At 42.5% G+C, this 109,905-nt stretch overlaps 4 protein-coding genes across 6 annotated transcripts; 3 read left to right on the top strand and 1 right to left on the bottom strand.

The window, feature by feature from the left end:
- Window positions 1–43,763: 43,763 nt before the first annotated feature.
- Window positions 43,764–57,271, top strand: HSPA14 (heat shock protein family A (Hsp70) member 14). Of its 2 annotated transcripts, XM_030451374.1 has the most exons (14): window positions 43,764–43,839; window positions 44,010–44,090; window positions 44,296–44,378; window positions 45,323–45,371; window positions 46,167–46,260; window positions 46,380–46,470; window positions 47,631–47,735; window positions 48,563–48,724; window positions 49,598–49,753; window positions 50,967–51,069; window positions 53,291–53,506; window positions 53,801–53,974; window positions 54,960–55,030; window positions 56,597–57,271. In XM_030451374.1, exons 1-14 carry the CDS (start codon window positions 43,783–43,785, stop codon window positions 56,673–56,675), a joined length of 1,521 nt encoding a protein of 506 aa, XP_030307234.1. In that variant the 5' UTR covers window positions 43,764–43,782; the 3' UTR covers window positions 56,676–57,271. The 2 variants fall into 2 exon arrangements, with proteins under 2 accessions (XP_030307234.1, XP_030307243.1); XM_030451383.1 differs by lacking the exon at window positions 56,597–57,271 and having other exon boundaries at window positions 53,850–53,974.
- Window positions 57,272–58,428: 1,157 nt separating this feature from the next.
- SUV39H2 (suppressor of variegation 3-9 homolog 2) lies at window positions 58,429–69,467 on the top strand. Of its 2 annotated transcripts, none has more exons than XM_030461069.1 (6): window positions 58,429–58,479; window positions 59,746–59,870; window positions 60,851–61,522; window positions 63,252–63,398; window positions 64,862–64,991; window positions 66,346–69,467. In XM_030461069.1, the coding sequence occupies exons 1-6, from the start codon at window positions 58,461–58,463 to the stop codon at window positions 66,453–66,455; spliced, it is 1,203 nt and encodes a 400-aa protein (XP_030316929.1). In that variant the 5' UTR covers window positions 58,429–58,460; the 3' UTR covers window positions 66,456–69,467. The 2 variants fall into 2 exon arrangements, with proteins under 2 accessions (XP_030316929.1, XP_030316921.1); XM_030461061.1 differs by having other exon boundaries at window positions 58,446–58,479; window positions 59,725–59,870.
- Window positions 69,468–73,374: 3,907 nt separating this feature from the next.
- On the bottom strand, window positions 73,375–85,537 carry DCLRE1C (DNA cross-link repair 1C). The gene is made up of 14 exons (XM_030458776.1): window positions 85,429–85,537; window positions 85,269–85,320; window positions 82,781–82,865; window positions 80,389–80,448; window positions 79,699–79,754; window positions 78,953–79,054; window positions 78,627–78,699; window positions 78,356–78,496; window positions 77,721–77,822; window positions 77,087–77,223; window positions 76,886–76,940; window positions 75,401–75,489; window positions 75,206–75,306; window positions 73,375–74,402 (listed from the first exon to the last, which is right to left on the bottom strand). The coding sequence occupies exons 1-14, from the start codon at window positions 85,535–85,537 to the stop codon at window positions 73,450–73,452; spliced, it is 2,115 nt and encodes a 704-aa protein (XP_030314636.1). The 3' UTR covers window positions 73,375–73,449.
- Window positions 85,538–87,128: 1,591 nt separating this feature from the next.
- MEIG1 (meiosis/spermiogenesis associated 1) lies at window positions 87,129–93,294 on the top strand. Its single transcript, XM_008493117.2, has 4 exons — window positions 87,129–87,234; window positions 88,116–88,240; window positions 90,025–90,187; window positions 93,084–93,294. Exons 2-4 carry the CDS (start codon window positions 88,137–88,139, stop codon window positions 93,210–93,212), a joined length of 396 nt encoding a protein of 131 aa, XP_008491339.2. The 5' UTR covers window positions 87,129–87,234; window positions 88,116–88,136; the 3' UTR covers window positions 93,213–93,294.
- The last annotated feature ends 16,611 nt before the right edge of the window (window positions 93,295–109,905 follow it).

Here is a 109,905-nt window from a genome sequence, read left to right on the forward strand (position 1 = left end):
GTGTATCCCTTCACCACTGCAGAGCCCTTTAGATGCCATCCAACTGTCCCAGCCCCAGGCATCAGTGATTCTTTTCTTAGAGTAATTAAAAAGAAAACAGAAGAAGACATAACTTCCAGAATCAACCTTTAAAAGTCTCCTATTACTTTTGTTTCTGAGTCCAGTGATTTGGATTCTTCTTCTTGCACAACTATCTGTGAGACAAAAATATGTGACCTTTACAAGGGGAAATACATAAATCTGTCTAAACTCTACAAGTCACCCAACTTCCAGGGTAAAGAGCATTCTTCAGTCTCTGGTTTATTTTTCTACTTCACTTCTGCAACCATAAATGTCTGTTAGTGCTGAAAAACTGAAATTGAACTGCTCTCTGGAAAAAGTGCTGAGTGCTATAAACTGGACTCAGATTAATGTGCAACCTGGTCTGCTCAAAAGTGAAAATTATTCATCTAACATTAAAACACTCAGATAAAGGTCTCAGAAAGGCAAGTATCTTTCTTTCATGACTGACACGTGGCTATTAAAATTTAATCAGTTTAATAATTATTGTTCTTGTCAATTAACTAGCACTGAGATAGCCTATTAACTTGCCTATTAACTTGGCACTACTCTTGTTCCAAAAGTGACTTTCATTAAATCTATTATAATCTTATGGGTAAAGACTTATCCATTCTGCTCTCTTCTTGTTATGAAAGTTTGGCTGCTACCAAATCAAAGCCACTTCAGTAAGTGCCCCCATTCCCTGCAGATATCTCTCTCCACTGTGTGCTCTGCTTGCTGACCAAAAGCAAAAGATGCACTGAGTTCCATGGGTGCCCAAGCCTGCAGATCCTGACAAAGCCCAGCTCAGCCTTGGTCATGGAATGTGGAGTGAGATGTCAGCCCTGCAGCAAAGCCCAGCATTTTCCAGAAATTGAAAGGAAGGGGCTGGTGATCTTCTGTAGCCAGAGATGGGCTGGAGAGAGACCTGCCAGGCCAAGTCCCTGCATGTGGCAGTGGCACAAGCATATGACATGCAGGAAAGAACCTCCTGAGCTGTGAAACCATCACCCCAACCCCCCTTGTATCCCTACACTAAGGGATGGGCCAGATAGAACTGAAATGGCAGCATTCTCTGTGCTCTTATTTCTGCTGAAGGTTGGAAGCACTTTTGTGGGGAGGAGGAATGAGATCTTTATCAGCAAAGTAGCTTTAACAGTTCTAACAGTAAATGTGTTGTCCAGCAGAAACATCCTAAGGGAAGTGTAAAGTAGGGACATTTGAGCAGGATAGAGGAAAGATGAGGAGGAGTCTGATCTAGATGAAATTTGGGTTGGATTCAGAAGAATAAAAAAAAAACTACGTGAAAGGGACCTAAACCTCCTCACTAGGAACTCGAACTACCACAATTTTACTGCAAATAAGTGGAGATTCCTGAGCACTGTTCAATATAAAAGCATTGAACTGGGCTGCCTTGGTGTGTCCCAATGTTTAGACTATTGCTCATCCTGTCCCTGTGAGGAACCAGAGCTGGGCAGTAAATGTGGTCAGGAGACTCAGCAGAAGAGCTGGGGACAGCACAGCCTGGGGTGACATCTGGGTAACAAAAGAATGATCTTCACAAAGCTGTGGGAAGAGGCAGGGCCCTCCAGAAGAGGGTCAGCTGGAAAGCAGGATGGATGCAATCTTTCCCCCTAAATCAGAACCAGCAGTGACAGCCACAAGGTGAGCTTCAGAGGAGAAAACAAGGCTGGGGTGAATTTTTTCTCTGCTGTGGGCCGAGTGTCAGTGTTGTTCTCACAGGTCTCCATCCCTGATACATGCACCAGGCTTAATGGTAGCACAAGGATGGCAATGGGAGGAAGGAAGGGGGAGAGGATGGACAGCCCCTTTTGGTGTCATGCTGGCCTGAGACAATAAATTTCATCCTGAATTCATGCTGTGAGAGGAAGGATGGATTCTCAGCTTCAGCCTCGCTGCTTGTTCCCTTGCCTTGTCCCTAGAGCTCTGGCCAGCCCAGGATTAGGGCTCTCATATTTCTAGCTGGGAATTGCCAAGTAGAAAACTCCTCATTATGGTTTAGGATGCTGCAGCAGTGGTGGCTTGGACTCCCTGGACACCTAGAACCCTGACCAGAAAGGTTGCACTTCTCTGCTAGCATTGAAAAGGAAAATGAGACAAATCATCAACTATGTTGGTAGGAATATGATCCAAAAATGTTCTGCTTTCACAAGAGGCAAAAAACATGCACAGGCCTACAACATTGTACTGCAGGGGTTTGTCACATCCCCTCTCAATGGACATGGTCCTTCTCAGCATCTTCCCCCTGACTTTGCTCCAAGCCCTTCCATGCAGGTGGCCGAAGGGGGCAGATCTAGAGGCACATAGAGCACAGTGTGAAGCATGCAAAAATGCAAACCACAGAAACAATGTCTGGAGAAAGACATCCCCAAGCTGAGGTTGTATTAAAGCCAGGAACAGCCCACATAATGTGCATGTTGGGGGAGGACACAGCTGCAGTGGGAACAGAACTCTTAACACTGCACGACTGATTAACTGCATGTTATATGGGGTAGTAGCAATGGAGAGAGGGTTTCCAACCCCTTCATTGACCCAGAAAATCCATCTTTGGTTCCTGTGTGCAGGAATACAGGGAGCTCATGAGAAGAAAGAGTTTGGGAGCTCTTTGTGTCACTTCCTGCAGCTGTATCACTGCCTGCCCACAGGAGAGAGACATCACCACCACCTCTCTTAGTGTGCATTTACACTTCATAGCAGTTTGAGTGCAAAGAGTTAGGATTTTATAAACCAGCTCCTGGCTGTGATGGACCTTGGCAGTGCAGAGCTGGTGAGGTGCTCTTGTACTTGGGTAGAGGCCAGGCTGCTGGGTTTGAGTCCCACCACGCTCAGCCCACATTCTCCATGCTCTGGTTGCAATCAACATCAGCCAACACCAAGGTCAACAGATTTTATGTTGTCTGCTCCTAAAATCCTCTGAGGGAAGTGGCCCTCAGTGTCCTGGCCCAGGACCAACACTGATGTGTCCCTTCAGCTATGTCCATGGCTCACAGTCAGTTTAAGCCAATCTAAGACAACATTATCACCCAAAGATGTGGTCCTGTGTACTCCCTGCCCTGGCCACGTGTTCCTGGTTGGTCCCTTGTGTCAGCACAACTTGTCGTGCAGCTACCAGCAAGTTGGAGCAGTTTGGTTGGTAATTTTTCAGCCAGATGAACAGGCTGACCTACCTTATCATCGGGTTTCATAACTCCTAGACAGGCACAGTGGCAGTGGCAGGAGTGCATGGCTGGTGGTGGGAAGGGGATGAGGAAGCAGGACTGCCCCTTTTGGCAACCAGGCAGAGCTGGATTGGCTTGAATTGCTTGTGAAAACCCACTTTTAATTTTCCCCTTGGTAAATACAAATAATTCCCTTTTAATGGGGAAGTTGTGGGGCTCCATTGTGTTTCAGCAGCACTCTAACCACAGCATCTTTCTGCAGATCATAACTGAGTGAAGTGTGCTGAGCAAATAATATTTCAGCTGCTACCAGTTGAGTCAGCAGCTGGGTGATCACCATTCAATCTTCTGTTTCACAGGGGGGGAACCACACTGCTCTTTTACAAAGCCTTTTTTATCACCATAGGATTCCCTGAATCAAAGGCTCACAGGTGTGATTTTTTGGCTGGGAACAAGAAGTTGCATTCCAATCAAACCTATTCTGCTTCCCAAGCACAAATAGCCTTCAAGTCCTCACCATGCACGTGAACTGCTATCTGGAAAAGGAAGGTGTTGCCTTCCAGTGAATTCAAAGGTCCATCAGGAATGATGCTGCTAACAATGCACCCTTTGTTAGCAAAATAAAAATTCTAGTAGTTAAACAAGCAAAAATGCCTACAGGAGGCTAAAACCAGCAGAATCAGGAGAAGGAAGAAAAGTAAATTCAGCCATCAGCAGTGAGAAGGCTGCATGTCCTTTTTTTTTTCTTTTTTTTTTTTTTTATCCAGTAGCTGAACTGATGGAGTAAAACAGACATCTCTTTCAAAGACAAGGAGAGGTGCTGCTGAATTTTCTTGTTGATCTTTGCAGGAACATATATAACTTGACTATGTAGTAGTCAATTTAGTATTAACATAGTAGTAATGTGGGTACATTGACTGTGTAATAGTCAGTGGCTATGGTCTTTGGGAGGGTAGATGAGAAGTTCATAAGGATTCCTTCTGCCCTTTCAGGATGTTCATTTTGTCATATAGGCTTTCTTCCAAGTGCTTTAATTTATATCACATCAAAATTCTGAAAAGAAACAGTGCTTTCTAATTCTCTAGAGGACCACACCAGCTGAAATGAGTAATTTTATACCACAGGGATGCAGGAGTACCATAAATGAGAGCCTCCCAATGTGAAAGATGTAAAGGAAAGCACTTCCTTTCCTAGGAATGTGAAGTGGGCAAAGCTTTAAGAGTCAGCTATGTTCTGATTTCAAATACCTCATGAGACATCAAGGGGATTTACTGCAAATTCACTTCTTGGGTGTTTTAGTATTTACAGACTTCCTTGCTGAATGTATGCAACGTATGAACTGTGAATTGAGGCCAAGAGGATAATCTCAGCCTGCAGAGTGTCTGCCAGAGCATATCCTGGATTAAGGTGGGAAAGTAGAAATAAAAAAATGGAGTGGTCCTCCCATGGGGGTGGAATTCATTTGTATTTCACTGCTGATGCAACGATGCTCTGTAATGCAGCCATTCACCCCAGGTCTTCTAGGACAGGTTCTTGTCTTTAGGGTATGCTGAGCATACCCTTAGGAGACACAAGGTTCGAGCACAGGGGACTGAGCAGGGCAAGGAGCCTGTATCTTACCAGTTACTGCTGACCATGGTGAAGTTTGGCATTTGCAGAGGGTGGAGCAGAGACCTGGAGCAATGAGCTGCTGGGGTTACTGCAGGGAGGATGACCCTTGCTCCAACCAACCTGCTCCATAGCTCCTCTGTCCCATGCTGTGCCAGGAAATCTGGGATATGGGGAGCAGAGCAGACAGGCAGAGAGGATAGGAGTTGAGACAGGGGCAAGTTTTAACCATGTGGAAATGTGCAGGCCAAATCTGGCAGGGAAAACCAGTCCTCCCCTTGCACCAGAAGAGTCTGGAAGGGAGGAAGGCTCTGCTGGGAGATGGGGAGTTGAGGAACTTTGCTACACAAATCTGAAGCATGTGCTGTTTGCAGGTGCTGTTCTGCAAATCCTGAGTTAAAAAAAGGAGCCTATCCAAAACTGGAAGAAAGCATCTCCTTGTCATAAATGTATCTCCCTGTCAGCCTGGGCCAGCAATCCATGCCAACCTCATGAAGTTCAGTAATGCCAAATGGAAGGTTCTGCACCTGGATTGGGGCAATCCCAAGCAGAAATACAGGTTAGGCAGAGAACTGCTTAAAAGCAACCCTAAGCAACAAGACTTGGGGGTGTTGGCTGATGAGAAGCAAAATGGGTGCCAGCAATGTGTGTTACAGCCCAGAAAGCCAACAGTATTCTGGGCTGCATCACAACGAACATATCCAGCTCCTCCAGGGATGTGATTCTGATCCTCTGTTCTGCTCTTATGGGATTCCACCTGGAGAACTGTGTCCAGTTCCAGACAAGAAGGATGTGGAGCTCTTGGATGAAGTCAAGAGGAGGACTACAAAGATAATCAGAGAGCTGGAGCATCTCTCCTGTGAAGCCAGGCTGGAAGAGTTGGCATTGTTCAGCCTGGAGAAGGGAAGGCTCTAGGGAGACCTAAGAGCAGCCTTTCAGTATCTGAAGGGGCTTCAGGAAAGCTGGGGAGGGACTTTTTACAATGGCAGGGAGTGATAGGACAAGGGGTAATGGCTTTAAACTGTATCAGGGTAGATTTAGGTTAGACATTAGGAAGAAATTCTTAGATGAGCTTTAAGATCCCTTTGAAACCAAGTCACTCTGAGATGCTGTGGTTCTGTGAGATGAGTGGTCACCTTAGGCAGAACTCTGCAAGTTGGTGGTACTGAAGTTACAGAGTGGAAAGAGACTCCATAGAGAACTTTTTTGTAAATATAAGGCTAGAGACTTTTAGACAATCTCTCACAAGTCATAAGAAGGAGGGGGTGCTTAGGAGGTGCTCAGTAAGTTGGAAATATACAGCTGTGCTCTGTACTGTATATTGTCTGCTCAAGAGAGCAGAAGAAACCAAGGAGAAGCCAGGAGCAGAGCTGTAGCAATGTGGAGGTGCAGGTAGCAGAGCCACAGTATAAAGCACCATGATATAATAGGAAGAGGAACAAAAGATGGGAACAGGAAAGGGAAATGAGCTGCCTGGAGTGGGAAGCTTCCACAATTTGCTGTCCTCAGCAAGGCAGGGCTTAATGCTTTCTGCAGGCAAAGAAACAGCCTTCCACTGCTGCCCCTTCCCAGCCCACACTCACAGCAGATAGCAGGGTAATAAATCTGTCCATCCCCCAGTGGAGAAACACCTCCCCTCCACATTCCTGTGCAAACCTGCAAAGGATTATTAGCTAAATATCTCCCTTTGAAATCAAAGCTAAGTCTCCAGAGCTCCTAATCCAGCTCTGGCAGAGTATCAGGTTGTAGAGCTGCACAAGTCTCCCAATAATGAGAAATACAATATGGTATCAGATGCAGTAAATGATGGTATCATCTGCATCAGATCCCCCCATCCCAGTTACCTCAGGGATTCCTTCCCAAACATCCTCACCCCCGTTTTAAAGCCAGTTGGAGGACAAGGATTAAAAAAGAAGTGAAACAGGAAAGTGGAATAGCTCACCTCTAATGTATTCCTGAAAAAAAGTTTTCCTTGCTGTATTAGATTACCCATGTCCCCTAAAAGACCCAGAACAGTAATCACATATGTTCACCACTCTACCCCTAGGTAAGGAGAACACCATTGTGATGCCAAATTCCTGTCTCATTTCAGTAACTCTGCTAAGCTGCTCCTTATTTTTCCACTTGTGATTCAACTTGCAATGTCACTGTTTTGAGTACTTGTCCTTCATCTCCACCTGCACAGAGCAGAACTGGCAGGATCTGGGAAATACATACCCACTAAGTTATTACCCTTTGTCATTGCCAGAAATCCATAATGGCTGAGGTCCAAAATACATTTCAAGCCTCTGAACTGATCATTTACAGAAAATCCCCAGCATTGCTGCAGTTGGGTATTTCTTGAGGTTAGGAGGTGTCATGCTGCTGTGCTGCATTTTATGATGCAACCAGGAAAGATGTAAGAGGGGAGCTGAAGTACCCACACTGGCACCAAACATCAATACCTTAAGAAGCTGTATTACAAAATCAGTTTTCTAATGTACAGCCATGGTGACTGTTAATACACTTCTCAGAGCTGATCCAGTTTTTCCATCTTGGCTTTTTGCTTTATTTTTTTTGCCAAACAACAACAACAACAACGTCTGTAGCGGAAATCAAGATAATTTCAGGCATGATGCATGCTTGTGTTTTGGGAGAAATGAATAAAACTCAAAAATATAAAATACATATTTTAGTCTCCATTCTGCTCTTCTTCAAACCACATTGACCTTGAGAAGAAAGGGAGAGGAAACAGGATTGGGATGGGTTCAAGTCACCTCCCCAAACTTGTCTCACTTTCCATTTTTTCAGCATTAGAGTTTCTCTTTCCCTCCCACCTCTGCCTTCCCACTGGCCATGCTCTTTGTTTGCCATTTGCCAGGTGACAAGCTGGGTTAGGGACCCACATTTACCTCTCAGCCTTTTTCTTCCTGCCAGACTCCACCACCCACAGGGCTGAGCTTGAGCCAACCACACTGGGTCTAAAGCCCTGAGCGAAAAACACTCACAGAGCTCATCAGCCCCAAATCCTGCATTATTTGGTTTGTTTGGGAGGGAGTAAGAAGGAAGAGGGGGAGCAGCATCCTCCAGATCCCATGTCTTGTATTTCTTGTTTTACATTACACAGGTTTGCTAAGCCAATTCAAAGCACAGGTTAGCTTTTACAACAGCAAATGTGCTTTAGGGAGAAAAAATAAGAAATAGAAGATAAAAGGCAGGATCAGAGGAGAGGAAGACATAGCATGTGGGACAGAACTGAGGTGCCAGACCCACGTATGACAACAGCTGTCAGAGTAGAGGTTAAAATCACAGTGACACTATATTTTAGAAAAGAAACCCATCGTGAGAAGCCCATAAGATTAGATTAGACTTCCTTGCTCCAGTGCCCTGGTGCATCTTGGAGAGCAGTACCATTTCTTTAAATAACCTACATGATTTATATGATCCTGCAGGTTAAAGAGAACAGTCAGGATATGGAAAAATTCATCATGAGCTCAAATATTCCCCTTCTTATGCTGGGCCATGGGTGTGAATGTACCCAGGGCAAGTATAACCAGTGGCTGCTTCTGCTGCCCCCACCTCCAGGACAGGGAGATGATGAGGGGACCCTACACAAGCTTCCCAGCATTTCACCCTGTGAATATAAGCACATTTTCTCTGCTGATATGCCCATATGGACTGAGCTAGACAACACCTCAAAATGTCAATGTAAACTACTAAAATGATGATAGCTTTGTCTAGCACCCAAAGTAAATCCTCTGAGAACAGGGTCAAAGCAAGTTGGGCTCCAGATGCTCCTTTATTTGAGTCTATACATTCCTCCCTCCCAGGCTTTAAGACCCAACTAAGGTTTGCTTTACCAGAGCCACCCGCCACCCCTTCTCACTGCTCTTGTCACAAAGTGTGAATCTCTGAAATGAAATAGCACAGCATGTGCACACTGGAGGACAATCCAGTAACCATCATATGCAATGGAAACTTTCTCATTCGTCTTCCTATTCTCCAGAGCTGAGCAAAGCCTCACCTCATACCCTTGCCAGGCCTGAGCAGCTAATCCTGGGATATTCCACTCATGGCTGTGGTGTTTATTTGCTTGCTTCAGATGGCAGCTACTGAAATGATAAGTGGGTGAGAAGACCTGGAGAGCTGATGTGTGGGGGGCAGAGGGGTCAGTATCCTACCTGCGTCCCTGCTCTTTGTTCCTGCAGACTTGTGTCACTGACTGATTTCCAAGTCTCCCACTTCACTCACCTTCAGACAGTAGCTGTTTTTTGGTTTGGTTTGGTCTTGCTCTTTTAATTTTACAATTTTTAATTTAATTTTTATTGACAAATAATGATTCTAACCAGGCAGATCTTAGTGAGATATTACGCCTCTTCTCTGCATGTGCAATTTTGCTGATTTTGTTGGAAAATTAGGTTCCTTCCTGTTGCTGGTAACGTTTTTTCTTAGGCTGAGAAATGATGGCTGAAAGGAACTGAAACAATAGGATTCGATGAGTATTTGCATCCAGGGGGGTTCCTCTCCAATGCAACTCCACAAGCGGAACTAATGATGATGAAAAATGACGTAAGTGTTAATATTATCTCTGAAAAGAAGTTAAATTACACTAGCCTGGGGAGCTAAAAGAATGGTTTAATTAAAATCTGCTTGTGTCAGCCTTCTTCCTTATGCAAAAACCAAAGCCCGCCAGGAAAATCATCCTACAGAAAAAGACAAATCCCTCTGAAAACTGCCCAAAAATTAAAGGCAAAAAATAAGAGCAAGCAGTTGCTTAAGGACAGCAACTTCAGCCAGAGCCCTCGAGCTGGGTCCAGCCCCTGCTGTCCCTGTGCTGGGGCAGAGGCACCAGGACCTTCCCAGCCCTCTCTGGGGTCTCCCCTCTCCTTCTTGGGGTAGTCAGGATGAAAAGATGCAGTCTCCTTCCCTCCCTGGGATGCCTTAAACCACCCCACTCTGTGTGTCCATGTGTGCATTACTCCAGAAGTGGTTAACTCAAAAGCCAGGCATGCTCAGAACAATGATATTTGCTTTGCTACTAAAGCACTGTTAATTTTACTTGCTTTGTGTGCCTCTAGGGTGCTCTTCCTTTTCTCACACACCATCAGGGCTAAGAACATGCTCTGGTTTTTAAAAGATGACAGGAACTATCATCTAAACTTAGGCAAAGGTCAGGAATGACAGGCACGGTCATGGGGAAGAGGAGAGAAGAGGCCTGGAAGATGCCCAGAAAAACCCTTCAGAGACGGAGGTGAAGGAAGGTGGAGCAGGCCTGCCAGGTCTTGCTGTCAGAGGCAAAAGCTTTAATTGAACAAGTTTCAGAGCATGGAAGGAGACAAGATGAGCTCTGAAGGGCACAAGCCATCTCCTGTGCCTCAGATGGTTGCAAGTTTGGGTTCAGCCCACTGAGGACAGGCTGAAGGAAAGTACCAGGAAGCTGTGTCCAGAAACAAAAGAGGGACCCCTGAAACCTGGTAATTTCCATCTATGATAATTTCATCTGGGCCAAAGAATCATGTCAGGAAAAAAAAAAACAATGCCAAGAGAAAGGTGAGGAGCAGAGAAGAGATTATGGGAGCAATTGGTTGCTCTCAGTCTCCAAGAAGCCACTCGCATGAAGAACCCAGCTCACCCTCAGCATCTGCCCAGGGTTGGGAGAAGCACAGACCTGAAGGATTTGAAAGACCCAAGCAGCAGAGATGAAAGGCTCAGAGATGAAAGAGGCTCTGCCATCCTCCATAGGCTTCTGAGGAGAAACAGCTTAATTTGATCGAGTTGTGCACATAGAGAGGTGCTTGTGAAAAGAATCTGAGACCTCCCAACCCAGCACAATGGTGACTTCTGCTACTGACCTTGGGCCAGCTAAACCTTGGCAATGGGAGAACCAAGGGAAGGAGATTGCTGAGATGATAGGACCTTGTTTTGTACTCTTTTGCTAAGCTAGAGCAAGATGCCTGGAAATGGCCATCCCCACCAAACAGGAATCATTTCAAGAGATGTAGTGACAGAGACTGTAACTTTCAGAGAGGAACCTGTGGGCACAGGAATTCTCTCCTCCTGTTCTTCTACCTCATGGATACACCAGCCATCATCTATCACCTTGTGGCCACTTTGGGCCTTCAATATTCCTCTTTTCAGCTGTTCTGAGTAACACTCAAAAAGACACCATCCTACCAGTGAGATTCTTCTGCTAATGGATGATGACTCAGGGTAAATAATTTTTATTTACTTCTTCAGCTTATTGTTTGGACTTCCTGAGAGATGAAACTGCCACTCTTTCCTTTCAGAAGCTGTGTGTGATTTCAGACCAGAGGATCTCAAGATCTGGGGCATGATTTCACACAATTTTCTGCTAAACAGAGTTGCAATACCAGACAATATACTTCTGAACTGTTGTGCAATGAAAATAAATGTGTCCTGAAATTATGGGATTGCAACATTTGAAAATATTTTCATTATTATATTTGGCTGAAACAAGAAAAATCTATTCTGGTAGAGTTTTTTAATTATTCATTTGAAAATGTCACTATTAAGAAAAGCTGCAGAGGTTGAAGGTTGGGTATAATGGGAATTGTATGGTAATAATATAATGAATATTAGATGCTTCTGTCAAAGAATCAAATGTGATTGAATAGCAGCAGAGAAAATGGAAGAGAAATTCTTCTGCAAGTCCTCCAGAGAGTAGAGAAAAACATAGGATGAAGGACTGAAGTTTACTCAGGTTTTGAAGCTGAGTAGAGAGAAGCAGAACTGAAATTGATTTTTGCGTTATAAGACATATTTACTTTTAACCTCTAGAAGGCCACGTATCTTCTCATCAGGTATTACTGAGAAATCTTGGCATAGAGAAGGAAGGCTCTGTCATGGGCTGGCAGGTCAACAGAAGAGGCTGGCAGCAAACTTAAGAGCTTTTAGACAGATTTGTGGAAGCATAGGGACTGGACTTAATATTAGAAAAGGACCTGCCCACAGGGACATCCAGAAAAGATGAATCTGACCTTCTGTGGTCCTCATAGGGGAAAGAGCAAATTTTAGCACACAAGAGTAAATTTAAGTGTGAAAAATACTCAAGTGGTAGAAGATGGGCCTTATGTAGCAGTATGGATACTTATCTGGATCACTTGAGCATTTGCTCTTCCTAGTGATGATTCAGTCAGCAAGAAATTGATTCAGCTGTTTGAAATCTCATTGAGATGAAACCTGGACAGCAGAGTGATGATGCATTTAATTATTTTTTCTTTGTTCTCCAGAAGGGTCTAGATCACACAGCTGGACTGTGGAAGATTTATGTCTACCACAGAAAGAAGCTCCTCTACAATTACTAGGTTTTGATGCTCAATTTTGGTTCACTTGGCTAGGTTCCTACAGTTGCTGAGTGAAGGGCTCATCTTCCTCAGGAGCAAGAAATATCTGTCCAAATTTCAGTTTAGGTACCTAAAAATGAACTTAATCTTTTGGCACACAGCTGCTGTTTTTCATAATACCCCAAAGGACAGAAACAAATTCTGTTACCAAACAGATCACTTAGATCTTTTTACCAGCCCCTACCATTACAATCTGAAACTGAAGCCCAAGGGACATGTTTTATAACATGGGTCTACATTTTGTTGAACAGGTTTCACCCACTGAATTATTTGTTGGCTCTGTTATACTCCTTTGCTTAGCTTCTCTTCTTGGAGCCAGCACACCAGTAGGATTGGAGGCAGCTTTGGGTGTGGATAGGTAAAAAACCCTCCTGTCCCCAGAGAAGGCACTGGCTCATTACCCATGGCATATGTCTGCTTTGTCTCAGGGCAGGAAAGCTGAGCATCCCTTCTGCTACTGCTGTGGCATTCTCCTGCTTAATTAAGAGTTACAAAAAAGCACTAATTTAAACAGAGCAGCTGAAGAGCTGTGACTGCTGTTGTATGAAAAAGAGGGTGACAGAATAGGGCTACATTCAAAATGCATAGCTGGTCCCAAATGACAGGAATCTGCCATTATTACTGGAGGGGTTTTAGTCTTCATAAAGTCCTTAACCTAAAATAGAGGTCCATGTGCATGCTCTGAAGCCTTCAAAGCCCAAACAACAGCATTTTGCATCTGCTGCTCAGGCACTAAAATCAATGACAATTTCTCTTGGGATGAAACCAGCCCATCAAACACTTTGGTCGTGCTGTGCCCAGTTGTTTCATTAGGGGAACTAATGTCCGACATGATTTGCTTTTTGCCACTGTTGGCACACTTGCTTGTGGTCTAAATGTTTCCATTAAAAATAATCAAGACTTTAAGACCTTTCTTCTTACAGTCTAGGTGACTTTGCTAAGGGTCAGTATTTAGGCTTGTTGGTTGTTGGGAGATGAAAGCTCATATCATTGAGTATCTGGACTGCTGCCAAGCCATTGCCTTTCAGATATGTACTTTGTGTTCTTACCTAGCCCCAGTGCCCTGGGTATTATAGTATTTCCAGGTACCACAGTTCTCAGTCTGTCACTATGGGACAGATTTAAAAAGCAGAAGACAGACACTGTCAATCCAGAAGCATGTGATGCCATAGGGAATGGAGTCTGAGGATCCCAAAATATCTATCTTATAATCTATTTTATCTGAATATAATCTTATGTCTGTAATGATATCCATAGGATGTATTTTTTTATATATGTGTGTATATAAAAATGTATTGTATATATTTTTTCACATATATATTAGATCCATAAAGCTTTGGATTTCTTGAGTTCTACATCTCTGGGCCAACATACACTCATGCTCAAGTAAGACTTGGTCATGATTCATAGGTGAGTTCCCAAGGTCCTACAGGCTGGGCGGTGACTTCTTAGGGGGCTGATGAGCAATTTGATGCTGGATCAGGCTCCTTAGGTACAGAACTCTTCTTTGGCCACTGAAACTAACCCCAGAACAGAGGATCCTCAGAACATTGGTTTCAAGAAGCAATCAAAACTGAGTCAGAAATTTGATAATCTTGTGCTCAGCTACAGTAAGCACCTGGAGCAGGGGCCTGCCACAGCTGATAGGGGAAAAATAGCCTCCTGGTTGGAGCTAAGCTGCCCAGACAAGACAAGCATGTCACTAATCTCTCCATCTAGGTTTATCTCTCTCTGGTTGGGACAGCACTCAAGACCCATGCATGGTCTCTGAGAAGCCATGTGTCCTTTTATGTATCTTGATTTTAGCCCTTCTTCTTTATCAAGGAGGGATGCACCAAAAAGTAGAGATGTCATAGAATCACAGACTGGTTTGGGTTGGAAGGGACCTTTAAAAATCATCTCGTAGAATCCCCTTGCCATGGGCAGGGACATGTTTCAATACATCAGGTTGCTCAAAGCTCCTTCCAATCTGGCCTTGAACACTTACAATTATGAGGTGACCATAGCTTCTCTGCACAGCCTGTGCCAGTGTCTCATCACCCTCAAAGGGAAGAATTTCTTTCCTATGTCCAATCTAAATCTACCCTCTTCCAGTTTGAAACTGTTGCCCCTTGTCCTGTCTACAGGCTCAGCTAAAAGCTCTGTCCTGTCCCCATCTTTCTTAAAAGTTCCCTTTAAGTACTGAAAAGCTGCAGGAAGGTCTCTCCAGAGCCTTCAGTTGGGCTGAAAAACCCCAACTCTCTCAGCCTTTTCTCATTTCCCTCCAGCTCTGTAATTATCTTCATGAACCTCCTATGGACCTCTTCCAAAAGCTCTGTGTCTTTCTTGTGATGAAGACCCAGATCTGGAAACAATACCCTAGATAGGGTCTCACCAGACCCTAGAGGAGCAGAATCATCTCTCTGGACCTGCTGGTCATGCTTCTTGTGATGCAGCCCAGGATCCAGTTGACTTTCTAGGATGCAAGCACACATTGCCAGCTCATGGCCAGCTCTTCATCCATTAGTAACCCCAAGCCCTTCTCCACAGGGCTGCTTTCAATCCTTTGACCCAGCTGTAGGACTTTGCACTTTGCCTTGTTGAACTTCAGGAGTTTCACATGGGCCCATTCCTCCAGCCTCTCAAGGCTCCTCTGGTTGGCAGCCCTTCCCTCAGGCATGCCAAATGCACCACTTAGATTGGTGTAATCCTCAAACTTGCTGAGAGGACACTCAGTTCCAGTATCTATGTCACTGATGAAGATATGAAATTGTATTGGTCACAATATGGATTCTTGAAGGACACCACTTGTTATGGGTTTCTACCTGGACTTTGGGCCACCAACTGTACCTCTGCAGATGCAGCCATGCAGGCAATCCTTTATCCATCTAATAATCCATCCATCAGATTCATATCTCTCCGATTTAGAGGCAAAAATATTGTGGGGGACCATACCAAAGGCCTTCTAGAAGACCAGGTAGATGCCATCAGTAGTTCTCTTTTCCACTGATACAATCACTGTCACAGAAGGCCACTTCCATGGCCATTTGGTCAGGCATGGTGTCCCCTTGGTGAAGCCACATCAAGTTTCTCTTCTGTTTTTGCTGCACGTGAGGGGTGGCTCTGGCTCTATCAGCTGGGAAGGCTGCTCAGCAGGTAAGAACCAAGGTAAGAACACAAAATATTGACAGAGTTTGCTTTACCAATGACATGAATGTTGCTGAGCCACAAAGCAGCAGAGCCACGATGTGTCAGGTCATAAATAACTCATCATGAGGAAAGTGTGCACTGCCTGGGCATGGAGCCATAGCATTCATCCTTAGATACCCATTCAAATCAGCTCCATTAGTATCATATTCTTCTGTAATTACTCCATTGATTCAAACTGCATCTTATCTTCCCCCGAGAGCTGTGAATACCCTTTAATTTACTGAAAGGAAGAAGGAAAGAGAATGCTAACATAACCTCCATTCTGTGTTCAGAGCAAGGCTATGGGGTACATGTATATATAGCCTATAAAGGCTGAACAGCACCAGTTCTGCTGGTGCTAAAGTCAGCAAAAGCAGAAATCTGAATGCTAAGGTTATGCCAGTGTTTATTTATGCAGCAGCATCACAGGACCCTCATGCTCACCCTAGGAGTAGAAGTGGTATGAACCCTTCAGTGACCCTGAGCTGTTCTGTTCATCTGCTGGTGATGAAACTCAAAACCTGTCAAGTTTCATGAAGTTTCCAATTTCCTAGTGGGGGTTTCAAAGAGCTCTTGTTACAATACCTTGTTTTCATGAAGTACCTTTCATGAAACTTTACAAATTCTCTGCTTTAATCCCCTTTAGATGAGGGTCTCGTGACTTCCAAGAACCTCTTGAAAGCTTTACTATTCCTGTTGTTATTATTGGCACATAGGAGGCTCATTACTACCAAGAGCTGTTGGAATAGGTTTCAGGGTGAGAGAGGGCATGAAGCAAGCTCTTAGTTTGTCCCTCATCACTCTGCTGTGCAGGTGCTGATGCAGAGCAGCAGCTGAAAGCTCCATGACCCCTCTGCAAAAAATAACCCAGCTGATACAAACTGAGAGATGAAAAACCAAGAGCTTCTGATCAAATAGGGGAAACTGCACCATTCTAGTGGGGGTCACATCTGGAGCTGTTCTGTACCAACTAAAGCAATGCCATGGGAAAGCTGAGAGGGAAGGCTGGAGAGGAATGGGGATGCTCTGCTGTGCACCAGCCTGGGGGCTCTTTGATCAGAGCTTCCTACTTTTAACTACTAGGGTGGATTTTATTTTGCCTGTGTGCAGGCCATGGAAGTAAATGAGTTGTGCCTTGGCTGGGATGAAAGGCTCTGTGCTGTGCAGTGCTATTACCTCTGTATTTATGTGGGAGTGGAAAGGAAAGAGAAAATGTAATGAGAAAGTCTGGTTTCACTTAGGTGCTGTTTATACTGGGAGTCAAGAACTCCCAGCCCACACACACTCTCCTCAGACATCTGCCAGCTAAACAGCCAAGATGTAGAGGAAGTGATGAAGGGAAAACACTGCAGTAGCACACACTACCAAGAGGTTTTGGTGGTAAAGCACAAGGAAGCAGAGTAAAACAAAAACACAAGCCCTATCCAAGGGCTGTATCAAGTTTCTTGGAGGGCTGTGGCCAAGTCACCAAGGCCATAATCTCCCAGCTGAATTTGCCAAAGTGTTAAAATGAAAATGTATTTTAAATAAATGACAGCATTTTATTTGAGGTGCTAAGCCCCTGCAAATGCTGGAGGAGCCAAGGGTGTTAATGGTACTCTGGCAATCACAGCACATAGTTGAGTGCCCAGCTTGAGCACTTTGAAGGGATGGATTTTACCCTCTGGATTGAATTTGTTTTAAGTTAAAGCAAATTTCCACTGCAGTAAGTGTGGAGACAATAAAGGTGATCGTGCTGGAGAAAAGAGAGTCCCCAGTTTCCACAGTTTCATTGATAAAAGGTCTGCAATCCTCTTCTGCAGAGGGGTGGAGTGAAAATTCTGCAAAGGTGAGGAACAGGAAAGGTTCAGTATCAACTTGCTGCCATTCACCACATAACACTGCTCATTTCCTGCTCATTTCTAGCTGCTAACTTGTCATCAAAATGCTTAACAGCTCCCAAAGTGCTCTGGAAATGCTTCTTTCAGCACCCAGGCACTCAGGTCCATGAGGTCATCCAGCACCCAGGGAGAGCTGAACGCAACCACTCTTGGCCCTTTTTCCAGGAGAACACAAGCAGTGATAGGAATTCTCCTGAGGATTGTGTCCCCTAGGAGGTACTTCTACAAAACCAGGAGTGCATCCCAGTGTGACTGTGAGAGGTCCTGTTACTTCCAATGGACAGGTCATATCTTCCATACACTTTACCTATGGGGTAAAACTCAGTGCAGGGCTTCACCTAGGCAGCTACTGATATATTTCCACCACCTCAGGTGTTCTCATCTCTTCCAGTTCTCTATTTCCATTCAATGAGCACTTTCAGTTGATCTGCATGGGTATAAACAATGGTGCAAAGTGTCAAGCAGGAAAGAATCAAGCTCCCAAGTCCTGGGTGTAATGTACTTGAGCCCCTTCGATATAAACCAAGCCTACAAAGTGGACAGAGAAAGATCAAAAGAACAAAATGAGGAAGATAATAGGAATTTATCTACTGTGAGGGGAGGGGTATTCATGGGGTTTCTTTTCAATTTCCCAGACAGCTGCAGTGACAACTTTGAATTTGGGGAGTCTGTCATCATTATCTTGCCATTCAGATCTGTTCTGGGCCAAAGCAAGGTCAAGTCATTGTGAGTCAATATGGTAACAGCAGCCTCTGGGTTGACATCCAGAGACCTGGAAATGAGCTTCCCCGTGTCAAATCCACTCTCTAACTTCATTAGCCAAACAATTAACCTAGGCAGAAGAAAAGTGCAGGTGAAAAAGAGACTAAGTTATGCATTTAAGGCTTGAAAGCAGCAACAAACTCCTCTGAAGAGGTCAATATACCCTAAAGATGTGACTGACACTTTATATAGGAAATCTCTTGTGAGCCTGATTTCAGTGGGGCTCCCCAGGTGCAATGGAAAAGATGCTTCCTTCATCAAACACACCATTCTCAGGATGTCTCATTTCAGGTCTCAGCTCCTGATTTTCTGGTGTCTCAAACAGCTTGAAAGGAAAGAAATTTCATGATGCATTGGATGATGTTTGGATTTCTTTTGTTTCAGAAAAAAAACCCCTCAAGCTGAACTCTGAAGGTCAACAGAGTTCAATCAGGTGAATGATACTGCTAGTTGAAAGGGTCACTAATATGCTTTTGTCAACATGAAACATTTATTGGAGTCACAGCACAGTTGTTAGCTCAGAACAATAAGGCTTTCTCCAAGTTTCCACCCCAGGTTTATCAGTGGCTAAAATTGGACTTGGAAATAAAAGATGGGATTTTTTTGTTATGTTCTAGCTAAGGTTGAAAAATTAAGCAAGCAAATTTCACTTCTGACAGGTTTGATTCATGGCCTTGTAAAGTCTGATAAAGAGCCTCCAGGCAGCACACAAAGCACAAAAAGAATTTGTTCTTTACATATTGGACTCAGCACAAAGATGATAGATTTGGAGAATTTCATTGACATTTAATCATGCTGATTACTGAGACAGTCTCTAAATATTAAAACAATGGTCAGTTATTTACAAGCACGTTGCTACTGTAGTAATTTGCAACCAAACAAATCCAATTCAATTCTTTTGGTAATTATATTAAAACCTAATTTTGGTTTGGATCATGTTTGTCTCAAATTTAAGGCTGTCTCCATCTGGAGCAGATGCAGTTTTCTCATAAAAGATATAATTGATCAAATTCAGGATTTGGTTACATGCATGGGACTCTGTTGTAATCCAAAATATGTGATTACATGTCCCAGTGGAGAGGGTCAGGTGGACAATCATGTTAATTAGTATATTATGTGCTCAAATTAGAATTTTATTCTGATAGTAATGAAAACTTGAATGATCCTCTGCTTGAGAAGGATTATCTGATATGTAGACATCAGGTCTCTTGGTGCTAAAAGTCCTCACCACATTTGTTGTTTGCCCCTTGCTGGTGTCATTTTGAGAATGAAAGAGACAAAAAGAGTATGAGTGTTTTCTTGACATTACCTCAGATTTTGTTGAAGAATTTGATGGAAAAATATTAATTAAAAGTCTCTTGAATTGGAGTGTGAGATCCCTGTGTTGACACAGCATGTTTGCCTTCTGTCACTTAGCAGGTATATGTCATTTTAATTTCTAGATTTCACCACTATTCTATAGGATAGGGGACAATTTTTGTCTGTTTTGTAGCTGGAGAAACTGAAAAGTTTCAGGTATGCCAAGGAGGATGGAAATTTTTTTCTTGTCCATTAGACCTCACTGGCTCCTTTGGCAATGTCTGGATATTATTAGTTTTGGACAGACATGAGCTCTGCTTCAGGGACTGACTTGCCTCTAGACCCTGTGCTTTCTCCTTGTCTTTCCTCTCTGCCCTCCCACCAAAGCAACACAGCTCTGCTCATGGAGACCCTGTGCTCCAATTTCTCTCCTCATGGCCCATATTTTCCCTGTGTTCCAGTCCCTTCCCTTAGAGGTGTGCCAGAAGTCCTTTGTGCATTCCACCACTTTTTCTCTCCATCTTCCTTCTCTGCCTCATGCCAGGAGCTGTATGTGTGGTCACCTGCCCACCATGTCCCATGCACATAACCTCCCCCTCTACTACAGGGCTTTTGCCCACTCTCTGCTGCAGTCCCATCACTGGGATGCTCTTATTCCTCTCTATATTTGCCATGTTTCTACCCCTACTGTGGCAGAGTCCAAATGCCCAAGTATCTCCTTGTGCCAGGTTTTCATTCTCATCCCGTAAGTCAGTACACATTCTCAGTACACATTCTCCATTTTTTCTTCCACTCACTGTACTTCTACTGCCAACCAGTGCACCTCAGAGCCTCTGTGAATCACCCTATCTTCCTATTTCGTTTCAATTATTTCTTTTCTTTTTGCCCTGGAAGGCAGTCTGCAAGGGTACCAACATTTTAGAACCACTTGTGTCAATTGGCAGAGCTGAGAAAGTCTCTGATGTGCAGACCCTCATAGAAAAGCTGCATGTGAATATTCAGACACCAAGACCTCTGTAGGTCTCCAATATGCCACCAAAATCTGCTCAGATCAGCACAAAAAAAAAAAAACCAACCCAAAACAGCTAGCACTTCTTCAAAAACTCACAGGAAAGAGAGACATCCCAGCACCTCCATAGCCATCCCTCCCTTTTACACTGAAGCAAATCATTGCTCTTAGGCAGCCCTTTAGAGTTCTTTTTATCCTACGTAGGGGCTGTGGTTGATGGCCCCCCTCTTGATAGGGACTTCCAGCTCTTATCAGAGCAGAATAACCCACCCAGAAACCCTGATTCTGACAATTTTCTAAGTTTCAGCAGGTACATCTCATAGTAAACCCTTTTCTAAATCTTCTTCAAGAAGGGCAGATATCTTTACCAATACAATATTTCCTGACTGAAGCTAGGAGAGGTACTCTGAATATATGTGATTTGGTAAGGAAATTGATAGAGGAATGGACCACAGAATAAAAGCTGTGAGATAAGAGCTGAGTCACACATGTGGCTTCTATTCCTCAGTGCTTATCAGGAAGGAAAAAGGTGTGTGATCTCCAGTTACCTACCCAAGAGAAAATGAGAACTGCTATTTGCCCATTACTATTCATTATTTCAGTAGTGACAAAATACCCAATATTTTGTTCTTCATATTCAGACATGAACAAATTGAATTCACAAAAACTGTATTCAAAACTTTATTGTTGCCTCCAAGTACACACAGGCTAAAAATAAATGGAAAAAGGATTCTGCAGTCACTGGTGCAACAGCCTCAATGCACCAAGCTGGGGTGGCAAAAGTGCAGCTTTCACTGAAGTTAGTGGAAAAAAAACCCAAACCCTGTTCATGTTAAGGGATATTTGATTAGGTCCAAAATAAGTGAGGATCACCAAAAGATAGGAAGGCAACTGAACAAATCATACTGTAAAAGTGACCAGTATTATTCCAAAAATTTCCTAAGGCTTCTGGTGATAATGCAGGAAAGCTGTAGCTGTCAAATTGTATTATTTTAGCAAGACCATTAGGCCTTTCTTGTCTGTATGCCAATTAAGACAAGATAAATGCTTCTATGAATTTTTCCTCCTCCCCATTAACACTTTGTTAAAGTGAGCCAAAAAAAAAAAAAAAAAAAAAAAAAAATCCCTTACCTTGTTGCACAGCGACTTCTAGAGCACTCACCTTTGGCACATGGATGATGGATGGTCTGGGAATGTGAGTACAGAGTGCAATAACTTCATGGCTTAGCTCCTGAGCAGCAAACACCGGTGACTCTGCTGCAGCAGACACTGCCTGAGCAGCAGTGTGATTGCTGGAATTGCTGCTCTGTTTCTCAGAGTGTCTGCTGGCTTTGAACAGCATCTTGCTGTCCTTCTCTCCTCCGTGCTTGATGCTGCTGGCTGCTGTGGCTGGTGGCTGCAGGCACACAGCTGAGGTTGCCTCTGTCTTCTCCTCCTCCATGGCCCGAGGGCTTGTGTTGGGCTGCTCAAAGGGAGAGTTTTCGTGTGTGTTTCCAAAGCAGGTGAGCAGGGCTGAGCAAGGGAAAGGATGCATCTTGGATGACAGGTTATCGGATCCGCTTAGCCTGCTTTCCACATCTGCATAATCAACAACAGGATGCATTCACATCCAGAAGAGCACCCAAAATGAAAGCTCAGCCATAATGTCATGCCAGCCTTCCTCAGAGACAGCACCCTCCTTACTGCTGCTGTCAGGAGCATTCAGAAGTGGGGTCCTACACCTCCACCCAAGTCAGGTCGCTATCTCCTCACCTATTGTCTGCAAGGGAAAGAAGCCCAGGCAGAATAAAAACATTTGCAACCCCTGCATGCTCTTCCTCGAAGCTGTCAGCAGCTAAAGAAAGCCCTCACAATAGCCCCCTGGCCCCAGCAGGCTATGGTTACAGGAGAGGACACCACAGCACCAGGCGGTCCTCAATTAATAGAGCTGCAGCCTCAAGTTACCTGGAGAAAGAGGCAAAATGATAACGTAGCCCGAGCTCTCCAGCCATAACAGCATCAACATGTGTATCAGTGTCATCATAACAATAGTATAACTGGCTCTGGTTACCCTGCTCAGATACTTCCTAGTGATAAACCCCAAAAATGTTCATCTATCACTGACTCAAAAAATGTCCTTTCAAGCTCTGGCTGGGCTCTTCACCATTAAGAAAGGAAATGAGTGGCTGCTCTGGTCAGGAAGGAAAAGATGGGCTGCTGTGAGGGCACACCAGTTCCAACCCCCCTGCATGGGCAGGGACACCTCCCACCAGACCAGGTTGCTCCAAGCCCCATCCAACCTGGCCTTGAACACTGCCAGAAAGGGGGAAACCACAGCTTCCCTGGGCAACCTGTGCCAGTGTCTCACCACCCTCACAGTAAAAAATTTCTTCCTAGTTTCTAATTTACATTTACTCTCTTTCAGAAGAGAGTAGTTTGCCATAGCTCAACATTCCCCAACATTTCCTCTTCCTCATCCTGCCATAATCTCCAGCCAGTGTCTGGTGCCTCTGTGCTGCCTGCAGAAAGAATATGTTCACAGCTTCAAGTTATGGGTGTCTGAAAAGGTGATCAGAAGAACCAAATCTGCTCTCCTGCTATCTGTCTCCTCTACCTCCTTTCAGACTGCTTGAACTTTAGCTGAAAATTAGCTGAGCTTCTGGCTTCCTTGGATTCACATACATTTTCTCTATACACCCAATATATAGGTTCTAAAGAAAAAGATGAGTAGGATGTAGAGTGCACCCAAACAATGAAATAGAGCTAGAAGCAACTTGGAACTACTTAGATGGAACTTAATAGAAAAGAGTTCAGAGAAGAGCAATGTGGATAGCAGAGGGACCACCCCCTTTAAGATTTAAAGAGTTTAAAGAGCTCAGCTGGACATGCAACAAGAAACCAGTAAGATAAGCAATAAGATAAGATGCTCTGTGTTTATCTGAGAAGCATAGGGATTGAGGGTGAAAAAAGAAGCTGATGATGGTAGAGTGAAGAATTCCCAGGGTTGGATGGATGCACATATGCCCACTGGATGTTAAAGAAAGTCATTGTTCAGGTTTTCTGTTTTTGACCATGCAAAATAATATTTTTATCAAACCAAAGTCCTGGGCCTGGGAGATAGAAGCTTCTGTAAACCAAGTCTTGATTCTGCTACTGAAATGTGTCCATGGAGATGGCTCTGTTCTAGCTGGGCAGGTTGCTTCCATCAGTGGAAAATGTGAAGGCAGCTTAATAAATCAGTTGTTTTATAACGAGTGCTATTAGTTTCTGAGGTAGATTTAGAGCCTTGTCCTTATAGCTGGCTTAACAGAAATTGGAATAAAACTTCTGTCTGAGCACAAGTTGTCCTTGAAACAGGTGTAGAATCTCTTATTCTGAAGCTGAAAGGATGCAAGACTAAAAGCCATATTGTTCTAAAATGTCCTTTCATGGACTACTGACACTTGAAGCTTATGAGCCAGAAGAACATTTTAATATAATTTACACTTTGTAACTGATCAGCTTCATTTATTTTCTGCCCTTTTCTCAATTACACAACCAGCCTTCAGAACTTCACACTTTTACAGTAATTTTCCACTTTTCCCTTTCACTCACTGCTATTAACATGGCGTGACTGCAAGAATTATGTGAAACAAAAGAGCAATGACAAAATACTTCCTTAGCTTCAATGTTTTCAATGCACAGAAAATTTTCTTTTGAATTGACAAATGAGCACCCTGGCCTCTGTGCAGCACTTTAAAATAACAAAGACCTGCCAGATGGACAATTTTTAGCAATCACTCCAAAAGGTGGGTCACCTTCAAGGCATTTTAAAAAAGGGTTTGTAACTTAAAATCGTTGGATGGGTTGAGCTGGAAAGACATCTAATCCAATGTTCTGCAGTGATCAGGAACAATTTCAACTGATTGCTCAGCCCCAGGTCCAACCTGACTTTGAATGTTCCCAGGGATGGGACATCTATCACCTCTCTGGGAAATGTGGTTCAGTGTTTCACTACCTTCACCAAAAAACAATTTCTTCCTTCAATTTGGTCTAAATCTACCATCTTTTCACCTTTTCACTTTAAAGCTATTACCCCTACTCCTGTTGCAACGCACCCTAACCAAAAAGTCTGTCCCCATCTGGAACAGACTGCCCAGGGAAGTCATTGAGCCAACATCCCTGGACATCCTTACAAGACCTAGAGATGTGTTGCTTAGGGACCTGGTTTAGCTGTGAGCTCTGCTGTGTCACATTAATGGCTGAACTTGAACTTAAAGGTCTCTTCCAACCAAAACAATTCTGTGATCTTTCTTACAGGCCCCCTTTACATATTGAAAGGCAGCAACAAGGTTTCCCCAGAGCCTTTTCTTCTCCAGGCTGAGCACTCCAACTCTCTCAGCCTGTCCTCATAGGAGAGGTGCTCCAGCCCTCTGATCATTTTCAGCACCCTCCTCTGGACCCATTCCAACAGCTCCATGTCTTTCCTGTGCTGCAGACCCCAGAACTGGACACAGTATTCCAGGGAGGGTCTCACCAGGGCAGAGTAGAAGTGCAGAATCACCTCCCTGGACCTGCCAGACATGATTCTTCAGACTAGAAACATAGAAGCAGCAAGTGCATCTCAGGACCCTCAGAGTCTGACCCAGTGTTCTGGATGGATTCTCCATCCTCCCAGCCACTTTTGGGACGCCCTGCTCTGCTTGGACAGGTTGGCATACGGATGCAGCAGATTGCCAGATGCCCTTTTGGAAATGGATGAGCTGGAGGCTGTTTTCCCAGCAGGGATCTTCTCAAACAACTCTGATTTTTCCAGCTTCTGCATAACTGGTATGGGAAGGGTGGGGGGTGTCTCAGCCTCCCCTTTGCTGGTCTGCAGCTGTGTTACTGCTCCCAGCAGCAACAGGAGGGTTCTGCTCTGGTGTACACAGAAATCCCAACCAAGCCTGGATTGGGGAAATCATTCTCTGGCTGCCCCTTTCCTGCTCCACTGGCTGAGCCAAGCCCCCTTCCAGTCACACACTCCAGATGGTTAATTAGGATCATGGAGAGAGGAAATCTGCTCTGTGGCCTTCTGTGCTGGGAAAGGGCTCTTCCTTATGCAGATGAGCTCCATCTCTGGGGAATTCTGCCTTTACAGCATGGAAATACAGGGAAAGGCAGGGAGCTTGCACCCAGAGGATGGCACAGCACCCCCAGCTGTGGCACAGTCCTGCCCTCAGGGGCTGATTTTGGTCACTGATAAAGTGGAGAAATGGGACATAGAAAATAAAGGAGTGATGTTTGGGAGCAGAAAAGATGGATTTCCAGGTTCTTTTAATTCCCACTGATCTTTTCTTTGAACTATCCCCATATCCACTTTAAAAATCTCGTTAATGCTGTTTAGCTCCAAAGCACTGCCATTACCTCTCACCCTTAAAATTGCCTCTTGACCATCCTAATTACAAGGTGACAACTACCTCACAGTATAAATTTATCCCATTCCTTTGACTCTGTGAGTCCTTGCAAGTCTCTGTGCCTGACAAAAGGATCCACTGATCTGAGAGCCACCAGGAACTGTGCCAGGTAACCTGTGCCACATCCAGGCCACAGAAATCTCACTCTGAAATGTCAGATGCAGGCAGAATTACTGGTATTTCCTTCTTCCCTCACAAAGGCTCTAAAATACATCATCATCCAGGATTTCAGCTGTATCTTGTTCTTTGTATTCTGTGTGCTTGCTGAGCAACACCTGGTCTTCATCTCAGTGTAGTAGTGATTTGTAAGTAATAAAACCAGAATCAATTTAGAAGGGCAACACAGTAAAATATTTTAAAATGTATAATGGCATTTTGGTTTGTACTTCCCTGTAAACCTTTTGATTTTTTGTAGAAACATTTCAAAATTGTTAACATTTCGTTTACATGAAAGAAAACCTCTTTTTGCTCTGTGTAAAGGAGTCATCTTTCTTGTTTAAAACATTTTTATGGGAAAAAAAACAAACCCAGACCTAACAAAGCAATTGCAGTCCCATGAAATTATTACTTTGGTAAATGATTCTTCTTTTTAGGGAACCTTTTTGTTTGACACTCCAAAGAAAACCTGCACTTGCAATGGCCTTGACCAAGGCTGGGTGATCCAAATAGGATCTTCAATCATTTTGCCACTTTCAATTCAGTTTTGGCTATGTCTGCACACCACTTGGCTTTGGTTATTTTGCAACATTCTTGCTCAATGGTTGGAAAAACGGATAGTTGTGCCTGCAGCCAAGATCCTGGATTTAATAAAGAAAGAAAATCACAGAAATGCAGGAAGGTTGAGGTCAGAAGGGACGTCTGGAGGTCAGTTGGTCCAACCCCTGTTCAAGCAGGGCTACCCAGAACCAGGACTACCACAGCCCAGGACTGTGTCCAGATGGCTTTTGAGTATGTCTGCAAATGGAGACTCCATGCCATCCCTGGGCAACCTGTGCCAAAGCTCGATCATCCTCACAGCTAAACAAGTTTTTCCTGAGCAGAGTGAACCTCCTGTGTTTTAGTTTGTGCCCATTGCCTCTGGTCCTATCACTGGGCACCACTCCAGACAGCCTGGATCCATCTACTTTGCACCCTCCCTTCAGGTATTTGTATACATTGACAGGATCCCTCTGAGCCTACTCTTCTCCAGGCTGAACAGTCCCAGATCTCTCAGTATTTTCCCATAGGAGAGATGTTTCAGACTCTAAATCATCTTCATGGTCTATCTCTGGAGTCTCTCCAGTACTTCTGTCTCTCTTGTACTGGAGAGCCTCCATGGACACAGTACACCCAGTGGGGACTCACAAGAGTACAGGGGAAGGATCACCTTCCTCAGCCTGATGGCAACACTTTCTCTTAGGCAGCCCATTTGCCTTCTATGCAGCAAGGCCACTCTGCTGGCTCATCTTCAACTTGGTGTCCACCAAGATTCTTTTCTGCCAAACTGCAGCTGCTTTCCAGCTGGGTGGCCCTCAGCACATACTGGTGCCTGGAGTTGTTCTTCCTTATGTTCAAGACTTCATACTTCTTGTTGAACTTCAGGAGGTTCCTGTTGGCCCATTTCTCTAGCCTTTTAGGTTCTGGATGGCAACACGGCCCTTTGGCTTCTCAGCTGCTCCTCTCTGCTTGGTGTTATTCAGTTTATGACTGAATAAAATCTTTTTAAAGTAGAAGTGGGTGACTTAACAAACTTCATTCATCAAATCCAGCAATCAACTGTAACACCAACAGGCTCAGGTCCAACAACAAAATTTGGGTACCCACTCCTGACCTGAATCAATGAGAGCAGCTGGTGGAGAGGGCTGCCCTTCAGTGTCAGGATGCCTGCTGACACACAGGCTGAAATATTGGTGTGTACTGATGCACTGCACTTGTTTAATGTTTGCTTACAGTGCCTGAGCTAAACACAGATGGCAGGGTTTGCTACTGCCTCTGGAGGCATTTCCCTGCAGGCATCTCCCTGCCTCAGCTCCTTGCTGAATCCTCACAGGCAACGGTCCAAAAGCACCACTGGAATATCCTTAAAGTTAATTATCCAGAACTTCAGGCAGTGGGAATGGTAACCCAGCTACACAAGTTTTTAACAGAGGGTTGTCCTTTTTGCAGACATTTGGAAATTTTCCTGAGCACAGATGGCTCCTCACCACGATGTGCTGAGACCGTCCTTGACTGAGCTATTGCCATTTAACCTCCTTACAGCTTCCACACTTCAGGTTTCATTTGTTTGATCAAGTCTTTTAACTCTTTTTTTTTTTTTTTCCTTCCCAATCCCACAACAGACACACACACAGCTCGCAGGTGCAGCTTTCCACTGCTTGACTTGCCAGGGTTGGTTTTGCAAGCTGCAGCTGGCTGCCTGATGAAACAGGCAGGAATTCCCATCTCAGTGCCCACAATGCACCTAACAGCTGTCTTGCTCTCCCAGACTGCTCCAATTTCGATGAAAATGGTTTTAAATAGCTGCTTCCCCCTCACACACACCCTTCCACCTCACGGAGATATAATCAGGTCACGATCAACCACAGCCTGAGTTTGTTTAACTCTACCTTCAAGAAGAAATATCTTGCAAGAACAAAAGCTGCAGGCATTCCGCAGGCTTTCAGGCTTGGAAAATCTGGCTGCTTAATTCACTTGCCTCAAATATGAAATGAACAGCCAGATTTCAACTTTAACAAATTTAAATAAACTTCAACATTGAATAATGTCTTCTGAAGATGGAATGCCATGGCAATCCAGAGTGTGATTTAGTTGTGAAAGAGCTGAGTCAAGCAGCTGGAGGGTTCTTTAAGGCTGGATGAAAGTGGTTGGTACTACTCTGGTTAAAACTCATGGCTCCCAGAGACATGTGAAAATGCCAGAACTGCAAATTTCTCTTCAAAATCATGTCTCTGAGCCCTTGGGCTTGTAAAAGAGGATCTTAAAATTTACCCTGGATGTAATCAGCAATGCACTGACGTGTACTTATGGCCCTGAGCAACTTCTAGTAGGGAGGAGACAACAAATGCCATTTAGGAGGGAACAGATCCTTCAGGATCTACTATCAGGCCAGTGTCCCACTGGATCTCGCTGCATCAGGTGAGCAGAGAGGAGCAATGGAGGTTGCTGGGCTCTGGATGGGACCAATACAACATCTCCTGTGCCCAAAGGCACCTCATCCTGCTGCCCTGACACTCTGGAGCTGATGTTGCACAAAAAGAGGGCAGGCACAGGCAGAGAATATTAAGAAGGTAGATTCTAGGGGAAAAAAAAAAAAATAATAAAAAAATCCAAATTTGGCTGACCTGAAAGCTGCCTCCTCCTGCTCTTGCCCCTCTCCTCCAGGACATTATTTAATGTGAGATGGATAACAATTTCATAGCTGCATTTGAGATTCATGGCAATTGCCCAAGTGGCAGCAATCCCTCAGTGGAAAGACTTAGAAGCATTGTCTGTGTTTCTGACAGGGACCCACATCTCTGCCCCAGCACTAAGAATGCTGTTAACTTCCATGGAGCTCTTGGCTGGGCTCAGCATACAACCTGTCTCCAGTGCTCCCTACAAGTGACAGCTTCACCTATATACAGTAGCTGAGAGCACAGAAAGGGAGGTCAGATCCCAGCCTGTGTCTTTTTGGCAGTGCCCTCCTTTACGGCTCACTTGGCAGCAACAGTAACGCGTGTTTCACAACTTCCTCCTCTGCCACAAGCTCTATTGTAGGCAGACAAAAGGCTTTCTCTTGGCATGTGATGTTGGGAGACAGAAGGCACCTCTATTGCCAGAGTCTGTGAAATGGTGGTCTCAGCAGTAGGGAAAAAACAGCTTTTCAGGCTGATGAGTTTGCTGGCATCAGCAAATGTCGACTTAGAGAATGAGACAGCTCCAGAATGGTGTGGGCTGATGGAAGCTATTTGTGCACCAGTTGATTGGGTTCAGGAGTCCCACCTGGTACACAAAACATTTCCACCCCCAGGTTTTATCCAGAGCAAATATTTTCTTTCCTGATTTTAAAACTGCTACTTGCACATGAATATTATTTGAGTGCTTTTCCCTCTACATAATTTTGCATAGGAACCTCCAGCAAACCATGGAATGATGGAAATTGTCTGGGCTCTGCCCTAACAATTCTCATGGACTCATGACAACACGAAATCTGTCCCTATGTGCACACCTGACTTCATGGTCACTCTGTGGGTGCTTAACTCAAAGCTGAGCAGACAAAAGGTCTTGAACTAAGATCTATATATCTAGATACATTGATATATATGTAGATATATATACATATATATATCTAAAAGTATATATTCTTGGCTACAAGGAATATTTTGGTACCTTGCAAACTTCAGGCAACATAATTTAATCTATTTATTGAAATACTTTGGCAATGGAACACAAATTTGAGTGTTTTGTACAGAATTTTAAATCTCACTGCAAAATGATATGATAGTTTTGGATAGGAAATGCACAATAGGTTATGCAGATGTACCTGGGAGCAAAACAGAGGGATACAGGAAGGTTTTAAGTGTGTTTGGCCACATCCCCAAAGTTAATACTCTGCTCTTTTATAAAGTGCTAGAAAATCTTAACAAGGTGGAAGGGATGAGGAACACGGACTTAACTTCTGCAGCAGAGCATTTCCACAAGTAATATTAGCACTAAAGCAGATCCTTGGTTCACTACTATGCAGAAGGAACAATTCCTCTTCCAAATTATCTTTACCAGCATTAAGAATGAACAATTTGGCTGATTTCTACTTCACATCCTCAAAACCAAGGCTTTTAGGAGTATTGTCATGGAGGGGGTGAGCGGCAGAGCACTCATGAAGTAGCAGGTTGAGCACCATCTCAGGGCCTTCTTTGGCAAAACACCTCCAGAGCTGCCCTAGCCACCAGCACATGGTCTGCTGAGAAATGGAGATCTCAGGTCTGAGACCCAGACATGTCATCTGAAAGTGGAGGAACATTTTGCCAGGAAGATGAACGAATTAATAACTGGTGTTTAGTGAATAAAGAAAGGAAACCTGGTGCCTCTTGGTCATTCCAGCTCTCACTCCATTTTCTTGAGACTATCTAGAAATGAAAGGTTTGTGTTACAAGAAAGATTGCTTTCCATAGTCCCTTCCTCAAAGGGGAGAAAATTACATTTTTAAGTTCTTTTCAGTTAAATATCGTGATCTTTTCTAGGCCCAGGTCAGTTTGGGAGATCTGAAAAGGCTAGAATACAGCAGAAGACCCCTAGTTGGAAAAACATCTAAGTGGAGATCAGTGCTTGGCTACAACAGATAAATGAGTTGCTGCCAGGTCAACAGAACTATAGTTTCCAACATCAACAGGGACCATGGTTCCAAGGGTCTGGATTTTCTGGTGACCTGGGCCTGAGCTCCTGGCACGCCAGAACTTCCTCTCCCACCTGCAAGAACAGAGTGCTGTCCCAAAAAATGCAACACCTCTCTCCCTCATACCAGAACTGCACTGGTGAGCAGATGGATTCAAACCTTCCAATTAGCTAAGGGTAAGCTGCCTTGTTTGTAGTAAAAATATAGTGCATTAGTGTAAAACCCACTGAAAGTCTTTACCTGCTCATCACAGCATTTCAACCACATCTGAAAGATTGATTTTCATGTAATTTCTACTTCCTTTTTTAAAAACAGATATACCCAAATAACTTACAAATATATATGTGTGTGTGTATGTGTATATATATATATACTGTTATCCATCCCTCTGCTTACCTTTGTTTGTGACAGGAAATGCTGAAAATTGACTCCAAAATCAAACAAGACAGGCTGGAGTCAGGGACCCCAGCACAGCTATGTAGAGTAATTTCAGACTCTCTTGGCTGAGACACCCAGTGTGGGCAGATGTGATACAGGAACCCCAGGGGATGCACAACCCAGCTGAGAATTACACAGAGCATCCTAGGGCATCCCAACTGGCACTAGAGATGTATGCTCAGCCAAGTGATTCAAGTCCAGGTTTTCCAGACAAGGCTGCCAAGGTTCAGATGTGAACTTTTAGGCATTTATAATTTGTAACCAATTAGAAGTTTACTTTTTATCATTTTTACTATTTCTGTTAACCAACTGTGATCTGAGTCCTTTTTCTACTGACATTTGATGAACTACAGAAATAGCAGCATATTTCAAGGGCTTCCAGTTCGTGCACTTGCTTCTTTCCCAAGTACTGTGTCATGGTTTCATTTGCTCCTCCAGCTAGCAGAAAGTAGGTCTCACTTTTTCCAGGATGGGTCAAGTTACCAGAGGAAGGTTTCTTCTTGCCATTAAGGGTTCTGCTGCCAGTCTCAACCTTTGGGACTCAGATGCTGCCTGTCAAGGCTGAAGCTGTTCACTCAGATCTGAGCAGGTCATAACCTGTCCTGCTGCCACCCACACCTTTCACAGTCTGAGGGTGTCTGAGTAGCACAGCCCAGAGTGGGAGACAGCACATTCTTTTCTGGAAGAGTTGAAAGGGATTCTGCTCACTACCACAGGAAGACAGAGCCCTTTCTGAGGTAGAAACACAATGATCAAGCCCTCTGCTTTCTTGCTATGGGTTGTACCATGGCCTTCTTCTGATTTTCATGCAGGCTCTACCTGTATTATGTCAAATAATTCCTTTAAACAAGAAGAATGTCCTGGAGAAGTAGGATTTCCTGGTTGGGTTGCCATCCATAACATAAATCCCTGATTACAAGGGATTTGAGGAACACCAAAACAAAAATAAGACAGCTGAGACCTCAAATTACATTTAAATCCAGTTTAGCAAAGCAAAATGAGGTGGCAAAGCCCTTGGATACCTATAGATTTTCACAAAGTAAAATAAAACAAGGTGGCATGAGATGTATTTAAAAAGGGTCTAAAGAGCTTAAGTTTTTACTTACAATAGTTTCAGGTACCTAAGACCGTGTATTCAGAACACTGCTACAACAATAAGGAAAGAAAATGCAGGCTTGTTCAGGAATTATTCCCAAACAGCAAAGATCTAGGGATTATGGAATAATCCCCATAAGGTATCATTTATGTACATACATCCCATTCTGACCCTCCAGTCTATTATAAGATTACAGGTATGAGATGAAACACTTTAGTTTTGTACTTTATGCCCTACATTCAGATTTTTGAAAACCACTCTCAGAGTGTTTTTTCCAGGATTCTGCCTTAATAAGTTACATGTACTGGACAGGGCCATCCACAGGGACTTTGCCTCCTTCCTCCACTGCTAAGATGAAGAGCAAGAGACTTCCAGGAAAGCCAAGATGGATTTGCAGCCAAGGAGATGCTTGTGGAAGCTGCAGCTGGAGCCTAATACCTTCATTTGAGATTATAAAGTGGCTTAATTTCTGGAGGCTGCTGATCAGTGTTAGAAGCCAGTGCTTAGACTGCAACTTCTGGAGGTCAGTGCTCCCCTTGCCCTGCCTGGACCAGGATTATGGCACCCCTGCACCACTGCTGCCATTGCAGGCAGAGCCCCCCCTAACCCTGAGAGCAAAATGACATACTTTAAATAAACTCACCTGAAAACACACCCCTCAAAAAAGCAAAATGCCATGACTCTTGCTAAACAGTTTTCTATAGAATGGGATTGGGAAGCAGACACATGGTATTTTATCAGGAGAGCTCACAGCTATCAGGTACCAGCAACCATCAGACTGGGAAAGCACCACTGGATTAATTCCTCTCCAACATTCAGCCTAAATCTTAGCAGATCTCAGATGCAGCTAGTGCAGCATGGCCAGAGAGATTTAAAGCTGCCTAGCATCAACATAAGTTGTGCTTGTAAATTACAAACTCCACCAATGTCAGGTGCACTTAAAATCAATGGGAAACATAATATCTGCTCCAGTTGGGTATTGATTTAACTACATTGACTTAAGTTCAAATATAGTAAATCAATAGAGCTCCCTAGCACTGACATAAAAACACAGGTAAAAGGTACTTCTACCAGTGTAGCTTGTCCTAAGAAAAATAAGTTTAGCAGTATTATTTTTTTCCCCAGGTTTCCCTCTGGATATGGTTGAATAGTCACAAGCAGGCAGGTTAGTTCCTTAAGTCGTGTAAGAAGCAACAGCAGCACTGAAAGAAGGAAACCTTTGGGAGAGGCTGGAAAACTGGAAAGCAGGACACACCCCTAAGCCCTGCAGAGCTCAGCTGTCCCTCTTTGCATATGACCATGTGCATAAATGGCCACATCAATTCTGACAGTTTTCTGCCACACTAAAACACAGTAATTGAGGCCACTTTCACTGGAAGTTTGAGGTTAAATTAAACTATTGTAGGACCTGGATAGGACTGGATTCTGTGCCAGCTTGTAGAGGAAATTTCTTATTGGGTCTGAGGCAAAGAATATTAATAAGAAAATCAGAAGACTGGATGCATACAAATAGCAGCAATGCATAGTAAGAGGCAGTTTGTTTCCTAGCAACACAGTCTTTAGGCTGGTTAGCTTTGGTTAGCATTTTCTGACTAACAGCTATGATTTTTATCCATACTGCTGTGCACTTCCTACCTGTGCTGAAAGAGAATAAGCAATAGAGAAAGTATGGTAGGATCCATCTGTGCTAGACTACATATCTTAAAATGAGATCAGGGGGTTAGAGAGGTGACTTGTCAGTGACTCTAAAAAGACATCCTCTGGGGATGCCCATTTCTGCCATGTGTGAACTAGCTCAGGCCTGGACCTTCAGGCAGCTAAACTAGAGCACACAAGTTTCACCTCCACTCTGCTCTGGCACTTCCCATCTTCCCTATCTCAATTCCACAGTATCATGTGCTCCAGAAATACCCCATGGCTAATTCTGCTCTCAAGATCAACAAGAGACCCTTAAGTCCACTGGTAATAGGGTAGAGTCATCACATTTTATTTATTTATGGATCTTCTGTGGTTTTATTCATATCATGCCCTTTGAGAATAATGTCTGTCTGTCTGTGTATATACAGTTCCTGACATACTGGGACCTCTGCTCACCTATTGCAAGGTAAATAATTAATGATTGGATGTCTGCTAGAATCCTTTTCTGAAGATGTTTGAAAAATGCCTTGCACTGCTGAGGTGCTAGAAAAGCAATTCCTAATTCCCCCCAGTCCCCAGTGATCCCTTCAGACAGTATCTGTGACCAACATGGGCTTGACACTGGTGCCAGCTAAATGTCTGATATGAGGTTGCTGCACATGCATTTTGGGACTGGCTCCATATTTAGGCTCACAAGTTCTGCTTTCTCCATACAGACCCAGCCTGCAAGTACTTCCAAAGCTCAGCCTCTCTCATCCTCCTGGAGAGCTCCACAGATTTTAGGTCCAGTTTCCTTTCTGCAAGAGGAAAGAATGTGAGAGAGGCCTTCGAGAGCACTTAAGTTTAACTCCTCTGTGCTGCTGGAGAATTAAAAATCATCTAAGTTCATGCAAAGGTTGTAGAGTGATTGCTGTAACACAGGGGGTGGTGGAGTCAGGGAGAGCAGCTGCTGCACCCCGAATGACACAGGCTTGTAGTCTCATGCCCCCCAGTGATCTGTCTGCAGCTCTAAACATTTAAAGCCAAGGTGCTGGGCTTTGCCAGCCCATGACATCTATAGAGGTGGTGGCACCAGCTCGTCTATCTCACTTCCTTCCCCTTATTTTGATATCTTCACACTCCCCCTCCCCAAGAGCAAGGCTGTAGAATAAATCTAGACACCAGAGAAATCACAGAAGAGACTGAATCAGAAGTGCTGAGCCATGAGAAAAGCTGTGCAACAACCCTTGCACTTTACTGGGACAAAAGCAGCAGGACCACAAGACACAAAGCTGCTGGAAATTGAGGCTTCATTCAGTCCTTGGGACTGGCTGTTTATGTCCTACATTCAGTTTTTATGTGCCATTGAAAAATGGTCTGGGTAAGAGGAAAGCAAGCAGGTTCTTGATGTACAGAGAAAGCAAGGCCTGATTAACTGAAAAGGAAGAGGAGATTTCATTTATTCGAGTTAGTTAAAACTCCACAGTCTTTGTTAACAGCTGCTCAACTTGAACAAGCAACCTCTCTGAAGGAGCAGGCATTGCTCCTCCTTCACAACAGAGCTGGGGAAGTGCCCATCCACAGGCATGAGTCACCCAGAGGCTTCAACAAAGACTGCCCTGGCTGGGATGAAAGCTTTAAACCCCAAACTCTTCACTTTTCCTGGCCTAAACTGTAAGTAGTTGAGAAGAGAGAGAGGGGGAGGGAGTACAGAGCTATTTCTTCTTTGCTTAGGTTTAGAAAGGCTAAAGAACAGAAAGAGTCTGCAGGGCAGGGACAAAGAGGATGAATGAACATGGCTGGACAATGAGACTCCAAAGCCCAACAATTTGCTTTAAAACCTTTATCTGAGGTAGAATTCATGAGGGTGAATATTTGTTCTCTTTAATGTCCCACAGATCTTTCGCAGGGGTACATGGACACCCACCCTGCAATGATTTTAGTGTGTATGTTACTGGTGCCTTCAAAGGAAGAACAGTAAAAAACACGGGAGAGGGAGTCAATGCCAAGAAAAAAGAAAGGGAATGCTGGAAAATGAGGAATGCTTTCACAGCCCCGGAAGTTCATGGGAGTAGAAGGACTCCCTCTGGCATGACAGAAAACACATGGCAAAGCCAAGGATCACAGTGGTGCCAGACCTGCTTCTAAAGGATGTTTATAATGTGCAAATAATTGATTTTCAGTATTATAGAATGATGTTATTATTTGGCAACATTTTGCTTAATTTTGTTTTGATTTTGTACCTACAATAAATCCTGCAGCTAAGCCTTGAATTGTTTCCCTCTGTCGCATGAGTAAATATAATGAATGTGCAATTAAATGCATTAACAAGGAAGGTGATACAGCAATGAATTCCTCCTTTCTCTTGGAGCAATGCATCCCATTTTAAGCAAGGGGGGTTTCCTACTATCTTTTACAGCACAGAGAAGACAAACAGCCCACCTGCGGTTTTAAATCAAGGATGAGTCTTCTGCCTCCACCCATCCCATCTGTCCCACCAGGACCCGTGGTAGATAAGCACTCTTCAGTACAGGAGAAGAAGGCTGATCCACAGAAGCCTCTCTATCTTCTGGCCAAGGTGATTCACTGTTTCTCTTCACTCCAGGGAATTCCTGTTTGTTTGGCTCATTTCTTTACTTTCAACTTTTACTATGACTATAAATTCTGCAAGCAGATCTTGTCTTTTTGCTCTGTGACTGAACAGCACTGAGGAATGACTTCTGAGCATGAGAACAGGCCAGGAAAATCCCCCAGTGGTAATATGGGAAGATCCAGCACTGAAAATCCAGTGCTTTCTTCAAAGGGTAGGTCCAAGGGAAAGTTTGGAGTTGCTGTGTTAAGGCTATGCTGAAGCTGGCCTAAAACCACTTCTCAGTGGTGTGGGACTTGTCTCTTCTGAGCTACCAGCAAGCAGTGGGTGTTCTGCAGCAGCCAGGCTGTGAAGATCTCAGGATTCCCCTCCTGCTGTCAGAGAAGTGAGGAAGGAGTCCCTGCAGCACAACTGATCAGTATCAGAGCTTGGAGAGATGGTGCAGAACCAACCACTTGATTGAATGAAGCTCCTGTGGTGGGTTCAGTCAATTACAACGTGTCCCAGCTGCCCAGATCCCAGCTCTGCCCTGAACAGAGAATCTTTCAGTCTCCATGAACTTATGTAATATCCACAAAAGTGGTAACTATTCTTTTAGAGGCAGCTATCAGGACCTGGGTCACTAAGACCAGAGCATCACCCAGTAAAAAAATACTGTCTGAAATACCTCTGAAGCCCTGAAGCTGTCAGTAAGGAAGAACAGTGTCACTAGCTGTTGATCAGCAGTGCTCCTGCCCTCCTCTGCACCCCTGGGCTCTCCCAGTTTGGGTCTGGAAAGGTGGAAGGAGATTTCAGTGTATCTATTCAGTCATCAGTTGATGAGCTGCCAACAGCTATGTTGATTTTCCTCTGTTGTAAAAGGCTGTTTAGGGCCCCAGCCAATGACCAGGGAAGCTGCTGGAAAGAGTCCCACTCATTTCAATGGCTGTCCAAAGACATGCAGGCATGTATGGGGAAAATTAAATAGAGATCCTCCAAGTTTTCTTCCTGGGACTGTTTTCTGTTACTCATAATTATCATTATTATTGTCATTGCTGTGTTTGAATTAATGCCCATGAGTGCAGATGGACAGAGATTTTTATCATCCAGAAATGCTGTCATTAACTAGGACTTACTCAGAACTTAAAACAAAGGACAATGGTTCCAGATGATGTTCTTTTCCTTTTGCACCCCCACAGCTGCTGACCATCTATGGTGTCCACAACAAAATCTGAATTTCTTTCAAGTGAATTGTGATACCTGGTAAGAAATACTTTATATACTGCAGCAACAACAACAAAAAAATCTTGAGCTGAACAGCAGAAATTGGTAAAGCTGCCAAAGGAATTTTAACAAATTAGACAAAGACAGGGATCATTTACACTTAAAAGAAAAAAATGGCTGTTCTGTAGTTTAAAAAAAAAAACTCTTTTAGCTTTACAGATAGCAGTGTTTTTGTGGGAAAGGAAATAATTTTGTCAGCACTGCATGGATCCTATTAACACTTTTTAAATAAAAAGAGCTCAGAATCTATCACCACTTTGATCTCAGTTCAATAAAGCTAATCTTAGCATTGGTTTTAACATGAACATTTAATTGTGTTAAATCACCTTCTGCAAAAATCAATTTACTTGACATGATACTGACCAGGACTGGTCAGCAGAGATAAGGAAGAGCTGTGTTCTAGCTACTCTATCCTATTACACTCACTTCTAACTAGGTAACTAATTAATGTAGTTATCCTCAAACACCCTAGGGAGGAAGAGAACCAAGGTACTCTTGGTTGTTTGTTTTTTTTCATATCAGGAACTTGAGAAACAGTAAAATTATATTACTTCCTCAAGGTCACATAGTAAATCTGACAGTGAACAGTGAAGACACAGGATGAACTTGTTTCAAGCTAGCACCTTCACCCCTAAATAAAATAAAAACATCTGTCATTAATGCACCTGATGTTGGTAATCAGCTCTTCTTAAACTGCTGATTTAAACTCTGCTCAGGCTTGTACTGAGCTTGCCCTACAGAAGAGAAACTTCATGCCAACACCCAGGGAACACAAGATTTTCCACTCAGAGTACAAAAGTGAATTTCAGACATATTTTACAGTAGAGCTTGTTTGGAAAGCCCTGGGATTGCTTCATGGCATCTTTGTAATTTATGTCATAACTTAGGTCTGCATTATTAACTGTAATACTTTATATTTACAGAACATCCACTTCCTTTCTAGTATTAAAACCTTTTCACGTTCCTGCAAAGTGAATTTGACATTGTTTAGGAGAGGGAAGAACTGGGACATGGTGAGGAAAATGACAAAAAAAATTAAAGAAAGTTATTTAAAGAGATTTTTATTATTTTCTGGGATGGGTGGAAATAATTTTTATGTATGTTTGAATGTTTGCAGACTTGACAAGAAAGCAATAAAGTTGTTCAGCCAACCAGGACCATCATGGATGTGCCTAGGGATGAGAGTGGCTGATACTATCTGCAGCAACAGTCAAACCAGCAATGAGAATATTACATGCAATTACATGCAATTATCTGTGGCAGATGCTTATTCTTACTACAAAGAAAATCATAGATATTTGATTTTCATAACAGTCAACAAAGTCTTGTCAAAGCTTTCTGACTTGGGCTAGTTCTGAGTTCTAGGTATGAAGTATGTTTGCTGTGTTTAATTAGCCATCAAGACTAACCCACAATTGGCTGAACAGAAACGGAGAAGAACTGGACCTGAGTAACTTGAAAGAGATTCATATCTGCAGGAAAATGTTGCTTTCAAACAAACAGGTCCAGCTGGAGTCACTGATAATCCCTCGGGATACTTGAGCATGGGTCAGCAGCTTAGTCAGTGAACACTGATTAATGTCCCAAGTACAGACAAGTTGGAGGTTTGGTTGTTTTGGGCTGTAAGAAAAACAGATTTTTCCTAGTTCACGACTCAAGTTTGTGATGTAGAATAAAGGATGATTTATTTCACAGGCACTCAAAGCTTTTTCAAGAAAACAGTGAAAGAAAACTAATATTATTGACTTCCAAGCAAAACCAAATAGACATTTAATATGCTTTATGTCATCTAAAATATAAACAAATCTCTAATAAGCACTCTGGTGTAAGTTTAAAGAAAAAAAAAATCTGTCTTCAACTTTACTGCAAATCTACTGAAGTGCCAAACAGACTGAATGTAGCAGATGAGTTGTGGAATTGCAATTACACGCTGCATTTATGCCACCTACAGGCATTACCACCACACTTTCAACAGGTTTGCTTGCCAAACTTTTGTTGTACTTCTTTTTTGGGCAGCTATGGGAAGACTCCATAGCAGTCAGCCCTGACCTTTGACTCTTAAAAAAATTCTGGTCAGCTTGTTAAAAATTAACACAAGTATTTCGTTAATGGATCCTCTACGTGAACTTGTTTTTTCTTGCTTCTTCACTTAGGTACTGTGACTATGAAGCCACAAGGATATGGAAATCAACTTTATGAGGTGCCTATCTCCAAGGGATACCTTGGACAGCAGGTATCCCTGTGCCCAAAATTAGTGATGCAGTTTTTAAGGATTTAGCTAATGAGCATGAGAAGCATCTTTTTATGTAAAAAAAAAAAGAAAAAAAAGAAAAAAAAAAAAAGAAAAAAGTCTCATGGATGCTGTTATGAATGAAAGCAATGGGGATGGAAGCTTTCATCATTGTTCACAGACAATCACAGACCAGGGTCTTGCAGCTGCCATCTCTAGCTTCTTTGGAGCTTAATTTCCTGAGAATTAAATCAGAACACACACCAGATAATTACAAGTTCTCTCATCCTTCTTTCCCTACCCCAAGGGACATTTTAGAATATATTCTATTTACCAGCCACAAAACACTCTGTTGTTGAATAGAGATGCTTGCTTCCACTTTAAATAACTCAGTAGATGTTACAGATTTTTTGCCACGATCTCTGATTTTCCTGTAGTCAGTCAGTCTGCTATGGGCAATGCTGAGAGACCCCTTTTTGCATTCAGTTCATTTTGCCTATGAGCTCTTGGTACAGAAGGAATTTGGGTGAGCTCACTTACTGTGCTAACAGCTGGTCTGATGTTGACTGGTCTGGTATTCAGATGCCTGAGAGATGTGCGACAGGCTGGGAGGGAAAGGGCAGCTCTGATGCTGTGAAGGTTTGTGCCACTGGTTTGTCCACTGGGAACTAAGAGGTTGCTGAAGATGGAGCATGGTGGTCTCGTTTGATGTAGGTATTTAAGGATGTGCAGGACTCCAGTCAGACTGGTGCTGGATTTCTCTCCCCCTGACTAAGGAAAGATAGCTCTCCTGGAGGTGTGAAAACCTTCTCCTGCATCTTGAATCCAGGCTGCTGCTTGGATCAGTGGTTACCTTATGAACTTCACCTTTAATGAACAGGAAGTACATTAAGGCTTTCACTTACATACAGAGTTGCCATAGCAAGCAGAGCAGTTTCTTCCATTTCTCTTTTGAAGTGGGTTTGTTCACCCCATCTCTCAGCTCACTGAAGCTCAGTGCAACTTCAGACTTCCCCAGTAGTTAAGGATGCCAAGCAAAAAGACAGGAAAGGCACAGAGAGTTCTTTTCCCTCCCCAACAAACTCTCCTGGCTGCCATAAACCATTGCCAAGGCACTTCTTGCCTGCCTTCACACAGGTTTGCTTACACCTGGGAAGGGCACTAATTGGTTTAAAGATAAGCAGAATTTTGTGTGTCCACCCTGACATGTCCACAGCACAACAACTGGAATAAAACTATGGATGTGCTTAGTCATGCAGATGGTAGCAGTGGGGGCACAAGAACTTTTTGAGGCACAGGTTTTGAGTGCTGCTCTGTTGTCATAACTAGTGCCAGTGGGTTTGGGGGGAAAGCACAGAAAAACTGTTCCTGGGTGGTTTTGTACTAGAAGATTCTGTTCTCATTTACCCTCCTATCTTCAGTGCCTCTTCTCAGATTCCCTCCATCACTTTACAATACCTTTCTCCAGTCCCTAGAGGTTTTTCCTGCTCACCTTCTCTAAATTCTCCTTACTCTTTTCATCCCTCCATTTAAAGAGTAGGCAGAAAGGAGCTACATTTGGACATACTTTAAAGGTATTGCTTTCAGTTGTACAAGTTCCATCTCTATGAACACTACAGCCATTTCCTGAGCATGGACTGCTGGCAGCCTGAGCTCTAGCCTTTGCATAGACTTCAGCAAGCTTGGTTACTGAAAGGAAGATGGTCCCTTGACTTAGGAAGCCCAGAATCAGTTTTGGAACACAAAATCCCTTTGCATCTCCAGGCAACTCCTTTCACCTCTCTGTGGACTTGATTAATTCCTTTAACTCCTCAACATACCACATACAGAGCAAGGATAAGGGCAATCCTTACTTCAGAATGATGCAGTGAGATGGTACTGCATAGAATCATAGAATTGTCTGGGTTGGAAGGGACCTCAGAGATCATCGAGTCCAACCCTTGAACCACCGTTGCGGTTGCTAGACCATGGCACTGAGTGCCACATCCAGTCTCTTTTTAAATATCTCCAGGGAAAGAGAATCCACTACTTCCCTGGGCAGCCCATTCCAATGTCTGATCACTCTCTCCGTAAAGAAATTCTTTCTAATATCTAACCTAAACCTCCCCTGACACAACTTAAGACCATGCCCTCTTGTCTTGTTGAAAGTCGTCTGGCAAAAGAGACCAACCCCCCCTGGCTCCAACCTCCTTTCAGGGAGTTGTAGAGAGTGATGAGATCTCCCCTGAGCCTCCTCTTCTTTAGGCTGAACAACCCCAGCTCTCTCAGCCTCTCCTCATAGGGTCTGTGCTCAAGTCCCTTCATCAGCCTGGTTGCCCTCCTTTGGACCTGCTCCAGGACCTCGATATCCTTCCTGAACTGGGGGGCCCAGAACTGGACACAGGACTCAAGCTGTGGCCTCACCAGGGCTGAGTACAGGGGCAGAATCACTTCCTTGGACCTGCTTGCCACGCTGTTCCTGATCCAGGCCAGGATGCCATTGGCCTTCTTGGCCACCTGGGCACACTGCTGGCTCCTGTTCAGCTTCCTGTCAATCCGAACTCCAAGGTCCCTTTCTGTCTGGCTGCTCTCCAGCCACTCTGTCCCCAGCCTGGAACTCCCCATGGGGTTGTTGTGGCCAAAGTGCAGGACCCGGCACTTGGCCGTGAATTTCTAAATGCATGGCATTTAGAAATGAAAATTTATGGAAATGAGAAGCAAACAAGCACACAAACCTATATAAGTGCTATTATCTTAACAGTGAGTTCACAAAAATCAGGTGATCCACTCCAGGTTAAGGCACCCAGAGAGCTGTGCTGCACCCATTAAAGCGCCACATAAAATCTGAGGAGATTCCAGCACAGCAGCAGCTCTGGCAAGGATGAAGTGAATTCCGTGTGAAGGATTTTAAATTCCCCTAAGAGTGATTAAAATAATTTCCTCCCCCCATAGCCCCCGTGGTAATGCCAACATGAATTTCTCCAATTGAAGTGTAACATCATGAGACAGTGAGCTTCACCCTCACACACTGGTCATGCCTGGTTGGATTATGCAACATCAGCACCTCAGTTTGTCCGCCTCACTAATAACCACAGCACTCGGATAGAAAAAATATTTACACTTTTTCCCGGTGCTTCATTGCCTGCAATTAAGCCAGCAGAGATGCCGCTGGCATCAAGCAGCACAGGCACGCAATAGCTCCGTTCGCTTTTCTCCATTTTAATCCCTATTTTTCCCCAGGGCTGCATCCCCGGGGCTGCCGCCTGACGAACTCCCCTCAGCGGCCGAAAACGGCTACGCCGCCCCCGCTCTGCCCCGTTGCCATGCGCGCTGACGTCACACTCTCCATTTTTTTCTCATTGGCTGCTCCGCCGATGACGACTCTTCCAACACCATCTGTTATGCGGGCGGGCGCGGCGCGGGCTCTGATTGGCGGACAGGGAGCGGATGGGAGATGAGGAGCGGGGCGCGCGCGGTGCATTGTGGGGCGGGTGCGGCGCGTCGGGCGGGAGGGGCTGATGGCGGCCATCGGTGTTCATTTAGGCTGCACCTCTGCCTGTGCCGCCGTGTACAAGGTGAGGGGCTGCTACCTCCTCCTGCCGGGGTCGAGGCGGCCCGGAGGTGTTGAGGGTCCTCGGCGGGGAGGAGAGGGTGGGCCGCGGTCACCCCCGTTCTCTCGGGGCTCTGCCCGGCGGAGCGCTGAGGTGTCCTGAGGGGTGGGTGACGGCGGGGACTGTGTCCGCAGGATGGCCGAGCCGATGTGGTGGCAAACGACGCCGGGGACAGGGTGACTCCTGCGGTCGTCGCTTTCTCGGAAAACGAGGAGGTGAGGTTTCCCTTCAGCGGTGGGGTTGGGAAGGGAGGGAGCTCTTGCGTGTTTGTTACTCACGGTTCTGGTTTGTTGTGGTTTTTTTGTTTTTGTTTGGGTTTTTTGTTTGTTTTTTGTTTTTTGTTTTTTGTTTTTTGTTGTTTTTTTTTTGTTTGGTTTGGTTTGGGTTTTTTTGGTTGTTTTTGTTTTGTTTTTCATTCAGGTTGTTGGCCTGGCTGCAAAGCAAAGTAGAATAAGAAATATTTCAAACACTGTGGTGAAAGTAAAGCAGATCCTTGGGCGAAGGTAAGAGAACAGGTGTGAAAGGGAAGCCACGAAGTTCACCTTTCCCCATTAAATCTGGTCAGTGAAACATTGATGTTGGCAGCATACAGAGTACAGTGACAGTTACTGGTTTAATCTGGCCTTGATAGGAGGCTGTGTCACATCTTAATAATTAATTTTATTAGGAATTTACATTTCATTCTAGGTGTGAAGATACGTGTAGTAACTTGTGTCTGAATTTGTTAAAATTAGATTCTCAAATTTAGTCACAAGTTGTCTGTATGCTTTTTGTCTGTACTTAAGTTCGTTAACTAAAACTTTTTTTTTGTTACTGGGTGTTTTTCAGTGGCTAAAATCCACTGTGACTTTTTTTGCTTGAAATCATGTGTTGCCCCTCATTAGCTTAGTAAAACTAATTGACCTGATGCCTGTTGTGACTCTTCATTTATTGAAGCTGTGATGATTTGCACTGAGATTTGAAGTGCTAGTAAAGCTAACCTAGTTAGTTGGTTTAGGTTAAACATCAGAGATTTGACAAAGCTTTTCAGTGGTAATCTGGCTGTATGTTACAGCTCTGCCACTGAAAGGATTTGACAAGATGATGCCTGTTCTGATTTCACAGCACTTTTCAGATGCAAATAATTCGTGGATTTAGGATAGTCAGCTTCTTGATAGCATATTATTTCAGTCAATGCAATACAAGGGGCACTGAAGACTTAAAATAATTATCTGGGTCAGCAGGTTAAAACAAGGTGTTGGGGTTTATTTTACTTTTTCACTCACTAGTAGGTTTACTCTCAGATGTGTAGGTTTTTCTTGTCCTGTGAAATGTATCCATAGAGGGGAAACAGGAATTTTGGTTGAAGTACAGCTTCATATGTTGTAAATGTTTGAAGGAGCATCAGCAGGATGAATTTGTGCATTTACCATTGATGTATTTTGTTACTTTGAATTTGTCTTGGCAGCTCTGGTGACCCACAGGCACAGAAGTTTATTGCAGAAAGCAAATGTTCAGTGAGTATGATCTGCAGTTTTCTTGTTTTTCTCAGAAGAACTTGTCATTTTATACTGTTCTTGCCATTTTTTTGTGCCATGCCATGTTCTGTAGGGACGAGCTCTCATTACATGAGGTCGGTTTGCAGCTTTATAGAATGTTTCCTGTTTTATAAAGTAGAGAACTTACTTGTGTTCTGAGATTTGCTGTCATGATGTAGTCCAACAGAAAAATTACAAATATCTCTTGGCCTGTCTCAAAAGGGATGATTCTTGGTGTGTTTGAGCAAGAGCATTGTGGTGTTTCTTAGCACTGAGGTTGCAGCATTTTGTGATAAAAATGCTTAAGCACTTGGTATACTCTCAGTATTTAATTTGGATAATGCTGTCCTTGTTACTAGAAACCTGTTTGCAAAACAGGAGGAAAATTTTCCTGGAAATTACATTCCAGAAGGAATGAGGGTTTTTTTCTGCTTTCCAACTGTTGTATTGATATGCTTATATAAATAGTTATTGCTTTTTCTTATGCAGTGTAAGCATAGGAAAAGAAGAAAAGCATCTTGTGTTTTAAATGTTCCTTTTTTACTAAGAAAAACTTTTTAAGTCCATACACATGTGATTTTCATGTCTGGATTCATATGATCTTGGGTCATTTTTTGATCTTGGAAGCATTTATACTCTTGTAGTGGAGTACTAATACAGGAAGTATCTATAAAGTCCAGTGCTTTTTACTTTGAACAGAAACAAAAGTAAATGTTATCTTTAGGAAAATGACCAAATGATGTATCTTAAAGATAATGTTGGCTTTGCTTACAGGTAACTGAGAAGAATGGAAAATTTCAATTTGAAATAGACAATAAACTTATTAACCCAGAAGATGTGGCAAAATTGATTTTCAGTAAAATGAAAGGTACATAATAACTAGAACCATAACATTGTATTTTTTTAATCTGCTTTCATATTTTTTAGATATGGTATATTGCTTTTTTGTGTGTTTAATCAATATGTTCTGCTTATGCTTATAAACAGAAACTGCTCAGTCTGCATTGGGCTCAGATGTAAATGATGTTGTTATCACTGTACCATTTGATTTTGAAGAGAATCAGAAGAATGCCCTCGGGTAAGAGGATTAAGATTTTTCTGTTATTTAACATGTCTGGAGCTGGCAATCAGCTGTGGGAATTCTGCTGGACTTTAGCTTGCAGCTGTCATTCAGGACACTTGGGTACTGTTTGAATTGGGAAAATGTGAAAGTAGGAGATAAAAATCCTGACTTAAGAAACTTCTCATGGAATTCACTGTTGTAACCAAAATAAAATCCTGAATCAACTGAATTAAGAGGGAATTTTGGTATCATGGAGGTTAAAATGTCATTTCATGTGTGTTCTTTCTATTGGTTCCTCAGTTTCCACTTTGAAATGCAGATAATTTCTCATCCCTCTGCTGTAGTGTCCCATCTTTTGATACAGAAATACCAAACCAAATGGCATTACATTACTTTAGTGAGAAGTACTTTGTTAGAGAGCTGATACAGAATACCCACCAGTATTCTCCTTGGAAGTTCTGCTTGGAAATGTAATTTTTAAAATTTTTCCATATGAAAATATAAATAGACTTAAAGCTGTGCATAGTTGGCAGCATTTATTTCTATTTTGTGGTGTGTAGAAGTCCTTATGTTGAACTGTCCTGAAATAATTTGGAACACTTAAAGTTGGCCATGAGACTTCAGAGGCTGCATATTTGCAGTATTTATAATGAGATTTGCAGTATTAGAAATGAGCATTTATAATGCTTTGGGTTACTACTTTCAATATAACTTCAGAGTGGAGGACACAATTTCCAGGGCAGTCCCAGGGGTACTGAAGTTCCAGGAAAACATAAAGAAAATGTTAGCAGTGAGGTGTGGTAGCTTGATTTGAAAATAGAATTTTTCCTAGCTTATCTGCTGAAACAAGGTACCAAGAATTTTTAATTCTATACCTGAAGATAAGTAATGAGTTGATTGAGAGTGGGGTTTTTAATCTTGTTGTTGATGGGGGTTTTTTCTGGGGTATGTAGACCTATAGATCAGTGCTGTCTTTGGCAGTGAGCAGATCCAGCTACCCAAAGAACACAGCAATTCCCTGATACCTTTCTTTTCCAGTCACTTTCTTTGTTAATACCCTGCTGTAACCAAGTTCTGAGCTGGTGGCATATATAGTTTAGATGAAATCTTAACAGTGTGCATGACTATAGTGAAATCATTCAAGTGAAATGAAATGCTGTTGTGCTTTATCCCAGGGAAGCAGCTGCAGCTGCTGGTTTTAATGTTATGAGATTAATTCATGAACCCTCTGCAGCTCTCCTGGCTTATGGAATTGGCCAAGATTCACCCACTGGGAAAAGGTAAAATCCTAGTGTTTTACCACTTAAATTTAAGCTGCTTTACCTAAATCCTGAGGAATGATAAATGAGGGAATGCTGTGTTGTCTTCACAGTCAATACTGTGTTTTTTCTTCTCTGGATAAAACAAATAACAATCTAGAAGTTGTAAATCCATAGTGTGTTAAATCCCTTTGATCTGTGGTGGGTTTTTTTTGTTTTGTTTTGGTTGTGTTTTGTTTTTATTTAGAATTGTCTTTAAAAATTTGTCCCCAGTTCTGTCTTGCTCTTTAATGAGCTTATTGGCTTGAATTAAAATGCATCTCTTCTTAAACAGTTTTTGGCACAGCTTTTTTTTTTTTTTGTAAGTTGTGGAAAATTAGGTCATTTTATGTAGGGGCTAAGAAATAAAGCAGAGTGCTTGGGTTTGGTAGGTGCATTTGGTTTCCCTTATGAACATTCAGCTAATTTACAAGATTTTCAAAATAGTAAAGACTGCTGTCAGTGCAAACAGATGTCTTTTATTTTCTTCATTGGCATTTTTTTTACCTTATAATTATTGCCTATAGTCTTGAGTGTAGTGTTCAAGTCTCAATTGTGTTGCCAAGATTGGCTACGGTCACTGTATGAAACAGAATAATTTTGTTCTTTAAGGCCCACTATCAAGTAGTCAGGGGTACTAAAATGCTTTAAATACAAATATCTCAAATTCACTTGACAAAACTGATTATAACCTGCAATATATTATATCATAATACATTATATTGCAATGGTCAGCTTTTTAGAAAATTGGCAAAGATTTTTTAGCATTTTAGATGCTTTGTTAATACTACTTTTTTTTATTGTAACAGCAATGTGTTGGTTTATAAACTTGGTGGAACATCACTTTCTATCACAGTCATAGAAGTAAACAGTGGAATATATCGTGTGCTTGCCACAAACACAGATGACAGCATTGGTGGAGTTTGTTTCACAGAGGCTCTAGCACAACACTTAGCTTCTGAATTTCAGAGGTAGGTTTTGAATTCCAAGCATGTTCTGTTAGGACAGGGACTCTGTTATCCTATGTTTCCTTTGAAAAAAAATCATAGTAGTTTGTCAGATCTAGCAGAGTGTCTCCATGTGGAATTGCTTAGGTGAAGTTACTAAAGGAGCAGTCAGCTGTTGGGGGTTGAGGAGGAAGGATGGGAAAGACTTGGTTTTGGGTTGTTGTTGCCTTAAGTCAGTGTTAAACTATAAGGACTCAGCTATGAACTGAGTTCTATGTTTTGAGTGATGTATGTGATGAAAGGCTGCTTACATCCTTTGTCACAAGCTTTTGGACTGTCAGGGAATTGACCTGTGTGAGATTTGTTTGGTTTTAATTGTCTAGGTGAAGGACTGTGGCAGGGCTTGGGTCATCAGACTGCAGTCTGTGGCACCTCATTCTGTGAGGAGCAAAAACTCACAAATGCCTTTTCATTAGCTCTAGAGATCATGAGGTGGTAGGTGCATACTCTCATTGGACACTGGATGCAATATACTGTCTAATGTTCTATTTCTTCTTCATCTAGTTACATTTTATTAACTTGCAGACCCTTTTTTGCTTTTCCTTTCAGTTACAGGATTTGTTCAGATGAGAAGCTGTTCAGAAGGCTTAATTCTGTATGATACACACTAGTGTTCAAGTTGAGAGTGCTTCTACACAGTGTTCTTTAGTTGAAATTGAAATAGACACTTCTGTTCTTCATGAGATTTCAGTAGAGGCATTGTAGATAACACTCAAATGTCTAGAGAAAAAAGTTTGATAGCTTTGGCCTATTTTTCCTTTCAGACAGTTGGAATTATCACTTAGTACCAGCCTTTCTAAACTGATACATTTTTATTATTTTATTTTTTTAATCTAGGTCTTGTAAACATGATATCAGAGGGAATCCCAGAGCCATGATGAAGTTAATGAACAGTGCTGATGTTGCAAAGCATTCTTTATCAACCCTGGGAAGTGCAAATTGTTTTGTAGATTCATTGTATGATGGATTGGATTTTGATTGTAACGTGTCTAGGTAAAACAAATCTTGAAACTACTTCTTTTCTATAAAACAACGCTTGAAATGTTTCTAGGCAGTATTTAGGATGTTCAACAAGCTTTGATTTTTGGTGATGTTAACTTAAGAAACAGAAGTAAGATATAAGGCTAATTTGCTTTCTTTTTTTAATATATATTGATGGTTCTGTTATGGTGAGATCTGTAGTAAGGTGGTAACACTGATAGTGCCTCCCTAATATTTAGAAAATAAAGTGCTAAAAGGCACAGGGGGGCTCCATCTTTAGAGTATGGTTGTGATGAAATAAAAGACTATTCATGCTGTTTCCTTCCACTCCTTACTGTTTTTGTTGTTCAGTTTGCTGTAAAGAGTAGAAGGTTTTTGGACTCTTTCATCTAAGTGAGCTCCAGAATGACAGGAGTCATGGAAGACTTGATGTTGCCTCCTTTTGGCAGCTGGAGTAGAAAGATATTTTCTGTCTTTTTGTTCTACTGCTGTGTCCTACTGTGAGTCTTCTCTCTTGGGATGGTCTTTTATTGAGATTATCTAATTTTGATTGCTTTGCAAGTCAGCAGCAGCTTTAGAAAAATTAAATATTTTCCAATTCTATAACAGTTTGGTAAAATAAAGCAGAGTATTTTTGTAAGTGTGTGGAGCAGTGCTGTGTCAGTTGTCTGGCATGGTTTTGGATAACACTGCTAGTCCTGTGGACTGATGTTGCAGAATTTGACTTACATTCATACCGAGCAGGACTTCCTCTTATGGCTTAAAAGAGCCCAAAGCAGACACAAGCTTGGTTTTCCATTTGCTTAAGGACTTATTTCCTGTGTGCAAATCAGGGCACAGGTTTGATTTGTCTCTGAAAAGTCAGGAGGCCCACTGGAGTCTTTCATGTCCCCATTTTAAAGATGATGAAGCAGTTCCAGGACTTTTGCTTCTTTTTATCAAATATGAGTCGAGACAACAATCCTGTTTTTTCTCTGGAGAATGCTGAAGAAGAACAAAAGTGCATTCCATAAAGGTACTGATGATGGAGTCAGTAGCAGAGATACTTAACAACAAAAATCACTTCTTTGAGATTAATAACTGGAAAAGTAGATAACTTCTTTGAAAAATTCCTTAGTACCAGGTATAGCTAGAGAACCAAAGTGTATTCTAAAAATTATTGTTCTTCTATTTTAGGTATTTGTTTCCAATGGATGTGATAACACTTCTAATTTTTTTTTTCTAGGGCCAGGTTTGAACTTATCTGTTCCTCACTTTTTAGTAAGTGTGTAGAAGCAATTAAAAAGCTGTTGCAGCAAGTTGGATTTACAGCAGATGATATTAATAAGGTAATCACTTGTCTGTAGCATACTTTATTTTCCTCACAGGCTGAGATTATTTCATGTACTAAAGTTTATTTGTCTCAGATCCAACAAAGTGTGTAGAATCAAGATTTTCAGAACTCCTGTCTTGGCTTTGTTTTCAGTTACCTGAAGTATGAGGTAGAGCAGAGTCAGTGATGTGGTTTTATCCCTGCATGTTGATGCAGTGGTAGAGGATTTGTCTGCATTTGGTGTGTTGGTGTAACTCCTGGCAGAGCTGAGAAGTACCTTCTTCCAGTACAGACTTTCCTCTTCCCTCACTAAGCTTTGGATGGGTTTTGCTGCCTCTTCCAAAGGAAACCCAAGTTTGACTTCTATTGTCTGAGTTGAACAAACCACTTGGGTGTCTACTTGGTGCCCATGTTCTTCCTTGTTAGCTTCAAAGCACTCCAGGAACATGTTAGATGCCAAACCAAAGAGGGCTTTAATACCAAAGATCTTGAGTAAAGCAGGAAACATCACTAGTTTAATTCAAATGTCTTTTTTGCTTTGATATAAGTGATTTCATCTCAACCCCTGTGCAGTTGTGTGGGGCAAATGGTGCTGCATGTATTGCTGATGGGATCAGCACAACTTCTGCAGCAGAAGTTAGCTGATGCTTTTAATGATTCTTGATTCTGTCTCAGAGTTAGCATTTGCTGTGTCACAGCTGAGTTTTGCTGGGAGGATAATGAGGTTCTTAGGCTCTTGTTCTAGTGGCAGTATTTTCTAAGTGGCCTGGTGTGCTGTGGCTTTCAGGCCTTCATGGTGAGGGTTGGGTTGGACAGGGCATTTTAAATATAAAAGAAATGAACTTAAGAGTTGTAAATTAATGTTCTGCACGATGAAAATGGACATTTGGCAATTTTTCCAGATCTGGTTGATCTCAACAAAATTACTGTAACAAGAGTAGGGCTTTAAGGTTTTTTTTCTTGCATAGGGTCAGTAAGTGGGAGTTGGTTGTCAATGTCTTCCCGTAGGATTTGATACCTTTTAATGTCCCTATTAGTAACAGAGATGCTGGGGTAGCACATATTCTTGGCAAATTTGCAGACAATACCAAAATGTGAGAGCAGTCAGTATGGCTGTGGGTCAAGGCTGCTGTTCCAAGGGGTCTGCATATAACAGGACAGAGTATTTCAGTTGGAAGGGACCTACAATTATCATCTAGTCCAGTGGAAAAGAACATTGTGAAGAACAACAGAGGCAAGTGCAGAGTATGGGATGGAATAATCCTGTGCAGCAGGACAGGCTAGCAGTTGCTAGAAAGCAGCTTTGCTGGAAAAGACATGAGGGTTTAATAGACATAAATTTAAAAGCAGCAGCATGCCTCTGCAGCAAGGACTGCCAATTGCATGCTGGGCTGTAACAGCAAGGGTGTTGCTGTGGGTGTAGGGATTCATCTGTTTCCCTCTTTGGCACTTGGATCCAGATAAGATCTCATCATTTTGGGGCTTCACAGGAGATGAAAGGTTCTGACTTAACTGGAGCCAGTCCAGTTGGAGGGGTGCCGAGAACACTTGGGGCTGCAGCAAATGATGTACAGAGGGCAAGAGAGTTGGGTTTGCTCATCCCTAAGAAGAGAAGGCTCAGGAGAGAGTAGTGCTGCCTCCAGTTATCTAACAGGAAGGCACACAGAAGGCAAAACCTGACTTACTCCTTCCTGTAAGTGCCTGATGGAAAGGTGGGCAGCAAGCAGCACAAGTTGCAGCATGGGGAAATTTTAGATGCCAGAAAAAGAACTTACAGCTTGAGTGTGATCTGACTGAAACAAGGGCCCACACAGAGCCTGTGGGTTCTGTATCTGCTGAAATAAGGTCCTGAGCAGCCTGTTGCAACTGGACCTGTTCTGAGCAGGAGGTTGGCTAAGAACCTCTGGAGATACTTTCTGCCCTGATGTTTTTTTTGTGATTAAAAATAATTTTAATATTAAAAATAATTTTAAAACTGTTTTTAACATGTTACTTCATCCAACTGATGATTACTGTAAGAAACATTTTTTCAAGGTAGCATTTCAAACTTTCAAGCTATTTCTTTGAATTTCTCATAAAAGAAGTAACAGAAGTTAGGCAGAGATGGCTTCAAATTTTGTTTCCACCAACTATAGATAGTAAAATAACCCAGAGCAGTTTGCATTTCTGTACTGCAGGTTGTGACCTGTTTTATCTGCCAGAGGAAAGTTTTTAAATAATTAAAGCATGTTTTCCAGGTAGTTCTTTGTGGTGGGTCTGCTCGAATCCCGAAGCTACAGCAACTGATCAAAGATATTTTCCCAACTGTTGAATTACTGAATTCAATTCCTCCAGATGAAGTTATTCCCATTGGTGCAGCCATAGAGGCAGGAATTCTACTAGGGAAAGAAAATCCTTTATTAGAAGAAGAAGCACTTTTTATTGAGTGTTCTGCCAAAGATATTCTTCTTAAGGTAAGGCTAAAATTATTTAACTTAAAAAAATTTGCCTCTGCAGTGAATATACCACACTCATCATACATGACTGCTGTTAGAATGCTGGTTTATTGTTAGTTCTGCAGATTGACACATCTTTGCTATGCAATAATAGCTAGATTTTTTTATGTATTTATAAGAATGTCTTTTTTTATTACGTGCTGTGATGGTAAATGTGGCAGATTTCTTTACTCGTGGAGCACTGTTGCAATGTTTCCAGCTCACTAAAGTATTTATAGAAAGGCCTCAACTTTTTTTTTTTTCTTTTCAAAGGGAGTAGACGAGTCAGGGGCTGACAAATTCACAGTGCTGTTTCCATCAGGGACACCACTGCCAGCTCGAAGGCAGCACACCCTGCATGCTCCTGGAAGTGCTGCTTCTGTATGCCTTGAACTGTATGAGTCACTGGGGAAAGGTCCTATGAATGAAGACTGTAAATTTGCACAGGTGAGTCTATACACATTATATACACTTTAACCACTTGGAAATAAAGTGGATCTGAAAAAAAAAATTAAAAATTTGAAACCAAGCCCACCCCTATTTGAACTTCTTTTTACAAAATCAGAATGACTTTCAGTCTCTTTGGAAACAGTCTTAAGTGTTCCCCTGTAAATGTGTGATGAAGTATTGAAGCATTTTTTAAATAAATTGAAGCTTGCCTTTTGGTTTTGTAAATGGCTGGCTGGGTTTGATGTTTGGCACTACGGTCTGAAGCTCACCTGGCCTGAGAGATCATAGCCAGTAGTATGTAATCTCCACCATTTTAGAAATAAAACTACTAGTGGTAATGATGTACCTAATGTACAGTTTAACTTTTTGATCTTCCTAAATGGGACAGGGTCTTGGTGCTAAATATCACATTTGATTATTTCACAATCAATGTGAAATTGATCAAAGTGAATGTAGTACAATGATATTAAATTCTCACCTGATACAAAACTTGGGAGGCAACCTGTTGAGAGAAGACAGCTTGTTTGAAACAGTGAGGATGTGCTCACATTGGCTGCAGTGCACTTAGAGCACCAGGGAGGGGACAGATGTGGCTGAAATAGGTGGAATACTTGAAAAAAATAGTTACTCAACCTTAGTCCTGCCTGAAGATACTTAAGAGGATGGGGAAGAGTTGTCAGGTAATAACAATCACAGATGGAACCTGCAGAGCCTTTAGTGTCCTCTGTGGAATTTGTATATACAACTGCAGTATACATCTTGGTGATAGACTCTGAAACAAAACCAATGAAAATCCTAGTAGAAATAGCTAAAAATACTTAGATTTGCACTACAGATGAAAGGAGTCCACTAGGGCATACCTTGGTGTTAAATTACTAGTATGAGGTGCAGAACAGAATGCATGTCTTAGGAATTGTGTTACTTCAATTAAACTGCTGTGCAGGGATTTAGAGAACTTGATTGTAACTTTTTTTTTTAATAGATTATACTCCAGGATTTAGATAAAAAGGAGGATGGCCTACATGATATACTGACTGTTCTCACTATGAAAAGGTACCCAAAACACTTAATTACTCTGTTTAATTTGCTTTGTCCCACTCCTGAGAAGCAGTCTGTTCTCCCATTACAGAACCTTTAATTTTGTGCTGAGAAATGTTGGCTTTTTGTTGCTTACCAGGCTGTATCCTAGCAGGGGTAAATTCTGTTGGAATGTGGGTTCTATGCAGTAGCTTTTGTGCTTTCATTGTTTGATTTCTAAAGAAATAGAACTTAACACAGTTGTATAGAGGATTTTTAGCCCCTTGTTAAGCATTGATCAGTGGTAACCATGCTTGAGAGTGGTTAGGATCTCAAGTTTCCAGTGGAACAGGATTAGGGAGTTCTGTTGGCTGCCCAGCCTTAGCAGAATCTGAAGTAGAATCTCTCTTTGTTAGTATGGAATCTGTGAATGACTTCTCACATGCAGCATTGGTGATGAAAAGCTGTGGCTCTGTCCTTTAAGAGACAGCAAAGCATTGAGAAACAGCACAGAAAAACAGGCTTCATAAATGTACTTACAAAATTCCCTGTTTATTGTGGGAAATTAAGAAGTATCTTATGGCAAGGTGGGGAGTCAGGATGATGTGATGCTGAAGAAATTTCTTAGGTGTTAATAGCACTTGGGCTAATTTGAAATAATCTAATTAGTTTATAAAGATATCAGAAGGTGAAATTCTAAGTAGTCAAAGGATGTTTGTCTTCTGAGGACTGTCCTGCAGTTCATCTTGCTTTTGTAAATATTATGAAAGTTGTCGAACTGTTGCTGAAAAACTGAATCCCTACTTGACATTTGAGTTAAAAATAATTCCTTTTTCTAAGTTAACTATCAGGTGAATTAATACTCCATTAATAACTTCACCTAAAATACCTTGTTTGTCATAGATTTACACTTATCAGTAAGAAAAATATCTTTGGGTTTATTTATGCTACTGTGTAGGGCAGAAGACCTGCATTATTTAAAAGGGGGTTTAGAAATACTTAGGTGAAAAAGACTGGGAAAAGTCAATAGGGTACATCTATTTCTATCTAAATATTAATATTTAGATAAATACAATTTTTGGATTTTTAAAATGAAGGTTTTCCTTGTTAAAGGAGATCCTTGGTATTTCTGCTAGTTCTTTTAAATTCGAGTTCTCATGAGAAGTTCTCTTTGAGAAGACTTGAGTATCTGTTGGTTGCTGTTACTCAAGATGACTATTTTACATATTAAGTCTGCATATTCTATTTACAAACCTGGACCAGATAAACTTAATTGCAGTGCTTAAATATGTTCCACCATCTATAGAGAAGATATGTTCTTTAATGGGGAGCATGTATCTAGTATTCAGTAAATTAAACTGCATTTCATAGATTAGTTTAATCTGTGTTGAAGCATGTTCTTCCCTGGGTTTTTTTGGTTTGGTTTGGGTTTTTTTTCTTGGGAGGGGAGGGACTGGGGCTGGGTGTTTTTTGGTTTGTTTTGGTTTTTTTTAATCTTTCTTCCTTTTACATGCATGAAGACTGTTTATCCTTTCTGGAACCTGCAGTAACATACAAAGTGCTGTGTTGAGATGGTCCTAAACATCATTTTCTCTCATCTAGGGATGGATCCTTGCATGTTACCTGCACAGATCAAGATACTGGAAAGTGTGAAATCATCACTGTTGAAGTGGCATCGTAGTCTTTCAAAAAGGAACATTTTTCTAAGTTGATTTTTGTCTCTTGGCTTTTCTACCAAAGTGGTGACTCTTTGAGATGTCTTTTAGTCGTCTAAGAATCATTATAAACTCAAACAAAACATAAATTTGCCACCAAGTCTGGAGTGGAAAGTGTGATGCAAAGTGTTAATCAGGACATCCAGACACTGGAGCACTGAATTACCAGCACTGGATTTAAAAAATGCAAAGGGTAAATCCTTGTGCCTCTGGTTTAGCAACAAGTGTATTACATGGCCTATAGAGATTTTTCCTTGACCTGGTCAGGTTGTGTATGTATCAGCCAGTGTATCTATGGCTTCAGGAGATTAGGATTTGAACCAGTAAGAGCTAGACTGGAGAAAATCCACTCTCTTAATTGTACCAAATTGTACTGAAATCCTGTGTGGTCTTTGCCTTAAACTGTGGAGGTGATGCCTATTTGCGCTGTCCTCTTGAGCAGGATTTCTTTTTTTTCTTGATTTTAATACAAGATGGTTTTGTGGTGTCACCTCCAAAATGTGAGTTAAGGGTTATATGTGCTTATTTATGTTTATTAATAAAAAGACATTTTTTATGTAGATCTGGGCATTCTCCATTCTTTGTGGTACTGTTCTACTGTGTATGTAATTTTTTTTTTAATATATATACCAGCTGACAGCTTTGTTCATTTTAGGTAAGGAAGTAATGAAAAGATGAAGCAGGCAAATGAAGTTAAGGGATTTGGGTGTCTCAGCCTAATGTGCAGTAGTTAAGGGACAACAGTTCAGTCCTGAGGAACTGATGTTACGTTGTAACCAGTGTGGCACAGTAGAGCCTCAAAATCAGAGACAGAAACAAAAGCACGAGATGGCTGCCCATCTGGATTTGAAGAAGCCTCTGTTCAATTACCTGTATTGCTATGGGCTTCCCAGATTGTGTTTGCAGAATGTGTTTTGGTATTCTTCCTACCACACATAAACAAGATACTCTGAGTGAGAGAGAAATATTCCTTCAATTCCACGTGTCTGTGCTGTGTGACATCCCAGGCTGGACACAGGGGTTGGACTTGGAGTGGCTGAAGTTCTGCCTCCTTTATCCCTGGGTATTTCATCTCTAAGATAAGTAAATAGCTCGCCAGTTCCTGTGTGAAAACCTCTAAAAAGTGGTATGGGAAAACCCAAGGTGTGGTTCTGTCAGTGCAGTCCCGCAGCCCTTACAAAGCTTGAGCACCAACGAGTGGCTCAACACCTTCAAGGGAAATTTCATTGTGTGCAATGAAATGGGGGGGAGGGGTAAGGGATTTGGGGATAACTTGAATGCTGCATTAATAAGAAACACCTGAGAAGTGTGCTGTGATGAGAGGCACTTTTAATAAAAAGAAGTCTAAACCCTTCCCTCGGGGCTCACTTTCAAACCCCGTGGCTACCAAGCAGCAGCCTGCCCTGCTGCCCTCTACTTCCCACCAGACCGAAAGGAAACCGCTTGAATCGTCGCCTCACTTTTCACTCTTTTTTTCCCCCCCGGGTTCCCCGCTACGGAGGTGCCGCAGGGACCGAGCCCGCAGGTGCTGAGGCGGCCGCGTTGCCGCCCGAACCCTTCGCGCGCCGCGGGGCGGGGATGCCGCTCGCGCTCCGAGGCCGCGCGCAGCTCCTTCCGGCGGAGGGGGAGGGGGGAGGAGCCGCGCGGGCCCTGAACCCGCGAGTGCCGCTTCCCGCGCGCGCGGGTTCCCCCTTCCCCCTCCTCCCCCCACTCCGTTCCCCTCCCTCCCCCCCCCCCCCCCCCCCGCCAAGATGGAGGTCTGGAGAGGAGGTGAGGGAGCGGCGGCTCGGGCCGGGGCTGGGGACGGAGCCGCCAGCAGCGCCTCGCTCGGGCCTTTCCTTCCCTCGGGCCTTTCCCTCCCTTCTGCTTGCCCTGGCGGGGCGGAGAGCGAGGGAGCGAAGAGGCCTTCCCCCCATCTTTCCCCGCGTCCGCTCTCGGTGGTGGGGAAGCGGCTGCCGCTTCCCTTTCGCCAAACTCCGCTGCAGCCCCCAGGATTCTGTCCGCTGCCCCCAGCCCCGCTCTCAGACACCCACCCCGGCGGGGAGGGCAGGGGGTTCCCCTGGGGTCTCTTCCTGCTGCCTGGGAGGGAGGAAGGGGAGGGTGGTGGAGGAGAGCGGGGAGGCTCCTGAGGTAAAAATACGGAGGAAGGTTAAGGGGGGGGGAGGCATTGGGAGAGGCGCTTGGGGAAACCCTGGGGGGGCCACGGGAAAGGTGTCCGCCGCCCCCTTCCCGCCCACCCAGACTTCTGGCGGCGCGGGCCCGAGGTGAAGCCCTCCGGCGCCGGCCCTTCCCCGGCCGAGGGGCTGAGGAGAGACGGGGCCAGGGGGGGTTCTGCGGGCTGGCGGCGGGGCCGAGGCGGGAGATCCCCGCATCGCCCCGGTCGGCAGCGGTGGGAGGGAGGCTCGGGCTGCGCGGCTGCTGCTCTGCACCTTGTCCCGTCCCCATCTCCCCGCTCCCGCCGTGTTTCCCGGGCTCTGGCAGGGAGCTGGCTGCCCCTCTCGCCGTCCCGTTCAGCCGAGCGTCGCGTCCCTTTAAATCCTCCTGGCTGACAGGGCACCCGCGAGCCTTCTGGAAGAGCCCACTGTGGATCTTTCCTTTTCCAGTCACCCTGCCTGCATCGCAAGTGCTCGATTCCACTTGACTAACTACAGATATTTGGCGGTCTTATTAAAGAATGAAGGCTTCATTGTCGCCGTAGCTCAGTTATGGGGTGATTTAGTTGGAGGGAAATCCTCGATTCTTAGCGTGGCTTTCACCTCCGGAAGTCTCTCTGCCGTCCAAAGTGTTTGTTGTTTTTTATAAATGTATGTGCAGTACAGAATAAAGGTCCAGGAAGGGAACGTGTTTCACTTAACCCGTGAGCGAGGGGTTGAGTTTGACCCTGTGAGACACTGCAGCGGAAGAGAGCAGTGGATGCTATCAGAAATGATAATGTGGGGACTCTGGGATAAGGCGTAATGACGTCAATTTAGCTGAGACATTAAATAGGATTCTTTACCAATTTTCTTATTGTAGCTTGGTATGTGCCATGTCTAGCTTCACTTGAGACCCTCCAAGAATTATGTAGGAAGGAAAATCTCAGATGTAAATCCATTGGAATCACCAACAAGAGTCTAAAGAGATATGAGGTGGAATATTTGTGTGACTACAAGGTAGAAGAGGTAAGAGAAACACAGACCAATTTGATCGCTCTTTCAGCTGAAATTTGGAAGTGAGCCAAAGGTAGTTTTGCTCATAATATAAAGTAGCAGGCTGTGACGACAAAGCTCTTGTTGTCATCTAATGAAGTATTTTTTAAACTTTGAACTGTAAACAGCAGTATAAATGCTGCTTTCAGGATGCTGGAGGAAGGTCCTTTTCTGAAATACAGAGGTAACAGAGTTTGAAATGTTTCACCCTTGTGTATCTAGAAGTAAAGCAAAACGCTGATGCTTGGAGGTTGTAGCTTGGTATGTATTATGATGCTTATCTTTTATTTGCAGATAACAGTGTATTTCTCTCTTGACTGTTGTAGTCTGTTTAATGAGGGGTGAGGGCCATGTGCTGCAACTGGATTCCCGTGGCTTGATCAAGCCAATGAAATTCAGTCTCAGGATTTGGCCTTGTTACAGTTATTTGTCCTTTTAAAAATAAGTCCAAAATGTATGCTTATTGATTATAAATATAAAATAACATTTGTTTAATTGATTACTCCTTTGTGAGGGTGGTTGATATGACAAATAGTGTTTTTTAGAGATTTTTAGAAGTTCAGATTTCTTTTTTTAGCTCTTTATGTGATACAACTACGTTCTGCTTGTGCGTGAGTCATGCAGCTAGTTAGTTTAATTGGTTAACAGCCTTACCAAACTAGCCTCCTCCAGGTATAACATTAGCCATCAAAGTTCCTCCCAGCTGTTTATTTCTTTTCCCCTAGATATTATATGTAAAGTATCCAAAGTTGTGCTGTAAGTTAATTTTCAAACGGAAAACTTGAGTTTCCTCTTTCTCCCCAATTCTAATTGTTAGGAGGACATCAAGACCTTCTGCTCTATATGGCGTTTCTTAACTCCAGAGCTCTTTTGTGTTTGCCTGTGCACTCTGTGATGCTGGATTTCAGCAGAATTAAATGTGGCTAAATCTGTATCTGTTTCTGTATTTCAAGGGCACAGAATACTATCTTGTGAAATGGAAAGGATGGCCAGAATCTTCAAACACTTGGGAACCTCAGAAAAATCTGAAATGCCCAGTGCTTCTTCAAAACTTTCTTACTGACAAGAATGAGTACTTGTCTCGAGTGAGAGAAGGCAAAGCACTGAAAGTGAGAAACCATGTTAAAGCTTTGAAACCAGCAGTTGCAGATTACATTGTGAAGAAAGCAAAGCAAAGAATAGCTCTTCAGAGATGGAAAGAAGAACTCAACAGGAAAAAGAATCACAAAGCAATGATTCTGGTAGAAAACACTGTGGATCTTGAAGGCCCTCCTATAGATTTCTACTACATTAATGAGTATAAACCTGCTCCAGGAATAAATGTACTAAATGGAATAACAACTGGCTGTGAATGTGCTGACTGCCCTGCTGAGAAGTGCTGTCCAAAGGAGGCTGGCTTTATTTTGGCTTATAATAAAAGAAAGAAGTTGAAAATCCAGCCAGGCTTGCCCATCTATGAATGCAATTCATTTTGTAGGTGTGGGCCTGACTGCCTTAATAGGATAGTACAGAAAGGCACACCATATTCTCTGTGCATCTTCAGAACCAACAATGGCCGTGGCTGGGGAGTGAAAACTCTCCAGAAAATTAAAACCAACAGTTTTGTGATGGAGTATGTTGGAGAGGTATGTATTATCTTATGTAGAAGAATTAGTAACAGCAAAGGAAATGTTGAGGAAAATATGGATGAGTGGTCTTTCAGCATTTAACACTTCTTGACTTGTACTATATAATAGGCAATTCTGCTTTTCAGTGGAAAAAGAAAAATTACATTGTCCACAATGTCCTCTATTCCAAATCAGCTGTAAAAGGTTGAATATAAAGATACTGCTTATCCTGTGTGTCACTAAAGGATTACTTGATATATGTCCTAATAGTGTTTCTAGAGGCAAACCCTTCTTTTATTGCAGTTGTATTCTTTATTCTTCCCTGGTACTGTATTTCTTGCCCTTCTCTGGCAGAGTTGTTAGCAAACTCACCACCCAGTTTATCAGTCCCTTTCTGTCTTGTCTGAGCTGTTAAAGTAGTATTTCCAAACATATATATTACTCTTTTTTAACATAAAGAATAAACATTATCTGTTTACTCGGGTGTCATTTCAAAGAGAACTTGCATGCTATAAAATGCAGGCCTTGAGTTAGTCTTTAAGTTTTATGTTGCCCTGTGTTTATCTGGTTCAGCCTCAGCTCTATTTCAGGGCTCTTTACACCAGTAGCTCTTGGTTGCCTTGCTGATCCAGTCTGTTGTATTTCTGCCACAAATCTGCCTTGCCACCAGGTTGACTCAAAATAATTCTTTCTGTCCATTCAAACAAATGTTTATGGTCCTTACTGTATTTTCTCCATCCTTCCTTCCTCAAATCTTGTAACTTCTTGTGTACATACCTTTCAGTCTTCTAACTTCTCATGTTCATACCTTTCATGTAAACATACAAGAGGTCAGTAACTCAGTGTATCTGTTGTGGGGTTAATGCAGATGATTACTGTGATTTTTTTGCTTCAGGGAAAGACTGTTTTTTACACCTTTCACCTGAATCTACTTGCCCCCTCCTGCTGAATAAGTTCGTAAATCTGATTTGTCAGATTTTGGGGATTATTTTTTTTTGTCCAGTTCCACTCACTCTTGCTGCCAAATTGTGACTGCTGAGTCAGCACAACAGAGTACATTCAACTTAAGGGACAGCAGATGAAATTGGGTAAGATGTTTGTTGCTTCTGTCAAAAGTGACTGTAGTTTTTCCCTTGGGGATTTTCTGGATTTCTGTCTTCTTTTCATGCTAGCTTAATTGCATAGGTTCAGCCTTGTGAAGTGATGTATCTGTCTATGTTGTCATGAAGAGGTTCTCTTACCACTGTCAAAATTAGCAGGAAGAGATTAGCAGGAGGAGGTGAACACTGCCCTGTAAATGTTACTGGGTTATAAAGACCTATTGGTCTCCCTCTGTATAAAGGGAGAAAGTTGAAACTTAGTTTAACATGAAAGAAAGCTTTCTGGATCTAATGAAAAAATCATTTGTATAGAAACTTTAAATAGAAACTGTTGACTGTATCTATCATCATCTTTACTCTCAATAGAAGGTGTTGATTAATCTTTTTTTCCCTGAGGTAAGGTAGTGCTGTGCCTCAGCTGTAGACAAGTTACATCCAGAGAAGCCTTAGTTAGTATCTAATTAGTCTAGCTCTGTGTATATATTCTTTTTTCATTAGAGATGGAATGCTGTGTTTGAAATGGACATCAAAAGTGAATGTGGTATTTTTTACTAAGTGTTGGGGTTTTTTTTTTCTAAATTGGTTGTGATTTTTCTTTTAATTTAGTTAATAATATGATGCAGGTTTCTTTTTTCCTTTTTTTTTAGGTGATTACAAGTGAGGAAGCAGAGAGACGAGGCCAGCTCTATGACAACCAGGGAAATACATACTTATTTGATTTGGACTATGACTCAGATGAATTTACAGTAGATGCAGCTCGATATGGAAATGTGTCCCACTTTGTTAATCACAGCGTAAGACCTTGTTCTGTATACTAAGAGTTTGGAGAATTATGCTAACTGTGCCAGAAATATCTTCTCTGACTGTAAATATTTTTTTTTCCCCATTCAGTTTTTCTGGAGCAGTTTGTTTCATGCCAGGGCTGTGTTAGGTGACACAACAGATAGAATGGAATACTCAGTCTTACCCGGACTAACTACAAAAATCTGGGAATGAGATGCAGCCTGGCATCTGATAGGACGGGGGTTGTCACTGAATCTGAGGGTTCTAGACAACCCAAACAGGATGGTTTGGGTGTGGGTTTTTTTGGCAACTCAAAGGCTTGACTTGAGATAAGTGCTTCAAGTTACAATTTACAATGAGTAAAGAGAGAGGGACTTTAGGAATTGTTGCATTATTTTGTAGCAAGACAGGATTGGGAGGTTATGCCCAGTGTCATCCTTCAAACATTGGTACAAGACAAAATGAAAATTCCTGTGGGGTTTGTTTTTTTTTTATCTCCCCTGCAAAAGACTTTTTCTCTCATGTTAACAAATCTAAACTTGCCAAAGAACTGAAAAGTAAATCTTAAACAGGAAGTTTTTGTAGTGCTTCATTTCCTGTTCAACTGAAGTGTCTAAAGCAAGAAGGCTGAGCAGCATTTGTAAAGATTCCTGAACTAAAATTATTATTTCTTGTAATGCAATCTTTGTGAGGTATGAAATATTCTACTATTACAGTAAATTCAGGTCTTCACATTTGAGAGCTGCTGCTGATTGTATTTCATGCAGGCTTGAGAGGGAGGGTGAAGAACAGTTTTAGAAAAGCAAATTACTCTTCATTTTTGGAAATGGGACTGAAATATTGTCACTCTTCTGTGTAAACTTAAATGGCTGACTTCACTTCTGATTCCTTATCATATGTTTTATTGTTAAAGAGTAAAAAAGCATGCAGAATTTCTTAGTGTCCCTCCTGCCACCCAGTCCCTAGCAGGTAATTCATAAGCCAAGCATGTTAACAAATGAAAATATAAATGTATTCATAATATGAAAATATTTCTGTCCTAGAATCAGTGCTTTAACCTCAATACAGAGTAATGTGTGTGGCTTGAAACTCCAGGTTGTTTTCTTATTTCATTTCAGTTTTCATTCTCTTTGAGAGTTTTGTTTGTAAATCTTAACCTCTGAATGTAGCTTTGTCATTTTTTGCTGTCATCTTTTGAAAGTACTACAGTTCTTTAACAGGCTGTTCCATATTAGCTTAATCTGCATACTATGTAAGGTTGTCTTCTCAAAAAGACTCTGAGGTAGGAGTCTCCTCATTTAACGCTGTTTCAGGAAGGTAGTTTTTTGATTTCAGAAGATAACTTGGTTTCATGACTACTGTCACCGAGAGAAGAACAAGTTCTTCCTTTCCTCTGAGCTTGGTTTACTTAAACACTTCAGTGAAACTTTGTGCATTTTTCCTAACAGCAACTGCATTAATTTTTGCCTTGCAGTGTGATCCAAATCTTCAAGTCTTCAACGTGTTCATCGATAACCTCGACTTGCGTCTTCCTCGGATAGCACTGTTCTCTACACGAACCATCAAGGCTGGAGAAGAGCTCACCTTTGACTACCAGATGAAAGGTCTGCAGATTCTAATGCAGTTGTTGCAGGAGGTTTGGGGCACCGGTGGGTTTTGCCTGACTGATGATAGCATGTCAGGTCAGACACTGCATCTCCCTGACACCTCTGTGGGTTCTAGAACAGGCGTTGCTGATGGACATGTAGAGCAGACAAATTGCTCCCAGAAGCTTTTGCCTGCAGCTCTTGTGTGTGACCTCCTTCAGGACTCCCAGCTCACAGTAAGGGGGTGTGGCTGGAATGTGTGACAGGGCAAAGGAATGGTCAGGCTACTGTTAAAAACCTTTCCTTTATTCAAACCAGCATTTCAGGTGAACTACTTTCTAAGTAATCTGCTTGTGATTGTTATAAAGGCAGCTGAAACAGCTGAGTGGTGTAAGGCACCATAGATTTGTCTGTGGATTCTGGTGTCTGTAGCTTCTGTTATGGATGTAGGTTCCATGGTAACAGATACTTAGGATGGAAGAAGGGTGGTCCAAAGATTTTTACAGTGAGAACAATCATTCACAGGAACAGCGTTTCCAGGAACATGGTGGAGTCCCCATCACTGGAGCTTTTCAAGATGCAAGTAGACAGAGTGCTGGATTATATCCTCTGGGCTCCATTTCCCATGAAAGGACCAGATGATCCTTTGAGGTCTCTTCCAACAGGGGCTGTTTGATTCTTTGATAACTGATCAGTTGATGGACTGATTATTGAGCAAGGCCAGGTTGGATGGGGCTTTGAGCAACCTGGTCTAGTAGAAGGTGACCCTGCCTTTGGTAGGGGTATTGGACTAGGTGATCTCTAAAGGTTCCTTCAACTCAAGCTTTCTACACCATCATTTTTATCCAATCCATTAAAAAAAATTCTTTGGGAGGTTTGCTGGCAGGAGTGTTGTGAATGTCAAACTTTGCCTGCAAACTGTTTATCCACAACAGCATTGTATTGTTTGCTCTGCTATTTAGTTTTCAGAGAAGCATCTCTATACTGCAGACCTGTACCTCATTCTTGTAGCAGTTCTCTTTAAGTACTAACAAATTTGAATCCTTAAAGCTCCTTTTTTTTTTTTTTTATTTCTTGTTTTTGACTTTTTTTGTGGTGGTTGTAACACTGGCATTTGAGGCAGGCTGCAGTCTTCACTGACCAGGGGTATGGATACAGACCAGAGGATACAGGAGTGGAGTCAGTTGAGTTTTGATGTGCATGCCAGGTGGTGTGTGTGTAGCTGCAACATGAGTGTCAGGAGAATTTGATTATAGCTTCATACATAATTCTTTTAAGAATCGGGGTGGTAGGAGGCTTTTGAAGCCATCTGAATACCTAGGGCAGTTTCAGTCTGTCTTTTAAAATTTCTTTGTCTTTCTTTGTGTCACAGGTTCAATAGATCTGACTTCAGACTCTGCTGATGGTCTTAGCCCATCCAAAAAGAGGATCAGAACTGTCTGTAAATGTGGAGCTGTGTGTTGCAGAGGTTATCTCAACTGAGTCTAAGTGTCCAAAATCACAAATACTTCGTTCTCTTTTAAATGTGTTTTAAGAAGACTCTTCTTTCAGGCATATATTCAAGTATTCTTGCATCTAATGTAAATAAATAATAAAAACAAGGCATTGCATTAGTAATCAAAATGGCACTGGCCAAAGAAGGGAGATGTAGTGTTTCAGGCAAATACTTAACTGATTATGGGGATTAAAAATTGATTTTTTTAGAACTGTTATTTAGGAAGCAGTAAAGCTAAGAAAACTCTCTAAAATGTACTTTGGTTTAAATATTTGAGTGTGAGCTTACAGCTGTTGGCCTTCTGAACTGATTTCAGTGGGATAAAGTGTTATATATTTTCTATACCTTGAAAAGCCCGGAGGCATTTGGTACATCATAGCTGACAGCTTTTTTTCCTTTTTGTTGTATAAAGAAAAGCATCAAGAGATTAGCAATAACATTTTTGGCACTGGGGTGAAGGATTAAGGACAGCCATCAGACTGCATCTAAATGAAGGTTCACAGGAACAGAAATTCTAAGATCTCCATTCAACTCCACGTGAGTTAAGCATTTGGTTTTAGCAGATTACAGGTGTAAGATCAAGGTCTCAAGTATTTTCAGCTGATGTTATATTATTTAGAAGTTTTACATAAAGAGGTTTTTTTCAATTGTTATGATTATTGGCTAGCATGCTATAGAAGGTCTGCAGTTCTACAGAGAATTGGTACATCCAGGGTTATCAGTAGTAACACACACTGTTTGCTTTCGTTGCAGAGATTTGGCAGTAACTGCCAAGATGAGTTACTGCCTGCAATTTGGAAATAACAAGAGAACAGGGAGAACAGCCCATTGTCTAACAAAGGTGTGATGCATTATGGAGATATGCTTAACTTGTCTGCTAGGTGCAGAAGTACCCTGGGAAATTATTTGTATTCACAAGTATTTTTGATTAGGTTTTTACATACTGTGACTTTTTTTATCTAGTGACTTTCAAGATACTAGGCCTGTTTTTTCTTGTTGCAAAAATGTTAACTTCAGTGAAGTTAGACTAGAGGTGAGTTCACCTATTTGCTGTAGACCTTTGTAAGAAGTTTTTGAATGTAAAGGCTGAGAAACGCACTGTTCTTCAGCTGCTTGAGTCTTTTTTTTTTTTTTTTTTCTCCTGATCATCTGAAAGTTGTGTCAGTCAGTTCATAATGTTTGCTAAGTTCTGCTTGGCTTCAAAAACACTGAAGAGCAGTTGAGGTAGGTTATGAGTAGAGTTACAGCCAAGGTCCATGCTCCAGGGATGATTTAAATGCTTTATTCTCATGGATTAAAAGCTTGTAAAACTGGCATATTGCTTACAAATAATGTAAATGTTGATAGGGTGAGGCAGAATATTGTTGCTCTCTAAATGGATGCTCCATAAATGGATGCTAGCTATGTATCATAGGTCAGCTAGTTACCTTTATAAGGTGCACAGCTGTTGGCTCAGGTGAATGAAGTCAAGTACCCAGCATATAACCGTTTACTTAATTTGTTAGAAAATGCCTTAAAATATCATGGTGATTACTAGCACTCCAAAAAAGAGTGTTTCAAAGGATAATACAAGTTGTTTGATGTTCACTAAGAAGCACAGTTGCATTTGCACTGAAGATCAGTCTCTTTGGCAGAAAGTGAAATTCTTATATGCTACAAGCCAAAATTGGTTTCACGGTGTGGGCCACTGAAAGTGCTTTGTAAGTTTTGTAATCTACAAGATGAAGAGATACAGGTGGAAATAGATACTTTATCTTGTTTAATGAATAGGAGAAAGTTTGCTTAGATTCAAAAGTATTTGAGGTTACCAGGCTCACCTGTACCCACACACTTGGACAAATGCTGAATCTAGAGGATTTCTACCGTGTTGTATCTCTTAATGATTTTTCTTATTTTTGGTTGTTGTTTTAATATAAAGTTGAAGTGGATCGTGGAGCTTTAATGTTAGCAAACTCTAAATGACTGTACACCATTTGGAGTCACTAGTGCTTTCATTTGCATGTAGCCCCATGCAGTGATGCATTCCACGTGGATGGAATCTGCAGTCTCCAGCTCCTTAATCCACTGCAGTCTGCAGTCTGTCAGTACAGAGTGGCTGCAGAGATTCCTCACCAAATCAGTTTCTCTGGCCTCTCCTGTGCAAGATGACACAGGACTGGTTAGAGGTCCTTTTTGTCCATCTTTGCCCATGCCCAGTTTGATTTAAAAATTGCAAGTAAAAGCATTTTAAAATAAAAGTCTTGCTAGTCTGCCTTTTTTTTCAGGGCAGCATAGGTTACCACCAGCACTGGAATAACACTGCTGTTCTTTAAGGATATGTGTGTTACCTCTTGTGTGATTAATAAAGGACCATTAATTTTCATTTTGGGAGGTAACAGTATTTTGTATTTATTCCAAGTAAACCCATGCATCCAGTTTCCAATTTAAAGCCTTCAACAGTATTTTTAATTTTAAATATTCGCAGTGCATTTGCATTGTAGTCAGTGAATTAGATCCCAGGGACACTGTCATTTTAAAACTCCTTTTACTGTTTCTAATGTGTGTGGGGTGAATGTTGCCAAATTGGACAAGGAGAAAAAGTTATTTTCAATTTCTTAAAAGAGCCTAATCCAGCCTAGCTGTTGCCTTTGTTTTGCTTTGTGGTCTCTTAGCATCATCATGGCTACCAGCTCAGTGTTGTACATGCACTTCTTGGAGACTGGTAACCCATGATCCATTCTTCAGCTCTTCTGGGTTTTTTTGCATTGAATTTTTTTTTCTTTTTTTTTTCTTTCTTGGTAGCAAAACTAAAGTTGCAAGATCACCTATAAAAAAAAAAGTCTTATTTATTTAATCTCAAATTTAAGTCAACCTTCTGGTTATTTCTAATGTATGTTTTAGGACTGTATACATTAGAATATGCAGTTTGTAAGCTCAGGAACATTTTCTTTTCATAAAGTGTGATCTCTAGTGTTGCTATCTTCCTAAAGTTTTTGATAAAATAAATTAAATTTAGTTTTTCTCTTGTTGTTGTCATTCTTAAAATGAAAAAAATAAAAATTCAGCCTGTCCAAATTAGATGGAGCAGTAGAATTTGCTTTAAGACTGCAACCTTTTAATTCCTGCCCTGTACCCAAACTTCCTAGCCCTATTCTGACTGTAGTAAGCAATCGTGAGGAGTAATCTGTTTCCTCTTCAGTTTATGGCTGATAAGAAGTGGTGTAAATTTATACTGTCAGCTTGCCTAAAGCAGTCTGGGTTCCTGGATATTTCAACACTTAAGTGCAGCCCTGAAGTTAACAGATAGAGCACAGTTAAGCAACAAGCCAACAGAAGAAATTCTGTTCTGGATAACTTTATTTGCAGAGGTAGTTACAACAAAGTTTCACTCACTCAAGCCTACAAAAATAACAACCAGCTGACAGACCAGGCTGGGAAATAGTACTGACCAGTCCCAGGACAGTGGAGAAGTCCATGGACTTGAGTATCTATAAAACCATAGATAGGTGATAGTGATTTTTCTTCTTTTAATCCTCCCTGCTCTTTCCCCACCACTGTTCCTCACAGCAGAACACTGGCTACAACATTCACAGAGCACTGAAGATGGCAGAAAGACTGAAGATGATGATCTTGGAGGGGAGCACGGTCATGTTAAAAATCCATTTAATTCTTTGGGACTTAACACCACATAGGTGGGAGACTCTAAGGACTGTTAGATGACTTCTGCTGTTCAGGCATGTTTGAAGGCACTGCAGTTTAACAAAAAACTGAATTACATTTGTACTTCAGAGGCTAAGAATTTTGGCAAACAGTTATGATGGCAGATGCGTGTGAAAAAGCTATTGTCATGATTTTAAAGAAGAAATCTAAACATGTCTGAACTTGCAGAGGAGGTAAAATTTGGTAATACAAGAGCTTTGATAAACATAACCTGTCCAGGACAACAGGTCAGCTTCTGGTCCTGTGTGCAGCCTCCTGCTGGTGGCTTTGGAACCACATGCCACAGGCTTTTATTTTCAAGTTGTTCTGAAGAACAATTCAGATCAAACCAAAACATAGAGGAGCTGGTGACAAGCAGTTTTGAAATGAGATTTAAAACATTAACAATTGTATTTCCAGGAGTTAAATCTGGAGCTTGCTCAGTGAGACTGCTTGAAAAGAACAACTTTTTTTTTTTTTTTTTTTTTTTTAAAAACTTCTCAGTAATTCTCTAATCTGTTCTGCAGTTGTTTTCAAAAATAACTGTAGTGAAAACTCAACATTAAAATGAAAATGCAACTACTGCACTGTCTGCAGTCAGGCTTGCCCACTAAAGCATGTCTGAAGTGCCACATCTACACTTATTTTGAATGCCTCCAGGGACAGCAACTCCACCACCTCCCTGGGCAGCCTGTTCCAGCACCGGACTACTAAGTAAAGAAATTCTTCCGAATACCAAACCTAAACCTCCCCTGGTGCAACTTCAGGCCATTTCCTCTAGGCCTGTTACTACTCACTTGGGAAAAGGAGCCAACATCCCCCTCACTACAACCTTCTGCCAGGCACTTGGTGACAGCAATAAGGTCTCCCATCAGCCTCCTCCAAACTGAACGTTCCCAATTCTTTCAGTCTCTCCTTACAGGACTTGTCCTCCAGAACCTTTACCAGCTTGGTTGCCTTTCTCTGAACTCACTCCAGCACCTCAATGTCTTTCCTGTAGTGAGTGGGACAGAACTGGACATGGTACTCAAGGTGCAGCCTCACCAGAATACAGAAACACAATCACCTTCTGCCAGCCACAATGTTCCTGATACAGGCCAGGATGCTGTTGGCCTTCTTGGCCACCTGGGCACACTGCTGGCTCCTATTCAGCCTGGTGTCAACCAGCATCCCCAGGTCCTTTTCCACCAGGCAGCTTTATAGCCACTTCCCCAAGCTTGTGGCATTGCATGAGGTAGTTGTGACTGAAATGCAGGACGTGGCACCTTATTAAACCTCATACAACTTCCCATTAATAAACCTGTCCAGATCCCTTGCAGGCTGCTGAGCCCAAGGGAGCCTCCAATAGCCACATCTCACACCAGGCCTCAGTTTTGGAAGATACAGTGAGGCACCTCCTCTGGTAGGCTTATCAGCTGTGTCAGGAACATCCTAGGCAACCTCTCCTTGGCTATGTTACATCTCCAGCTGACAGGGCACCACCACCAGCACAAGGGGTAGTGATTGTGAGACTCCACCAGCCACTTGTAAAATGCTTTGGGCTGCCTCCTTGTCCCAACTGGGAGGTCTGAAACAGACACCTAAGAGGATACCTCATGTGGTGCCTACCCCCTCATCCTTATGCATTAACACTTGACCTTATCATCACTATCATCAAGCTCTACACAATTAACACTCCCTAACATACAGAGCCACCAGCACCTGTCCTTCCTTGTCTATCCTTTCTCAAGAGTTTATAGCCATCCATTCCAGTTATCCCACCATGTTTCTGTGATGGTGACCACATCAGAGCTGTCCTGCCATACAATGGCTGCATGTGTCCTTTCCTATTACTTTTAGCATTCCCTGTCACTGAGGAAAACATTCGCCTGATCTGATTCCTCCACCATTCTGCTCAGCACTCTGAAATCCCTTTTTATTGTCTTGGGACTTCTATTTCATCACTGCTGACCTGCATGACCAGTAATTGGTAATAATCAGGTCAGACCAGAGCTGGCAGCCTACTTATAACATTTCTGTCCCTAGCCCCAGGAAACAGACTTCCGTGTGGGATGGGTCTGGCTAGCACACTGTCCCCTCTATATGCCTTAGAAGGGGCTGTGCTCTGATGGTTACCTAATGTATGGGGCTGGCTGCCTCAGCAGCTCCCTGGCTGGGGCTTTATCAACATCCCCCTTTGCCAGGTCCTCGTTCCAGTGCCCCATCCCTACTGTGCAGGGGCAACACGCAAGGGGGATGGGGCCGGGCAGGGACCCCTTTCCCTTCACTCCCACCTTTTCCGGCTCCTCCTTCTCCCCAGTGACCGGAGTGCAGGGGGTCCCCTGCTTCTTGGGGAGCCTCCACCCACCCACTGCGTTGGCCTCAAGGCCGATAGGCCGCGGACCCACCGATCTCTCACGTTCCCGGATACTTCTCAACCTCTACACCACCTCTTTCAGTCCCACCACCAGGCTGGGCACATCATTCACCTGGTAGCAGAGGAGTTCTCACTCCCCCAGGCCCAGACATTCCGAGCCGTCACCTCAACAGCTCTGTGCTTACGGGGCAGCTCCACATTCTTTTGGGCGGCGGTTTTGGGCCACTATGGCCGATCTTTCTTATGGAAGGTGGATGACTTCACCTGACCTCGCCTCTTGGTCTGCTTGTCCCATCAGAACCCACCCGCGACCCAAACCCCGCAGCCCGCCCGGAACCCGCTCCCCGGGCCCGCTCACTGCAAGGCGCGGGCGAGGCCGTTGCTCCGGCAACGCCCAAATCTCACCCGGAGTTCTCGCGAGAGCCGCTGCCTCCCTCCGCCTCCCAGCCAGAGGGAAACGGCGAGGCGGGAAACCGAGCGCTCGCCTCAGCTCCAGGCTGCGGCTCCACGAGTGACGCGGTGTTCCTCCCCACAGTTAAAAACGTTGGTATTCTATTAAAACCTGATTAAGAGAAACATTGCACCCTTGATTTTGCCTGGTTTGTTTTTTTATCTACTTACAGCTCTGGAGAACGGAGCCTCGGGAGGCAGAAGGCTTTTACAGCACCCCCATTTTAGGAGGATCTGTCAGAGACAGACTATGGAAGAGATCATCTTCATGATGTCCTTCCTCTTCAGTATTTCACAGAAGGAACAACAGGTAGGCACACTACAAATGCACCTATTACTGTCCCTGGCAGTAAGGTATTGCTGAAAAAACCTGCATGAATTAGCATAATATGATAAAAATATCAGATAGTAATTGGCACTAATAGGAAAAAAAACAGTTCATGGTTTAATAAACAAATGTCAGTGTTTGTTACTGTGAGCATCAGTTATACCCATCTTCAGGAAACTTTTCTCTCACTGAGGATGCTCTCACCTGCTGCCAGCTTCTGATACAAGCAGTGCAGTTTATCTGGCTGAGGTGCTTCAGCACCAGGAGTCAAGGGAATTTCAAAGTCAGAGGAGCTCTGGGATTCTCTCCTCAGTTCTAGATCAGGAGTCTCAGAGTTGTTACTTATTTCCACCTGCCCATCTGGAACATCAGCAGCTTCTGCATCTTTCTCACAGTCTTTGCTTTTAAGGTCACAGGCAACATCGTAGGCACAAAACCCATTTTGAGACAGTGGCTTGCACATCTTGCTGTCAGATTGACTGTCTTTGGCAGTGTCCTGCAGTACAGAAACAACTGTTCTGCTCCCACCCTTGCTCAGGTCCAGGGCATTTCTCTCTTGGGAGGTAATGAGTACTGTGTCCATTTGGCTATCCCAGCCCTGGCTCCCCTGCTCCGAGATGTGTGTGGACTGAGAGGAATTTTGGGAGGAGATGTGTGTTGAGTCACTTACTCCATCTGAATCACTGAAGAGTGACTGGGACCCACCAGCATCTGCTGAAGATGGGAAGTTCTCCTCATTTTCAGAGCTTTCATCTAGTTTGTTACACTTAAAAAATGCATCCCAGCGAGGGATGTCATCATTAGACACCTGCTGGTCACTAGTTACTCCATTGAAGTTAGATGTGGAAGATGCATCTGGCTTAGGGGAAAGAACTTGAACTGTATTTTGTTCAGATTCTTCTTCATCATCATCATCATCATCATTTGACTCCTCACAGTCCATGAAATCTACCTTGAGGGAGGTGTAAGTTGTGGTTGCTTTGTAATTTTCTGTGCTCTCATTAATGTTTCCTTCAGCATTTTCAGATTGTCCTGTGCTGGAGGGCCTGCTCTCTTCTATCTGATGTTTTGGAATCTTGGGCCTAGAAGAAGTTAAGTCTGGATCAAAGAGATCATCTTCATCTGTCAAGAGAAGAGCATTAAAAAAAACTACAATCAAACACTTAGAAAAGTTCAGATCACTGATAAAACTGTTGAGAGCAGAATTTTAATAAAAATTCACTTAGGAGGAAGAGAAGAAATTCATTCACTTAGATGGAAACTTATCAGGACATTATCAATAGCATTTGCCTTGTCCTGCATGGTTGCTCGCAAGGAAAGCTGCTGGTTGCTATCCCTCATCTAAGCTGCAGCAGATCAGATGTAGCCCTGGCAGAGACAATTGTTCAGACCTCTAAATGTGTTTTGCCAGGACTGCATCACCCTCACCTACTTGCACTTCAAAAATAGCCATATGGGATGCAGCAGACCCAAAATTGTCTTCTGTGTCCCGAGCAGCTTTCCAGAGGCTATGTACAGCCTCTATTTACCATCAGGAGTTCAAAAAGCTACTGGGTGCTACAAAGCCAGCAGTGCAAGATAAGAGGAGCAGTTTCACTAATGCAGCACTCTGTCCCCAACAACATTAGGGGTGATAAAAGTTCAGTTAGAAAGAGAGAAATAGCTTTATCAGGGGTGCTCTAGGACTCTGGGATGGAACTCTTCCAGAAACTTAAAGGGCTGTTACAATATACTTAATGCTTAAGATGACAAACAAGTAAAATTTTAGTTAGTGCTCTCTCACCCTCCTAAAATATAAGTTCACTTCTTTTTTTCTCACTGTTGCTTTGAACACAGACAGACTATGGTGAACACCATGGCTTTTGGCACCTCTGCTTAGTCTCAGATTTTCATTTCAGGCACAGCAGCACCAGCAGAACCTTTACCTGTATCAGGTAAGTCTCTCTTGTGGACTCTCTTCAGTGTTCCTAAGGGCTTGTACCTGGGTTCCACCTTCCCCCTGTACGACCTGCATAATGGCTTTAATCTGGGGTGAATGAGAAAAGCAACTGATATTTAGAACAGCTATGATATGGTATTATGAACAAATCACCTTTATTCACCAGCCACTTGTCACTTACATTTCCACAACTTTGTCTTCTGTCCCACCCAAGGGCAGTACATTGGGATACACATTCACAGGACAGATATGGCTCAGGAAATCTTTAATCTAAATGGAATAAAAGAAGAAGGAATTGGACAAGTTACATCAACACTTAATAATTTCACTTTGTGGCAGCACTGACCAAAGCACACCCACAAGAAGTACTTCCAGATGTCTCATGTAAAAGACCAGTATGACCCATGAACCAAAGTCTTAAGAACAAAGTTTTGAAAACAGGTCTCAAAGGATGCTGAGAACTCTGCCTCACAGCAATTAACCACTACAAAGGCCATCACTAGCTCTGAAAGAAAATGCTAGACAGACCTGTTCTAGAGGATGTGATCCAGTGCTTCACTGCCCTTACTGCTAAGGAGCTTTTTCAGACTTGCAGCTTTCTTACTTGACTTCAAGCTGTGCAGATCAGTTATTCCTTTCCTCAAAGACTTTTCCTAAAGCCTCCCTTCAGTCCACTATAAAAGCCCATTATCACTAAACACATAATTTTTCCAAGCCTTCCTCTGTTGACTTCTAGATGCTCTCCAAACAGTGATTTCTTGAAGAATTGTGTTGTTTGGGGCACTCCACTCCACTGGAAGCTTTATCAGTGCTGAGCACTGAAGTGCTGAAAAACACTTCCAAGTTTGCAGATTACTCTCCTGTCTATCCAGACCAATATTTTTGCATGTGGAGGTACCAGTCTGTTACAATACACCACCCCTCATATTCTGCCAGCAAAGCTGCCACGTTGTCTGTATTACACTAGCACCTCCATTGAAAATTCTGCATGGCACAACAAATTAAAACTTAACCAGGATTTTGAAGGTAGGGCTGTCTTCCTAGAGCTCTGAATAATCTCCATTTTGTATGTGCAAGAATTTGTGACAGGTTGATTGTTAGCACTGATCCAGCTTCAGTAGAGTTTCTTCAGAGAGAAGTATTTTAAGAACTGGATCAATTCATATTTAAATGAAAGTGTGATTCTGGAGAGACTGCTGCTGTAGCAAATTTCCTTTTAGTCTTTAGTACAGAAAGAGGAATGAGTGGCAGCTACGATGTCAGAAAATTCTGTTTAAAAGTGTGAGCAGGGAAAAGAAGGCAAACCCACCCAAAATGAGTCACAGCAAATAAACAGTGTATTGAAAAGCAAAATGTCAAACATTGCATAGTTACACAGTGATCTAAAATACAAGAGCAGTCAAAATAATTGTAGCAGTGACCAATACTTCCAGAACAGAGAACAAAAAATAGGCTTGTAATCCTGCCCTACATAAACAAGCTCCTCTGCAGCTGTTTTAAAACAAACTTCTCTGAGTTCAGCATCCAGAACTTCCCATCCCCTTGTGTCTTATTACTGAAAAGATTTTTTTTTATTGTGACATGTCATGTCATCCACCCCAATATAATCCAAACTCCTTATTTTTTTTTTAAATCAATGTACACTCAATACTACAAGTATACAAACCTCACTGTATGAAGAGTGGAAAGAGAAACAAGCTCTGTATGTACTCTCCCCAGTCCTAAAAGAAGAAGAGGTTGAAAAATTAGGTAATTACTCCTCATCCTTCCAGTCAAAGCAAGCATAACCTACTCTTAAAAATTCCACTTGAGATTCAGGCAATATACACACCTAAACAACAGGTTTCTGCATGGCCCAAATGCTCACCTCACTATTACATTGGTTTTCTTGCTCCTTTCTCTAAACCACATAGTGGAGGGTTTGATGCTGATTATGCGCAAGGGAGTTCCATTTTGGCGAGTCATCCCACAGGGCAGTCTGTTCCCTCTAAAGCATTCATCATCCTGTCAAATGCAATATTAATTTAAGTGTAATCCTGACCTTTTTTCCTCCCCTAGAAATTCAGCAACATAAAGTATCTAATCAGACCAGATCTTAATTTATCATTTCCAATTCTTTTGAAACGCTCTTAGCTGTTGCATCTTGCTTCCATAATGCAGCTGACAAAGCAAATAAATCACAGAGACCAGTGCCCCACATGTCCACCTCCAGTTCTACCAGCACTCCCCCAAGTTGGAGCCTTCAGCTTGACAGATATCCTGGAAAGGGAAGGCCATACACATGGTAAATGGCTATAGGAGACACTGGTAAGAGCTACGTTTGATATATTTAAATGGACAATCCCTGATCTAATCCACTGCTTGTCTTACTTAATTTAAAAATACAATTTTCAAGTTTCAAGCTACCATTTTTCCTCATTAGCACCAGAGGACAAAAGCATCTGCACCTATAAGCAGTCTGTCACAGCAGGGATAGCAGGTGCCTGTGAAATGATACCCACCCGAGGATGTCGGCAGGCGTGGAGCTGAGTGTCTCGGTCTGTAGTGATATGGCAGAGGATTTCTGGCATGTTTCTAAACATATCAAGTTTGTTTACATGCACCTAGAGAAAAGCAAAGTTTACTCTTAGTTAGCTCAATGTTTACAAAATGGCAGCTGCAGCAACTATACAGATGTGGTTCTGCTCTCAACAAATGCTAGCAGTCATTTAAACTATTAAATTACCACACACCCGTAATGCTCAAGTGGGGAAGTGTTAGCCAAAAGCAAGTTGGATGTCTAGAAAAAGCAGAACATACCTCCTGTGCTGTGGAGGGATGAATATTCAAAGAAAATCAATATATCTGCTAACTATTAATGTTATATGTAGATAAGAAGGCTTTTATCATTAATGAGATAAAAGGGAGAAAGATGTGGAATTTAAAACTAGGGATTAACTTCTCCCTGGAAAGCCCAGATATTCAGACAAAAATCAATTAGTTAATTAATTCTGGGCACAACTTTTTAAACTAAAGTTAATAAAAGCATGTACTTCCTTCACATACAGCACTCCCCTGAACAGTGATTTCCAGCAAGATAACTGGCCACAATCGCTCCTGAGCATCTTCTCTAAAGGAGTAATTACACAAAAATTACCTTGATTCCAAGTTCCTCACTGAGGTTTATGAATAAATATTCATATCCATAAGCAGCTTTGCAATTCAGCCACACAACATGATAACGACTCAGCGAGGTCCAGCTTCGTGCCAACCCTAATATCCCCTTTAAACATTCCTCCTGAAAAGTTTAGAAAACACTGTGAATCATCTCTGAAGATGCTTGCAAATGGCAAAATTTATCTAACAAAGGAGTGGTTAATTAATTAGTGGCTTTGGGAGTTGCCCTCTCACAGCTTACTTAGGCTTACCCGGCGTGGTATATGATAATATTTGGGATCACAAAAAGTGGTGTCCAAATACACACTCTGGATGTCTTTTACTCTGAAAGAGAAATGTGATACTAGAGTGAGCAGTTCCTCGTAGTACAAAGACATATCACTTCCTCTCTCTTCAAAAGTAGGCAATTCTTCCTCTTTCTTGCAAAGAGCAAGTCAAAAAGGGTTTGCAACTGCCTGACTGAAAATATATTTAATCCAGAATAAAAAATGAGGAAAAAGAGTACATTATTTCTGAATTGTCCACATCTGGATGATCTTTCATTCTTTCTAAAGCTCATGATTAGCTGAATCCTCACCTTGTCCCTGAATGCAAAAGCTTCATTCTGGCTGCTTCTCCCTTTGCAAGCCTGAAATCCCCTGTATACAGCACAGTCCCATTTTCACCTTCAAACAAAAACCTACAAAGAGAAACACTTTGGTCAAACTCAACAACATAAAGCATTAAATGTCATATGTCACTATTGTTATTTTGCTTACAGCAGTCTATGTGACAAATGTATGATGTAATAGAAATATTTGGCTTAATTTAGTCCTATAATAATGTTAGATAAACCAAATAATTCAGACTCAGTGTGTCTGAAAAATAACCTGTACCTAGGCTGGTCATGGCTACAGACAAAAGCCTCACAGATTCTGTAAGGGTAACTCAGGTATCTGTTGCAGCCCAAGGAACCTACCTGGCACTTGCACCAGGAAGCCAGACACCTTTTTTTGTCATATTCAAGAAATTGAGGATTTTATTTTCTATCATGTGTTTTTATATAATTTTAAATTACAGCTGAAATAAAAAAAGTTTTTATTCATAGGCATGGGTGAAAGTATTCTGCCCCACCAAGGAAAAAATTCTGTCTGAACAGATCCCAGATAGTAAAGTGGTTTTTCAACCTTGGCCAAACCTGGTGACCCCAGCCACAACACTATTATCAGTAAGAATTTTAAATCCACTAATTTTTTCTATTTAGGAAAAAACCTTCAGTAGATAGTGAGAACTCTATAGGACAAACTTCTTAGCAAAGACTTTTAGAGTACTGAAAGGACATACATGACTGATCCTGGACAGTGACCAGCTGGGAGGAGTGTCACCTCTATATCTTCTTTCTAGAAGAGATGGGTCAGCATTATTTTCACACTGTAACGAGTACTACCAGCATTTCCATGGACACAGTGAAAGAAACACATTGCTCCCCACAGCCTTTCACAGTGTTTAGCATTGCTTTTGAACAAAGAAAAAGTCTCAACCCATTCCAGCAAGCCCTGATGAGCAATGACCATCCTGTCATGCCTGAACACTGTATGGTGCTCATGCAAGCAACTCAGCCAGAAGACAGTCCTACTTCTTTGGTTCCTTGTGAACAATTATCATGGAAATATCTCAGGATGCACTTTGCCTAAAGATGTTCTACCAGACCTTTAAGTCCTGCACTTAAAGCTTTTAAAATAAGCCAGGAAATACAAAGTTTAAAAAAAAAAAATCAAAATCACAAGAGCAGGAGGTAAACTGGAGATCACTAATACTCTGAAAAGATGTTACCAAAGAAATGCTGTGATTAAAAGAACAAAGCAGGGAATAAGAATTCATGTGGCTGCACATCTTGGAGAGAAGGGGAACGTGTAGTTTAAAAATAGCTTGTCCATGTGGGATGTGACAGGTAAGATCTGCTTCTCTCATGCTCATTTAACAGTATTACTGCCCATTACAAATGCTTTTTTTTTTTTTTTTTTGGTAACTTACCTCACCAGATGTTTCATCTACTAAAGAAATCTGAGTTGGAGTTTCAACCTCCAATGCAACCTGTAACAAAATCAACAAATGCATTACAAGACTTCCCAAACGTTTTGTTTCATGCTTATGGTTAAGTATTCATTAAGCAGATGCCTTTACCACTCACTGCAGCTCATGCTAAGCCAGTTAAATTAAGCTTATTTTCCCCGCAGCAAATCACAAATTTCAATTTCCACTGGAAAAAAAGTTTCTAGAATTTAAAATAGAAATACCTCAATCAAGATGTGCATGCCTAAAAAAAGTCAGAATATGTTGGACTTCTAACAGCAACAGCTCTGGTTTCTCTGGCTGAATCACGTGTCTTATTTTTGGATGACTGCAAAGTCCCAGGACATACATCTTACTAGGACAGACCTCTGTGCTGTAGCCCTTCTCCACACCTGTCCCTATTATCAGAAGCAGAGCCTACAAGTCACATGCAGCTCACATTTCTGTGTTTGTGTAGAGGTGATGGATTTATAGACCACAATTTAACCCATTTTGCCATAACCTCTACTAAAAGAGTCCTGTGACACAAGTGCTCTGTGGCTGTCTGCAAGGTTAGCACTGCAATGCAAGCTCCTCTCCCATCCTCCTGTTTGGTTTGGGTTTATTTGTTTGGGGTTTTTCATTTGTTTCAGACAATATTTGTATATAATTCTCCTGCCCCAAAAAAGCCAAAGTAAAATCTTCTGTCATTGCCCTCCTTAGGTACAAACTCCAGCTTCTCAGCTGAGCAGCCTCCTCAGACCTTGGGTTTCATTGCAGTAGATGAATTCATGGTGTTGCAAATTTCTGGGCAGCTTCACAAGATCCATTCAGCCAGAACTCACACAAAGGTGTAACATTTGGCTTCTCCACCGGAAACTACAACACAAATCAAACTCAGAAGTTGCTACAGAACACAGATGTGTCAAAAAGTATTTTAAACCAAGAATTCAAACCACCAACACGAGATGATTTTTTTTAAACATCATCACTAATTTTACCATTTGCAGTTTCTGAAGCCAAATTAACTGAAGAGACTGATCTAAATTCTGCATGTTCATTCGCTTCAGTAATTCTTAAATTTCCTACTGCAATGAAACAATTGTTAAGTTTCAGATCTAAACTGCCTGAAGAATTCTTCACTGACAGCCACAGCTTAGCTTCATAACCATAAATGATAATGTTTCCAGCAGAGTTCTCCCCTTATATTTAATAGTTTAAAGGCTGTAACCAGCAGCAGATTCAAAGAGCCTCTTGTGCCATATGTACAAATGCAAGTCAGACTGGCATTGATAAAAACATTTGTCTGGAAGATGACATTTGGATTGATTCAGTCTGGTGAATATCAAATCAGCTGTTAATTCATTTCTCAGACACACATCAAGTACAAAGCTTATTTAATGCAAGACAAAAGCCTGTGAATGAGACACCCAACACATCCTATCTGATTTAAGGCCTGTGCAGCTCATTTCCTTACCAGCAGTCACTCCTGGGAGCAGCTGCTGCAAACATCTTTGTATTTTTTAAATTGTGTTGATTTGTGTTAATGTGTTTTATTTAGATTGTACTGTGGGTACCTCTGACAGCTCTTCCCAGATTAAGATTTTTCCCTAACAAAGGTGTCAGGACCATCACTGCCTACTTTCCTTTTACTGCTCCTAACAGCCCTCCCTGCAATGTGCCTCTTCTTCTAGGTGAAACTCAAATGGATACTGGAAGCAGACAGAAACAACCTTAGCAGCAAAAATGAAAACAGCCAACACAAACAAACAAACAAAGCCACAAACCCACCCCATTTTATTTCTGCTAGTCCAAGATTACAGGCTTAGAAAAATTGTCACCTATGCACACTGTATTCCTTCACACATTAAACACGCCTAAGGGAGAGCTCTGAATCATATTCATACTCCAAATCAATAAATCTTTCCATTTCTCAAGGCTCCATATGAATCTAGTTATTTCCTCCCTCACCTTCACACTTAAACAACATTCTTGAACAGAAATATCCCCTACTTCTCTTTTTTCTCTTATCCAGATTTACCTCAATTTTCTTTGGATATGGATCAGAGATCTGAGCAAGGTAAGGAAATAAAGGAATAATACAAATGACCACTTGTGGAGGACAAGTGGACAAATGGAGGACATTTGAAGCTGAAGTTTTAAAGCAAGGATAAATTTTGTGGAGGAAAAAATAAAGAGTAAACAATAATAAATCAACCCCACATAGCAAGCAACAAGGAAAGGCAGATCAATATAGGTACTTAAAGCTGGGAACACTATCGCCAACACTCAGATACTGCTGAAGGGGGGAAACTTCATCTTCCCTAGAATCACTGTCTAGAAACTGATAATTTAAAAATAAACAAAAACTCACAATGTGGTTCTCCCAAAACTTGTATTTCCAGCTAGTCAGCAGCAGTTCCTTAGTTACTGGTGAGCAATATAATTTAACTTTCAAGCTGTGAGGAGACAAAAAACACACATGAGTGTTTTTCAAAGTAGAGACAGGGAACAATCTAACCACACAGCAGCACCTGGCACCTAGTACATCAAAACAGGCACTCAGACCCTCCCCTCATCTGAAGAGACCTGCAGAGCAGTCAGCCTGCAGGAGTAGTTTTACCCCAACCTTAAGAAGGATCAAGATTAATTACTCATCCTTATTCAGTTGGATTTTCCTCAAAACAGCAAACCCAAAGACTAACCTCTGTGTGCCTGTGCATGCACATTTTTGTGGAAAAATAAAGTGTGTGACACACATGCACACTTATTTGTCGTTTTCTATACCCACCAAGGTGTGTTTCAGAGATGGATGCTTTCCCTGGAATGCACACTCGGGACAGTTAGAATTCATCAGAACACAAGAGAGCTTCCTATACAGTTCAAGTTTTTGGACCATGCACAGAACCCTGATGAGCAGAGAGAGATTCTCTGCTTGTATTTGAGGAGATGCAACATCTGCTTTAATAAATAGTGCCTAGAAACTGATCCACAAACCCTGTGGGCCCATCCCTATGTCTGACCATCCTCCTGGTGAAAAAGGTGTCCCTTGCCCTTTTATTATGCACCTCCAAGAAGAGTCTGGATCCATCTACTCCACCCCTGCCTGCAAACACTGCTGAAAACTTCTCTCAGTTCTCATCCAGCTCTCAGCCTCTTCTCACATATCAAGTACTCCAGCCCCAGACAAGCTTTGCAGTCCTGTTCCAAAATACAAATGCTGCTTTTCGCCCAGGGCTGGACTCAGTACTCCAGATATAAGTCTTACAAGTGGGGAATAACCCTTTCCCTCAAAATGCTGGCTACCTGGTTGCTGGTATAGCTGAGCACCACTGGCCTTCCTCACAGCACAGGCACACTGCTGTCTCCATGCACCAACATTCTAAGGGAATATCAACAGTGAGTATCCTCATGAAGTTCATTAAGGACAAGGGCAATAAGGAGTCAGGACTATCTGCAGTATCAGTACAGACTGTGGGATGAAGAGCTAAAGAGAAGCCCTGATGAAGAGGCCTTGGGATGAAGATCTGGACATGAGCTGGCAATATGCACTCACAGCCCAGAAATCCAACTGTGTCCTGGGCTGCATCACAAGAAATGTGACCAGGAGGTCAAGAGAGGGGATTCTGCACTTCTGCTCTGGTGAGACCCCACCTGGAGAGCTGCATCCAGCCCCAGGGTCACCAGTACAAGGATGTGGAGCTGCTGGAGCAAGTCAGAGGAGGGACATAAAGATGATCAGAGGGCTGGAGCACTTCTGTATCAAGACAGGCTGAGAGAGCTGGGGTTGTTCTGACTGGAGAAGAGAAGGCTCCAGGGAGGACTTTTAGTGGCCTTTCAATTTCAGGGGGCTTATAAAAAAGATGGACACAAACTTTTTACAGGGCTCACAGGGACAGAACAAGTGAGTAATGGTTTTAAACTGGAAGAGGGGAGGCTTAGATTGGACATTAGGGAGAAATTCTTTCCTGTGAGGGTGGTGAGCCACTGGCACAGCTTGCCCAGGGAAGTTGTGAATGCCCCACCCTGGAAGTGTTTAAGGCCAGGCTGGATGGAGCTTGGAGCAACCAGGTCTAGTGGGAGGTGTCTCTGCCCATGGCAGGGGGTTGATCCTTCAGGTCCCTTCCAATTCACACCACTCTGTGATTCTGTGCCCCGCAGCAGCTTCCTTGCCCAGCTCTGCTCACCCTTAGCTCTGAGACAGACGCCCTCTCCCTCACAGAATCATCAAATCATAGAATTGGCTGGGTTGGAAGGGACCTCATCGAGTCTAACCCTTGAACCACCATTGTGGTTGCTAGACTATGGCACTGAGTGCCACATCCAGTCTCTTTTTAAATATCTCCAGGGATGGAGAATCCACTACTTCCCTGGGCAGCCCATTCCAATGCCGGATCACCCTCTCCATAGAGAAATTCTTTCTAATATCCAACATAAACTTCCCCTGGCACAACTTAAGACCATATCCTCTTGTCTTGTTGAAAGTCTTCTGGCAAAAGAGACCAACCCCCCTCTGGCTCCATCCTCCTTTCAGGGAGTTGTAGAGAGTGATGAGGTCTCCCCTGAGCCTCCTCTTCTCCAGGCTGAACACCCCCAGCTCCCTCAGCCTCTCCTCATAGGATCTATGCTCAAGTCCCTTCACCAGCCTGGTTGCCCTCCTTTGGACCTGCTCCAGGACCTCGATATCCTTCCTAAACTGAGGGGCCCAGAACTGGACACAGTACTCGAGGTGTGGCCTAACCAGCGCTGAGTACACTGGGCCGGGCAAGCAGCCGCTGAAGCTGCACCATGACGATCCCCAGCAGGGCAGGGCCATCCCGCCCATTCCCTCTGCCCCTCAGGAGCCCCTCAGGGGCCCGTACCTGCCCTCCAGCCTCCTCTTCATGGCGGGCGCCCTCAGCCCCTTCATGTGATCTGGGGAAACAGGGTAAGGCCGTCACTTGGGGGGGGTGGGGGGTGGGAGGGTAGGGGTGTGCAGTGTGGGGGTTGCCATGCCATGGTTGCCATGGTGACGGGGCTCACCCTTGTGGCAGTGGGACAGGAAGTAGGCGCGCGCCCGCAGGTTGTGGTGGTCGAAGCGGTCGATGGACACAGCCGGGTACTCGCGCATGCGACCCCCGAACCTGCTCATGGCGGCGAACGGCGCGGCGCTTCCGCAACTCCCCGCAGGCCCCGCCTCCCCGGCTTCTCAGCCAATGGCGGGGCGGCCCCGCCTCCTGCCGGCCTATCAGTAGAGAAGCGGGAACGGGCGCCGAGCGAGATGGTGGCTGCGGGTGGTTGCCTAGCAACGGCGGTTGGCGGCGGAGTGCGCCCTGAGGGGACGTCGCCATCGCCATCGCGGTCCGGAGGCCGATCCGCGCTGGGCAGCCTGCGGAGAGACCTCGTTTTGCGACTCTTACACCCAGGTGGGTCGCCTAAGGGCTGGGTGGCTATGGCGGTGGGAGCAGAGTGAGGTTACCGTCACGGGGGTGACGCAGGAAGGGGCCTACACGCCTCCCTGTACGTCTTGGCGAGTACAAAGCAGCTGCCAGGTAAAGGCTGTGAGTCATTGGAAAGCTCTTGCTGACTCTTGGGGTATACCAAATACATGCTGTGAATGCTGACTTGTGTTAAACCATCTAAGAAGTGCAGCCACCTCTTCCAGCCACTCTGGCCCAGGACATCTCTCTCGTATCCAGCTACTGGAGCCTGTCCTGGGAGGTGTCTGTGCGAGTTGAGGAGTGCAAGCTGCTGCTTTCCTGTTTGCAGGCTCAATGAGTAACAGATGAACACAGAACAGAGACATAGCTGTTCACAGACTGCCACAGATGAGGCATTCAACAGCACCTTTGGACGGGACTTGCTCAAAACATAAAAACAAACAAGTCTCTCACCCAACACAGCTCCTCTGTTTGCCCAGCATCCCTTCACAGGTCCCTTACCTGCTTCATGGATCCCTTACCTGCCTACTAATCCAGCTGGATGCTCACTAGCAAGCGTGCATTCATACACCTGTACCTCATAGAATCATAGAATCATAGAATTGGCTGGGTTGGAAGGGACCTCAGAGATCATCGAGTCCAACCCTTGAACCACCGTTGCGGTTGCTAGACCATGGCACTGAGTGCCACATCATACACTCTGCCCTCCTGCTTGCTTGGACCTGAGGTGCCCCTCCTCACCAGTTACTCCAGCTTAACGTTTGCTAGTGAATATGGCTACAAACCTCCCCAAATCCATATATATATATGTGAGATCCTGACACTCATCCCTCCACCCCAGCAGCTGGCACCAGTGGCACAACCTGTTGACCCACAATCCTGCTCCAGCTGCTGCCATGGAGCCCCTCCTTCGTGCCAGCCCTCCCCCAGTAGCTGATTTTTTGGGGCACACACTATTCCTGCTCCAGTGGATGGAAGTTAAGAGACCCCTATTCTCTCCAGCAGCTGACACCACAGCCTGAAGGTGGCTGTACCCCTGATCTGCCTTCAGGAGCTGGCACCAGTTTTCACTCATGTGCACAGGTCTCACTTGGTCCACACATACACATGGGATAGAGAGAGAGATTAGTGAGAAAGTTAAGATGTAATAAGATAAAGAAGGTAGAACAGACTGATGATGGGGCGCAGAGCTCAGCTGGGCTCTGACTGGCCCTGTTTTACACATGACTGACCTTGTTTATACTCCTTTCTGCCTACTCCCATCTTTGTTCCTTTCTGCTCCCCTTCCCCTGCACATCCCTCCCAGGTCTGTACAGCTGGATTGATTCCTGCACCCCTCTGAGTCAGGGTGTCCCCTGGTTTACAACTGATCTTCCGGGGAGTCCCATCAGGTGTTGGAAGTGGCGAGGTTTGTTTCTTGTCATGGTTTCAATGTTTTTTCTAGTCAGGTTTGTGTCTGTATATTTTATTTCTGTTTTCCCCCTTCCCCTTTGGTTTCCCAGTTCACAAGGTCCCTGATCAGATAACCCTTCTGGAATAAACATTCTCAGACTCTCACATTCCCCCATCAATTAGTGCAACCAAGTTTGGTTCTCATCACTGCCTCCCTTGTAATTTACTGCTCAAGATTGTGTCCCATATGTTTTCATTTTATGGCTTCCTCCTTTTCTTATTATCCCTTTCTTGTTGCATTGAAGAAGGTCCTTGAGTAGATGCCTTTAAAGCAGCAGACACTTCCCTCCCACATACCCTTACAACTTGTGTGTTAAGGAAACTCCCATGTGCAAGTCCAGCATAGTTAGGATTTTATAGAAATCATGCTACAATTGGCATTTAAAAAATGTTTTCCTAAAACCAAACCAGAGGTGTATGGGATGTCACGATTTCCCCCAAATTAAATGCAGGCACGTTTAGTCATCTTAGCAAAGTCCATTTCACTGTTCAGCAATTCCCCTTAAGTGAAAAGTGTTAGTATTATGCTGGATATTTTCTTACCATTCTCTTGCATTCTTTCCTTTGCCTGTATCTGTCTGCTGTCTTTTGTCTCTTCCCTGAACTGCAGCTGGCTGGAGTACAGCTCATCTTGTGCTTTTGTGCAGTGAAACCAGCTCTGTGCCTGGAACTCACACACACAGCAGTAGACAAAAGAGTACATTTTTGAAGGGCTTAAATAGCAGCCTAAAAATATCAGGTTGAGCCTTTTGTTATTTGAAGACACCAAGCTGGTACTTCAAATGTGTGGCCTTTATATATATATATATGGCCTTTATATATATATATATTTTTGAGCAGGACATGCAATTGGAATAAATGATGACTCAGGAAGTGCCACACATGCTGAGATGCCTTGAGGAAGCACAGCCATTAGATGAATTCAGTGCATCCTGTACAGAAGTGCATGACACAAGTAACATGTAAGTTATCATCAATCCCTTATATTCATTTTAGTGTAGCATTTATTAAGATCTAATGTTATTGCTAACTATACTGTTTAAAATCTCCAATTTACAACAATGATAAGCACATACAGGGCATGAAAAATTCTGTAATGGCTACAAATGAGCCCTTTGCAGCCAGGGAGGAAAAAAATGGTGTTGATATAGATAGCTCAGAGACTAGACTAAAGATTTAGAATCAGGTTGTGTGCTTATCATGTTACTTTGTATGTTACACCTCATAACTTAGTGGGAAATTTACTTTTTTCATTAGGAAATATTTATCTTCAATACAAAATGCTGCAGAGCCTGGTAATTGCATTTTTGGAGTGCTGAACTGCAAGGAATAGTTCAGTGTTGCCAGAAAAGAGCCCTTGATCATATTTTTATTGATTTTTAATAAAATGTATGCAATAAGAGATGAAAGACCCTTTCTTTTTATGCTAATGGCTCTCATAAGTTAGGCTAGAGAGATGCAGACTTCTGCTATTTCTGCATTATAACAATAATTCTTAATACAATTTTCCCAAAGATGGGTATGTTATGGTGTGATTTTTTTTCTCATTTTCTGCATTTCAGTCAGAGTTTTTTGTGCAATTGATAAGACATCAGCATTCAACTTTTCAAGCTCTCAGTTGGTACAGGAACTTGCTAAGTAAGGAAATTTTAGTCTGTGTGCTGGATTTGGAAGCAGTGTACTACCCACAACTGCACCTCTCACTACAAAATCCAGCAGCTTCTTCTTCTTTGAAGATAACCTTCCTAATTATGAAGCTGAAACTTGATGACATTACAAAACTAGGAAAGGATTCCTGTCTGACCATATCTGCTAGGCATGACAGTGTGTTTTGCTTGCAGAAATTGTATTTCAGTAGCACAGTAAACTCAAGAAAGAAAGTGCAGGGAAATTCAGATATAAGGTAGAAGTCAAATTGTTCATCTTCTTTTGAAATACAGTTCAAGTGCACTCCTGGTGATTTTCCACTGACCTTGCAATTTTTTTGTTGTTGTTTTTATTGTTTATTCTGTTCTTTTTTTACTATGTAGCTTGAGTTTAATTTATGGCAGTTCTGCTCTGTGCAGGTTTAGCAGTTGATTATCCTATTCACTGTTTCCCACCAGACTGAACAAAGAGGTTTTGTGTGAGGAGGAATCAGTGGTGGTCAGTGCAGATTTTGATGGGGCAAGGGATGAATTTTGGTAGGTTGTGTGCCCTGCCTCCTTATCCCATACAATTTATTTCTTAAGACCTCTTCTTTATCATCTCCACAGTGACCATGAGGCCAGCAGTCCATTTGTCTTCCTTCCCCCCTCTCTCCCACCCTGACTGTTTGTTGTTCTTCAGTAACAGCCCAGTTCATCATTTGGTGGTTCTCAGTTTGGTGTCTCTTAAATAAGAAAGACAACTCTGAGAAGCTGCCAGTTCCAAAAGGGCTGTAAAGATGTGAAATTCAAACCATTACTATCAATGTGCATAAATAAGTTTTAGGCAGCATTGGTCATTCAAGGTAGCAAAAATATAATAGTTTCCTAGATAAGAAATACAGGTGGGCTGCACTTGTTTGATATCAAGTAGTGCATTTAATTTCATTCCAACTGCTTACAACATTTTTCTTTTTTAGCCTCAGATTCTGATGAAAATATAATATTGTACTGTCTGTAATTCCCTTATTTTTCAATTTGGGTCTACCCATTTCATGATGTCCCTAACAAAATTGCTTGCTTCTTTCTTCTCTATTTATTATTTTTAAATCTTATTTCAGGAAAAAGTCTGAAGTTTCTGAAGTCATGGCTAAAGCTGACATGAAACCAAAATCTATCCATCATGCCAAAAAATGGTCAGAAGAAGTAGAGAACTTATACAGATTTCAGCAAGCTGGATACAGAGATGAAGTAGAATATAAACAAGTAAAACAAGTTGATATGGTAAGATTTATACCCTGACAAGAGTTATTACTTCTGTCTCATGTTAAGGTGTTAAATGAAAATGGAGGTGCTGTTTCCTTTCATTTAGGCTGATTTCTGATACAGCTTTTTCTCTGAGGTGTGACTTGAATTCTTGGGCTATTATTGACTGAGCAGAATAGTTTATTTCATAGAACTGTAACAGAAATACTGCCCAGCCTGGTTGTTTTATTTCTTCACTCTTATTCATTAAGAAGCATAGTAGATTTCTTTGAAAGAATGTAGCTGCTATCTGAAAGGATAATTTGTTTTTGAGGAAAGGAATTTATCAGGCTGCATTCTCTGTGAAGTTTGCCTGTGTCTCTGCCAAGAAACCTGATAGGAAACTCCTTCATTGTCCAGGGAGCCAGTGCTGTGTCATTGCTACTGACTTCAGTTTTACAGTTGAATTCCCTGATAGCATAATCAGACTTTGTGCTCAATCAAAACTTGGCTTCTGTTGAAACTCTCCACAATAAAAATATTTGATGCCAGCTGTGGTAAGGGCAGTTATGGCACAGGCATCCACCAACTGAGAATACCCAGGAATTGTTCCTCTGCTCACTGCAATTGGTGGTAACACTCCTTAGCACATCAAATGATCTAATAATTAGTGGCCAGATATTCAGTGGCTATTTGAGATTCAAAACAGCAACCAAGAGGTTAATGGAGCAAACAACTTATTGTCTTTATTAGAGCTCTGTGATTGATCTTCCAAAGCAGCACTTGTAGTATCAAAAGTACACTTAAAGTTTTTAACCTCCTGTGCACATAAGTGCAGAATGTTCCTAGGGAAGTCACTCCTCATCCAATTAACTCAAAATACAGCAAAAGGTCCATAATAAGATGCAGTTTATTATTTTGCCATGGGCACAGGTAACACTGTAATTCTTGTAAATTCATTTAACTCTTCAAAAGGAAATTCTCCTCCTCCTAGTGTGCTAGGATCAAACTTTAAGATTTATGACAGGGCATAACCATAAACAAACCCTGCTTATTCAGTGTAAAATGAGTGGGCATGTTATCCAAACTTGCCAGGCTCTGGTAGTGGTTCTCTTTCAATTTACACATTTTGAAATGTCTTGTTAACTCTATATTAAGTTTCCATAATGCAGTTGTTGATTATGATGCAATTATAATGTAGGTAGAAAGAACGTTAAGGCTCTTATGTATTATGTATTATGTATTATGTTTAGACAGAGAATGCAAATAGCTCCTCAGTGTGTCTCAAGTAATGTGTGCTGGTTTAGGCTGGGATATAATTAATTTTCTTCATAATAGCTAACATGGGGACACAGTACCTGCTCTGGTGTGGACTTACCCACAGCCACAGATACTTTGGGGTGTCCTGCTCCCACATGGACTCACCCACAGGTGAAAGTCCGTTCAACTTGAATTCATACTGGAGTTCCAGCCTGTGCAGTACAGCAGCATGGAGACAGCAGCAATGCCCTGGCCACCTGCCAGCAGTGGCACATCCTCATTTCTGTCACCAAAATGTTCCAGCACACAGCACAGCAGAATGATATACACTACAGCACTACCCCAAGCAGTGAAAGCAAGAAAGCAGCCACTAATGGGTGGTAGGCTCTAAATGACAGTGAGGCAATCAAAGTGTTATGCCAAGCACAGGTGCCTGCCAATTAATAGCTAAAACAACAAGAAAAATCTATAAATTCAATCTAGCACATTCCAGGCAAGTCTGTTGTTATCTCAAACCCTTCAAGCCTCATGTTGGGTGCCAAAAAGGACTCCCATGTCTTAACCCCAGCTGGCAACTAAGCCCTACACATGCTCTCACTCGCTTCCCTGTGATGGGGTGGGGAAGAGAATCAGAAGAGTAAAAGTGAGAAAACTTGTGGGCTGAGATGAAGACAGCTTAATAGGTAAAGCAAAAGCTGAGCACACAAGCCAAGAAAAACAAGGAATCATTCACTGCTTCCCATCAGCAGGCAGGTTTCAGCCATCTCCAGGAAAGGAGGGCTAAGTAATAGTTACTTAGGAAGACAAATGCCATAATTCTGAATGTCATCATATTGCTGAGCATGATGTTATATGGTATAGAATTTCCCTTTGGTCATTTGGGGTCAGCTGTGTCCCCTCAGGACTTGTTGTGCACCCCCAGCCTACTTGCTGGTGAAGTGGCATGAGAAGCAGAGAAGGGCTGTGTAAGATCTCCTCAGCAATAAGGAAAACTTGTCTGAACTATCAACACAGTTTCCAGCACAAATCCATAACATGAAGAAAATAAATTCCATGCCAGCCAAAACCAGCACTGGTTTTGTCTCTCTGATTAGAGGATGCTCTAATTCAACATCTATTACTAAAGCCATAAAGCTGTTGAACACACAAGTGCTCAAGACCCTAGAGCTTCACATTGGGGAACACTGAGCAGCAGCAGGATGGTGCTGGTTTCCTGAGGGCCTAATTCTGCTGGTTTTGAGTCTAAGATGTGTGTGGCTCACTTCATCTTTATGAAAAGCACATTTTTTATGGTCAGAAGGATCCTGAAGAAACCCTTAAGTGTGTGTCAGTCTTACAGAAGGGGAATCTTTCAGTCACTCAGGTTACTGAATAACAGAATAGCAATAATGTTTTATCCTAAACAAGGTATTTTAAAAGCTTTTACTAGTCCACTTTATAAATAACCCTATCTATCAAGTATTTTTAGATCCTTATTTCTAGACTCGTCTGATCACATAATTCTTTATATTACACCAGAAAACTGCTTTCTGACATCTTACCCTTAATCTTTTTTTAAAAGCTAAGCACATTAATAGCAAAGTAGTGTTTAGATGCAAGTGAGGTTTACCCATGGAAGCATCATTTCATGTGCACATGTTCATGTGAATTTATATCCTTTTCATTCTGTTTGTAGGTAGAGTATTGGCCTGAAACTGGATTTGTTAAGAAGCTTCAGAGAAGGGACAATACATTCTATTATTATGATAAGCAAAGAGAATGTGAAGACAAACAAGTCCATAAAGTGAAAGTTTATGAGTATTAGTTCTGTTGTTGTTCTGTTTTGTTTGTATGCTTTATACATCTGTTTGTTAGAATTCTAAGTAAATTATATTTCTGTAATCTGACTTGCAGTAAGTATTGATGTCATTCTTGGGTAGAAGGGGAAATACTGGAAATGCAGAGAAGCTTGGAATTACAGACATAGGAAATCCATTTTTTTCCTGCTGTAACCAAAAGTCTTTATTAGTTCTCATTTTCCTATCACAAATATTTTATCATCAAAAAGATAAAATGCTGGTAAATGGGCATCATTTATTTAACTGTGTGCAAAGTCCAATGCAAGTACCAGCATCAATCTTTATTGAAAACAATACAATCTTCCTGACACTGGCTCATGTCAGCCCCAGTCTCTTGGTGTAGCTGAGGGTTATGAGACTACAAAGGGAAAAAATAAGCCCCAAAGGCAAAAGTTTCCATGGAGAACAGCAAGAATAGCAAACAAAGGCTTTGATGGAAGACTCCACCTAATCAAGTAGCAAGGACCAGTGCTAAGCTGCAGATTTAAAAACCAGGTATTGTGATAGAAACAGTGACAACAAGGATGTCTTCCTGACAGGGTATCCCTGCAGTATTTCTGTCAGGTGCAAGTGTTAATTACTTGAAGAGGAAGTATTAATTCACCTGGTAACATGTGCCTTTTTATGGAGGGGAAAAAATAGATTGTGGATTTATAGGCAGTGGGTTCAGGCAGTACAAAACTGCAGGTAGAAAATAAAACCTGTGACAAGTGATGTTTATAGTTAGGTAACTAAGGCAGGTAATATATGGGATTTCTATGCAGAATTAATAATTTCAAATACCATTTTCAACATCTACACCTGATCTTGTCACTTGGACATCTCTTATTCAGAGGGGAGGGAAGCTGCCTCCTCTGGACACAATTAATTTCTTCTAAATGTAAATATGGAACATGTGCTTTCAGCATGTTGCTGTGCTGTCAGCTCTGCAGAAGCTGTCCCCATGTGTGTCCCTACTCTGAGACACCTGGGACAGGCAAGGTGTCACACTTGCCTTCACTCATTAAGGAATTTAATTAAAATACTTTAATATGCCAAAAATATTTAGAAAATTGCCCTCTGGAACAGATTGTTATCTGAACCACTAGGTGTGTTCATGGTAGTTACCTAACAGTGTCATGAATATCTCCTGCCTGCAGAGCATAAAGCAGAGGGATGTTTAGACTGAGGTTTCAGGCACAGATCAGCAGTGGAAACTTCTTGTACCATCTGTCATACCAATATTCTCCATTGGAACCTAAAATGGTGGCCAGCTCAGGATCCAAAATTGAGGACGTACAGTCAAAATAAGTAGAATTAATAAGTAATATTAATAAGTAGTAAGTAATAAGTGCAGTATTCAAAAGATCTCTCTGACAATAATTTAGTCACCCTATTTTTGGAAGGTACTCATAAGAAACTATGAAGCCTTTTTTATTTCAGGAAGGTTTAATGACATAAAAATAGAAAGTTATGGCAAAGATAGAAATAAAGCATTGCTACAGTAACTTCAGATTTTCATTGTGATTGCTTTTTTTTGTTGCTCTGGATATACTTATTAAGAGAGGTCTTTTTGCATACTTTGCCATCAGATAGTGTGAACAGAAAAAATATCAGGATGAGCCATCTATTTTGTCTCTGTAAGACTGGATCTCACTTTTTAAACTTCATAGATTCCTAAGCAACAGAAATCTGCCAGTGGACATGAAAAGCCCTTTAAAAATAATCACACAACCAGATGTGTTTTATGCCCAGCTCTAATTAATTGGCAGAAATTATTGTTTGCAGCAAACACAGAATAAGTGAGAATGTTTTGTAGGGCTGTTTTCTCAGTATATATAAAAAAGACATAGCTGGGTATTCTAGAACAGAAATTAAACAGCAGGTAACTTTTTAGAACTTAACTTTTTTAAGGCAAGATTTTAAAAAATGGAAACAAATGTAAGAGTATCCTGGGCTTCCCTCATTTTACCTGACTGCCCTTCAATGTTTTTGCATTACTGCTGGACATTTTCTCTCTTGTATTATGTTCTAAAACAATGAGTGTGTATTTCATACAGCCCACTGCAGTTTCTTTATTTTATTTCAGACACACACCAGGGGAATTCATGTTCCACTTCTGAAATACTGGTTATGTATGAGTTGGCAGAATGTTCTTGCTTTGAGACAGTGAATTACCTAGATTTTATTGCTATCATTTTTTGGCATTATCAGTGTGCTAAAAGGTTGTATCTCACTGTAATATTTAAAAGAATGATGGGATGAAAAAGGAAAGAAAAGCCTTATAATTAGTGCTGGAGACCAATTTACAGACAGTCTTTTCAGCCCTAATGCTGGGGGTTCTCTCACTTCATCAGTAAAATAGCAGGTTTTGTATTGTCAGTGACAGTGTCTTTTATAACTGGCCTTTAACATACAGTTCATATCCACATTTCTTTCCAGTTCATGCTAGGCTTAGGGCTACTTAAAACCACTCCCTTTTTTTTCAAATACATCTGTGTAACTTAGCTATGGCCTTAGCTATGAAGCCAAAGGCATTCCTCTCTTTAATAAAGAAACTGGTACAGGGGTTCTTGCCTGAGTTCAAGTTTGTGATCACAAGGTAATATTAATCTAATGTGAGGACATTTGTTTGAGTTAATTCTTAGAATCACAGAAAGGGTTAGAAAGTTTCCCATAAGGGACAAGATAGCAGATGAGAGGTCTATGTACAAACCCAAGATTCATTGTAAATAGCAAAGGATCTGAAAAATTAGATTAAAAAGGCATAAATTGGATTATCTGAGTGTGAGGATATTAGGGTAGCAAAAGAGGGTATTAGGGTAACAAATAATGAGGTACCCTAACAACAAAATACACAATTGAATAGTCAATAACTCTGACACAACGGTTAATTGCATACTCACAAATTACTTGTTACTAGGTCTTCTAGATCTAGAACAATGGTTAAAATAATACCTTAAGGCAATGTGGTCAGACAATGACTGCAGGCTCCTCTGTTAAGTTTTAAAGGATCCTAAAGCCTTAAAGTTCCAAAGTTTAAGAGTAAAAGCTTTCTTTAAGATTTAAAGGTAGCTAATGAAGATACAGCTAATAAAGATATGAATTAGAATTCATATATAGGGATTTAATATTTCTTACCCTTCTCTGCGTGCAGTAGCATCTCTTTCTTTCAACCTCTTGAGGAGTAACCACTCGAGCAGGTGTCCCTGCTGGAGAGGAGAAGGTAGAGCACAACTTCCAGGGAAAGTGTACAGGAGTCTCTCTAATCAAAGATGGGACTGGGCTTTTATAGAATAAAGTGATTGGCAGCTGTTATTTAACTTAGCATTACCTCCAATATCCTGTTTTTTCTTCTCCATTGAAGAAAAAAAAGGGGAACAGAGGAAAAAACAATAAAGCCTTTGTTCTCACCAAGCAAACTCTTGTTATCCACCTGTTCTTGTTTTGTCTCCTTTTAGCCAAGCTGTGGATAAACTGAGCTCTGGATTCTTCAACACAGAAGAGCAGCTGATGCCAGAGAGATCACCTTGGCCTTTATTTTATATTTCCAATATTGTTACCAGTTCAGAGTTTGTTCTGCCCTTTGCTTTCTCATGGGAACTGCAAGTGAATGACAGAGGGCAACTGAGGCAGGCCCAGAGAGGAAGAGTGACCTGCTACAGAAGGGACCTTCAAAGATCATCCAGTTCCAACCTCCTACATGGGCAGGGACACCTCCCACCAGACCAGGTTGCTCCAAGCCCCATCCAACCTGGCCCTGATCACTTCCAGGGAAGGGACAGCCACAGCTTCTCTGGGCAACCTGTGCCAGTGTCTCACCATCCTCACAGGGAAGAGCATCTCCCTAATCTCCAGTGTAAATCTATGCCACGGTTTAACAGGACAATCTACCCTCTTTCAGATTTAAACTGATACCCTTTGACTTGTTGCTACAGCCCTGACAGAAACTCTGTGCCCATCTTTTTTGCAGGCCCCCTTCAGGTACTGGAAGAATGCTCTAAGGTTTCCCCAAAGCCTCTCCTCTCCCTCTCTCTCTCCTTCTCCCTCTCCCTCTCCCTCTCCCTCTCCCTCTCCCTCTCCCTCTCCCTCTCCCTTTCCCTCTTCTCACACATGCTCCAGCCCTCTGACCATCTTCCTAGCCCTTCTCTGGATCTGTTCTGACAGCTCCGTGTCCTCCTTGTCTTGGGCACTCCAGTTCTGGATGCAGAACTCAGGGTTCCACCAGAGCCGTGAATAAGGGGGGGAATCATCTCCCTCACCCTGCTGGTCACATTTCTTGTGATGCAGCCCAGGATAATGTGGGCTTTCTGGGCTGTCAGAGCACAACACTGGCTCATGTTGAGCTTTTCATCCACTGATACTCCAAATCCTTCTCTGCAGGGTTCCCCTTGATCCATCCACACATCCTCCAGCCTGCATTGATGCTGGAGACTGCCCTGGCCCAGGTGCAGGACCTCGCTCTTGGCCTCATTGTCCCTCCCAAGGCCCCCACACTCCCACCCCTCCAGCCTGTCAAGGTTCTCCCTGCAGTGGTTTTGTTTTTCAGCTCTGCTTGGAGAGCATGAAGCTGATACTTGTGAAATTACAAGTTTTCCTCTGCTACTCTTCTGCTGGATGTGTCTCACTCAAAAAAAAAAGTCAGAAGAATGTAATGTGTCAGTATTTTCTGTTACTTGATATATCTGTCACCTCAGTTAAACCATGCTGAGAAGTGCTAGTTTACTTGTCTCTTAATTTAAGGTCACTAAGTAGTGAAAAACTGTCAGAAGTGAGCAATCTGGGGAAGCTTTGCTTCATTTTAGGGGTGATACACCAGCTCATATCAAGATAAGTAACTTATTTCTAAATGCCATTACGAAGCCTTTTTTAACTGAACTTCAGTAATTTTAAAAAGAGATAAAATCACATCTCTCCATTTTATAGCCTAGAGATGAAAATATGTGCTACTTTGCTGATTTGAGTTTTGAAAAAAGTAATTTCATGAAAATACTTTTTAAGGGATTTTCCTTATCTGTTGGTATTTCTCTTATCAGGCAATTCTGTGGTGCTTTCAGTGACCATTTGAAGCAGCTCAGCAAAGGGATGATGGCAACACTCTCTGTGAGCAAGTGCTTAGCAGCTGCCCAAGTCTGATGTACTTAATTCTAATTCACTTCATGCCTTTGTACAAAACAAGAATAAATAAATGCCTTCTGTGCCTGCTGAAGTTCATAAAAGGAGGTAAACCAAACTTTTCCAAGACCTACTTTTCAAGCTTTGTGTTTGACAAGTGAAATGGCAAGAGTGCAACCTTCCTGAATTCATCCAGTTACTCTGAGGGAAATAAAAGCTGCATTTGTGTTTTCTAGGTTGGTTTTCTATGTTTTCAGCCTTTACTTTAATTCATTGTGGACCCATATTGTCTGAATGTGTTACTATGTTGATAAGATTGCTTTACAGTCACAGCAGCTCAAGGCACAAAAAAAATGGTACAAATGTTTTAAATTTTGCTTTAATACCTGAGTGGACAGTTGTCTTTCCAGCTCTGAACCTCAACCTTTTGGTTTTCAATCATGGTTTCCTTGTTTCCAGTTGAAAGTGACTGACCAGCTTAAAACTGTTTAAAGACAAGTTTGTAATTCAGCAGCTTCTGCTGTTCCTCCCATGTCTGCTGCAAGGGAAGTCTCTCTGAAAACAGCTCAAACGGAGTTGCCTTATGATCTTCACAGCTTCTCTTTTGTTACCATAGTTCCTCTGGATTTATATTTATTTGTAGGACCTGCACTCTTAGTAGCCTGCCTGTGCTGAGCACCTCTTGGTGAGTTTTATTTACTGAATAAAGGACATTTTCTTTCTTGTTGCAGTTGAGACTTTGCATGTGGCTCAAGTCTGAAGCTCAGCACTCTTGCAAACAGCATTTGGAAGAGTGCCTGGTGACTGTGTGCCAGGGGCTGGCACCCAGGGCAGCGAGTGAGATGGCAAGGAAAAGGTAATTAAGAATGGGATTTAACAAGAAGAATGCAGGGAACAAGCCTGGCCCCTCCATCTTCCCTCCTCATCATCTTCCCATACTCGTTCCACCTGATCCTTCCCTTTATGTGTCTGTTGTCCCATAAATCTTGTGCAGTTCCCAGACCCCCTCAGGTATCCCTTAATACTCATGTAAACCATGTTTCCTCCAACAAAATCAAGGCTGACCCCCTCCAAGACTGGAGTTAGTGTCCCATCAGCCAGTGCCTGGCAGGCTCTGGCCTCTGTTATTATCCCTGTCATGACCCGCTCAGTAGTGTTTGTCTGTTTAACTTAGCATTTTCCTTGTTATTTGTTATTTATTGGTAAGGAATAGTCCTTAACCAAATAACTTGCTGGATCAGATGCTCTCGTATCTCACACGTCCTCACACCAAGCTCCCTGATGCAGGCAGTTTGGGGGATGTGGTGTACAAGTGCCTGCTCAGTCCCCAGACATCCAGGCAGGTGGCAGCTCTAAGGACATGGAAACAAAGGGAAGTGAATGCTTAAAAACAGGAGAAGACTGGTGAAGGTGGGGAAAAAGGACACATGGATTCAGGGAAGGATGAGCATGTGTAGGAAGTCAACCAGGCAAATGCATTAGCATTTTGCCAGTGATCTTGTACCCCCAGAAACCTCCTCCCTCACTGGCAGGAGCTCAGTTCTTGTTGGCTGAGATGCACAATGCAGTCCCAGCATCTCACTGCAGATGTTCATCCTGCTTGGCAGGAGTGGCTGAATGCCTCAGCCAAGGGGAAGGTGTCCTGCTTGGGTGGATAAAGTCCTGGCAGCTGCTTGGTTTTGCAAGGGGAATGGAGCTAAAAAGCAAGCAGACTGGGTGTGTGGCAGGTTCTTAGTTTTTGCCTAGGGTGCCTAGAGGATGTCAACTGCACTGTTCTGCCCCAGGGCACATGCCTGTGCCAAATATGATGTTTCTGAAGAAAAGCTGGGATGTGAGCAGGGCACAGGCAGCAAGTGGGCTGTGGGTGCTAGGAGATGGGTGCTAGGATGCTGTGCGTGGAGAGATGGGCTGATGCCACACATGCTCAACACAGGAATGTGTTGGGCAGGGATTTTGGAGCAAAAAGCATGGTAGCCCTGGAGATCTACCTCTTCCCATGGCTCAGGTCTCCTGAAGCTCCAAAGAAGGGTTCTTGCTTTGTAGCCCTATTCTGCTGCTGCAGGGTGTAAAATCTGTAGACTCCTAACCTAACCTCCCCAACAGATCCATCTTCATCTTGTTCATAAGAAACTTGAGTCACAGTGCAGAGGTGCCCTGCTTCTCTCCACCAAAAGGAGGAGGCCTATGTAATATACCAATGGCTGAAAGATCAGTGTTTCAAGGAGACACTAATCTAAAACATGAAATATCTCTTTGAGAGACTATCACTTACAACTTGGATCTCCACAAGTGAGAAAGATTACTATGCTTGGAACTACAGGGATTTATTTAAAATATCACTGGATTAATAACTTGTCAGTCCAGAACAATATTTCAACAGAGAAATGCATCTGAAAGCTGAGTTCAGAAGAGGTGTTTAGAAGAGATATTAATTAGTGGTATGGATATTGCAAGCAAATTATTGAGAACTCAGGGCAAAAGAAACAGAAGAAATATAGCAAGTATGCTACAGAAGACATTAGGATGTCACTGGGTACTGCAGTTCAGGAATGGCTTCTCTGCTATTTGCAATTTTACTGTTTGCATCTATCTGATAGGAAAAAAATCAAATATTTAGAATTCCTGCTTTACTGGATCAGAGCAAGGCAGAAGTATCCATCCACACCAGATGAAATAATTTACCATCTGTAACTGAGGAGGATGTGAAACATCACCAGCTAAATATAAAGACTTTCAGTTGAGAAATCTGGGGATGGGAACACTCCCAGTCTCAAGCTCAGCGCTCTGCAACTCACTAATTTTAGATCTTAACAAACTGATGTTTGACTGATGGAGGCTCAATATGATTCCATACTTAGGAGAGAATGATACAAGGCTGTGTAAGTAGACCCTAATCAGGGACAAATTAGTGAAGTGTTTACACTGGGAGGTTAGAAAATATTTTCCTCTGTGCTCAGCTGTTCAGATGCATCTTGTCTGATTTGAAGTTCCAGTGAAAATCCACAGGAAAGATGAAGAAATAGGCATTTAGAGGGTTTGTTTCTGGACCATCCTATTTTACCTCCTGAGGAATAACAGTTTCTAACAGCTATGATCAGTCTCAGCCCAAAGTTAAATAAGTAAAAGCAGGGGTGGTGCTGTGCAAGACCACAAGATCAGAAGTTCACACCTTTCTGGTGAGATGGAGCCCTCTGCCCTCAGACTCTGTGAATGCCATAAATTTTTAGTAAGATAACAGCTCCCCTGTGCAAGTAGGATTTAAGTGAACTTGCTTTTCAATTCAGAGGCCACAGCTGCTGCAGGTTTTGCATTGCACAACCCATCAGGAGGGGAAAGCCTGTGGTTGCTGGCAGTGCCAGCTGGAAATATTTGAGTCCAGATGACAGCAGTCTGGGTGTCAGGGAGGTGTTTCAGTCATTTAATGGAGCATGTCCTTCATGGATGCAGTTTGGGGAAGGAAATCTGCTTCTCCTGGATGCACTTGTCTGCCAGGTAGCCTTGAGGTGACTTGGGAAGATGGAGGAGTCATGCTGCTGGTGGGATGACCTCTCCTGGCATGACTGAACACTCATGCTGTGAAGCAAGGAAGGTCTTTCATCTCACCTCTCTGCAGAGAGCTTTATTCCATAAATTCTGTACCTGCAGGACATGGTTGTGCCAAGGGGACCATAAAGAAGGACAAGGAGAGGAGATTTTTCTTTTCTGTTAGTGCTGCTGTGGAAAGCTTAAATGGCAAGACAGAAATCCTGCAAAATCAGGAGGTTGTATTGTTTTACATTCTTTTGTGATTAATTAAATGTAGTTTGGTTTTTTTTCCTCTTGAAAATAAAATAAGAATCCTGATTTCCCTGTGATGTTACTGCCACCCTGACAAGTGATGTCTAATTTGCAAACACAGCAGATGAGGGGCTGGTTTCAGCCTTCAGCTGCTGCACAGGCTCCAAATACAGACAGAATCAGTTTTAGTTCAAATGTCTTTGCTCTGCTTTTCAAAGGGATGTTTTGAAGCTGGCTCACAGGTGATGCCCCACTTAAACTCTGCCACTGGCCTGAAAGAAGAACTGGATGTTGCTAAATTGCTTATACATGACTAAGAAGCTCAGAAGATAAATCTTTGTTATTTATATATATATATATATAAATGAAACATCTCTCTTTTTAAAGATATTTTTTCTAAAAAGAAATTAAGGATATTTTTTCTCTAAATGTTCTATCAAAAGTTGTGACTTTCAGCCGAGGTTTTTGGTCATGAAGGAGAAGATAGAAAAGCTTTTGTGACACATTAAATAAGATAATATAAAAGAGGGAGAATCCTTGTGAAACTGAAATTCTGAGAAAATCCAAAGGAGAGGGAAGATGTTAATGAATAATTTGAGCAACACATTCCCAGCTCTGAATATTTCAACTCCTTCATTTGTTCAGTCTCTCATACGCTCTGCAAGAGCTAAATATAAAAGTGGAAAAAAGTTAAATGAAATAGTTCTGCAGCACCATTTAAAACCTGCTTCCTGGATTTCCCAGTCTGGAGGGACTCATACTCCATCTGTGAGCTCATGCCTCCCTCTGCTGACTGCCGCCCCCAAACCTCTCCTGGATTGCAAACAATAAAGGGCTGGGATTTCCCCTCCTATTGGGCTCATGTTCCTCCTCATGTCTTCATCCTCCTGTCCCAGGCAGTGACTGATGTCCCCAGAGCTGATGGACAGAGGTTACTTCCTTCAGTTCCAGCCCCATGGTGATGGTGCTGGTCACTCCAGCAGTGCTATGTTCCCCTCATGTGACATCTGCCCCTTGGGTCTCACTGCCACTGGAATTCTCTAGTAATGCTAAAATAATGTGTGAACCCTTGCTTATAGAAAAAATCTCCCAAAACTATAAGGAAGACACTCAAGGAAAGTTGATGGAAGCTGAGAAAAGCAAGCAAGGACCTCAGACCTTTAGATCACACCTGGAGCATGCTAGAAATATTTTTACTCAATTTTGATTTTGGTATTTTTTTCATTTTGAAAACCTCTGTAACTCTTGTATCAGTTTTTTAAACTCTCAGTTTCCTACAGGCAACTGCTAATTAAAACCAGCCAGGGGAAGTGCAAAACATGACAGTTTTGGTTTCTCTTCTCTTTTCACAAGGAATCTTGAGAAACCTCATGTCCTCGCAGCAGACACGTCCCCCTGGAAAAAATCTACAATCTCAGCATTCTTTGGAATCCCACTCCTTGCTCTGGGGTAGAGCAGCAATGCTGGAAGAGATGGTTTGCTGGTTTGAGATGGTTTTCTCATTGATCATCTGTCAGGGTTGGGTGAACCTTTCCAAAGGAGACAAACACAACTCTTCTGGGACAACAGAGGGATCTCAGTGTCATAAAAGTTGTGTCCATTTATTCTTCTTCCAGAGCACTTCCTCAGGTTGGGAGTTGTTTGATGATGTGTTAGAACAGAGGTGAGTTTTAAATCCATTGTAAGAAAGCAGGTTTGTTAATTAGATTCCCTTTGGTCTTAAAACCACATGAAAACAGCTCCCAGGTCCTCCAGGAATTTGGGGTTGTGGAAGTTTTGTTAGAAAGCACCAAAGGAAATTCTATCCTTTCAAAATAAAAGATGCCAAATAGCATAGCCAAAGGGCCATCGTGCAGGGAGCTGAGGGCTGATTTAATGGTGCAGAACCCAATTACCAGCCTGTAATCACCTGGCTGTGCCAGGAAACTGAAATCACTATGGGGAGGGAGACAGGAGAGGAGTGGCTGCTGGAGCTGGAGCTGTGACTAAGATAAATTGCAGCAGAAAGGCAGTGCTAACAAAGAGTTATGGAATAAATCGATGCATTAGGAAACCCAGTGCATTAGATCACTTGAAAGGACATGCAGAGCATCAGAGAGCTGGGTCAGTGAAGAGCTAAAGACAGTGTTGCCTGCACAGATGAGTTACTGACCTCCCTTCTGGGACTCAGCCAGCCAGCTGATGAGTTATGGAGGCAGCAGCAGCAGCATTGACAATGATATATAATTAGCCTTGGGATATATTAAAATTTTTATATGTGTGCTGAATTAAATCTTCACACAGAGTACAGGAAAACCCACATGATGGCCTTTAGAATAAATAAAATATTAGACAGGAGAAAGCATTTATTTTTTTTATGAGTATACAGTGCTGATGTTTTAAAGAGGCTCCAAAGCTCTCTGCAACTTGTGGGCCAAATCTGTTTCTTGGAAGCAATGCCAGGACTATCTTTGAGAAAGGCAAACTAAAGCTCAGCATGTAAACCTTGGAACTGCTCTAACACACAGATGCTGACAACCATGATAAATGTAAAACCCCCTAAAGAAGAAAAAGGGCAGGCAAGCTGTGGCCAGCTTGAGCAGAACAAACCTTTGCAATGTTCAACCATTTGAGATTTCCTTTTTGTATTATCTCATCCACTTAAAAAAACAGTTGTTTTTTTATTTAAGACCTGAAAAGTGGATCTACTTTTCACTGAAGATTGATGCACTTACTTTAAATTGTAGAAAGAAATGAGTCAGTGCTACAGGGCATCAAAACTGTGGCAGTCATGAATGCTCTTGTTTTGAACTGCACATCAGCATCTTGGTCTGTATGGAAAGTCTGCATGGAAAAGAGAAAAAATCACTAAGCATATGGGGCAAATCATTTTATCATTTGTTCAATTCCACCAGGTAGTAATGAGGGAGCAGAGGAAGGGCCTCCTAAGTTTTGAAAAGTGGCAGAAAAAACACATTTCTGTTGTGTGATCTGTCCCATGAGTGAACATGAGCAGATGCACTGTGGGCACCCTGTATGTCCATGCTGCATCCCTGGCCAACCAAGCACCATATGTAATATCCATGAAGAAGTTTGATGGCAATTTCACTGAAGATGAGACGTGTTTTGAATACCAACATAGAAGTTAAGGTAGAGAGGTCTTCAACCACACGTGCCAGGAGTAGAGGCTTGGTCTCACTTTCCAAGGGAGATTTCAGAAATGTGGTGAGCTCTAGAATATGAGCTCAATGGATCCTGCATCCTGAGTCATGTGGATCAGCTTCTTGATGGCACCCAGGTTTGCTCCTGGAGCTCAGGCTGCAGGAGAGGGACACCCCAAATGCATCCTAGTTCATGGGTGGATTAGGATTGCCACCAAACTGAAAAAAAAATAAATCTAAAAATGTGGAAAAACAGCTTCAGGTTGAAAAGGATGACTGATTTCCAGTTCCAGCACCCTTTTTCCACCTTGCACTATTCACAAGTCAATCAAACTCCATCTTTATCACAGTGTGATTTTCTGCACCCCACAACTCTGCCTAAAAAGGTTGTCCTAGAGCTGCTCTTCTTTCATTGACTGAAATACTGGTCAGCAGCCACTAAATATGAGCCAGCAGTGTGCCCAGGTGGCCAAGAAGGCCAACAGCATCCTGGCTTCTATCAGCAATAGTGTGGCCAGCAGGAGAAGGGCAGTGATCATCCACTGGTACTCAGCATTGGTGAGGCCACACCTCAAGTACTGTGTTCAGTTCTGGGCCTCTCACTACAAGAAGGACATTGAGGTGCTGGATGGTGTCCAGAGAAGGGCAACCAAGCTGGTGATGGGTCTGGAGAACAAGGGCTATGAGGAGAGCCTGAGGGAACTGGGAATGTTTAGTTTGGAGAAGAGGAGGCTGAGAGGAGACCTTATCATTATCTACAACTACCTGAGAGGAGGTTGTAGTGAGGTGGATGTTGGCCTCTTCTTCCAAGTAAATAATGTTAGACTACAGGAAATAGCCTGAAGTTGCACCAGGGGAGGTTTAGACTAGGTATTAGGAAGAATTTCTTTACTGAAAGAGTAGTCACAGATGATTCTGTGAAATCCCCTAGTCTGAACAGGATACTGCAGGAGCATCCTTCATAGTAATTTGCTCTCGTGCCAACATAACCATTAGCTTAAACATTTTATCTCACTCCCTAGCATTTACTCCTCTCCATGCTGTGTATAAAAACTGCAATATCCCTTTCTGGCCACCCTTTTGCAGGGATAATCAAGCCAAGATTTTCAGTCTTTCAGAAGACAGGCAATTTGTCAGTCATCCTACTGCTAAGCTCCTCCCAATACCTGTTTCAGAATAAAACCATCTCTCCTGAGCTTGAGTGATGGCCAAAATGATGAACAGACTCCAGATGGGGTCTCACTGGTACCTGGTACCATGGCAGAAATTCCTCCTTTTTCCTGGAGAAATTCCTTGCCCAGAATCATATCAACCTCCACCACTGCTCTACCAAATTCATGGATTTCATATGACTGACATCAAAAGCTTTCTCCTCCTTTTCCATTTCTGATGGAAACAAATCCCAGTTTAGGACAGAAATTCCTGTATGTCCCTATGCAATCCTCGAGTCTTGATACATCCAGCCCCCTCCCTCACTGCTGTTATTCCTGTAGAGCCTCCAAGAAATGATCTCTCAGCGAAACTTTCTAATCTTTACTTTTTTCCTCCCTTACCCAACTACTACAAAGAGTTATTCATTCCCAGCTTCCTCAGGAATTCAGCTGCATCCTGCACTGACAGAACTCTTGGATGGGGCTCAGAGCACAAGCAGCTGTGTCACTGAGATACCTGCTTCTGGGGAGCATCATCTGTCAGAGGAAGAGGACTCTCTGCCATGGGATGTTTCTCATCTAATGATCCAAATATGTCTCCTATTGAGAAAGAGGATCCAGCTCCAGGAGACACAGTGTGTGCTGAGCAAGTGTCATCCAGTGGAAGGAGACACAGATTATCAAACCATTGGTATCATGACAACAGATGCTTGGCTGAGTCCACTGCTAAGCCCACTACCTCACCTGCTGGGTCTTGTTATGTTTATGGCTCAGTCAGATTTCTGACTCAACAAATCAGGGCTGCTGCCCACTAACTGAACATGTCACCCAGAGAAGAATTTTGATGCCCAAGTAAGTGGTCCAGGCAGGTGATGCAGGTTGGTCAAGTGGAGAAGACATTTAGCATTTAGAAAATGAGATACTACAGCAAAACATAGGCTGAGGAACTCCCCTCTTCTGATCTCAGAATGGACACCTCAGCACTTTGGCCCCTTCAGGGTGTGTTTGGCTTGTCCCAGGGCCAGGAAACAGCCCACAGGAGCTACAGCTGTCTCATACCATCACCAAGGCCCAGCTGTGATTGCAGTGCTGCAATGGCAACAACTAAATGGGGCTGTGACCCATCTCTGAGGACCACAGAACATCCTGCAGGTCAAAGTAATGGCTATTACCCAGTGACATCTGGCAACAGAAAGTATTGTTCCAGGTATCTAAGGATGAAGTCTGGTCATCTTGCTCATGACCAGTTTAAGAAACACCCTTCATACCAAAATTTTAGTTTCAAGTGTTGGAGGGGCTGATGGTGTCTAAAGAAGGAAGGAAGGGAGAATTTTTTGTCAGTTTATGTCCTAAAGAGGCTGAGATAAGCAGAACCCCTCTTGGCCAGAAATGTGAAAGTCTTGAAATGAGCTACACAAGTGAAACCCCTGGCAAAATCACACATATGGGGTTTGTTTGTCTTAGAAAACTCAACTACAGTAGAGAGTATTTCTGAGTGCCATCGGTTGACCTCTTCATATCACTTATTAACAATTTATTGGTGCTATTTATGTTCCAGAAACTTTTTGAGTTTTTTACCAAGTTTTGCCCACTTTTTGCATTTAATTGCATTAATTATGGTAATGACTCAGCAGATGCTGGGAGGTGGTTATGTCCATTTGTCCCATTGAGCACAGTAGGCAACACAGCTCACTCCCACAGCTGCTTCCCTTCAGCAACCCATTGCTTCCCTGACCCCAACCTTCAGTATTTAATTTGGGAAGAGCCAGAGACTGCTCAGAAATATAAATGCTGAAAAATGAGTGTAAAACCAACCATAAGGTTTCTGTAGGTCATGAGCACTTGCATGTCAGGAAGCCACATACTTCACCCCTCAGGGTTATTTTTTTCCCCGAGTGGCTCAACATGACATGAAGAGTCTCTCCACTGAGTGCTGGAGACCCTTTTTCACCAAAGAGGGAGTGTGGGAACAAATGCAGGAAGTTTTCAGGAGGTCTTTATGACTTTCCACCCAGTACTTCAGCTCAGGACCAAGGCAAGCTCATCGAAAGCTTGATAATTTCCCAGCCTTGCTTGAATTTTATGCCTTTCATCTTCCAAGCTGCGGTGCTTTGGTCTTCCAAGTGCGTTGACCAGAGGAAGCTGAGTGGAGCTGAAGTGCACCCAGAGGGTTGTGTACACAGCACATGCCCCGAGGTCAAGCAGCCCCAGCATCACTTTTCACCTAAAACGACTGAAAGGTTTCACAAGAAAAGTGATTGATTTCACTGGACTCTTGTTCAACAGCTGGGGAGCTCCCATGAGCTGGGATCAGTGCCTTAAAGGGGGATCTTGAATTATTGGGGATGAGCAGGAATTGAGCCCCAACCCTACAACTGCACAAGGTCTGCAGCTGGGTTTCTTCTTCCTGGTCTTTTTACCTACAGATCTGCCCTCTAAACCTTTTCTATCCATCAAGAAGGAAACGCCCACATTATTTCTACTAAATGTCACTGATATTTAGTGCATTTTGTCTTTCATGGCAAGGAATCTCCTGGAAAGTCACGGAGAGGTGTGTGTGGTGAGGGAGAAAGTCGGAAGGAAACAACAGAGCCAGTTTGAACTAGCAAGTAAAACCCTTCCTGGGAGCTGGGACATTTACTGTGACTTAAGTCCTTTATTTTCACTCTAAAAATGCACTTGGAAAAACATTGTAACCATGATGGGCTGGGGCTGCTCAAGAGAAAAAGATATTATGTGAGAATAAGAGATGGAAAAAAAAATTAATAACACCTTAAAATTTTAAAAAAGATCAATACAAATAATTTTAATAAATCTAAATTAAATAAAAACAAATTAAAACAATTACAAACACCCCACTCCATGGCTTTCTAGCACACAAATCTGCCTTCAGCTCTGAAAAAGCAGGAGCAAGCCAGAGGCAGGGGTTTCACTGGGTGAATCTGAGCAAAAACTTTGCCAGACAGGTGGAGCAAAAATATGTCAGTGCCACCAATCCCCCAGCTCCGGCATTAATCACAACCTTTGCTCTAGTTTATGTAGATAACACATGTAAGGGACCAGGATGACTGCCTAAATTTTTTTTATTATTATTATTTTTATTTTGTTTTTATTATTAGCTCTGCCAGTGTCAGATTTAAAAATAAAATTAAAATTTAAAAAATCAAATAAAATAGTAGCTGAGTAGTTCTAATTGCTGCCTGCTGTGACTGCTGTATTTTGGACTTTGTGCCCTAGATTGTCTTGTTTACAAGAAGGAAAAAACAATTGCCTTCACTGAAGAGCAATGAATTCTGACATTCTGAATAAAATTTAAAAAACAGAATAAAATACAGTAGAATCAAGCAGAATAAAATAGAATAAAATAAATCAAACTGTAAAACAGATTAAAATAGTATAAAATAAAATGGAACAAAAGCTTAATTTCTCCAAGTCCCAGTATCCCCATCGCCGCTGAGATTTGCTTATACAACGCGACTTTGTTGAGCAACACCCAA

This window comes from Calypte anna, chromosome 1 (assembly GCF_003957555.1).
Source record: "Calypte anna isolate BGI_N300 chromosome 1, bCalAnn1_v1.p, whole genome shotgun sequence".
Taxonomy (NCBI): domain Eukaryota; kingdom Metazoa; phylum Chordata; class Aves; order Apodiformes; family Trochilidae; genus Calypte; species Calypte anna.

Coding starts and splice junctions, on each gene's coding strand:
- HSPA14 (XM_030451374.1), top strand. CDS start 43,783: ATGGCGGCCATCGGTGTTCATTTAGGCTGCACCTCTGCCTGTGCCGCC. Junction 49,754..50,966: donor TTTGATTGTAACGTGTCTAG/GTAAAACAAATC, acceptor TTTTTTTTCTAG/GGCCAGGTTTGAACTTATCT. Junction 53,507..53,800: donor CCAAAGATATTCTTCTTAAG/GTAAGGCTAAAA, acceptor TTCTTTTCAAAG/GGAGTAGACGAGTCAGGGGC.
- SUV39H2 (XM_030461061.1), top strand. Junction 59,871..60,850: donor GTGACTACAAGGTAGAAGAG/GTAAGAGAAACA, acceptor CTGTATTTCAAG/GGCACAGAATACTATCTTGT. Junction 61,523..63,251: donor TGATGGAGTATGTTGGAGAG/GTATGTATTATC, acceptor CTTTTTTTTTAG/GTGATTACAAGTGAGGAAGC.
- DCLRE1C (XM_030458776.1), bottom strand. CDS start 85,537: ATGAGCAGGTTCGGGGGTCGCATGCGCGAGTACCCGGCTGTGTCCATC. Junction 79,755..80,388: donor TAGATGAAACATCTGGTGAG/GTAAGTTACCAA, acceptor CATCTCTTCTAG/AAAGAAGATATAGAGGTGAC. Junction 78,497..78,626: donor ATTATCATATACCACGCCGG/GTAAGCCTAAGT, acceptor TAAACTTTTCAG/GAGGAATGTTTAAAGGGGAT.
- MEIG1 (XM_008493117.2), top strand. CDS start 88,137: ATGATGACTCAGGAAGTGCCACACATGCTGAGATGCCTTGAGGAAGCA. Junction 88,241..90,024: donor GTGCATGACACAAGTAACAT/GTAAGTTATCAT, acceptor ATCTTATTTCAG/GAAAAAGTCTGAAGTTTCTG. Junction 90,188..93,083: donor AAGTAAAACAAGTTGATATG/GTAAGATTTATA, acceptor TTCTGTTTGTAG/GTAGAGTATTGGCCTGAAAC.